This window comes from Oryzias latipes, chromosome 18 (genome assembly GCF_002234675.1).
Source record: "Oryzias latipes chromosome 18, ASM223467v1".
In the NCBI taxonomy this organism is placed as follows: Eukaryota; Metazoa; Chordata; class Actinopteri; order Beloniformes; family Adrianichthyidae; genus Oryzias; species Oryzias latipes.
The window spans coordinates 1,817,948-1,959,442 of NC_019876.2; the positions used below are offsets into that span (position 1 = coordinate 1,817,948).

Genomic DNA, 141,495 nt, shown 5'->3' on the forward strand with positions numbered 1-141,495 from the left:
TTTTGTCATGCTTTTGAGTTTTACTTCCTTGGTTCCAATCTGTCCTGATCATGTTCACCTGTGTCTTGTCATTCCTGTCTGTATTTAAGTCCTGTCTCTGCCTTCCTCTTGTCTGGTCCATTAATGTCTCTAACGTCTCTTCCATGTCCGTCTTCCCACAGTTAGTTTTGGTTTTGTTGTTACCCTGCTTGGCAGCGCTTTTTGTAATTATATTAAGCCCCTTGCCCTGGAACCGTGTGCCTCCCGTCTCTGCATTTTGGGTCCTTCATGCTCCCCAGCCCTCCCCAACCTGACAGACTGATGATTCCACCATAAAAACAAAGGAGCCTTAGATAAATACATTTGTAAACACAAGCAAGCAGAGAAAGCAACAACAAATTGTTATTTCACACAAATACTAGCGGGGGCAGCAGACCTCGCGTCCCGGTCCCGGATAAGCGGAGGAAGATGGATGGATGGAAGGACAAATACTAGCAAGAAAATAAAGAGTTAAATGTTTAAAGGTAGCTGAGAAGCTTATTTTGAAAAAACATTCTCACCTTTGAAGAATCGTAGAAATCAGTGTCAGAGAATCACGTCTGCAGCAAAGTTTACCTCCATTTTATACCGGTAGGTTGGTGTTAACGCCGAAGGATATAACCGGAAAAATACATCTCTTCCCTGGAAGTTTGTGCAATGATACCTAATTCTGATTACATAAGAAAACGCAACATCTCTCCAGACAAACAAGTATCAAAACATTCCCTAGTAACTCCATCGTGAGCGGGAAGAAATATATAAATTCATCAAATGCAAACTGTGTAAAGAGTACATCTAAAACTGCAGAAGTTTGGTTTTGTATTTGATTTTTTCAGATGGAATCAGTAAAGAAAATTAAAAACACTTAATATTAAAAATGTGGTGACACTGTAATAAGTTATCATTCATAAATGTTGGTTAATGCACAAATAGGCAATACCTAAATAATAAATAAAGAATTACCTACTCCCCCGGTGGGGGGAGGGAAAGCGGGACAGTCCATGAATTACACTGCCCCAAGCATGGAGAACTGAATCATCAATAAATGATCAAGAATTGAGGAGAGGAGAAGTAGATGAGAGTAGAGGACAGAACCACAGAGCACCATACGTTCCCCAGCTTCTGGTTAGGGTTAAACTATAAATGTGGAAACTGTAAAAGAAAAGAGTTTTTGGCAGGACTTTAGCTCACTCGACAGTTAATTATGTTTTTGTAGGCATCTGGGAAAGGACCACACGCACCGTGGTGTCGTATGTTTTTTTTTTTCCAAAACCCCTAATTTTTGTTTTGTTTCAGTTTATTTGAATTTTCTTTTGATTTGTAAAATTTGATATGTTTTTTTTATTATTCCTTTGACTTTTTTAATTGTCTTTGTGATCCTTAATATGTTTTTGCGTTGAGTGATTTGTTGGTGTGATTTCCACCTAAATGGAGTGTGACAACAGAGTGGGAGGTGATCAAACTTCTTGAACTGGTAGTTTTACCATTCAGGTTATCAAACCTGAGCAGCCCCTTTATTAAATTTCCTCAGATCTCACAGAGGAGGGACACTTTTGAAAATCAACTATTTGGGTCCATTAACACATATCATTCTGTCTGAAGTCTGTACTGAAAATGAATTTGAGTTAGGTCGCATTTCCACTGCATGGTTCAAGTGACCCAATTCCGATTTTTTTCCTCTCATGTGGCACAGATCAGATATGACCGGTGAGCGTGTAAGCAGGACAAAACCACATGGATTCCGATTTTCTCAGATCGGATACAGGCCTCATTCATATGTGGAAATAAATCGGATATGAATCGGATACGTGCATTTGCGTGTGCCATGTAGGCAGACAAATCGGATATTCCCCAGTAAATGCGATTCAAACGTCAGTGACATTAACTCAGGACACCACCAACTGAGGTCACATGACTTATTAAGGTGCTTTTGTGGTGATTTTGCTGTTCGAGGACAGCTGGAGCCCCATCAGCGTGTTACCTTTCAGCCTCAGGCTTCAGACCGTAGTCGGAAACCGCTGTTATTTCCGGTCCGGTCCCGGTCAGGACGCAAACGGTAACTAATCAAGCGGGACAAGTTGCTCTGGAGCAGGCTAGAAGCCGTTTATTTCTTTACTTGGATCAAACTGTTAGTACAGCCCAACGTCTGCAAACACTTCCTCATTCAGAACTCAGAGAGCACATAAGCCGGCCGAGCAGTCCTCCATCTTCTAAATGTGCTTTTATTACTGTTATGATTATTATTAAGGGCCTGCTCGCTCATATTTTTTTAAATCCGTGCGGTCAGTGCTCGGGTCTGCGGAAGGCAGAAATGCTGCTACATTACGGTTACGTAGTCCTCAGAACGTCTATGTTTGATAGTTTCAGCATTGTATAGTGTAAATGCAAAAATCAGAAACGGGTCACTTTTGAAAGATGATGTAAGCGGGTCGTCAAAAAAATCAGATATAGTCAGAAAATCGGATTTGGGCATCAAGACCTGCAGTGGAAATGCAGCTTAAAAGTGTAGACCTTCTTTTAAACCAGGGGTCGGCAACCCATCGTTTCGGAGCCACATGTGGCTCTTTCATCCTTCTGTTGTGGCTCCCTGTGACTTTGGAAAATAATGAGTATTTTATAATACTTAAATTTTATTTTAGTTTGTTCATTTTTCATGGCATTTCAAAGGCGCTGCTGGCTCCGCACGAAGCGCGAGCCACGTAAAAAACAGCTTCGTAATGAGCTCGTATTTATCGGGCGAGACCTGCAGAGCTGATAGCAGGGAGAGGCATGCGGGGCGGCATCAATAAACACTCCGATCTTCTGCCGGGAACTTGACGTGCCGCGGGGCAGAGAGCAACTCTCTGATGACAGACTGAGAGTTCGCGCCAGCGTTGCCAGATAGAGTCACAGTTTTCCAGCCCAAAAGTCATCTGAAAACCGCCAGACCCAGCCAAAAACCGCCCAACAAAAGTTTTGATTATGCTTTTTCCCCGTTCTGGACTGATAAAATGAAAAAAATTTCTAAATAAAAGATAGTTCTGACCAATAATAAAATGTGTACAATATTGAATATTTCTTCAGCAGGCCGCCTTCTTCCATTCATTTGCTTAACCCGCTCTATCCCCGCTATAACCTGCGTCCGGCTCTTTCATCCTTGTGCTGCGCTGGAGCGACCCGACTACCGTAATTTGCGCTCTCTGTGTCGGACACACTGAGGAGGGCGGGGGAAACCAACTCTCAATTACAGAGGATGTGAACAGGTGAACAGGTAGAGAGGAAAAGCAGGTAAAGAGGCGGAGGAGGGGGCTTTGGCTTCAAACTCTGTCAGAGATGCAAACACGGGCGTCAGATTGAGACACAGCTTTCCCTGCGGGAGTTGAAGCAGAGACTTTCCCTGGGATGATTTTATGAACTCAAACATGGAAACATGATTACCAAGTAGAACTCTTCAAAATAATAAACCTGATCTCTCCACATTCTCCGTGTCTACCATGCATTGATAAACACATCGCTTCATGCAGAGATCAGACCAGAACCAGTAGCTCCTCCCAGACGCGACCGCGGTATCATCCTTTAAAGAACATAATGTGCATTTGCAGCGACGTATGCTTCAGACGATGTCTGATTGGCCAATCTACATGTCAATCAAGTCCCTTACTTCTCAGTGAGGATTTTGATTGGCTGGTGGATTTTAAAGAAGTACTTTTTTTTTTTTAATCTTTTCTGGCCCGCGATCTACACTCATGTCTTTGAAGATCGACCGGTAGATCGCGATCGACGTAATGAGCATCTTTGAATAATATATACATGCATAATATATATAATGATGTCAAAACGGGTTGTGGCTCCGAGTGCTTTCTTTTTTATTAGGGGCGGTCCCAAATGGCTCTTTGAGTACAAAAGGTTGCCGACCCCTGTTTTAAACCAACTCTCTGCCATGGTCTGGCAGGTCTCTCTGTCTCTCTCTTCTGGCCATTTCTGTCATTGCAGTCCTCTGACCTCTTTCTGCTGCTTTCTGTTTAGTCTCTATAGGTGTGCGTGTTTACCGGCAGGGAATCCTGACACAACCTGACTGGTTTTGTCATATCTGATTTGTAACTCATACGATACATTTTGAGCATAACTGTGTGTGTTTGCATATGTGTATTCACATGTACAGTGAAAAATCAAAAATGTACAAATACAAAATACAATGAACACACTCAGACCTTTAGATAACAGCCTCTTAGAACTAACTACGAATTTTAAATGGCCCCTACGCACTGAAATCTTTAAATATTATGCACCAATGGCGTGGTAAACACACAAAAAACAAATTCACGCACAGATCAGGGTTACAAGGAGGGATTATGAGTCTTTTTATGTCTTCAGATTTGTGGATCAAACAAGATTAAAACAAGATTAAATAATCTGCAAATCTGATTCAGCTAAATTTCTCAGATCCTTAACCAACCATAACTGCTGGTACAAAGATTATTATTACTGCATTCACTAAATTAGTACCCAAACGTTCTGATGATCAGTTAGTTAGTTAGATAGTTAGTAGTCTTTTGATGCTTTCAGGGTTTAATATCAAAACATATACAACTGTCATTTTTTAATAAATCCAAATTTCTTCATGTGAATAAATTCTATTTTTCAATCGACAGAAACCCTGAACAGGGATGATACGGCCTGTTTCCACCTCCATCTGTGCCAGAAATTTATTAAATACATTAAAAAAACACACATGAATCACTATGGAGTCATAGGATGATTAGGAAAAGAAGATTTAATGTAAAAAAATGTGTTTTGGATTTGATCAATGTTCAGGAATGGGGAATCTTTACCGTCATTTTATCGCAGTGATAAAACAAAATTAGCGTCTCTGGTCCCGGGCCAGCCGTTCACAGTGGGAAAGACAGGAATAAAAGTAAATATCAATATGATATAGTATGATTCCTATTGAGTATTGGCCAGTGGAAAATATGTTACAAAATGGAACAGTGGAGAATATATGACAGTATTGCACAGTCCGATGATTATTGCACTGAGATTTAGCAAGTTGTCCGTGGGGGTGAGGGGTGGGGGTTACAGTGATATTCCAGAGTTCAGGAGTCTGACTGCTTCTGGAAAGAAACTGCTCCTCAGTCTCGCGGTCTTGCTCTTTATGCTCGGCAGCCTCCTATAAGGGGAGCAGGGAGAACAGAGGGTGTGAGGGGTGGGTGGGGTCTTTCAAGATGCGGGAGGCTCGTTTCCTGCATCTGGTGTCATAGATCTCAATGGTGGTCTGCAGGCTGCAGCCCACAGTCCTCTGTGCAGCTTTAACCCCTCGTTGCAGAGCTTTTGTCTCTGCCACAGAAAGGCTGCCTTGCCACACAGTGAGGACAGGGCGCTCTCCACCACACACCTGTAGAAGGAGGTCAGGACTGCGACCCCCATCCCAGCACGCCTGAGCCTCCTCAGGAATCTTTTAGACCAGGCAGGAAGTGTTGGTGCTCCAGGTGAGGTTGTTGGAGATGTGCATGTCCAGATCCTAAAAGCTGGAAACCACTTCCACCACGGCCCCCTCCGATGTGAACAGGGGGAGGGGGGTGTCTGTCCCTCCTGAAGTCCATCTCTTTTGTCTTCTTCATGTTGATGCAGAGGTTGTTGTCTCTGTACCAATCCTCCAGATGTTCCACCTCCTGCCTGTCCTCATCGTTGTTGGTGATGCATCCAACCACAGCTGTGGATCGGTTTGACCTGTAAGCATATTGGTTGCAGGTCCTTGGTGACATCGATGGATTCTGTGATGCGGGTCATGACCAGTTTACCGAAGCATTTCATGACTATCGGTGTTAGGGCCACCGGTCCATAGTCATTCAGACTCATCACTGAGAGTGTTGGGGATTGGAGTGATGATGGCGGTTTTTCAGGCAGGTAGGGACCACTGACTGCTTCAGGGAGGTGTTGAAGCAGCACCCATAGAAATTTCAGTTTTTGCTGCTCCATGACTTAATCGTGGGTTGGTTGGTTTTCATTGACTTTGTAGAAAATGTTAGAAACACAAAAGTCAGGAGTGCTGTGTGTTTTGTTTGTCATCTTTCTGGTTGAGAAAAAACACAAAAAAGGCGCAAAATAAAGAACTGTTTTATGGATGATTTCTTTGGATGTTGTTTTTTTTCTGACTTTACGCTGACTCAGCTCTGGTCCCGCCATAGGAAAGGGTCCATGACCCAAAAGCCTGTCATGATGCATTCAGCTACGGTGGTTCTGCACGATGTGATACGGTGTATCCGAAAACATCCATAATGGGATTGGCTCAGACAGAATTGGGATTGGAGGCCAGACAATCAGACTTTTGCCTTTGACTTTGGCCCGGTGCCAGAGGGCAGGGCGGGCCCACCAGTCCACAAATCAGGCCCGCCCATGAAAGGTCGCTACCATATTGTTTCAGTTTCGCCCTCAATAAATTTGCATCCCAAGATAGCTAAAAATAGACATCAGAACTCCAAAAAGCGTCTTCCACACCACAAAACTGCCCAATTAGACTTTGTAGGAGAACACCAAACAAAAAACTGGAAGAAAGTTCTCGTCTCTGCTGAGGAAAAAAATGTGTACAGTGGAGGAGGTGCCATCATGGTCTGGGCTGCTTTTTCTTTAAATAGGACAATGGAGGTAAAGATTGTGCATCAAACCACACCGAGCTATGTGGAGATTTTGAAGGAGCCGTCCCTCATAACTGAGGACCCTCATCTGTGTGGTGATGCCTGGACAATGTTGCAGTTCAAGGTGTCATTTTGTTGTAGTTAGTTTTAAGCTGCTGTTATTTCAAGGTGTGCGTTTAAATTTTATTTAGTATTTGTAAGAGTTTTATTTTTTTTAGTGCACATGTGAACACACATCATTCATTCTCTTGCTCCATCCTGCTTGTTCTCCTGATTTCCATCTAATAGAGAACATTTCAGGATTCAGGATGAGGAAGTTTTAAAAAAATGGAAATCAGTTCCAGACAGTGGATCCCCTTCATGTAGCCATCTTCACCACTGGGCACATCCTTCCCAAAAGTCTTTTAGAAACACTTACATCAAGCGTTCCAAGACAAGTGTTTGACGTCATCAACTCTCATCAACTAGATCATCCTTACTGAGCGTTTTGTTTGGATCCTTTAGCCTAGTTTCTACTTAATGGTCCAGTGCAGTGTTTTAAGTGTTTCCTTCATTAAATTAACCCATTAGGCCTGACAAAAACGTACCATTTTTGGTCTCCTATTAGTTGTAGGTCTATAGAAAAATGGAGCAGACCTCATCTGTTAGCCCAGCTGTTGGACAGGACAAGTAAAAAAAAAGAATTTAATATGGGTGGTGCACAGTGAAGGTGATCAAGATCAGGCTGTAAGAAGAAGAATTAGAATTACTAACTTTTCAGAGGTCAGAGTAACTTCTTAACAGGTGTGGGCTCAATACCACAGAGAATAGCACCCACAGTTCTGGGTTCAGAGCCGACGGTGTGGATACCATCCTTTGTGTCAGTGTTTTTATTGTTTATCTTATATGTCAGGAGAGAGACCTGACTGGCACCTCAGGAAAAGTCATCCACAACCTTTTACAACACGTCTTTTTTGTGTTGATACATTCTGACATTAAACAAAACTCAAGGAAACTGGTCTTCACCAACTTTTTAATTGCATGAAATTGAGATTTGCTAAAAGAAAAGAAAAAAACTACCAAGAAAAAAGACCAGTTGACTTAGATGTGAAATTTGTTTCAAAAAACTTTCACAAGAGTGCAGAGATCATCCAGCAGCATTGTGAGTGGCTGCTTCTGTCTCTGAAGCGACAGAGCTGAAGTACTTGATGGAGTTTTCAGAACTGGTGTGGAACTGATCAACCCACACAAGCAGAGAGAAAAAAGCAGGAATCCGTCAAGCTTAACAGGCGTCTTCATCCCAGAATTCTCCACCTTCTCTTGACACAGATGAAGGGTCTGCGTTCCCAGCACTCCACATCATCCCAGCATCTTCGGTCTGCAGTGATTAGAATGAAAAATGGTCATTAACTTTGGTTTACTGTGATGAATCATACTTTCTTGATTTCATTTTTTTAGGGTATTTGACATACAATTAGATATGTTTCAACTCTTGTGGAACTGTATTAATATAGATTTTGTCATCAATTTGGTTATATATAAAAAGTCATTTACATGAAAAATTCATTTGCAAGCAGTGCTGGCGGCCATGGTAATTGTTGGGCTCATTGGGACACCAGTTGGTGTACTGGTAGTTGCTCCCATCACTCCAAAACCAAACACCATTCTGCAAACAGAAATGTTTTGGTCATAAATGGTAAAAACAACCAGAAAATCCAAGTATGTTGAGTATGTTCATACCGTCTGAGCATCAGAGCCTCCGATCCAAGTTGGTGTGAAACGGCCTTGTTTCTTCTTTATCAGCCGCAGGAGTTTGTAGTTCTCAAAGCGGTTTCTAACCGAGGCCAGGTTGGCCCCAATGGACCGGCAGAAACTCTACATGACAGATTACAGCAAAGATAAGTCAAAAATCAACCACTTTCAGGATTTAATTAAATCAATAAACCCATCTTACCTCAGCTTGAGCCCAAGTCTTTGGGCTTGAAAAGTAACGGAAGCGGCGACCGCGCATTACAGTCCAGTAATTATGGAAAATTAGACGTTTCTTTTCCAACACCACGTTATCTTTAAAGGAAGTATTGGGAAGTTATAGAAAGCATGATATTTATCAATCACATGTATTAAAGTTGATTCATTTTTTAATCAAAGAATTCATGATGAAAGATTTTTGGCACAAACGCCTCCAAAACAGCAGGAATCACTGAGGAACTAGTTCCTTTGATCTGATTCCTGATTTGATCCTATTGACATGTTAAAAAAAACATTTCTGCAGTTCCGTACTTGCAGAACACTCTAACGTCTGCTCATATTTCCAAAAGTCTTTAACCCCTTCATGCATGGAGGTTACTATGGTGTACAGCTTTGATAGAACATATATGAAATATACGATATTAAGCCAAAAGAAAATGATCAGTTTAGAAATAGTAATTCAGATACGATGTAATGCCAGATCCTGGAATGACTGATGCTGAGTTCATGACTGTTACTTTTGTTACACTGTTCTCCATTCAGAGACATTGTCTCTATGTATAAGTCAACCTAAAGAGATAGAGGAACCACTATTACAGCACAATACCATATTTTATGCTATCTACAATTATACCTACAAATTGCCATAAGATTAACTTTTTTTTTCTACTGTACAAAACTGTATGAAGTACATTTAAGTGGACAGGTAAATATATCTTGTAGAATTTAAAGATATACATTTATTTCCTAAAAACCTTATTTTGTAATACTAAAATTTAATAAAAACTTAATTTTGTTAAGATTGTATTATAAGTCATGCATGTGAGGGTTAAAGTGTCTTGAAGGGTTTAATAAAAACCACCACTGACCTTCAGCTGGTTCAGAGGAAGCTGCCTGAGGAGCTGGAAAGAGTCAACAGATTTCAATGAGTTTGTTTTTATACATTTGGAGCATTAAGAGAAATACCAACCATCAGCTACGGTCTGAGCTACGGCGGCACAAACGAGAACAAGCACAGCCAACTTCATCATCGCCATCATCAAGGAGTCGAGGTGTCGGTTGGTTCCAATCCCAGAGGCTCTGTCTCTCTAGGTCCAACCTGCTGCTTAGCTCTGAAGGAAGCCTGGCTGGTTTATACAGCTCCTTATCTCCTCATCGTTGACTGACTGAGGAACTACTACAAAGCAAACAGAAGAAGATAAGAGGCTGATTCAGACTTATCATCCTCATGTCTGACCACAGAAGCATCATACGGGTAGAAAGTGAGTTTCTCATTTTCAAGAAACAGTTGAAGCAAACTCTAACTGAAATGGTACCATGACGATGCTGAACAGGAGGTTTTCAGCCGAGTTCACTCAATAGAACATAAAAAACGGTCTGTAAGGTTTCATCAACTTTGACAATTCCATGAGGACAATAAACCAATATACCGTATATGTTTCTGTGTAGGCTTTAGCTCCAATGTTGACTTTCTTTGAATTACCATAAAAACCCTTCAACCATTTATGGAATATTTGTTGGATTTAGTGTTATTTACGTAAACGGTTGAAGAAGTACGGTAGTTCAAAGAGTTTGTGTTATTCTGCCGTTACCTGTGACATTTCTGGTGTTAAAGCTTTTAAATGTCTACTTAAACACCAACACAGCACATAACGCCGGATTTACACTGGTTTGTCTGCGCTGCGTCTCCCTCACGTTGCATGGGGAGTCTGTGTCATGACTAGTTTATATTACCTCCATTACATCTCTGGCCTGTCACCCTCTCCCCCTGGCTTTTTAGGGAGTGGTCTGTCCTGCCACCCCTGGGTTGAGTAGTTTGTCCCCCCCTGAGTCCTTGAAAATGAAGTCTTCTTTTTTAACTGTGAAAACAACAAATATTTAGATCATTTTAAATTATATCAATAAACCCATGTATATAAACATATCAAGATAAGATAAAATGTAATAATCAAAAACAAAGTCAAACTATGTGAAAAAGTTATTAAAAAAAACAGACAAAGCTCCACTAATCTGTACAAAGTTGAAAGAATCTTTTTAAAGGGTTATCACAATTATGAGTTTTGGAACTGTGACATTTGTTTAAATGGAAACTCAGCTAGTGTGTGTTGGGGGGCCATTCCTACATTACTATGAACAACTGATATCATTGGTAAGTTTAGAGACTACTAAGGGTGACGGGCCCACAAGAATTAATGGACCCCTGTCCTTTATATCAGTGGAGCAGATTCAAATGTTTTACTGTTGAGAATTGAACATGGATATAGTGTTGGATCAGTGGAACTTATACAAACACAGAATGAAAGTCGTAATAGTAATAATAATCATCTGCACCTTTCCAGAAGCTCAAATCGCTTACAGTGTGTGCATTATTCATTCACTCATCATTAATACTTGGTGATGGTAAGATACTGCTGCCCTGGGGCAGACTGACAGAGGTATGGCTGCCAACGGCCCCTCTGACCATCACCGGGAATATTCATGCACATTCACAGGTAGGTTAAGGGTCTTGCCAACTGAGCTACCCAGCCGATCGATCAGATAATAATCGGAAAAACAGCTTTCAAATCAGTAGATAATCTCTAATTCAAAATCTGGGAAATCCATGCTGCATTGACAAGTATCATGAAGTGATCTTTGATTTGTAAAGTAAAGAACTTACAGGAAATGAAGCCTAGTGAACAACCTACACTGACCAAAAATATAAACGCAACACTTTTGTTATTGCTCCCATTTTTTATGGTATGATCTCAAAGATGTGAAAAATCTTCCACACACACAAAATAACCAGTTCTCTGAATGTTCACAAATCTTATACAAACAGACAACAAATAGACATGTTCACAAATCTGTCTAAATCTGTGATAGTGAGCACTTCTCCTTTGCCAAGACAATCCATCCCACCTCACAGGTTTGCCATATCAAGATGCTGATTAGACAGCATGATTATTGCACAGGTGTGCCTTAGACTGGCCACAAGAAAAGGCCACTCTGAAATCTTCAGTTTTGTTTTATTGAGGGGGTCAGGGGACTCAGACAACCAGTCAGTATCTGGTGTGACCACCATTTGCCTCATGAAGTGCGACAGATCTCCTTGGCATGGAGTTGATCAGGTTGTCTATTGTGGCCTGTGGAATGTTGGTCCACTCTTCTTCAATGGCTGTGCGAAGTTGCTGGATATTGGCAGGAACTGGAACACGCTGTCCTATACGCCGATCCAGAGCATCCCAAACATGCTCAATGGGTGACATGTCCGGTGAGCATGCTGGCCATGCAAGAACTGGGATGTTTTCAGCTTCCAAGAATTGTGTACAGATCCTTGCAACATGGGACCGTGCATTATTATGCTGCAACATGAGGTGATGTTGTTGGATGTACGGCACAACAATGTGCCCCAGGATCTCGTCACGGTATCTCTGTGCATTCAAAATGCCATCAATGAAATGCACCTGTGTTCTTTGCCTATAACATACTGTATGCCTGCCCATACCATAACCCCACCACCACCATGGGCTACTCGATCCACAACATTGACATCAGAAAACCGCTCACCCACACGACGCCACACACGCTGTCTGCCATCTGCCCTGAACCGTGTAAACCGGGATTCATCCGTGAAGAGAACACCTCTCCAACATGCCAGACGCCATCGCATGTGAGCATTTGCCCACTCAAGTCGGTTACGACGACGAACTGGAATGAGGTTGAGACCTCGATGAGGACGACGAGCATGCAGATGAGCTTCCCTGAGATGGTTTCTGACAGTTTGTGCAGAAATTCTGTGGTTATGCTAACCAATTGTTTCAGCAGCTGTCCGAGTGGCTGGTCTCAGACGATCTTGAGGTGGACATGCTGGATATGGAGGTCTTGGGCTGGTGTGGTTACACGTGGTCTGCGGTTGTGAGGCCGGTTGGATGTGCTGCCAAATTCTCGGAAACGCCTTTTGGAGACGGCGTTTGGTGGAGAAATGGACACTCAATTCCCTAGCAACAGCTCTGGTGGACATTCCTGCTATCAGCATGCCAATTGCACGCTCCCTCAAAACTTGTGACATCTGTGGCATTGTGCTGTGAGATGCAACTGAAGATTTCAGAGTGGCCTTTTCTTTTGGCCAGTCTAAGGCACACCTGTGCAATAATCAGGCTGTCTAATCAGCATCTTGATATGGCACACCTGTGAGGTGTGATGGATTGTCTTGGCAAAGGAGAAGTGCTCACTATCACAGATTTAGACAGATTTGTGAACAATATTTCAGAGAACTGGTTATTTTGTGTATGTGGAAAATGTTTCACATCTTTGAGTTCATACCATAAAAAATGGGAGTGTTGCCTTTATATTTTTGGTCAGTGTAAAAGAGACATCAAGACCTGGATGACAATTAATTACCTCCTCTTGAACCCAGAAAAAACTGAGGTCATTATACTTGGTCCTAAAAACCTCAGAGATGCTCTGTCTGCTCAGATAGTCTCCCTGGATGGCATAAGTATAGCCTCCAATTCCACAGTTAGAAACCTTGGGGTTTTATTTGACCAGGATTTATCATTTAAGGCTCACATATCTCAGGCGTGTAGAACTGCCTTTTTTCACGTGCAGAATATTGCTAAGATCAGAAATATACTTTCTAAGAGTGATGCTGAAAAACTCATCCATGCATTTGTTACGTCGAGGCTGGATTACTGTAACTCCTTGTTAGCAGCGTGTCCTAAGAGTTCCTTAAGAAGTCTCCAGCTTGTTCAGAACGCAGCAGCTAGATTGTTAGCTGGAACTAGCAGAAGAGATCACATCACTCCTGTGTTAGTTTCGCTCCATTGGCTCCCAGTTGATTCTAGAATCAAGTTCAAGATCCTCCTGTTAACCTATAAGGCCTTACATGGACTGGCCCCGTCCTATATTAAGGACCTCATAGTCCCTTACCATCCAATCAGAACACTTCGCTCGCAAAATGCAGGACTGCTTGTGGTTCCTAGAATTAGTAAAAGTACGGTTGGAGGTAGAGCGTTTAGCCACCAAGCCCCTGTCTTATGGAATAAACTCCCAGCTCATGTAAGAGAGGCCGACTCAGTTTCTACTTTCAAAGTTAGACTGAAAACATTCCTATTTGGACAGGCTTATTGTCAGACTAGTTAGTATTCAGAGATTATTTAACTTAATGTTAATATGTTTAAATTAAGCTTAATAATTATAACTATTTGTTGTAGGTAGGCTGCTAGAAGTTTGAAGCTGGGGTAACTATGGTGCACTTGGGTTCTGTCCTCTTTTCTCATCTACTTCTACCCTTCCTCTCTTTTCTATTTTTGATCATCATTTATCATTTAGTTCTCCATGCCTCTGTTTGGTGCAGTGATTCGTGTATTGTCCCTCTTTCCCTCTCCCCTCCTGGGGAGTGGGAGTGCTTCCAGATTCCAGTTGGCTCATCCGTGCTCCAGTTCCTGGCCGTGTACCTCGCCTCTACCACTGCTTCTACACCTGGCTATGGATCCTGTCTCCGGCTCAACTCGCACCCCCGGCCGTCCCCCCCAACTACATCTGGATGAAGCTCGTCTGCTGGACTTTAAATATGTAGTTGTGGATTTAGATAAGTTAATTTTTCTCTATGAGTTCTGGTAAATCGCCTGTCCGTCCTGGGGGAGGATCTCTTCTTCAAGTGGGCACCCCTGAGGTTTCTTCTTTTTTTCCGGAATCATTTTTTTTAGGAGTTTTTCCTTACCGCGAAGGGGGGTCTAAGGGCAGGGATGTCCAGTTTGGCTTAGTCTGATTGTTGTTTCATTTTAGTATTTTCCTATTGAATTCTATGCATATATGATCCTTTTTGATTGTATGTTTACTTTACAATTACCGGTATAAAGCCCATCAAGACGACTATTGTTGTGAATTTGGGCCATATAAATAAAATTGAATTGAATTAAAAGGTTGTGAGCGTGGGGCAAAATCAACTTTAGACATGAGCTGGCTCCAATCATTCACTTCAAAGAGTGGCTTAAGACCGTGTCGCACAGCTACTACGTACATTTTACTCATTTTCCAGGTATGACATTTTGTGATACATGCGTAATATACTTTTCAGAAGTGTTTCTTGTATTCATCATTCGTCCATGTGTGCAGATGTCCTTCAAGGGTTTTGACCGACGGGTCTATATGTGAATTCGTTTTTTGTTTTTGTTTTTCTGTTTAAAATGCTTTTTTATTTGAGAATTACGCAGTTTAGACATATTTAACATAGATTAGACACAATTAGTATGTGAATGTCATGTAGGTGTGTGTGCTTTTCGCAAGATGCATACACAAATTTGTGACTTTCCATGATCATTCCACATATGTCAAATGGAGTCTTCATGCATGTACCACAGATGTATAACTTTTATATCATGTATATGGCGCACATATCACATTAAAAGTACAAAATTGACGCTTGAACCACAAATGAATTACACATAAACAGCTCAATAATCTACGCTGATTTTTCTTCGCGTATGGTACTTCTGTGGTTTTAACTTGGTCCATTTGTGATGGATCTGGGATATTTGCACGTGAAGACTACGGCTTTTCTCAGTTTTTTCACAAATATTCAGGTCTGACAAATTTTCCTCTGTGCATTATACGCAAAATGTACAGTCAAGGTGAAAAGTTTGAGAGTGACACAAATATTAGTTTTCACAAAGTTTGCTACTAAACTCCTTTTAGATCTTGCTTCATTTGTTTCTATGATGTACCTAAATATAATAACAAGCACTTTATACGTTTCTGAGGCTTTTATCGTCAATGACATGACATTTATGCAAAGAGTCAGTGTTTGCAGTGTTGGCCCTTTGTTTTAAGGACCTCTGCAATTCGACTGGGCATGCACTCCATCAACTTCTGGACCAAATCCTGACTGACAGCAACCTAATCTTTCAGAATCACTTCTTGGAGTTTGTCAGAATTAGTGGCTACAAGTTCTCAATGGGATTAAGATCTGGGGACTTTCCCGGCCCTGGACCCAAAATATCAACGTTTTGGTCCTCGAGCCTCTTAGTTTTCACTTTAGCCTTATGACACGGTGCTCCATTGTCCTGGAAAATGCATTGTTGGACTGTTGTTGGATTGTTGGTAGAAGCTGCCGTTGGATGTGTTCTAGCACCGTTCTTTATTCATGGCTGTGTTTTTGGGCCAAATGGTGAGTAAGCCCACTCCCTTGGATGAGAAGCAACCCCACACAAGAATGGACTCTGGATGCTTTACTGTTGGCATGACACGGGACTGATGGTAGCACTCACCTTTTCTTCTCAGGACAAGCCTTTTCCCAGATGCCCCAAACACTCGGAAAGAGGCATCATGGGAGAATCTGACTTTACCACAGTCTTTAGGAGTTCATTGGCCATACTTTTTGCAGAAGATCAATCTGTCAGTGATGTTTTTTTGGAGAGGAATGGCTTCTTTGCTGCCCTTCTTGAAACCAGGCCATTTTCGAAAAGTCTTAACCTCACTGTGCGTGCAGACGTGCTCACACCTGCCTGCTGCCTTTCCTGAGAAACTTCTGCACCGGTGGCACTCCCATCCCACAGCTGAATCCTCTTTAGGAGACAATCCTGGCACTTGCTTGACTTTTTTGGATGCCCTGAAGGCTTCTTAACAGGAATTGAACCTCTTTCCTTGAAGTTTTTGATCATCCTATGAATTGTTGATTTAGGTGCAATTCTAGTTGCAACAACATCCTCGCTCTTGAAGCCATTTTAATGCAACTCAATGAAGCTGCACGCGTTTCTTTGCAGGTCACCATGGTTACCAATGGAAGAACAGTGATTTCAAACTTTTAACATGTCAAATCTGCCATTCTAACCCAATCAGCCTGACATCATGATCTCCAGCCTTGTGCTTGTCCACATACCTACCTGAGTTAACAAGAAGATTACTGAAATGATCTCAGCAGGTCCTTTAGGCCTGGTGAGAATCACCTTCTATGACTTCTCCAGTGCCTTTAACACCATCCAGGCTTCTTCACTGGGTGATAAGCTGAGGCTGATGGGTGCTGGTGCGTCCACCGTCTCCTGGATCACTGACTACCTGACAGACAGGCCACAGTTTGTCCGACTGGGCGGCGTCCTGTCTGACGCTGTCTGAGATTTTTGGCACAACTCAGAGTCATGTCACCTACAGAAATTCTCTGATGACTCTGTGGTTGTGGGGTGTATAAGCGATGGACGGGAGGAGGAGGCTGGTGGACGGATTTGTGGAGTGGGCTGGAGAGAATCACCTGCTGCTCAATGTGGACAAGACCAGGGAGATGGTGATGGACTTCCAGAGGAAAGGGACAGTCTTACAGCCCCTCTGCATCCTGGGCAGGGATGTGGAGGTGGTGGAGGAGTATAAATACCTGGGTGTGACTATCAACAGCAGACTGAGCTGGAGGAACCACAGCACTGCTGTGTACAAGAAGGCCTGCAGCAGATTCTACTTCCTAAAGAAGCTGAGGTCATTTGATGTGTGCAGCAAGATGCTGGGGATCTTCTACCAGTCTGTGGTAGCCAACACCTTGTTTTCCTCTGTGGTCTGCTGGGGAAGCAGCATTGCAGTCAGTGACACCAACAGACTGAACAAGCTGATCAGGAAGGCGGGTTCTGTCATTGGCTGCAAACAGGACACATTTGAAGCAGTGATGGAGAGGAGGTCCCTGAACAGACTCCTTTCAATCATGGACAACCCAGAGCATCCTCTCCACCCTGTTCTGGACAAACAGCGGAGCTCCTTCTCTGGAGGCTCAGACAGCTCCGCTCCAAAACTGCCCAGTACCAGAAATCATTCATACCAAATGCAATAACCCTGTACAACAACTCACTATGTAAAAGATAACCTTTGCACATTTTTATTAACTATTTATTTCTTTTTTTTCTATTTTGCACATGTCTTTTGCACATCTTTTTACCTGCACTGTTCTGTAAATAGCTTTTTAAATTATACTACCTTGTTGTTTGCATTCATGCTACATTTTCTTTGTTCTTGTTTTTTTTATATTATTCTTAGTCTTTTTTTCCCTCTGCTGTCAGTTGCTATGGTGACAAACAAATTTCCCATGTGTGGGATCAATAAAGTATTTCTGATTCTGATTCTTTAACCCTTGTGTGGTGTTCATATTGTTGTTACTCAGCCAGTGTTCGTGGGTCTGGTGGACCCGTTGCATGTTGTGGTTTTTAATGCCTCACAATCAAACACTTTGATGTTAAAATACTCCACAGATGTTTACCTCATCCAATTACAAGCCGTATATTTGGTTAATATTTGCCCTTTACCTTTGTTAGATCACATTCATAACTCATTATTTAAAACGTGATAAAGAAAATCAATTAAAATCAAGATGAGTGGAAACAAATTTTCAAGTGAAGCAAGGTTTTTCAAAACTACTGACTTTTATTTATTTGAACACAGAAACTGAACCCATTCAGGTGCACAACACAAGCTGAACACATAGAGTAAACCTATTAGTCAAGACAACACATCAGCCCCATTGAACACATGGCCTTCTAGCCTCTAGCCTATACAACACATGGTCCTGGCTGCTGACAGCCTGGTCCTGTGGCTGGGTGCTGATGGCTTCGTTTTGGAACTGGCTGATGCTCAATCTAAATGGTAAATTGCGTATACTTTCTTCCAACAAGGACAAAGCGCTTTACAGTCACAGACCCATTCACCCACTCACACACACACATTCACTCACACATTCACACTCTGGTGGCGGCTCCACTGCCAAGCACAGGCGCCCGCCTACCACCAGAGGCAAGGTGGGGTTCAGTGTCTTGCCCAAGGACACTTCGACTCATGGGCGTGCAAGGCGGGAATTGAACCTGCAATCGTACGATCATGGGTCGACCGCCCTACCGCTGCACCACGGCCGCCCAAATCTAATCATCTTCTTCAGAGTCACTGTCAGACTCTGAATTTTCAGAAATGTGATCCTCAAATTCTGAAACCTCCTCTTCTGAATCGTCTCCCTCTACATCATCATCAAAAACGTCTCTCTCTTCTAAAATCAACTCTGCGCAGAAAGTCTTTTGGCCATTTTGATCAGTTGTGATAAGAAACCACACTGGCAAAGCTATATTTATAGTGTCCCGCCTCCAATTTGTAGCAGATAACGAGCGAGATATTAAAGATTCCCGCAAGAAAGTCAAATGGTTAAATGTCAAATGTGCGGGAGAACGAGAGCAAACAGAGTTGATTCTTGAATTATTCTAACAATGTTGCAACCTTGTGCAGAAACAGAACTCACATTTACAGTGAATCTTTCTCTCTCTGCCACTCCCTCTCTCTCTCTTTCTCACTGGTCACACACACACACACCCACCCACACACACACACACCCACACACACACAGCAGGCCCAGACAGGTAGAGGACAGAGTGTAGGTACATAAAACATCAATTTCCACACTTCTATTAGCCCCGGGTCCAGTGGACCCAAACATCTTATATGTAATAGAAATGTGTTGGGGGGGGGTATACGGTGTGTGGTCATTAAAAATGTATTCTGATATCTGTTTTTCACAGAAAATGAGCCAAGGCCAGTCTGAGTTTGAAAAATTAATTAATCGTATCATTTTTCTTTTGATAAAAAATGAAAACGGGTCCCACAGACCCGAACACCACATAAGGGTTAATGACAGCAATGAAATGCAGTGGAAAGGTTTATTCAAGATTAAAGTCCTTCATGGCAAAGAAGGACTATGCAATTCATCTGATCACTCTTCATAACTTTGTGACGTTTAATGCAAATTGCCATTATAAAAAAATTAAGCAGCAACTTTTACAGTTTCAAATATTTATGCCATTCTCAAAACTTTTGGCCCTGACTGTTTGTAATGGCCATGTGACACATTTTTAAAAGACCTGTTGTCGATCCTCCGGAACCTATCACTGCTTGTCAATTCCTTTCTCCTTATCTCCTGTAGGTCCTCTCATGGGATCTACTTTTGGGAACAGACGTCCAGAAATGTTCCAAAAAGCACAGAAACAGGTTGGTATCCAACAAAAATTTACTTTGTTAAATATTCATTGCTTCCATCTGTGTCCTTTTGTTCCCTTTGTGAGGATTAATGCGTTCTCAGTTCAAACTGTAAGTCTTGCTTTGTATTCAGGTCTGAACATTCCCTTTTCTCTTCCTGTTTTTCCCTCCACAGGAAACAGATCAGGATGCTGTCGCTCTCAGAATGTCAGAACTACAGAACGACGAAGGTGAGGTCCTCCATGACTGTTACTTTTTTCAGTTTCACAGCTTCTGCAGCCGTTTGAAGACGATGGCAGAGGTTGATAAATTATTTTAATAAATTATTCAAAATGAATCATCAAATTTACAAGACGTTTGGTTAGAAACAGCCCAGTCAAGATGAAGATCTGTCTGATGATGACGTTGGTCTATCAAAGATTTAAATTAGTTAGCAGCTCTCTTTCAAATCAGTCTTTAGTCTTAACTTTCAAGAAGTTTCTAAAGTTTAAAAATTTAAACTTCTGGGTTTTAAAAAATCCATAACTAAATATAGTTTTATTTTTCATCTTAATGTGGACGCGCTGAAATCTAGAGCTTCTCTATTTTAGCTGATTCCTTTTGTCATAAAAGTTTGGAGTAAAGTGTGAAAGGGGGGCCACAAAGCTTCTGCGGGTCGTAAAACAGCATTTGCAACTTTATGTACAAAAAGGTTCATGTTAAAATAGCTCAGTTAATAAGAATTAGAAACACAAAATGTGATAGATATTGTAACAGTCCCAAATATTTATGTATTTCATTTGTTACTCTACTTTGTATTTTACTTTGTGCTATCTAGTGGTCAAAGTTTGTGAAACAAAGTCTAATAAAAGTTCCTAAAAACAGAGGTCCTTGAACTGCTCACACTGCTATCATTGCACTGCTGCAGACACGTAAAGATCTCAGGTAAGATCAGTAGAATTTAATAGAAAAATTTAATAGAATCAACGATGTAACCATTTGTTTATTGAGTTTATTCAGTAAGTGAAAAGGAAATCTCCAGCCAAATGAGCAATTAGCCCCTCATGGATGTCAGCCAACGAGGTTTGTGTGCTTTTATTTTGTCTAATTTAAGTTTTATATGTTGTAAGCTGTAAAATCAATTTTGATGTTTTTATTTTGCAGCCAGTTCTGACGGGTTGTGATGAGCAAAAAAAAACCTATTTTAAAACCTCACGATAATTCCTGCAGGGTGCTACAGGGAGAACTCTTCTGCTCCGAGAGGTTAGACGAGACGGGGCCAGCGCAAGGGTCGAGAGGGACAACAGCGCCACCCTTTGACGGCCAAATGCACAACACAAAACAACTCCAGGTTCCCAAAGATGAATGTTGCATCAAGGACTCTGAATATTATTATTTAAAGAAGAGACTGCAGTAAGAAATAAAATATTTTTAGTTACTCTTTAATCAAAAGGACTGAGATAATTTATTTTTTTCTTTTCTTCTTATCTATTTATCTATGCCAAGTTACCTGTATATAGTTCATATTTAGTGTTTCACAGTTAACAGGAACTAGATGTAATATTAGTTTAATCAAGACAAGTAATTGTTCTTGATTACACACAGTGATTTAAGTTCACATTTATATTGCATTAGAAAAAATATAAATACATTTTGCAGTACTGTTCAGTTAAAGGTGTGGTAACTTAAACCTTTTTACTTTTTTAAACCTAAACATTTTTCTATTTTTCACTACAAAATACTGAAAACTAAATCAGTACGTTAAATCTTTAAACTCAAGCCCTAACAATGTCAACTGGATGTTTTGTCTGAAGCTGGTGAAGATGAAGTGACTTTTAGGCTAATTAAGCCTCCATCAGAAGCTGAGTGCACTGGAGATGATATCCCCGCTACCCCACAGAAAGAGTTCGTACTGTGACACTGCCACAAAAAACATGTTGAGCAGCTCTAACAAATGTTGCTAAAAATTCCTGGAAGGGCAAAATATATGTTTCTTATGCCAATATGAATGTTATGACCATGGCTGCATAGTGTGAGACTGCTTTTATAGACATGTGCAACTGTTTTAAACAGCCATTTGTAAATAAGGAGAGGCAGCATGCGCCTTGAAGAAGTCAACGGTGTCTACAAGGGGGCGGAGCTACTGATGACGCCGGGTGCAGCGAGGGATACACCTGCTGTTTTTCGCCGTGTCTGAGGACTACACTGGATATTTCCAGAGCCGCTCCATTTCAAGATCCACTCATGGAATTGACTTTCTTTTCCGGTAAACGGATTATCGCATGTTTTCACACACAGTGATGACTGAAGATGCCATGAAAGGCCTGAACATTCTAATGAACAAACAATGACATAAACAGACATCAAACATGCCTTGCAAACCTTCTTCTGGGTCACTGAGAACATCTACTTTTGCACTGCAAACATTTTACCTTTCATTTAGTTCTATTTAGTTTGTAACTATTACTCTGTTGTTAAACTCATTAATGAAGAACAACAGTTAGAAAGAGAAAGACTCAACAGTCTTCAACATTTTTGGTCTTTTCTCTTTGGATTGTAAATACATGCGTTACTGCCCCCTGGTGGCAGGAGCTAAACATTACATCTAATCAAATCAAACTGCTTTTACATGACTTTTCCTAGAACAGTACTGCAAAGCGCTTTACAGGTTCAAAACTGTTTGCAGTGGAATTATAAAAAAAAAACCAGAATGCCCTAAACCCTTTCAAAGATAATCAATAAATAGATCACAAATAAATCATAAATTGAAACCGAAATGGACATCTGGATGTTGCTGATGTGAGGATGATATTTTGGGGATCTGTCACCGCCAGTGACCGACCCACTCATGATCATAGAGGACGACACCACCTGATCAAGCATCAAGCAGCCAGACATGACCAGTGTCTGCATCCTTGAGGCTCTCTGAGGCTGGTCTGCAGGTAAGATCCAAAATAACTGAATAAAGCCTCAATGTAAGTTTTAGAGGCTTGCACCAGAGGACATCAAAGTCAATGAGGGCTAATACTGTAAAATTATGCCAGATGAATGTGATGCCCCAAAGACCATAAAAACATTCATAAACCAATCAAAGAACTTCAGGGAACCAATTTAAAATTGGTGAAATGTATTCCTGCCCCCGGTCCTCATTAGCACGCGTGGTGCTGAATTCTGCAGAAGGTGAAGGTTTGAAATCCTCTTTGTAGGAAAACACGAGAGCAGGGAGTCTCAATATTCTACTAGAAAGAAAGCATGCAGTAGGGCCTCCCTACCAGCAAGAAAGAGGAACGGTCAATGTTTGAAAGATGATGCAGTCCTGTTTTTGTGGAGTACAACAGAGTCAAAAATAACCCCAAGTTGTCTTGAACTGATGTTGAAGGACCCATAATGCAGGGACTTTTTGCTGCAGGGTTTTCTGCCACACCGTTCCATTCTACGCCACACCAGATGGGTTTTCCTTCAGCCATACTCGTGTCATGTCCACCCAATCAGTTTCTGAGGGGGATCGCCGGGGCTACACTTCATGTTCCATGTCCCTGAGGATGGTCGCCCTTCATCCCCCTTGGCCATGTTTCCTGTTCCTGGGAAGAGTCATTGGGACTGCTCCTCTTCGTGCCTGTTTTCAGAATTCATTTTGGTTTTGTTCCTCCTGGTACCCTCGTCTCAGATGTTTTGGGCATCTGGAATTTGCGCTTTTGGGGAGGAGTTCTGTAAGGATTTAGTGGTTTTGATTGGTTTTTATGTTGTTGGTCATGTTCTGAGTTGCCCTGTCAGTCACACCAATTCCAGGTGTCAGGTAACCCTTGTGCTATCCTATGCACTTTACCATTGGGGTCATCTAGACCCACTAGACAGTGCTCTGAACCTTTTTTCTTCAATGATTTGTGATCTTCACTGGTGTCCATGGATTACATGAAATCTTTCCACCTTTATCCACCTTTGTCATGGTAGGGAGGACACGTCAATGTATGGGTGGGGTCATCTAAGATAGCACAAGGGTTAATTGCCTTCACCTTTTATAAGTGTCTGCTTTGTCACTCTGTTGTTGCTCTCTGGGTTTAGTCATGGTTCAGTTTCAGTCACCAAGCCTGGTCTCCTACATTTTAAGTCCTACACCACCAGTTACTGACATGAGGTTTCTGAGGAGTTTTTTTTTTTTAGTTTTGATGAAATTATCTCTGTCTTGTCTTCAGAACCGATCACTAAAACCTCTGTTTTGTCCTGCTTGAGATGTAAGACGTTCTCTGCCATCCATGACTCAATGTCTAAACTGCAGTTTATAAGTGTGTTAACTGAGTCTTCCTCCTCAAGAGACACACCAATGTAAAGTTGTGTGTCATCAGCGTAACTATGTAAACAAACAACATCCCTCTTGATGACACCCTCAAGTGGCAGCAGAAATAGATGAAAAACTAGTGGGCCTTAAATTGATCCTTGGGTAACCTCACAGTGGATTTATGGACTTTTGAAGTGCATGTACCCGTACAATCTTTGAGAGAACAATAGAACCAGTTCAGAACAGTACCAGAGAGGCCCACATTTCTCAGCCTGTTTTAGAAAATTTTATGATCTTGTCATGTTGGAAAGAGGAGGAAGCTGCATGATGTAAAACAAGCAAATCGTGTAAAGGAAGGTGGTGAAATTCAGAAATTGGTATTGGTGGTTGACAATCCTGTCTAAAAGGTAAAGGTAATCAAGGGTTGATCAGGCTGTAAGAAGAAGTAGATTTACTAAATTTTCAGAGGTCAGAGTAACATCTGACCAGGTGTGGGCTCAATAGCACTAGGCGTTAGTTGGACTGGCAGGTAGGTGCTGGTAAATAAAACAGTGATTAATAGAGCCAGAGCAGATGGAGGTGGGTTTCAGGAGCCCCCCACCATTAATCCAGTTCACCTGTGGAGACAAAAATGAAAAACAGAAAAGGTCAGAAGATAGCGCCATCAGCAACGACCAGGAGAGGGAGACAGAGGGACAGGAACCTGCCAAACCCTGACAGATGGATGGTGTCTGAGGCTATTTTCCAGAGTAATACTTTTCATTTTAATTTACATACTATTTAGAGAGTGTAAGTGACAAAAACTCTTTAATTGAAAAAGAAGGAGGCTTTTCTGTAACATGTAAAAAAGGGAAGGGGGTGCTAAAAGCAAAAGTATTATAATTAAAAATGGAGAAACGTTTTAGCCTGATTGTTTTAGTTAAAACTGAGCAACAAGTAAGGACCTGACGTAGGTGTGTACCTCCCCTGATTAATAATAAAAGTTAACATTTGGTGAGGAAACCACCGTGAGAATAACAGATGCATCAAGTCAGGTTTTAGATCAAATCCAGACCTGCAACCACCAAGAATCATAGAGAAGAATAAATCAGTAAACTGTAACGAAGTGTCAGACAGAGTATAGTTTGTGTGAAAAGATACCATTTATTAATTATTCTAATTTTAAGAGAGAGTGCATTTCTCTGGTTTAACCCAGGGGTCGGGAACCTTTTTGGCCGAGAGGGCCATAAACACCACATATTTTCAAATGTCATTTCGTGAGAGCCAGACAATATTGTAGTGTCCCTTTCCCACACTGAGGCACAGACACTTAACCTTTTTTAAGGTTCTTTATTCTAGTTACTGCAGGCTGTAACTCACACCAAGAGCGCTCCCCAAACTTTTTATTCCCCCCGCTCCCGCAACAGCCCTCCTATTTCCTTATTCGGCCCATAGCTGAACCCCATTGTTCCAAACTCCCCAACGACAGGCTGAGGGACAGAACTGAGAGCCAATCAGGATCTTTGCTTGATACGTTCAATGAACTCCGGAACTTAGAACGCGACCCAACAGCCGCCCAGTTCAACTCAATCCACTACAACAGCGGTCCCCAACCTTAATGCGCCACGGACCGTTTTGATGTCTGACAAAATTCTCAGGAACCAGCATTTAATGTGTGGCAGACTACTACTGTAGCAACGCTACAATAGAGGAAAAGACACGTGATAAGACATACTCTGTGCTTTTACTTAGACTCGCTAAACATTGTACATCACACAGGTGTCATCATCCCCTCCCCTTCCTACACTCATGGTGCTAAAAAGAAGTAAACACAACAGGAAGAAATAACTATGGGTGAAACAACATAACTGCCAGATGAAAGGACCCGTAAGCAAAAAGAAACACCCGTGCTCAACCCTATTTTGACCAAAGCAGACAAAGGCGATTGATTCCCATTATTCCCTATGTTGCCAGCCCAGAGAGTAACCCCTGCAGCCTGTGGAACTCCGACAGCAGACCAAACGTGACCAACACTACAGTGCAACAGAGTGATATGATATGACCTGCATGAAAACTGTGGTATTTTCTAAACATAATATTAAACATGAATTATGGCAATTAGCAACGTCCTCTCTGCCCACAACACTCTCTGGTTACTATGGTAACGTTCAAAATAAGGGCATGGAAATGCGACTCACCACAATGCTGAATGGTTGGAGGGAATCTCCCGTTGGGATTAATCCGTATTTTAAGTAGGACTCCTGACACTGTCTATTAAATGCAGCTTTCTTTTTTTGGAAGTGGAAGGCGCCTCTTCTGTCTCCTGGCTGGGCCTTTTCCACTTGGCAAAGAAACTTTCCAGACGTTTGTTTTTTATTAATTTTGCTAGTTCCTGGGTTTTATTTTAGCGGTATCCTATCACGTGATCGAAAAAGAGCGAATTGGCCTGCACCAAGAGTAACATAGACGGATGGAACAGAGATTCGGGCAATTTTTCAAAATAAAACATCTTTCAGATTCTGAAATTAAAAAAAGGAAGTAATGTAAGTTATTTTATTTTTTCTGTACGGCCCGGTACCAAATGACCCACGGACCAGTACCGATCCGCGGTCCGAGGGTTGGTGACGGCTGCGCTACAATATGTTTAAAAAATAAAAATACAAGTCAATGTGTACATTTTATGTAATTTCAACACTTTTAAAGTACAATAAGTCTGTGTATTCTTTTTAATAACATTGTTATGCTGTTGCTAATAAATGATGAGTATTTCTTAGCATTGATGTGACTTCTGGTGCTGCATGGTGGTTTTGCTGATGGTCTAGTCCCGTTGATACGTGGTGAGTTTGAGCTTCCTGCAGGCGTTGAGACTTCTGTCCCTTCAACGTAATCGTAGGTTGGTCTGAATGTTCTTTAGATTAGAGGACAGGTGTACCATTATTACCACGGTGGCGTGCCATTCAAATCTGTCAAACGTTTGGGGCCTGCAGGCTCCACCTACTTTTATTCAGACTGATTGGTCAGTTGGAGCTCATTGTTACTGAGCGTTTTGTTTGGACCCTTCGTCTTTGTTTCCACTGAGTGGTGTTTTGAGTGTTTCCATTAAGTCCGAACGAATCATTCCATTTATGGTCTCCTGTTGGTTCTAGGTCTAGTGAAAAATGTTACAGACCAGTTGGGTGGAGCTAATGTTAAAACCCGTTGATTGGCTGAAGGTCATTAGGACAAAACAAAGCTCAGAGAGAACGGCTGTATTCCTTTTTGCCGTCCACAGTCTTCTCTCAAACAGCATTAAATGATTTATATCTACAAAGACGGTCTTTAGATCAGCTGATGAACAGAACATTTCAGTTCAACTATGGTTTTGATTGAATTGTCTGCTCAAAATGTTTGGCTTCTTGTTCCCATTTCTCATTTTCCATATTGAAGCTCTACTTAGAACCTCGTCAGAATCGAGCAGTTGAAAAAAAAAAGTGTGCAATTTCTTATCTTGTCTGAAGATTTTGATCAGGAGTGTTTATACAGCATCATCCTGTATAGACATCAATTCTGTTTACTTTGACCGCTGTATCTGTAGTCAGCTGACTTCACTCGTCTTTGTTGTATTAATACATTCTGACGTTGAACAAAACACAAGTAAACTGGTCTTCACCAACTTTTTAATTTGCAAAAAGAAAAGAAAGAAACTACCAGGAAAGAGAGATCGATTGACTTAAATGTTAAGATTGTTTCAGAAGAGTGCAGAGATCATCCAGCAGCATTTTGAGTGGCTGCTTCTGTCTCTGAAGCGACAGAGCTGAAGTACTTGATGGAGTTTCAGAACTGGTGTGGAACTGATCAAACCAAACAAGTAGAGAGAAAAAAAGCAGGAATCCGTCAAGTTTAACAGGCGTCTTCACCCTGGAATTCTCCATCGTGGAATTCTCCATCTGCTCATGGCACAGATGAAGGGTCTGCGTTCCCTGCACTCCAAATCGTCCCAGCATCGTTTCTCTGTAGTGGTTGGGATGAAAAATGGTCATTAACTTCGGTTTACTGTGATGAATGAATTTAATTTTTTGAGTATTTGACATACAATTAGTCCTGCTCAAACTCTTGCAGAGCTGTATTAATATAGATTCTGTCATCAGTTAGGTGATGTATAAGAAAGTTCTCATTTACTTGTGTAACTCATTTGCAAGCAGTGCTGTTGGCCACGGCCATTGTTGGGTTCTTTGGGACACCAGTTGGTGTACTGGTATTTGCTCCCATCACTCCAAAACCAAACACCATTCTGCAAAACAAAAATAATTCGGTCATAAATGGTTAAAAGAAACCTAGAAAATCCAAGTATGTTAAGTATGTTAATACCGTCTGAGCATCAGAGCCTCCGATCCAAGTTGGTGTGTAGCAGCCTTGTTTCTGCTTTATCAGCGACAGTAGTATGCTGTTCTCTAAGCGGTTTCTAACAGAGGCCAGGTTGGCCCCAATGGACTGGCAGAATTTCTACATGACAGATTACAGCAAAGATAAGTCAAAAATGAACCACTTTGAGGATTTAATCAAATCAATAACATCATTTTACCTCAGCTTCAGCCCAAGTCTTGGGGCTTGAAAAGTAACGGAAGCGGCGGCCGCGCATTACAGTCCAGAAAGGACGGCAATGTAGTCGTTTCTTTTCCAACACCACATTATCTTTAAAGGAAGGGTTGTAAAGTTATAGAAAGCATGGTATTTATCAATCAGATGTATTAAAGTTGAATAACTTAATGATCACAGAATTAATTTGCATACAGATTTCACATGATGAAAGACTTTTTGTCATGACTTGAAGGATTGACAGACCCAGACGCTGAAACCCAGAATGAGGACAAGGGGGTGAACGGTAAGTAAAGGGTTTTATTTATTTATTTTTTTCTTCCAGGAAAGTTGGTGTGGCTTGGAGGGCAGCTGGAGAGAACAGCGGCTTGTGGCGTGGCTGGAGGTAAGAGCGCAGCTTGGCAGAGCTTGGGGTTTCCACCGGACTGTAGGAGGACTCGGACTGACATCCACACTGGGGACACTTGGAGACTGGAATCCTGAGACAGGGAGAGGCAAGATTAACACGAGGCCAGACTTAACATAGAAACATGAGCTAGACTTAAGACCAGGTTTAGTCACCATAAAGGGCAACGAACTGGCGTTGACTGATGGGTCTGGAACTCCTTAAGAGCAGAAGCAGTGACGACGTGAATTGGTCCCAGCTGGTGGAGTCAGGAGCAGAGCAGGAGGGGGAGGGGGAGGAGACTGACAGGCACCATAACAGTACCCCCCCCTCAACGACCGCCTCTAGGCGGTCCAGGGCGGCGATCCGGGTGGGCGCGGTAGAAGTCTGTGATGAGGCAGGGGTCCAAAATGAGGGAGCGGGAGACCCAGGAGCGCTCCTCGGGACCGTACCCTTCCCAGTCAACGAGGTACTGAAGGCCGCGACCCCGCCGTCGAACATCCAGGATGCGACTAACCGAGTAAGCCGGAGCGCCGTCGATGATACGGGCGGGAGGTGGGGAAGCGGAAGGCGGGCACAAGGTGCTGTCAGAGACTGGCTTGATTTGTGAGATGTGGAAGGAGGGATGAATTTTGAGCGCAGCCGGGAGCTTGAGGCGGACACATGAGGGGTTAATGACTTTATCAATGATGTACGGACCGATGTACCTGGGGGAGAGCTTGCGAGACGTGGCCTGAATGGGAATGTTCCTGGCTGAAAGCCATACCTTTTGGCCTGGTCGGTACTCGGGTCCCACCACCCTGCGTCGGTTCGCCGTCCGGCAGTTGTTCTCCTTGGTGCGGACGAGCGCTGCCTTGGTCTGTTGCCACACGTGCTGACAGCGCTGGAGGTGGTCCTGCACAGAGGGCACAGCCAGGTCGAGTTCGTTGGACGGGAACAGTGGTGGCAAGAACCCGAGGGAAGCCTCAAATGGGGAGATTCCTGTGGCGGAAGAGGGATGTGAATTGTGGGCATACTCGACCCATACTAGGTAACTCGACCAGTCAGCGGGGTTATCGGCAGCGATGCAATGGAGGGATGCCTCCAGTTCCTGATTTGCACGTTCTGCCTGGCCGTTAGACTGAGGGTGGTAACCTGACGAGAGGCTGACTGTGGCTCCCAGGGCAGAACAGAAGGCCTTCCACACCTGGGAGACGAATTGAGGTCCGCGGTCAGAGACGATGTCCGATGGAATGCCATGATGTCTGAAAACATGGTGAACCAGAATGTCTGCCGTTTCTGTGGCTGTGGGGAGCTGACGGAGGGGGATGAAATGACAGAATTTAGAGAACCGGTCGATAACAGTAAAAATGACAGTGTGACCTTGGGAGTCAGGGAGACCGGTGACGAAGTCCACCGCGATGTGGGACCACGGACGGCTGGGCGTGGGTAGAGGATGGAGAAGCCCTGAAGGTGGTGAGTGAGCTGACTTCGAACGGGCGCAGATCGAACATGCGGCCACATACTCCCTGACGTCCTTATCTATGGTAGGCCAGAAAAAGCGTCTACGGATCAGACTGATGGTTCGATGTACCCCCCCATGGCAGGCGATGCGTGAAGTGTGAGCCCATGTGATGACGTCGGACCTGAGGGAACTGGGAACAAATAAAGTGCCATCAGGAGGAACAGGGTGATTAGGTTCCTCACCTTGGGCCTGGATGACTCTGGCCTCTATGTCCCAGGTAAGGTTTCCAACCACACAGGTGGGGGGCAGGATGCTGGTGACGGACGTGGATTCAGTGGAGCAGAATTTTCGTGACAGGGCATCGGGCTTTGTGTTGCGAGACCCAGGACGGTACGTGATGGTAAAGTTAAAACGGTCAAAAAATAAGCACCAGCGGGCCTGACGGGAATTGAGCCTCTTGGCAGTACGGAGATATGCAAGGTTTTTGTGGTCTGTCCACACAATGAAGGGGTGAGCCGCTCCCTCCAGCCAATGACGCCATTCTTCGAGTGCCAGTTTAATGGCCAGAAGTTCGCGATTACCCACATCATAATTCCTTTCAGCCGGGGAAAGCTTCTTGGAAAAGAAGGCGCATGGTTTAAGTTTGTTGGTGCCCACTTCCCTTTGGGACAGTACCCCCCCAACCCCAGAGTCCGAGGCGTCGACCTCCACAATAAACTGTCTGTCGGGGTCGGGCTGAATTAAGATGGGGGCAGAGACAAATAGCTTTTTAAGGTGGTCGAAGGCAGATTGGGCGGTGGCGTTCCAGGAGAATGGCTTGGCAGTGGATGTGAGTTGAGTGAGCGGAGCAGCAATCGAGCTATAGTTCCTAATGAAACGCCTATAAAAGTTGGCAAAGCCCAAAAATTGCTGGAGCTTTTTGCGTGTGGTAGGAGGTTCCCACTGGGATACGGCCTCTATCTTGGCCGGGTCAGGCCGGATGCTGCCGGCTTCAAATATGTAGCCCAAAAATGGAACGGAGGTAGTGTGAAAAGCGCATTTTTCTGCTTTGACGAATAGGTGGTTCTCAGCCAGACGCTGTAGCACAGACCTAACGTGACCTTCATGTTGGGTGGTGTCTTTTGAGTAGATGAGTATGTCGTCCAGGTAGACAAAGACGAAAAGATTGAGGAAATCCCTGAGGACGTCATTAACTAGGCGTTGAAACACGGCCGGAGCGTTAGTTAACCCAAAGGGCATGACGAGATACTCATAATGTCCTAACGGAGTTTTGAAAGCGGTTTTCCATTCATCCCCCTCCTTTATACGTACGAGATGGTAAGCGTTGCGGAGATCGAGTTTAGAAAAGATACGGGCGCCTTGGATAGAGTCAAAAACTGAGCTGAGGAGGGGTAAAGAGTATTTATCTTTAATAGTGATTTGGTTTAACTCCCGATAATCGATACAGGGTCTCAGGGACTTGTCCTTTTTCTCCACGAAAAAAAACCCAGCCCCAGCGGGAGAAGAGGAGGGACGGATGTGCCCCGAAGAAAGTGCCTCTTGGATATATTTTTCCATGGCAACTTTCTCTGGACCAGATAGATTAAACAACCGTCCTTTGGGTAAAGTAGCACCATCTAATAACTGGATGGAGCAGTCATAGGGTCTATGAGGAGGAAGAGAGCTGGCTTTGGACTTACTGTACACGTAACTGAGGTTGTGGTAACACTCTGGAACATTACTGAGATCAATGTCTTCCGATTGACCACTAGGGGAGTTATTTACGGTAGGGACCGCTGAGCGAAGACAGTTGGCGAGGCAAAACTCACTCCAGTTGATAATACAATGATTGGTCCAGTCGAACTGGGGGTTGTGTTTTCTAAGCCACGAAAAACCTAAGACCACAGGATTTTGGGGGGTGTGAGTGATGAAAAACTGAACATCTTCCCTGTGATTACCAGAGGTGATCAGTAATAGGGGCTTAGTACGATGAGTTATGAGGGAGAGGTGTTGTCCTCCCAAGCCTGCAGCTCTAACAGGAGAGTCGAGTTTTTCAACAGGGAGCGAGAGACGGGAAACAATGCTATGGTCAAGGAGGCTTTGTTCAGCGCCTGAATCAATAAGGGCCTGAAGTTCAATAATATTGGCATGATTACATAACTTGACAGGAAGAAAAAGAAAGTTCTTAGCAGAGACGATAGGGGTACCCGCCCGCGGCCTGTCTTCTAGTGGGGGGTTCTGGAGTTTTGAACGCAGCTCACATTGATGTACCTGATGCCCCTGCTGGCCGCAGTAAAAACACGCACCCTCCTCCCGGCGCCTTTTACGTTCCTCGGCGGAGATCCGTGAGATGCCGATCTGCATGGGCTCCTCATGAGAGCGGTGTGATCTTTCTGGAGGACAGGAAGGGGAGAAAAGAGCATCAGCAGCCGGTAATATGGGCTTAGGTGTCTTATGTGCCTGAGGAGGCTTTTCATGCTGACGCTCCCGAAGGCGGGCGTCGGAGCGCAGGGCTGCGGAGACAAGTTCTTCGAAGTTACGGGTTTCTGGCTGCGTGCATAAGTGATCCGTTATGTTTTCGTTGAGGGACTGATAGAAGACACCGTGGAGTACCGGATCAGACCAGCCGGCTTCCAGCGCCAGGATTCTGAAGTTGATGATATGGTCGCTGACCGAACGATTCTGCTGTCTGAGAGCGAGGAGTTTTCTGGTGGCTTCTTCCTGCTTCTTTGGCTGATCGAACACCAGACGGAACTCCTTTATGAAACGATCAAACGGAAGGTGAGTAATGGGATTGACCGCCAGAAAAGCTTGGGCCCACTGCAGGGCTTTATTTCTCAGGGAGTTGACGATTAGGGTGATTTTGCTGGGATCAGAATAGTAGTACCTGGGAGCTTGTTGAAACAGAAGTTGACATTGGAATAGAGAAATCCGCCGCATGCTTCTACGTCACCGTAGAATGGCTCGGGTTGCAGGCGAAAATTTTCCGGGGTTGGAACGGGAGCGGAAGCTTGGCCGGAAGTAGGAAGTGTTGCTGTGGCGACAGAGTTAGACATTTGTGCGGGTAAATTCATTAATGTTTGCATCATACCATTGAGCTGTGAAAGTAGGTCTTCTTGAATCTTAGACATCCGAGAAATGGCGTTGGAGTGCAGTTCCAAAAAGATTCCTTGCTGATTAACTGTGTGGCGAAGTCCTTCTGGGTCAGCTGGGTCAGGAGTTAGGCCAGTTCGTTCTGTCATGACTTGAAGGATTGACAGACCCAGACGCTGAAACCCAGAATGAGGACAAGGGGGTGAACGGTAAGTAAAGGGTTTTATTTATTTATTTTTTTCTTCCAGGAAAGTTGGTGTGGCTTGGAGGGCAGCTGGAGAGAACAGCGGCTTGTGGCGTGGCTGGAGGTAAGAGCGCAGCTTGGCAGAGCTTGGGGTTTCCACCGGACTGTAGGAGGACTCGGACTGACATCCACACTGGGGACACTTGGAGACTGGAATCCTGAGACAGGGAGAGGCAAGATTAACACGAGGCCAGACTTAACATAGAAACATGAGCTAGACTTAAGACCAGGTTTAGTCACCATAAAGGGCAACGAACTGGCGTTGACTGATGGGTCTGGAACTCCTTAAGAGCAGAAGCAGTGACGACGTGAATTGGTCCCAGCTGGTGGAGTCAGGAGCAGAGCAGGAGGGGGAGGGGGAGGAGACTGACAGGCACCATAACACTTTTGGCACAAATGCTTCCAAAACAGCAGGGATCACTAAGGAACTAGTTTCTTTGATCTGATTCCTGATTTGATCCTATTGACATGTTAAAAACATTTTGCAGTTCAGTACTTGCAGAACGCCTTAACTTCTGCTCATATTTCCAAAACTCTTTAACCCCTTCAGGCATGGATGTTACTATGGTGTAGAGCTTTGATAGCAAACATACCAAAAATACGATATTAAGCAAAGAGAAAATGATCAGTTCAGAAATAGCAGTTTAGATATGATGGGAAGCAGATCCTGGAATGACTGATGCTGAGTTCATGACTGTTAATTTTATTACACGGTTCTCCATTCAGAAACATTGTCTCTAACTATGTATAAATAATTTTTAAAGATAGAGGAACCATTATTACAGCAAAATACCATATTTAAAATTATTTTCAATTATACCTACAAATGACCATAAAATTAAATAGATGTTTTTTTACTGTACAAAATTAAGTAAGTGCATTTAGGTTGGCAGGTAAATATATCTTTGTAGAATTTAAACATATCAGGTTTTTTTTTGTAAAAAACTTATTTGTATCCCTAAAAATGAATAAAAACCGAATTTTGTTATGATTGTATTATAATTCACCATATAAGGATTATAGTGTCTAGAAGGGTTTAGTAAAAACCACCACTGACCTTCGGCTGACTTAGAGGAAGCGGCCTGAGGAGCTGGAAAGAGTCAACAGATTTCAGTGAGTTTGTTTTATACATTTGCAGCATTAAGAGAAATACTAACCATCAGCTCTGGTCTGAGCCACAGCGGCACAAACGAGAACAAGCACAGCCAACTTCATCATCGCCATCATCAAGGAGTCGAGGTGTTGGTCGGTTCCAATCCCAGAGGCTCTGTCTCTCTAGGTCCAACCTGCTGCTTAGCTCTGAAGGAAGCCTGGCTGGTTTATACAGCTCCTTATCTCCTCATCGTCGACTGACTGAGGAACTACTACAAAGCAAACAGAAGAAGATAAGAGGCTGATTCAGACTCATCATCCTCAGGTCTGACCACAGAAGCATCATACGGGTAGAAAGTGAGTTTCCTCATTTTCAAGAAACAGTTGAAGCAAACTCTGACAAAAATGGTACCATGACGATGCTGAACAGGAGGTTTTCAGCCGAGATAACTGAATAGCTGAAGGAAGAAAATGGTCTGTAAAGTTTTATCAACTTTTTCATCTCCATGAGGACAATAAACCAATATATATGTTTCTATATAAATAGACTTTAGCTCCAGTGTTGACCTTTGAATTACCGTAACTCTTCAACCATTTATGCAAATGGGTTGGATTTAGATCTCTGGTCTCTCACCCCCTTTTTGGCTTCTGAAGGAGTTGTTTGTCCTGCCCCCCCCTGGGTTGGGTCCCATGAAGTCCTAGAAAAATACATGTTTTTTGTCATAAATTATGTCATTTTCTTGCACTCACAAAATTAAACTTTCATTGTGCATGGCGAAAACGCACGATGGGGTTACTGCATCGGCATCATTATTTTTAAATTACATTGGAAGTTATTTAAACCCTTGTGCTATCCTATGGGGTCAAGATGGCCATTAGCCGCGTTTACATGGGCAAAAGTAATCGGAAAGAACGCCTGATCGGAAAGAAAATGCGTCATGTAAACACGCCGTTCGGAATACTCTGCCCCGATCAGACTCGTTCGGATCAGAATTTCTTTCCGATCGAGATAGGTGGGTTATACCGATCGTTTATCCGATCGTGGAGCATGTAAACGGTCATTCCGATCGTGTGTCACTGCTGCTCTGGGTTACGTCACGCATAGATGGTGTGTGGCTCTGCGGACGCCCCGTGAAAAGCGCCGCTCCGCTCTCGCCCCTCTGGCTCTCCCCTCTCTTTCCCTCTTTTCCCTCCCTCTCGCTTCGTGCTCCCCGACGCTCACTCAGTCCACTGGCACCCGAGTGAGCAGAGGAGCTGGATTAATAATTTTGTGTCCGAGGGGGGAGGATGCTTTGTTACGTGTGCGTTTTGTTATGTGTGGGAGAATCCAGACTGCGAGCCGCCCCGCCGCTCTGGGTTAGCGGCTGCAGGACTCAGGAGGAACCGTGTTCGAACAGAGCTCGGGCCGCTAGCTCACAGAGTGGCTTTGGGGCGGCCTGTGTGAACTCTTCAGAGCAGAAATAAATGTCGCGTGGTGTCACGTGGATTTGTGTTTCCAGTTGTGTCCCACCAAAATAAAGGCTGACGTTATTTCCATACATTTATGTGCGCTATTATCGTCTCGTATTACGGAGCTGCAGCACATGCTGTCTGTCTGTGGCAGTGGTTTGTTTACAACGGGACCTATTTCCTAATCCGGGTGATTTTACACTACTGCGCATGCCCAGATGATTCATTCCGAATGAAAGTGTGAGCCATGGGAACGTTTGTTCTAATCGGAAAAAGGTTTTCTGATCCCATGTGCACGGGTGAATTTTAACCCGACCATTGATCCGATCAAGATATTCTGCCCATGTAACCGCGGCTACTGACGTGTTCTTCCTACCATGACAAAGGTTGTTAAAGGTGGAGAATGTCATGGTGGCCTGTCAGTTACTCTCCCCCTCCCCCGCCTTCTCTGCCTTGGATGCAACCAGCTGATCTCACTCACCTCATCATTACCTCTGCCTTCTTAAGGACCTTGTGGATCTTCAGTCGCCGCCAGTTCATTGTTCTTCCAACGGTGCTTAGTCTGGCCACGTCTAGTTCCTGTGTGTTGTCATGTTTCATGTCACTAATTGCTCCTCTCGCTCTGCCTCAGGATTATCCAGTTCTGATACTCACCTGGTCGTGATTTTCTGGTCTCACGTGCTGCACTCCTGGACTCCCTCTGCAAGACTCCTCCAGCCAGCCGACGCTCATCCCTCTGGGAAAAACGCCATTACTGACCTTCAGCCAAATTAAACCTCCTAAATTTACCTCCTAGTCCGAGTCTCCTTCCGGGTTTCAGCATCTGGGTCACTCTGTTTCCTAGTCATACCGTGACAGAGAAGATTTCATGTAATCCATGGACACCAGTGAAGATCACAAATCATTGAAGAAATAGGTTCAGGGCACTGTCTAGTGGGTCTAGATGACCCCACTCCCAATGTCAAAGTGCCTAGGATAGCACAAGGGTTAAAACCTGGACCTGTTTTCCGTTTCTTTGACTTTTTGCCACAAAATCAACTGGACTGCGTAAAACTTGCGTTGCGTAGGTCCAGACATCAGACATGATGGAGGCGATGTAAACATTCAGATTGATTAGATTGTGGTTTCGGCTTATGGGCCAAAAAGCAGTTTGGAGAACCCTGCCTTCTTGGTGTCTCTCGAAGGGTTACTGCAAAGTTCTCCAAACAGGGAGTCAATTTTCCTCCTGGGGGACTTCAAAGCAATAACCGTGGTACCTGGAGGGTCAAGGGTGTCAGTCAGGGAGGGGCGTGATTGGTAGGAATGGCCTCCCTGATCTGAACACAAGGATGTCAATCAATACACGTAGCAACAGAACACCCTAAGCAGGAGGTCAGTGATCAACATTGTAGTTGTTTCAGGTGACCTGGTGTCTTGGACACTCGAGTAAAGAGAGGGGCAGAGCTGTCCACCTAGTGGTGAGTTGGATTCCCTGGCGGGGAAGGAGGCCGGAAAGAATTGGGAGATACAAAGGCACTGCAATGGTCTGTATGGGAACGTCTGGCTGAGCCCTCCATCAGGGAAGTCATTAACTCCCACATCCGGGACATGTTCAGACAGGTACTGAGGGATGCTGGGGACATCGAGTCTGAGTGGATCATGTATTCCACTTCCATTGTCTCTGCTGCTGCTCTAAGCTGTGGCAAGGACTCTGGTAATGATGGTGATGGTGGACACCAGAAGTAAGGGATGCCGTCAAGCTGAAGAAAGAGTCCTACCAGTCCTACCAGGTGGGACTCTAGAGGCAGCTGACAGGTACCGGCAGTCTAAGCGAGCTGCGGCCCGGACTGTTGCAGAGGCAAAAACTCGGTTCTGGGAGGAGTTCGGTGAGGCCATGGAGAAGAACAATCGCTTGGCCTCGAAGAAATTCTATAAACCGTCCGGCGCCTCAGAAGGGGAGAGCCATTCTCTACAGGCAGCGTTTTCAGTGCAGGTGGGGACCTATTGACTTTAATTGGGGACATTGTCGGGCAATGAAAGGAATACTTTGAGGATCTCCTGAATCTCACTGACATGCTTTCTTTTGAGGAAGCAGAGAATGAGGACTTTGGGGTGAGGCTGTCTATCACCCAAGCTGAAGTCACTGAGGTAGTCAATGAGCTCTTCAGTGGCAAGGCTCCGGGAGTGGATGAAGTCCGCCCTGAGTACCTCGAGTTTCTGGATGCTGTGGGAGTGTCTTGGCTGACACGTCTCTGCAGCATCGCGTGGCAGTAAGGAACTCTACCACAGGACTGGCAAACAGTGGTGGTGGTTCCCCTTTTTAAGAAGGGGAACCGGTAGTTGGAACACAACCTCAGGTCTGGAGGGTGTCCAACTACCGGGTGCGCTTTCTTGGCTTCTCTCTCCTTGTGTGGGTTGAGGGGTGTGGGGCCTGGGGGCTTGGCGCATCACTTATTAGGGTGATAGGGGGGTCAGCCTGCGATGCACCTTGGAGGGAGGAGTTGCTTGGCAGTGGTCCCCCTCCCCTGCTTGTCGTATGGGAACCCCCCCCCCTCTTGGTTTTAATTGCACTTTAGACATCTAGGACCCTTGGCAGGGGGGTGCTTGGGCATCACTGCCAGCAAGCAGCAGATGTCCTTTCAGCGCCTTACCCCCCAATTTTCACTGCACCACGTTTAGTACACACATCCTTTACCCCTCAAAAAGATACTCTCCAACACACATACACGCACGCACACACTCACAAAGACACACCTTAGACATATACATTCAGGATTTTTTCGATTTAACACAACAGAAATTAGATCAGTTTAAATTTTATCAATAAACCCATGTATATATAAACATATCGAGGTAAGATAAAAATGTAATAATCAAAAACAAAACAAAGACAAACTACACGAAAAATTGATAGAAAACCAGACAAAGCTCCACTAATCTGTGCAAGGTAGAAAGAATGCTTAAAGGTTACGTTAATTTGAATGAAAACTCAAATATTGTGTGCTTGGGTGGGGGGGGGGGGGCATTCCTACATTATTATGCACAACTGATATCATTGGTAATCTAACAAGTAAGTTCAGAGACTACTAAAGGCGATGGGGGTCACAAAAATTAATGGACCCCCGTCCTATTGATCGGTGGAGCAGGATCAAATGTTTTAGTGTTGAGAATTGGACATAGATATAGTGTTGGATCAGAACTAACACAAACACAGAAAGGTTTCTCAATGAAAATTGTATAATAATTGAAATAACAGCTTTCAAATCAGTAAGTAATCTCTAATTCCCTTGGGCCAAATCTGGGAAATCTATGCTGCATTGACAGATATCATGAAGTGATCTTTGATTTAACCCTCCTGTTATACTTGGTGTCAATTTGACCCCAATTCAATGTTTGTCATAAAAAGAGAATAGTTAACCTTTTTCTTTTTACTTCATATTTCATGACTTTTCCTAATTTGATGGGGACAACTGATTAAGCATAAACTTATAATGATGATGTTTTTTTTCTATGTGCTAACCACATATTGCATACAGTGGTGTTCCTCGGGGGTCAGTTTGACCCCAGGCTGTTTTAGCTGTTTAAAACTTGTGTGTGTGTGACCTAACATCCCCACACCTGCAGGTGCAGAGTTGATACTTTTGAGTTGATCCATAACAGGGGGGTGGGAAAAACAACCATTCCCACGAGAACTTTGACATTTCTCGTAGTGAGGTGTAAAATCCTGCCAAAATGAGGAAGCCAATGTAGGGTTGTGAGTTGATCACATCCAAGTCTTTCAAACTACACATGCCTCCCCTCTGAAATGATCAGCTCACGTAAAATATTTTCAATTGATGGTTATATATTTTATGTTTTGTATATATTATAATGTTGAAATGCAACACTTGAAGGTCACTATACTTTGCTGAACATCACTTTGCTGCTGCCGCAGACAACAGAATTTCCCCATCGTGGGATAAATAAAGTTGAATCTCATCTCTCAAATGAAGAGCTCTTTGTCTTCAATATGACTGACTGTGTGTCTGGTGGGTCACACTCTTAGCAAGAAATATGTCTGCAAGGAGCATGCACCAACTCTGCACATCCTGTGTACAGTGGTGCAGACTAAAAGCTCGACCAAGAACTGTTCCATGTTCTGACTATCTGACTTATGTTCTCATTATAATTTTCAATTTTACACAAAAACATTAAGAAAAGAAAAACAAAGGGGGGGGGGGGGCTCTCTAACTCTGCAACTGCCTGTCCCAAGTGGACCTAAGAAAAGAGGAGGGGTGAGTGAGACTTTACACTGACTAACCACAAATATGTCACAAAAAATGAGATAAAAATAAGTAAATAAATATGTTCATAAAAGGAAAGGGGGTCACTAACATCTGCCAAAATGCTTTATTCTGTGAGAGTCATGAATGTGTACCCCAAATTAAAAAAGATTAGGATGAAAGACATTCAAGATACACTAACTCTAAAACTAAAAGTTCAACCTAATGGTGGCGCTACAGAAAAGGTCATATAATCACCTAAACCAATAGGGTTCCAACTTTTGTGGTCATTAATGTTGTCAGTACATTTGAGAAGATTTGTATGAAAACTTTTCAAGGTACATTCTTTATAATTTAAAAGTTTTGGCCTGATGGTGGCTAGAGAACAGGTCAACCCACTGATCTGTTTCATTATCAAGGGGTTATTTATGTATTCTACAAATAAACAAAATGCCTGACACCAAAAACTTGGTTAACAATTTTATGTAAATCATTTTCTGAAGGCAAATATCCATGGGGTCAAATTGACCCTAAGGGTGAAATGTGTGAGTAATATTTGAGGATAATACGAGAGTTTAAGTGAAGTATGGAACTTACAGGAGAACCAGGCCCAAAATGAAGCCTAGTGGACGTACTAAAAGGTTGTGAGCGTGGGGCAAAATCAACTTCATACATGAGCTGGCTCCAATCATTCACTTCAAAGAGTGGCTTAAGGCCGTGTCGCACAGCTACTACGTACATTTTGCTCATTTTCCAGGTATGAAATTCTGTGATACATGCGTGATGTACTTTTCACAAGTCTTTCTTGTATTCGTCATTCATCCATGTGCACAGATGTCTGTCGTGGGTTTCGGCTGACGGGTCGTTACGTGAATTCCGCTTTTAGGTGTTTAGAAATTTTGGTTATGTAACAATGACGCAGTTTAGGCTTCTTTAACATGGATTGTACACAACTAACACGTAAATCTTATGCAAATTTGCATTAGCAAATTTGAGGACTGTTTCTCCTCTATCTAACAGATTCTTCACACGTGTACCACCGATGTATAACTTTTATATCACGTACACATATCATTTCAAAGTTATGTAATAGATGCTGATAACCAGGAACTCTGTCACACTTCTGTGGGCCACTCGGAGACAGCAGTGACTAAACATTATTGTACAGAACACCTTTAAAGAACACCATCCTTTAGACACCCGTTTATTTAGCAAAGATGAAAACACAGACCTCCTTCAACTGATTGTAACAAGAAAATCTGAAGCTGAAAAGGATGAAGAATACTCTTCTGGTTCACTAAGATGTTCAGAATGTAACAATCTTGAATTGAGTAGACATGGTCAAGCCAAGTGGTGCACACCTGAGATAATAACAAACTGAATTATTTTAATGAAATATAAAAAAATTACAATAAGGTTCTGAACTCAGCAAAATGTGAGGTTAAACAGCATAAAGACAGATGTAAGAAACTGTTATGACAGGAAAGGCATTAGTGAAAGAAGAAAGATCCAATGTCAAACCAACTTCCCCATTTTGGGGTCAATTTAAGTTCGATGAGATCTGGGCAAGAAGCTTTAAAAAAAAAACGTAACCAAAATATTACAAACAATAAAAAATGACGAGGCATTCTTGACGTTTCCCTTTTTCTATCTGGGATCTGAGAAATGAGTGATTTAGAAACAATTGACTATATCTTTGCAGAAGTTCGAGTTGAAAACCCGGTCGTTCAAACGTTTGAACACTGACCTCTTACTGTAACTCTTCATGACCAACTGGAAGCAACGGACACTGTGGTGCTGGGGTTAACAGCTAAACACTCTTTCAAAAATGGTGTCAACTGAACATTCAAAATGGCTGCCAAGCAACTTAAAAACTTTTGTCCAAACATGCCCTAGTGAGGAAGCAGCTGAGCAGAAAAACAGGTAAAATCAGGTGGACAAAAGTTGACACACACAAGTAACAAATGCCTCTTACACTGTCCAAAAGGTAAAGGTAAACAAGGGGTTGATCCAGCTGTAAGAAGAAGAATTACAAAATTTTCCGAGGTCAGATTAACTTCTGACCTGGTGTGGGCTCAATACCACAAGGCATAGTTGATTGGACTGGCAGGTAAGTGCTGGTAAAAAAATTAAAGTCATTAATAGAGCCAGGGCAGGTGGAGGTGGGTACCAAGTAATAGAGTGGAAATAGGGCTGACTTTCTTTTACAGTCTAGTTTCATTGTACTTAAGGGGTAGTTTCTGTGGTAAATTCATGGTAAATACCATGAAACAAACAAGTGCAGATCTAAAGGTCAAGGTACTTTATTTGTACTTATCTTGTTCTTTCATTTGGTAAGTACCACAAAAGACACCTTTACACAACATGTAAATACCCAGTAAGTATAATATAAATACCAAGTATGCACCACATAGGTAAGAACCAAATTGTACCACATAAAAACAAAGTAAGTACCATGTAAGTACCCAGTAAGACCCATAAAAAGTACCATGTAAACACACTGTAAGAATCCAGTCAATTCCATAAAAAGTACCATGTAAATACCCCGAAAGTACCCAGTAGATACACAATAATTACCATGTAAATACCACTTAAGTACACTGTAAGTACTGTACTGTAAAAGAAAGTGTTACCACTCATTCCGATTTTATAAAAGTGTCCAATTCTTTGTTTTACCCTTTTACAGGACGGTTGTACCACTAGTACCAAGGTGGTGTGCTATTCAAATCTGTCAAACGTTTGGAACGTTGGACATGGGGACCAGCAGGCTCCACCTACTTTTATTGAGACTGATTGGTCAGTTGGAGCTCATTGTTACCCTTCAGTTTTGTTTCCACTGAGTGGTGTTTTGAGCGTTTCCATTAAGTCCGGACTGTGCCGTACCATTTTTGGTCTCCTCTTGATTCTAGGTACCTGTATACAGTGATCCCTTGCTATAGCGCGGTTTACTTTTCACGGTTTCGCTACTTCACGGATTTGCATCGTGCATTGTGTTCTGCATTCTGATTGGCTAAAAAAGTCACTCCGCTTCTTCTCTACCTGCGTGTCAATAATGTTGCAGTTTAATATGTACACGTACGTAAATCAGCTTTCCAAATTACGTAGATGCAAATCATCTTGCAATTTCAAGTTTCTCTAAAACCCATAGAAAAAGAGCAACACCAACTGTCAATCACTATGTTCTTCTCCTGAACAAATACAGCTGCACCGCGGGCTTGAGAAGGAGAAAACACTGCAGCTTCTCAGACTGAAGAGCATTGAAATACACCTGAGCCACTATTTGTCCGTTTGTACTTTGTATTTTTTTCATGATCATTTTAAATTTTCTCCCGTTTAATCCAATTCTTCGGGTCGCGGTGGGCGGGGCTAATCTCCGCGATTTGAAGCCTTCTGTTCACATTGATGATTAAAATTATTATTTGACAGTACAGTACAGAAGTTATTTGTTGAAAAAAAAACGTTTTTAAAGTACTTTGATTTGTGAAACAAATGTTTGAGCCTGTAAAATGGTTTGTTCTTTCTTTTCAATGTATAACAGAGTATTTAATTGTATAATAATTGTTAAAAAAATAGAGGTTTCTACTTCACGGATTTTGCCTATCACGGGTTCTTTCTGGAACGTAACCCCCGCGATAAACAAGGGTTTACTGTATAGAAAAATGTTACAGACCTGTTGGGCGGAGCTAATGTTAAAACCCGTTGATTGGCTGAAGGTCATTAGGACAAAACAAAGCTCAGAGAAAATGCCTGTATTCCTTTTTGCCGTCCACAATCTTCTCTCAAACAGCATTAAGTGCTTTGTATCTACGAAGAACCAAAAACAAGGCGGGAAAAAAATGAGCCGCTGGATGACCCCCTTTGCTGTTGTTAGCTGCACCCCCTATGCACCGTGAAGGCCCAACTATGAGGTAGAAGCAATCAGCTGAATTACCTGGAACATTGTAAACCAGACCAGGGATTTCTGTTTTGAAGATGTAACAGATGTAACAGTTTTTTGGGGTCTTAAACTTTAGATCAGCTGATTAACAGCCAATTTCAGTTCAACTGTTGTTTTGATTGAATTGTCTGCTCAAAATGTTTGTCCTCTTGTTCCTATTTCTTATTTTTCCATATAGAAACTACTTAGAACCTTGTCAGGATCGAGCAGTTGAAAATAAAAATGTAAATCTGGTCTGAAGATTATTATCAGGAGTGTTTATATAGTATCATTCTGTATCAATTACCGACATCAGTTCTGTTTACTTTGACCTCGGTATCTGTAGTCTGCTGCCTTCACTCGTCTTTGTTGTGTTGATACATTCTGACATTGAACAAATCACAAGTAAACTAGTCTCCACCAAATTTTTAATTTGCTTAAAATTGGGATTTGCAAAAAGAAAAGAAAAAACTACAGGGAAATAAAAGATCAATTGACTTAAATGTCGAGATTGTTTCAGAAGAGTGCACAGATCATCCAGCAGCATTGTGAGTGGCTGGTTTTGTCTCTGAAGCGACAGAGCTGAAGTACTTGATGGAGTTCTCAGATTTGGTGTGGAACTGATCAACCCAAACAAGTAGAGAGAAAAAAGCAGGAATCCGTCAAGTTTAACAGGCGACTTCATCCTGGAATTCTCCATCTGCTCATGGCACAGATGAAGGGTCTGCGTATCCAGCACTCCACATTGTCCCAGCATCGTTTCTCTGTAGTGGTTGGAATGAAAAATGGTCATAAACTTTGGTTTATTTTGATAAATGACCTTTTCTTAATTTCATTCTTTAGGGTATTTGACAAACAATCGGTCATGCTCAAACTCGTGTGGAGCTGTATTAGTATAGATTCTGTCATCAATTTGGTGATACATATATATAAAAAAGTTCTCATTTACTTGTAAAACTCAGTTGCAAACACTTCTGTTGGCCATTGTGATTGTTGGGTTATTTGGGACACCAGTTGGTGTACTGGTAGTTGCTCCCATCACTCCAAAACCAAATACCGTTCTACAAACAGAAATGTTCTGGTCATAAATAGTAAAAACAACCAGAAAATCCAAGTATGTTAAATATGTTAATACAGTCTGAGCATCAGAGCCTCCGATCCAAGTTGGTGTGAAACGGCCTTGTTTCTTCTTTATCAGCCGCAGGAGCTTCCTGTTCTCAAAGCGGTTTCTAACTGAGGCCAGGTTGGCCCCAATGGACTGGCAGAATTTCTACATGACAGATTATAGCAAAGATAAGTCAAAAATCAACCACTTTGAGGATTTAATCAAATCAATAAATCCATTTTACCTCAGCTTGAGCCCAAGTCTTGGGGCTTGAAAAGTAACTGAAGCGGCGACCGCGCATTACAGTCCGGAAAGAACGGCAATCTAGTCGTTTCTTTTCCAACACCACATTATCTTCAATGGAAGGGTTGTAAAGTTATAGAAAGCTTAAGATTGATCAATCAGACATATTAAAATTGAATAATTTAATGATCACGGAATTTTTTTGCATGCAGATTTCACATGATGAAAGACCTTTGGTACAAATGCTTCTAAAACAGCAGGAATCACTAAGGAACTAGTTTCTTTGATCTGATTCCTGATTTTATCCTATTGAAATATTAAAAAACATTTCTACAGTACTTGCAGGACACTCCAACTTCTACTAATATTTCAAAAAGTCTTCAACCCTTTCATGCATGTAGGTCACTATAGTGTACAGCTTTGATAGCAAACATACCAAATATACGATATTAACCCTTGTGCTATTCTAGGCACTTTACCATTGGGAGTTGGGTCATCTAGACCCATTAGACAGTGCTCTGAACCTTTTTTCTTCAATGATTTGTGTCCATGGATTACATGAAATCTTTCCACCTTTATCCACCTTTGTGATGGTAGGGATAACATGTCAATGTAAGGGTGGGGTCATCTAAGATAGAACAAGGGTTAAGCAAAGAGAAAATGATCAGTTCAGAAATAGCCATTCAGATTTGATGGGAAGCAGATCCTGAAATAACTGATGCTGAGTTTATGACTGTTACTAATGTGAGGGTTAAAGTGTCTAGAAAGGTTTAATAAAAACCACAACTGACCTTCGGCTGATTTAGAGGAAGCGGCCTCAGGAGTTGGAAAGAGTCAACAGATTTCAGTAAGTTTGTTTTTATACATTTGCAGCATTAAGAGAAATACCAACCATCAGCTCTGGTCTGAGCCACGGCGGCACAAACGAGCACAAGCACAGCCAACTTCATCATCGCCATCATCAAGGAGGCGAGATGTTGGTTGGTTCCAATCTCTTGACTCTGTCTCTCTAGGTCCAACCTGCTACTTAGCTCTGAAGGAAGTCCGGCTATTTTATACAGCTCCTTATCCCCCTATCTCATTTCTGACCACAGAAGCATCATATGGATAGAAAGTTGAGTTTCCTCATTTTCAAGAAACAGTTGAAGCAAACTCTAACATAAATGGTATCCTGGCGGTATTGAACAGGAGGTTTCAGCCCAGATAACTGAATAGCTGATGGAAGAAAATGGTCTGTAAAGTTCAACTTTTACATCTCCATGAGAACAGTAAACAAATTTGTATGTTTCTATATGTATAGGCTTTAGCCCTAGTGTTGACCTTCTTTGAATTACCGTAACTCTTCAACCATTTATGCAAATGTGTTGGATTTACTTCTCTGGTCTGTTCCCCCTCTCCCCCTGGCTTTTTGAAGGATGGGTTTGTCCTGCCACCCCTGGGTTGAGTACTTGGGCCAAACCTGAGTCTTTCAAAAATACATGTTTTGAGTCATAAACTATGTAATATTTTTCGTACTGAAAGGGATTGGAAATAGATATCTGCGTAAAACTTGCGTTGCTTGGGGCCGGACATCAGACGCAGACATGATGGAGGCAATGTAAACATTCAGATTTATTAATGTAACTAAAATATTAGTCTCTGGTGCCTGTCACGGCGATAACCTCATAACCCGGTGGTGGACACCGGAAGGGATGCCGTCAAGCTGAAGAAAGAGTCCTACCAGGTCTGACTGGCTTGTGGGACTCCAGAGGCAGCTGACAGGTACCGGCAGTCTAAGCAAGCTGCGGCCCAGACTGTTGCAGAGGTCTGGTTTGGGGACCACAGGGACCACAGAGGATGTTGTCTTGTTGGCTTCATCAAGCCAGGACCTCCAGCGCGCATTGGGCCGGTTTGCTGCCGAGTGTGAAGCAGCTGGGATGAGGGTCAGCACAGCTAAGTCTGAGGCCATGGTTGTCGACCGGAGAAAGGTAGTTTGCCATCTCTCTGTGGATGGAGTGTCTTTGCCCCAGTGGAAGGAGTTTAAATATGTGGTGTTCAAGAGTGAGGGAAGACCGGAATGTGAGATTGACAGGCACATAGGAGCAGTACCAGTCCGTTGTGGTGAAAAAAGAGCTGAGCCAGAATGGAAACCTCTCAATTTACTGGTCGATCATCGTTCCAACCCTCACCTATGAACAAGGTCACGGGTACAAGCGGCTGAATTTAGCTTCCTCTGTAGGGTGGCTGGGCGCTCCCCTAGAGATAGGGGTAGGAGCTCGGTCACCCGCGGAAAGCTCGGAGTAGAACCGCTTTTCCTCCACATTGAGAGGAGCCAGTTGAAATGGCTCTGGCATTTAGTCCGGATGCCTCCTGGACGCCTCCCTGGAGAGGTAGTCCAGGCATATCCCACTGGGCGGAGGTCCTGGGGAAGACCCAGGACACTCTGGAGAAACTATGTCTCTTGGCTGGCCAAGGAACACTTTGGGGTCCCCCCAAGGCAGCTGGAGGAAGTGGCTGGGGCGAGAGAAGTCTAGGAATGTATGCTTTGACTGCGGCCCCCTCAATCCGGTCCAGGATAAGCAGAGCAAGATGGGCGGATGGATAGATGATTAATGAACCTTCCATTGTTTGTGTCAACACATTATAGATGCACCACAGACGGACCATAAGAGTTCACTTATTCGTACGATCTCCTTCAATCATCTTAACTCCGGACGGGACCAGAAAAGCAAACAGTTCCACCTGTAGGCCAGGCTCTCTGTTTGCTTGCAAGTGAGCCCTGGTGTGCTTTAGTGACATTGTACATTGAAACATACTCACCTGACAATACAAGAGACAAATTTAAGGATATAATAAGGATCTAACTCAATTGATAAAAAAGTTTCATCAAGAAAGTGATCTAAAATGTCTTTTGTAACTACAGGACCGTCTGAGGCCTGACTTTGACAATATTGATCAATTCAACATTTATTAGTCCGGGACCTTTTAGAGAATTTTTACTTTTTTACTATTCACTCCAACTTCAATTTTTAGTGGTAATGCTCCATCTTTTTGGTAAAACCCCAGTATCTTTCTTTTCTATGATGATTTGACAATGAACCGCAAATTGTCCAAAAAAATGAAATCATGGTAGAAAATGTAGTCTTTTTTTATTTTACTGTGAAAATGACAAATATTTACATCAGTTTAAATAATATTAATAAATCGATGTATATAACCATATTGAGATAAGATAAAAATGTAATCAAAAACAACAAATTTAATCAAAAACAAAACAAAGACAAAAGTCAAACTACGTGAAAAATTCATTAAAAACAGACAAAACTCCACTAATCTGTACAAGGTTGAAAGAATGTATTCAAAGGGGTATCACACTTGTGATTTTTGGAACTGTGTTGTTAATTTGAATGAAAACCAAGCTAGTGTGTATTGGGGTATTCCTACATTATTATCAACAACTAATATCATTGGTAATCTAACAGGTAAATTCAGAGACTACTAAAGCTGACGGGGGCCAACGAAATTTAATGGATCCCTGTCCTTTATATCAGTGGAGAGGATTCAAATGTTTTAGTGTTGACAATTGGACAAATATATAGTGTTGGATCAGTGGAACTAACACAAACACAGAAAGGTTTCTCAATGAAAATGGTATAATAATCGAAATAACAGCTTTCAAGTCAGTAGGTAATCTCTAATTCCCTTGGGCCAAATCTGGGAAATCTATGATGCATTGACAAATATCATGAAGTGATCTTTAAATTGGAAAGTAAGGAACTTACAGGAGAACCAGGCCCAAAATGAAGCCTAGTGGACGTACTAAAAGGTTGTGAGCGTGGCGCAAAATCAACTTCATACATGAGCTGGCTCCAATCATTCACTTCAAAGAGTGGCTTAAGGCCGTGTCACACAGCTACTACGTACATTTTGCTCATTTTCCAGATATGAAATTCTGTGATACATGCGTGATGTACTTTTCATTAGAGTGTTTCTTGTATTCGTCATTCATCCATGTGCACAGATGTCTGTCGTGGGTTTCGGCTGACGGGTCGTTACGTGAATTCCGCTTTTAGGTGTTTAGAAATTTTGGTTATGTAAGAATGACGCAGTTTAGGCATATTTAACATAGATTGTACACAATTATCAGGTAAATCTTATGTGATTTTGCATAAGCAAATTTGAGGACCGTTTCACTTCTACCTAACAGACTCTTCACACGTGTACCACCGATGTATAACTTTTATATCACGTATACGGCCCACATATCACTTTAAAGTTACGTAATGGATGCTGATAACCAGAAACTCTGTCACACTTCTGTGGGCCACTCGGAGACAGCAGTGACTAAACATAATTGTAAAGAACACCTTCATTTGACCTTCAAAGGACGGATTATTACTTATTTATTTATTCAACTCATTAATACGTTCCAAAAACCCAAACAAGAAAATCTGAAGCTGAAAATGATGCAGAATACTTCACTAGTTCACCTGAATTGAACTGATATGGTCAAGCCAAGCGGTGCACACCTGAGATAGTAATGAACAGATTTATTTTAATGAAATATTCAAAAGAAAAAATTACAATAAGGATCTGAATTTAACAAAATGTGAAGTTAAAGAGCATAAAGATAAATGTAAGAAACTGTTATGGCAAGATAGGCATTAGTGAAAGAAGAAAGATCCAATATCAAACCAACTTCCCCGTTGTGGGGTCAATTTAAGTTCAAAGAGTAAGGGGGGTATTCCAGGAAGCATGTTTAAACTAGCCTGACTTTCAGCCTGAACTCTGGCTGAAATCCGCCTGAACTTGCTTACTCGGGGTATGTCGGTTCCAAAAGACCGGAGTTAGCATAATTACGCTGGACTTGGTAACCCTGGGTTAATGCGCGTGCACAGCAAGTACATAAAGACATTGTCAACGGGTCGCTGATTTCCGGAGTCACCATGCAAATGTATGGAGAATAAAACAGAGCGCTATACTTCAGCGAGACGGAGTCTGAGATTTTAATGACGGCGTATGAAGATTATAAGACCATCAAAATGTAACACGGCTGCATCATCAGCAAAAGAAAGAGTTTCTGCTTGGAGTAGAACAGAGAAAGTAAACGCATTTATTCAACCTAAATCCTTACATCTATAAAGCTTAATTATTGTTTCTACACTCAAATGTACATATTTAACTAAATGTCATATTACTCCAATTCAATTAATATTTTTTCCATCTTAATTAATTATAATTCTTGAACTCTCATATGTCGAAGTTTATGCCGGCAGGTATACTCATCTCTTAACATTAAAAAGAATGAAATACTATGGGCTTTGTGCATACATCCATTTAGGAATTTGCCAACATTGTCATTGAAACAGTATAAGGTAGGGGTGCTTTAAAAAGGCATCATCCTCTCCCTCTCTCTCACTCATGGTGGAAAGACTTAAGCATAGTAGGACAAAATAACTCTGCAAAACACAGTAAAAATGCTAAACAACTAAACACATTTGGTCAAAAACCCACGCTTAAACCGAAATCCGTCCAGACAGGCAAAGGGAATGGTATCCCACAATTCCTTGCGGTGGCAATCTAACAGCAGCACCAAAATTACACCTACTTAATTGAATTAATTTGAATGAAAGCAAAATAAATGTCTGATAACTACATATTATTTTTAAGCTGACTTAACTAAAAAATGATTTATCTTAACTAAAGGCCACAGACATGAGCATTTCAAAGCAGCTTCACCAAACATTGATGAATACACGGACACAGTCAGCAGCTACATAGACTGGTGCACCTCCATTTGCATTCCAAATCGATCACCAACTACAAGGCAAACACCAGCAGATCAGAGTTCCAGAATAACACCCAGCCAGACAGCCTTAACAGCTTCTATGCAAGGTTCGACCAGAACAACAAAGAGGTCCCCCAAAAGACCTCCTGGGCCCCAGAAGAGGCTGCGCTGCAGGTGTCTCACACACAGGTCCTCAGGGCCCTGAAGCAGGTGAACCCACACAAGGCGACGGGACCGGACCACGTCTCACCAAGGGTTCTGAAAGCCTGCGCGGAGCAGCTAGCAGATGTCTACACAGACATCTTCAACCTCTCGCTATCAAAGGAAACGGTGCCTCTTATCTTCAAGTCCTCTGTGATCGTGCCGGTCCCGAAGAAAATGCACGTTGAAACGATGAACGACCTGCGACCCGTGGCTCTCACCCCTGCAGCAATGAAATGTCTGGAAAAACTGGTTCTGTCCCACATCAACTCCCTGGTTGACGAATTAGTGGACCCCCACCAGTTCGCCTATTGCCACAACAGATCAGCAGAAGATGCGGTGGCACTGGCACTTCACTCCACCCTGCAACATCGGACACCAAGAACACGTACGCCCGGATTCTGTTCCTGGACTACAGCTCTGCCTTCAACACCATCAGGCCCCTGAAGCTGACTGATAAACTGGCAGAACTGGGAATACCAACACCCACCAGGAACTGGGTTCTGGACTTTCTCACTGACCGACCACAGGTGGTGAGGATGGGAAAGAAGGTCTCTGCTGAGCTGACAGTCAGCACCGGTACACCACAGGGGTGCTGCCTCAGTCCAAAGCTCTTCTCACTTTACACCTACGACTGCACCTCCCCCGACTCCAACAACATCATCATTAAGTATGCAGACGACACAACCGTCCTCGGCCTCATCAGAGGAGGGGACGAGTCTGCATACAGAGACCTGGTGCACAGGAGCACCATCTACGGAGAGGACAACGACCTTGTTCTCAACGTAGAGAAAACAAAATAAATAATCTTGGACTACAGAAGGAAAGCACCGCCACATCAACCGCTCAACATCAACGGGACTGTGGTGGAGCGGACCGACTGCCACCGGTTCCTGGGTCTGCAGATCACTAGCAGCCTCAGCTGGGAAAAAAATACTGTTGCCACAGTGAAGAAAGCCCAGCAGAGGCTGTACTTCATCAGGCTGCTGAAGAAGGCTGGTCTCAAGCGCCGGACCCTCACCCAAGCCTACAGGGGGCTTGTGGAAAGCATCCTCACCAGCGGACCAACAGCCTGGTTCAGAAATAACACCATTAAAGACAGAAAGATGCTGCAGAGGGTCATCAACACAGCTGGCAAAATTATAGGTGGCAACTTTCCATCCATGGACACCATCTATGAACAGTGCTGCAGGAGGAGAGTCTCTAAGATCATCAGAGACAGACACCACCCTGTCCACGCACTGATCAAGCGTGTGGACTCAGGCCACAACCTCAGACGTTGCAGGCCTGAAAGCATCCAATCACACACCACACGCTTCCATAACAGCTTCTTCCCAACAGCAATCAGAATGCTGGCAAAGGACATCAGAAAAGGAAGACCGGACTGAATTACTAAGTGCAATAAACAATAATATGTGCAATAATTCTATGTGCAATAATTCTTCTGTACAGACTGGGTCGCTGCAATATTCATGTTCATATTTTACTCATACTTATATTTTTATATGCCTTGTAAGTTTGTTGTCTAATTTTAACTTTTAACTTTTGACTTTATTCTATTTATTTTTCTAACTTTTAATCTACCCTGACATGTGAGAGATGCCAAAGGAAAATTCCGATGTATTGCATGTGCAAACGGCAATAAACCTTGAACCTTGAGCCTTGTTATGTTTCAGAGCATGAGTTGCTATGGCAACTTGACATACTCTGAAACATACCTCCATTTCTGGAACCGAAAGCTGAGGTTATAAACTTCCTTAGCCTGAAACTTACCGTGGGAACTAGCATAACCTGCTTTCTGGAATACCCCCCTGGGCAAGAGGCTTTTATAAAAACAAAATTAACCAAAATATTACAAACAATAAAACACCAGGTGATGAGGCATTCTTGACGTTTCCCTTTTTCTTTCTGTGATCTGAGAAGTGAGTGATTTGCTCTTCTCAGCTGTTTGTTTTTGCAGAAACAAATGACTGTTTCTTTGCAGAAGTTCGAGTCACTGAAGGTTCAAAACCCGCTCTTTTAAACGTGCGACTTACTGTAACTTTAGTCATGACCGACCTGAAGCAGCGGACACTGTGGTGCTGATCTCTCATGAAAGGTAAAAAGGTTAGGCATGGAGAACTCTTTGGGAAGAAGAACCCATTGGAATGAATATTTAGAGCCTGAAACACCTGATTATTTTCTTTTGGTTCAGGTGGGATGGACTGTATGATTTCTGAGGTTATTTTATCTCAGACACGCCTGTTTTTCTCACATACCTGACATGTTTTGACTGATGTCTTCCGTCTTCGTCAGAGTCATCATCAGGTGGTAGTGATGTGACGTCTTTAATAACAGATTATTGTGACTGTGATTGTCACTGCAAACAAGAAAACCACATCATGGACTGGGAAAAGGCCAAAGTCCTCTGCACTGAAGGCAACAGACACCACAGATGGATCATGGAGGCGGTGGAGATCCAAAAGGGAAGCCCACACTTCCATGAACTGGGATGAGGTGGTGTTCATGCTCTCTCACACCTGGAGTAACATCCTTCAGCAAAAAACGGACATCAAGGGGCGGAGTCGCTTGTCAAAGTTTGACAGGTGACTCTGCCTCAGTCACAACCATCTGTTTTTAAAGACGTCACGTCACCACCACCTGATGACGACTCTGACGAAGATGGAAGACATCCGTCGAAACATGTCAGGTATGTGAGAAACACAGCCCTGTCTGAGAGAAAAGAACCTAAGAAATCAATCAATCAAATATAGACACTATGAACGTTATTGAACTACATTCACACACTGATGACAGAAGATGCCATGAAAGGCCTGAACATTCTGATAAACAAACAATTACATAAACTCACTTCAAACATGCTTTGCAAACCTTCTTTTGGGTCACTGAGAACAACTGCTTCTGCACTGCAAACATTTCACCGTTAATTTAGTTCTATTTAGTCTGTAATTCTTACTCTGCTGTTAAAGTCATTAATAAAGAATAACAGAAGAAAAAATACTTTTTTTTTTAAAACTTGTCCTGTCCAACATTTGGGCAGACAGATGAGAGCTGAGGGCCTCTTGTGTTGGACATATTTTACCTTAACAAGAGGGGTTATTCATCTTCAGACAAACCAAAGGTATGTCTGAATAAACCCCTTTTGTAATTGAGGCCAAACTTTATTCATTTTGATCATATTTTAAAATTTTTGGTGTTGGACCGGACGGAAAAGGAAAGGAGGGAAGAAGAGAGAGGGATTTTAGAGAGAGGGGGGGGTAGGAGGGAGATTATAGAAGGGGGGGGGTAACACCATGAAGCAGCATTAAGCAACAAGTTTCTGGATGTTTATACTTTATACGGTGAGGTTCATCTGTAATGCAGGTCTGTAAGGGCGGGGCCTGTCCACACACACTCAAATGTTGTAAACACACCTGTTGGCTGCAAAAATGTTCACATGTCAACATGTACACAATACAGATTGTGCTCACACGCATACTTATGCCTTCAAAACGACTAGTGTGAAATATTTCATTCAATCACGCAAACTATTAGTGCAAAGGTGAGCTAACACCTGTGCTTAAGTGAGTGTTTATGTTCTTCTAAAATGGATGGTGGAACGTGAAAAGAAGGAGGGAGAGTTCCCAGTCATCCCCACACCAAGACCCCCGCCGCAGCAGCACAAGGAAAAATACTCAACAGTCTTTAACATGTTTGGTCTTTTCTCTTTGGTTTGTAAATGCATACATTACTGCCCTCTGGTGTCAGGAGCTGAACATTACACCTGATCAAATCAAACTGACAAATCAAACTGGCTCATCCTGTAAAATCATACCAGATGAATGTGACGCCCCAAGACCATAGAATCATTCCTAAATCAATAAAAGAACTTCAAAAAACAATTTAAAATGGGTGAAATGTTTTCCCGTCCCTGGTCTTCATCAGCACACATGCGGCTAAATTCTACAGAAGGTGAAGGTTTGAAATTCTCTTTGTAGGAAGACCCAAGAGCAGGGAGCCTTAGTATTCAACTGGAAGAAAGCATGCAGTAGCACCTCCATGCTAGCAAGAAAAAGGAACGGGCGATGTTTGAAAGATGATGCAGTCCTGTTTTTGTATAATTCATCTCATAGTCAAAAATAAACTCTGGTGTCTTGAATTGGTGGTGAAGGACTTATAATGCAGAAAAGGTTTTGCTGCAGGGTTTTCTGGCGCCGTTCCATTCCACGCCACACCAGATGTGTTTTCCTGCAGCCATACTCATGTCATGTCCACTCAATCCGTTCCTGAGGGGGATCGCCGGGGTTGCACTTCGTGTTCCCCGTCCCTGAGGATGGTCTCTGTTGTAAATTCCAACCTGTTCAGTGTATTTGTTCAGGTACTACTGTGAATTACTCTCTGTTTTGTACATTCTGTTTAGGCATGTATGTGGACGAGCAGGGTTCTAACGGAAAACAGAGGGAGGGCGAGGAACAGGCAAGGCTGTGAGCTCTGTAAAAACTGAAGAAAACTGAAGATAAAAGTTTAAACCGCTCATCTTGTTCTGTGCTCTCTGATCGAAGTCCTGAGTCCGGACGCAGATGTAGAAGTCCCTGTCTGAGGAATATAGTGCCTCCTTTATTCAACAGTCGCCCTTCTTCCCTCTTGGTCATGTTTCCTTTCCCTGGGGAGGGGGTCTTCGGGACTGCTCCTCTTCGTGTCTGATCCTGAGGAAGGGGTTCTCTAATGCCCCTCACATCTGTCTGGCTGTTTTCTCGACTCGTTCTTGTTTTGTTCCTCCTGGTCCCGTCCTTTCAGGTGTACTGGGCATCTAGGATTTGCCCTTTTGGGAAGGAGTACTGTCAAGGATTCTGTGGTTTTGATTGTTTTTTTATGTTTTTGGTCATGTTCTAAGTTGCCCTGTCAGTCACACCAATTCCAGGTTTCAGTTAATTTTCTTTAACTTATACTATATATGTGTCTCAGTTTTCAGGTCATCTGCTCTGCTTTGTCACTCTGTTGTTGCTCTCTGGGTTTTGTCATGGTTCAGTTTCAGAACCCCACAGTTGATTTTATGGACTTTTGAAGTGCATGTACCCGTACAATCTTTGAGACAGCAATAGAACCAGTTCAGAACAGAACCAGAGAGGCCCACATTTCTCAGCCTGTTTTAGAAAATGTTATGATCTTGTCATGTTGGAAAGAGGAGGAAGTTGCCTGATGTAAGACAAGCAAATCATGTAAAGGAAGGTGGTGAAATCCAGACATTAGTATGGGTGGTGGTCAATCCTGTCCAAAGGTAAAGGTAATCAAGGGTTGATCAGGCTGTAAGAAGAAGAAGAGTTACTAACTTTTCAGAGGTCAGAGTAACATCTGACCAGGTGTGGGCTCAATAGCACAAGGCGTTAGTTGGTTGGACTTGCAGGTAGGTGCTGGTAAAAAAAAACAGTCATTAATAGAGCCAGAGCAGATGGAGGTGGGTTTCAGGAGCCCCCCACCCTTAATCCAGTTCACCTGTGGAGACAAAAATGAAAAACAGAAAAGGTCAGAAGATAGCGCCATCAGCAACGACCAGGAGAGGGAGACAGAGGGACAGGAACCTGCCAAATCATGACAGATGGATGGTGTCTGAGGCAGGGCTCAGATCCAGCAGCACCTAAATAGAGTTTTTGCAAGGACAGGTTATATGAAATGACATTGACTATTTCACAGATGAATACTTTTCATTTTTACATACTATTTAGACTATGTAAGTGACAAAATTCAGAAAACTCTTGAATTGAAAAAGGAGGCTATTCTGTAACATGTAAAAGAGGGATGGGGGTGTTGAAAGCAAAAGTATTATAATCAAATGTGGAGAAACGATTTAGCCTGATTCTTTTATTTCAAACTGAGCAACAAGTATTTACGTGCCACCCCCTCTTTACCTCCCCTGATTGGGAATAAAAATGTAAAATTTGATGAGGAAGCCCTTGTGAGAATAACAAATGCATCAAGTCAGGTTTCAGTTCAAATCCAGACCTGCAACCACCAAGATTCATAGAAAAGAACAAATCAGCAAACAGAAATGAAGTGTCTGACAGAGTTTTGTTTGTGTGAAAAGATACCATTTAGTAATTATTCTAATTTTATAAAAGAGTGCATTTCTATGGTTTGACCATTTTAGAGGATGGTTGTACCACTAGTACCACGGTGGCGTGGTACTAAAATCAGTCAAGGTTGGAACGTTGGACATGGGGGCCAGCAGGCTCCACCTACTTTTATTGAGACTGATTGGTCAGTTGGAGCTCATTGTTACTGAGCATTTTGTTTGGACCCTTCCGTTTGGAGCGTTTCCATTAAGTCGGACCGAATCGTACCATTTTTGGTAGGTCTAAAAAAAATGTTACAGACCAGTTGGGCGGGGCTAATGTTAAAACCCATTGATTGGCTGAAGTCATTAGGACAAAACAAAGATACACAAAGACGGCTGTATTCCTCTTCACCGTCCACAATCTTCTTTCAAACATCATTAAAGGTTTTTTATCTATGAAGAACCAAAAACAAAGCGGTAAATAATTAGCCATTGGATGACCTCCATTGCTGTTGTTAGCTGCAGCCCGCATGCGCCATGAGGCATGGGTGGTTGAACTCTTGTTCCCATTTTTCCATATCGAAGCTTTACTAAGAACCTCGTCAAATTCAAGCAGTTGAAAACAAAAATGTGTGCAATTTCTTATCTGGTCTGAAGATTTTGATCAGGGGTGTTTATACAGCATCATCCTGTATAGACATCAATTCTGTTTCCTTTGACCTCTGTATCTGTAGTCAGCTGCCTTCACTCGTCTTTGTTGTGTTGATACATTCTCACATTAAACAAAACACAAGGAAACTGGTCTTCACCAACTTTTTAATTGCATGAAATTGAGATTTGCTAAAAGAAAAGAAAAAAACTACCAAAAAAAAAACCAGTTGACTTGGATGTAAAGTTTGTTACAAAAAACTTTCAGAAGAGTGCAGAGATCATCCAGCAGCATTGTGAGTGGCTGGTTTTGTCTCTGAAGCGACAGAGCTGAAGTACTTGATGGAGTTTTCAGAACTGGTGTGGAACTGATCAACCCAAACAAGTAGAGAGAAAAAAGCAGGAATCCGTCAAGCTTAACAGGCGTCTTCATCCCAGAATTCCCGAACTTTTCTTGAGACAGATGAAGGGTCTGTGAATCCAGCACTCCGCATCGTCCCAGCATCTTCTGTCTGTGGTGGTTGGAATGAAAACTGGTCATAAACTTTGGTTTATTGTGATGAATGAATTTAGTTTTTAGGGTATTTGACAATCAGTTGGTCGTGCTCAAACTCTTGCAAAGCTGTATTAAGATAGATTCTGTCATCAGTAAGGTGATGTATAAAAAAGTTCTCATTTACCTGAAAAATTCATTTGCAAACACTTCTGTTGGCCATTGTGATTGTTGGGCTCGTTGGGACACCAGTTGGTGTACTGGTAGTTGCTTCCATCACTCCAAAACCAAACACCATTCTGCAAACAGAAATGTTTTGGTCATAAATGGTAAAAACAACCAGAAAGTCCAAGTATGTTAAGTATGTTAATACCTTCTGAGCATCAGAGCCTCCGATCCAAGTTGGTGTGTAATTGGCTTTTTGTTGATTTATCAGCGACAGGAGCTTGGTGTTCTCAAGGCTGTTCTTAACCGAGGCCAGGTTGGCCCCAATGGACCGGCAGAAATTCTACATGACAGATTACAGCAAAGACAAGTATAAAATCAACCACTTTGAGGATTTAATCAAATTAATAAACCCATCTTACCTCAGCTTCATCCCAAGTCTTGGGGCTTGAAAAGTAACGGAAGCGGCGACCGCCGAAGAAAGTCCACAATGCACGGGAAATGAGTCCTTTCTTTTCTAACACCACGTTATCTTTAAAGGAAGTATTTTAAAGTTATAGAAAGCAGAAGATTTATCAGTCAAATGGATTAAAAGTTGAATAAACTTTAATTCAAAGACTTTTTATATAACAATGTTACATGATGGCAGACTTTTGGCACAAACGCCTCTATAACAGCATTAATCACTAAAGAACTAGTTCCTTTAATCTAATTCCTGATTTTATCCTATTGACATGTTAAAAGAAAATGCAGTTCGGTACTTGGAGAACGCCTTAACTTTTGCTCATATTCCAAAAAGTGTTTAACCCTTTCATGGATGGAGATTACTATAGTGTACAGCTTTGATAGCAAATATACGAAATATGATATAATATAATATTATGATTGTTTTATAATTCATGCATGTGAAGATTAAAGTGTCTCAAAGGGTTAATAAAAACCACCACTGACCTTCAGCTGATTCAGAGGAAGCGGCCTCAGGAGCTGGAAAGAGTCAACAGATTTCAGTGAGTTTGTTTTTACACATTTGGAGCATTAAGAGAAATACTAACCATCAGCTCTGGTCTGAGCCACGGCGGCACAAACGAGAACAAGCACAGCCAACTTCATCATCGCCATCATCAAGGAGTCGAGATGTCGGTGGGTTCCAATCTCAGTGACTCTGTCTCTCTAGGTCCAACCTGCTGCTTAGCTCTGAAGGAAGCCGGGCTGGTTTATACAGCTCCTTATCTCCTCATCGTCGACTCACTGAGGAACTACTAAAAAGCAAACAGAAGAAGATAAGAGGCTGATTCAGACTTATCATCCTCAGGTCTGACCACAGAAGCATAATACGGGTAGAAAGTGAGTTTCCTCATTTTCAAGAAACAGTTGAAGCAAACTCTGACTGAAATGGTACCATGACGATGCTGAACAGGAGGTGTCAGCCGAAATAACTGAATAGAACATAGAAAACGGTCTGTAGTGTTTCATCAACTTTTACAACTCTATGAGAACAATAAACCTTTTTAGATGTTTCTGTATAGGATTTAGCTCCAGTGTTGACCTTCTTTGAATTACCGTAATTTTTCAACCATTTATGCGTGTTATGACCATCATTCATCTTCTTCTTTTTCTGCTGTTTTATCCCTCTCGGGGTCACGGGACTGCTGGAGCCTATCCCGGCCACTTGTAGGCAAAGGCAGGGGACACCCTGGACAGTTCGCCAGGGTCACAATCACAAACCCATTCACACTCACACCTATGGTCAATTTAGAGTTGCCAATTGACCTATGAAGCACGTTTTTGGATGGTGGGAGGAAGACGAAGACCCTGGAGAGAGCCGGGACTTGAACCAGGGGCCTTCTTGCTGTGAGGCAAGAGCGCTAACCACGGCCCTTATACACCTTTAAGCACTGTTATGACCATCAGTTAGTTTATTTTGCCTCTGCTATAATTCTACTCTGACCCCCCCCAACCCCCCCCACGGCTTTGGAAAGAGTGGATTGTCCTGGCACCCCTGGGTTGAGTAATTCGAGTAGTAACTTTAACATATTACGTTAAGGTTAAGTAATAGTCACACGTATCTCTTTTTTTTATTTTTTTTTATTTGTCCAACAGCTGGGCAGGCAGATGAGAGCTGAGGGCCTCTTGTGTTGGACATACTTTATTTTAACAAGAGGGGTTATTAATCTTCAGATAAACCAAAGGTATGTCTGAATAAACCCCTTTTGGAATTGAGACCAAACTTTATTAATTTCAACCATGTTTGAAAATCTTTGGTGTTGGACCGGACGAAAAAGGAAAGAAGGGAAGAAGAGAGAGGAACGTTAGAGGGGAGGGGGGGGGTAGGAGGGTGATAATAGGAGGGGAGGGGGGATAAGTCACACGTACAGCGGGGAAAATAAGTATTGAACACGTCAACATTTTTCTCAAAAAACATATTTCTAATCGAGCTATTGACATGAAATTTTCACCAGATGTTGGCATCAACCCAAGTAATGCACACATAGAAAGAAATCCAAACATCTATGTCCATAAATGAAGTTATGTGTAATAAAGTGAAATGGCACAGGGAATAAGTATTGAACACGCTTACTGAAATTTATTTAATACTTAGTGCAAAAACCTTTGTTGGTGATTCCAGCCTCAAGACGTCTCCTGTATGGAGAAACCAGTAGAATACATTGCTCAGGTGTGATTTTGGCCCATTCATCCACACAAACTGCCTTCAAATCTTCAAGGTTCCGGGGGTCTCTTCTGTGAACCCGGATCTTCAGTTCTTTCCAAAGATTTTCAATTGGATTCAAGTCTGGTGATTGACTGGGCCATTCTAGCAGCTTTATTTTCTTTTACTTCAACCAGTTGAGTGTTACCTTGGCTGTGTGCTTGGGATGGTTGTCTTGCTGAAAGATCCACCCTCTTTTCATCTTCAGCAGCCTGGCAAATGACAGCAGATTCTGATCAAGAATGTCTCCATACTTTTCTCCAGTCATTATTCCTTCAATGATATGAAGTCTACCAGTACCACCTGCTGAAAAACAGCCCCACGCCATGATGCTCCCACCTCCAAACTTGACTGTTGGTATGGTGTTTTGGGGGGGATGTGCGGTGCCATTTTTCCTCCAGCATGTTGTGTCTTATGACATCCGAAGAGTTCAATTTTGGTCTCATCTGACCAGAGTATCTTCTCCCAGAACGTCATGGGTTTATCCAAATGTTGTGTCGCAAACTCCAAACGAGCTTCAACATGCTTCTTCTTCAAAAATGGAGTCTTGCGTGGTGTGCGTGCATGGAGGCCATGGCGGTTGAGTGCATTACTTATTGATTTCTGTGAAACAACGGTACCTGCTGATTCCAGGTCTTTCTGAAGCTCTCCACGAGTGGTCCTGGGCTGTTGGAGAACCCTTCTGATGATTGTTCCGACTCCTCTGCCTGAAATCTTGCGAGGAGCACCTGGCCGTGGCAGGTTTATGGTAATGCCGTGTTCTTTCCACTTCCGGATGATGGCCCCAATGGTACTCACTGGAACTTTCAGAAGGTTAGAAATGCGCCTGTAACCAATGCCTTCAGTGTGTTGTGCAACAATGAGGTTGCGTAGGTCTTTGGAGAGCTCTTTGCTTTTACCCATCATGCAATGCTTCTTGTCTACCGCCTTGCTGGTGAGAAACCTTTTTAAAAGGCATCAATCAGGACTATACCAGCTGATATTACTTTGCACTAATAGGGGGCAGGTTAACCTTCTGAATACTGACAAACTCCAGCTGCTTTCTTGGCTTGCCAGACCTTTTTACCCCTCCTTTTCTTCATGTGTTCAATACTTATTCCCTGTGCCATTTCACTTTATTACACATAACTTCCTTTATGGACAGACTTAGGAATCGGGTCGGCCTCTCAGGACCTGCTCTTAACTGGTTTCATTCTTATCTCACAGATCAACACTTTTTGGTAAGTATGGATACCCGGTCCTCAAGACTCCACGAATTAAGTTGTGGGGTACCCCAAAGGTTAATTTTGGGTCCAATACTGTTAAATTTATATATGTTGCCTCTTGTGGACGTTATCAGGAGACATGGTGTTGACTTTCACAGCTATGCTGATGATACACAGCTTTACATCGCCGTGTCTCCTGATAACCTTGAACCTGTTAACACTCTTTTAAACTTTATTTTAGATAGAAGCTGTGGATGGCAGAAAACTTCCTACAGCTCAACCAGGACAAAACTGAAGTTTTTATCATTGGTTCTGAAGACAAGAGAGAGATGATTTTACCCAAACTTAGGAATTTTAAATCTTCTCAATGTGTGAGAAACCTGGACGTACTTTTTGACTCTGAGCTAAATTTTATCCCACACATTACAAGTGTCGTTAAGACAGGATTTTATCATCTTAAAAACATTGCCAGAGTCGCCCCTTCCTCTCTCTTGCCAGCACAGAAGTGCTAATGCATGCTTTTATTTTCAGTCGTTTAGATTACTGTAATGCCCTGCTCTCTGGTTTACCAAAAAAGTCGCTTTCAAATCTATAGCTATTGCAGAACTCAGCGGCACGAGTTCTGACGAGGACCAGGGGGCGGGAACACATTACACCGATTTTAAAGTCGCTGCATTGGTTCTCTGTGCGTTTCAGGATTGATTCTATAATTCTTTTAATGGTTTATAAATGTTTTTATGGTCTTGGGCCTTCTTATTTAAATGATATTCTTTTAAAATATGAGCCCTCGTGGACCCTGAGGTCCTCTGGAACAGGCCTCTTAGTTGTTCCTAAAGTGAGGACCAAGACACACGGTGAGGCGTAGTTCCACCATTACGGTCCTCGCCTGTGGAACAGTCAGCCGGAGAACCTCAGTTCCGCAGAGACTAAGAGGTTTTTTAGAAAAGGTTCAAGAAACACCTTTAGCTTTTACATGACTTTGGTAAATGCTTATGTCTTTTATTCTTTTTGTATTTATTAATTTATCTATTTTCTCTTCTTGATACATTTTTTTATTATATAGGGACTATTATTATTATTTTTATGTTTTTTATATATTACCCTTTATCATACTTATGATATTTAAGGTTATGTTTTCATTATTTTACGTATTTTTTTATTACTAATATTGTAATATCTTATTTTATTTTTAATTTTTATTTTATGACTATTTTATCTGCTTTTATGTTGCTTTGGGTTTTCAACTGAAATGAAAGGCGCTATATAAATCAATAAAGTTTGAGTTTGTTATGTTCAGTCATGTGACTCACTGGACTTTCCCTGCATGGCAGCATTGTTTGTGTTATCTTGGTGAAAACGCCATGACGAAGCGATCATCAGCTTTAAAGGGGACCAGTATTTGTCACTGCAGCGTGTGGCGTTCACACCGATCCAGTCAGTACATGCACCAATGTCTGACAATAGGGCAGCGTCATATGGGTCACAGTACGTGCAAAAAACTTAGTGCATGCATGTTACTTTATCCTTGTTAAGTCTTCATGGTGCACAAACATGCACACAACAATCAATCATAACTGTTGATTCTCTCCTGTGAGCAGGAGGCAGAAAACTGGCTTGAAATCATGGAGATGCTTTCTTTACAGTCCTTTTGCTTTGAAGATGATACTTCAGCCCAACATGTGAGTTTTGGGATGTAGCAGTCAGCACAGTCATGGTGTTAGTTGCTGATAGATGCAGATAACCAGAAAGTCTTTCACACTTCTGAGGGCCGGAGCCAGCAATGACTCAACATTAGCAAAAAGAACGTTTTAATGTGACCTATAGACACCAGTTTATTCAGTTAAAGATGAAAACACAGACCTTCTTCAACTACTAACTTCGTTCCAAAAAAAAAAAAACAAGATGCAGAATACTCCTCTGGTTCACTAAGATGTTCAGAATATAACAATCCTAAATTGAGCTGACGTGGTCAAGCCAGGCAGTGCACACCTAAGAAAATAAGAAACTGAATCATTTTAATGAAATATTCAAAAGAACAAATAACATTAAGGGTCTGAATTCAACAAAATGTGAGGTTAAAGAGCATAAAGACAGATGTAAGAAACTGTTATGACAGGATAGGCATTAGTGAAAGAACAAAGATCCAATGTCAAACCAACTTCCCCGTTGTGAAATCAATTTAACTTCAATGAGTTTCGGGCAAGAGTTTTTTAAAAACAGTTTATCAAATTATTACAAACAATAAAATACCAGATGATGAGGCATTCCCCACATCCCCATACGCACTCCGCCCTGCCGCTAAAGCCGCTACTTCTGTGTGTCTGTGACTCACATTAAAAACAAGAATCAAACTAGGGGTTCTATTTATTATTATTATTGTCTCAATGAAAATATGAAAAGAATCATAAGTTTCAGGTTGCTGGAGCTTGCTGCTTCCCCATACTGTACCACAGCGGCCTTGACAGGCAAACATGCCCTGTTGGCGGGCATAGGGTGCTCCACTGCCGGGGATCACTCTACCGCTCCGGCGATAGACAGCGGCTCTCTGTCTGTCGTCCAGCCACCTGCCCGGCGTAGCGATCACCTCACTATAGTCAATGGAAACATAAAAATATGTTTTAATTATTGCTTTAAAACAGTTATCTTATTTCTAATACATATAGATGGAACCAGAAGCACTTTAGTTTATTTCCAGTTGTAAAATACAGGTTGTGTAAAAGGTTACAATTATGTTGTGGGAACAATTTCCTGGGCTCCGTACAAAGTTATCTTTTCCCTCAAAACCATTATGATTAGAAGTTAATGTGAATGTCTTTGATCGATACTCTTGGTTGCAGCAAAAGTCTCTATCTTACTTTCATTCAATTACATCATAATGCACAGGGCGCCCTTTCCAAGAGTGCCCTGTGCATTATGATGTAATTGAATGAAAGTAAGATAACTATGTCTGATAACTACATGATATTTAAAGTTGATTAAACTAAAAAAAAAAAAAAAATTCTCACTAGAGCAAATAATTAAGTTAGATCAATGTCCAAAAGTTTGTTTTAAAAACTAAGTACTCTGTGTCTAGGTTTGAATCACTGTTATACCGGGTTTTAGTCATTTGATGAAAAGAGAAGAGTGAAGCATTACGATCAGCATCATCAACTCACACAGAAAAAATGCTTAAGATGATCATAATGGTAAGAGCTGTGTGTGATGAGTTGACAGAAAATCCTCTTTTTTTCTCAAAATGGCGGCTTTTCTGTTGATTTTATCTCCATATCAACCATGTTATATTTTTGTCACCTGGGTAAAACCTGGGGATAACGAATAGTTATCGACGTCAGTGTCAGACGAATCGGAAAAAGTCAACTTTTGGATGTCCTTAGCAACGGAGATGTTTTGTTAACCACGCCCACATTCCTTATATGTCCATTTTCAATGTTTTTCAATTTGTTCAGGTCCAGCCATGCATGCATTAAATTTTATGATTCATGATTCAAGGTTTTATTGCCGTTTGCACATGCAGTACATCTGAATTTTTCTTTGGCATCTCTCATGTCAGGGCAAGTTAAAAAGGACAAAAAATTTGAAGAAAAAATAATAACAAATAAAAAAATAAATACAATAAAGTTAAAAGTCAAAATTAGGCAACAAATTTACAAGGTGTATAAAATACACACATATATATATATATATATATATATATATATATATATATATAAATATGAGTAAAATATGAATATGAATATTGCAGTGACCCAGTCTGTACAGAAGAATTATTGCACATATTATTGTTTATTGCACTTAGTAATTTAGTCCAGTCTTTCCTCTCTGATGTCCTTTGCCAGCATTCTGATTGCTGTTGGGAAAAAGATGTCGTGGAAGCGTGTGGTGTGTGCGTGGATGTTTTCAGGCCTGCAACGTCTCAGGTTGTGGCCTGAGTCCACACACTGGATCAGTGCATGGACAGGGTGGTGTCTGTCTCTGATGATCTTAGAGACTTTAACAGTCATATTTGTATAGCACAATTTTACATTCCCCAAAGTGTTTTACAGTCACAGTTCTGTTCACCCAAACACACACACTCACACACTGATGGCAGAAGATGCCATGTAAGGCCTGAACATTCTAATGAACAAACGATGACATAAACTGACATCAAACATGCTTTGCAAACCGTCTTCTGGGTCACTGAAAACATCTGCTTTTGCACTGCAAACATTTCATTTAGTTCTATTTAGTTTGTAATTCTTACTCTATTGTTAAACTCATTAATGAAGAACTTCAGTTAGAAAGAAAAAGACTCAACAGTCTTCAACATTTTTGATATTTTCTCTTGGATGGTAAATGCATACGTTACTGCCCCCTGGTGTCAGGAGCTAAACAATACACCTGATCAAATCAAACAGTACTACAAAGGGCTTTACAGGTTTAAAACTATTTAAAGTGGAATTATAAAATACCTAGAATGAACTAACTTTTCAGAAGCCAGAGTAACTTCTGACCAGGTGTGGTCTCAATAGCACTAGGCGTTAGTTGGACTGGCAGGTAAGTGCTGGTAAAAACCAGTCATTAAAAGAGCCAGGGCAGGTGGAAGTGGGTTTCAGGAGCCCCCCACCATTAATCCAGTTCACCTGTGGAGATGAAGGTCAGAAGATTGCACCAGCAGCAATGACCAAAAGAGGGAGACAGAGGGACAGGAACCTGCCAAACCATGACAGATGGATGGTGTCTGAGGAAGCGCTCAGATCCAGTAGCACCAAAATAGAGTTTTTACCGGGACAGGTTATATCTGATGACATTACCTGTTTTCCAGAGTACCGTAACTTCTGGACAATAGAGCGCACCTGATTATAAACCGCAACCATTACATTTTTAAAGGATAAAACATTTTGTGCATACATAAGCTGCATCTGTCTATAAGCCGCATGTGCCCACATTGAAACATGTGTTGTAGAATGAGGATGTGCTGAAACCTTTCACTGGTGTGTACGAAAGAGGAGGGGGCGGGTACAGCGGAGGGAGGGGAGAGCACTTGCAGCGCAAGAGGGAGCTCTCTCACTCACTCTTGCTCTGCTTCGGCCCCTTCTGTCATGATCGTACTACTAGAGAGACCCAGATGCTTGAACCCGGAAGAAACTCAGGAGACGAGGTATAGTCAGGAGGTTTAATCAGAGAAGGGGTGGAAGTCGTGGATGCAGGAAACGGCTGGGAGCGAGGTGGAGCACCAAGGACGGTGTGAGCAGCCTGTAACAATGGGGAGCGCCGAGGTCGGCGTAGACAGTCTGCGACGAGGTGGAGCGCCAAGAACAGCGCAGACAGCCAGCGAAAGGATGGCGAGAACAGCTTGGCGTGAGTGGAGACGCCGAGGACGGCGTGACAGGAAAGAGGCGAGGAACCAGCGTGACCAGTGGAGAGATGACCTGAAGGCATGAGACAAAGAGTAAGTACAAGGCTTGGATTTACTAGAGCAAAGTTACTTGACTTGAGGCCAGACGTTAGCACTGGAGTGAGTATAACAGACTGGCATAGTATGCTGGGATGGATCTCTTTAAGAAGGTCTGCCAGGTGATGAGATGATGAAGGCCAGCTGGTTCCAATGAAGGAGCAGGGAGGGGGGAGGTAGCAGCCGGACGAACCGTGACACCTTCCTCCTACACACACAGCTGCTGACACACATAGTCATTCTACGACACCTAATTAGTCCATTAATTAGATAGTTAGTTGTTACTGTTATTTGTCAATAAAGAATACTGCTTTGTAATTATTACTTGTACTAGTATTAATTTGCGAAGCGGCCGACGGGGGATTTTGTGTTGGGGGGGGTTAAAAAAGAAATTCATCAAAAATCCCACACTGTCCCAGCTCTATTCCAAACATTGCCTGTGACGTGGCAGTAAAACAGCAGCAATGTGGTAACAGCACTAACAGGGCTGGCTAAAAAAATCATACCGGTAAAAGTCACTAAGAGCAGCAGTGACTTATAGGCCTCTGTGCGGCATGCGCCTCCTGCGCACTGAAACCATGGAAGTCTTCCTCCTCAGTGTCGGATTGGAATAGCGTCAGACATTCTTCACCACACACTCTCAGTCTCTCCTTCGTTGTCTCTCTCAGTCTCCCTCTGAGGTAAATTCTCTCCTGTTCTTGCTCTGTTCTCTCCGTCACGCAGCAGACCGGCTTTTCCAAACCCGTTGGTGATGGTGGATTTTTTCACACTGCTTTTAACGATTGTTTTTAACTTGAAATCTGCGTCATATGCATTTAGTCTTGCATTTTCCATAATGAGGGTCTGTTTGTGCTATTCATTCACAAAGCAGGAATTTACATTAAACTTGCGTCTTCCTCGACACATATACCGTATTCCCCCTTCTCACGCTTACCCTTTCTGCTCGAGTTCCCCTAGCAGCCGTTAGAAAAAATGCAAAAAAAGAAAAAAATGCTTAAATTAGCCGCATCATTGAATAAGCCACAGGGTTGAAAGCGTGTGACAAAAGTAGGGGCTTATAATCCGGAAATTACGGTAATACTTTTCATTGTCATTTATACACTGTTTAGAGTGTATAAGTGACAAAACCTCAGAAAACCTTGAATGAAAAAGGAAGGAAGCTTTTCTGTAACATATAATAAGAGGGGAGTGCGGTGTTGAATGCAAAAGTATTATGATCAAATGTGGATAAAATATTTAGCCTAATTGTTTTAGTTAAAACTGAGCCACAAGGAATTAGGTGCCACCCCCTCTTTACCTCCCCTGATTGAGAATAAAAAGTTAACATTTGGTGAGGAAGCCCCTGTGAGAATAAAAGATGCATCAAGTCAGGTTTCAGTTCAAATCCAGACCTGCAACCAACAAGAATCATAAAAAAGAACAAATTAGTAAACAGTAATAAGATGTCTGACAGAGTTTAGTTTGTGTGAAAAGATACCATTCATTAATAATTTTAATCAAAAAAATAGTAAATTTCTATGGTTTAACTATTTTAGAGGACAGTTGTACCACTAGTACCACGGTGGTGTGGTATTAAAATCTGTCAAACGTTTGGACATGGGGGCCTGCAGGCTCCACCTACTTTTCTTGAGACTGATTGGTCAGTTGGAGCTCATTGTTACAGAGCATGTTGTTTGGACCCTTTAACCTTGTTTCCTTGAGTGGTGTTTTGAGCGTTTCCATTATCCCTTGTGCTATCCTAGGCACTTTAACATTGGGAGTTGGGTCATCTAGACCCACTAGACAGTGCTCTGAACCTTTTTTCTTCAATGATTTGTGATCTTCACTGGTGTCCATGGATTACATGAAATCTTTCCACCTTTATCCACCTTTGTCATGGTAGGGAGAACACGTCAATGGAAGGGTGGGGTCATCTAAGATAGCACAAGGGTTAAGTCTGTCCGAATCAAACCATTTTTGGTCTCCTGTTGGTTGTAGGTCTATAGAAAAATGGAACAGACCAGTTGGGTGGAGATACTGTTTAAACCCGTTGATTGGCTGAAGGTCATTAGGACAAAACAAAGCTCAGAGAAAACGGCTGTATTCCTTTTCGCGTCCACAACCTTCTCTCAAACAGAATGAAATGTTTTTTATCTATGAAGAACCAAAAACAAAGTGGAAAAAATGAGCTACTGGTTGACCTCTATTGCTGTTGTTAGCTGCACCCCCCATGCGCTGTGGCGGTCCAACTACTAGTGGAAACAATCAACTGAATTGCCTGGACCATTCTATAATGGGCCGGGGATTTCTGTTTTGAGGATGTAAGAGACTTTTTTTAGGTCTTAAACTTTTGATTTGATTTGAAATGGTTTATTTCAAGCAATCAAATAAGTATAATACACAAAAACAATCCAATCATCAGTTATACATTCATACAATGACGTATCAAACTCAGGATATTTAGACATATTAATAATCAGCTGATGAAGAACCCATTTCAGTTCAACTGTTGTTTTGATTGAATTGTCTGCTCAAAATGTTTGGCCTCTTGTTCCTGTTTCTTATTTTTCATATTGAAGCTCTACTTAGAACTTTGTCAAAATCAAGCAGTAAAAAAGGGGAAAGGTCTGCAATTTCTTATCTGGTCTGAAGATTTTGATCAGGAGTGTTTATACAGCATCGTCCTGCATAGACATCAATTCTGTTTCCTTTGACCTCTGTATCTGTACTCAGCTGCCTTCACTCGTCTTTGCTGTGTTGATACATTCTGACATTGAACAAAACACAAGGAAACTGGTCTTCACCAACTTTTTAATTTGCTTAAAATTGTAATTTGCTAAAAGAAAAGCAAAATAAACTACCAGAAAAAAAAGACCAGTTGACTTAAATGTGAAGTTTTTTACAAAAAACTTTCAGAAGAGTGCAGAGATCATCCAGCAGCATTGTGAGTGGCTGGTTCTGTCTCTGAAGCGACAGAGCTGAAGTACTTGATGGAGTTTTCAGAACTGGTGTGAAACTGATCAAACCAAACAAGCAGAGAGAAAAAAAGCAGGAATCTGTCAAGGTTAAAAGGCATCTTCATGTTGGAATTCAACATTTTCTTTTGGCACAGATGAAGGGTCTGCGCGCCCCGCACCTCACATCGTCCCAGCATCTTCTCTCTGTAGTGGTTGGAATGAAAAATGGTCATAAACTTTGGTTTACTGTGATAAATTACCATTTTTAGGGTATTTGAAATACAATTGGTCATGGTTAAACTCCTGCACAGCTGTATTGTTATTGATGCTGTCATCAGTTAGGTGATATATATATATAAAAAGTCCTCATTTACTTTTAGCACTCATTATCAAGCACTTCTGGTTGCCAAAGTAATTGTTGGGCTCATTGGGACACCAGTTGGTGTACTGGTCGTTGCTTCCATCACTCCAAAACCAAATACCATTCTGCAAACAGAAATGTTTCAGTCATAAGTGGTAAAAACACCCATAAAATCCAAGCATGTTAAGTATGTTAATACAGTCTGAGCATCAGAGCCTCCGATCCAAGTTGGTTTGTAGCGTCCTTGTTTCTGCTTTATCAGCGACAGGAGCTCGGTGTTCTCGAAGCGGTTCTTAACCGAGGCCAGGTTGCCCCCAATGGACCGGCAGAAACTCTACATGACAGATTACAGCAAAGATAAGTAAAAAATCAACCATTTTGAGGATTTAATCAAATCAATAAACCCATCTTACCTCGGCTTCAGCCCAAGTCATGGTGCTTGGAAAATAACTGAAGTGGCGACCGCCGAATGAAGTCCACGAAGCATGGTATAATAGTCGTTTCTTTTCCAACACCACCTTATCTTTAAAGGAAGTATTGCAAAGTTATAGAAAGCATAAGATTTAGAAAAGTTAAATAATTTGTATATCAATGAATTTTTTTTATGACGATTTAACATGATGAAAGATTTTTGGCACAAACGCCTCCAAAACAGCAATAATCACTGAGGAACTAGTTCCTTTGATCTCATTCATGATTTTATCCTTTTGACATGTTAAAAAACATTTCTGCCGTTCGGTACTTGCAGAACGCCTTAACTTCTGCTCATGTCTCAAAAACTCTTTAACCCCTTCATGCATGGAAGTTACTATGGTGTACAGCCTTGATAGAACATATATGAAATATACAATATTAAGCCAAAAGAAAATGATCAGTTTAGAAATAGTAGTTCAGAGACGATGGAATGCCAGATCCTGGAATGACTGATGCTGAGTTCATGACTGTTACTTTTGTTACACTGTTCTCCATTCAGAGACATTGTTTCTAACCATGTATAAGTCAACCTTTAGAGACAGAGGAACAACTATTACAGCACAATACCATATTTTGATCCATCTACAATTATACCTACAAATGACCATAAAATTGATGTTTTTTTACTGTACAAAATTCATGAAGTACATTTAAGTGGACAGGTAAATATATCTTGTAGAATTTAAAGATGTAGCTATTTTTTTCTAAAAAAGATTATTCTGTATTCCCAAAAATAAATAAAACCTAATTTCATTATGATGGTATTATAAGTCATGCATGTGAGGGTTAAAGTGTCTTGAAGGGTTTAATAAAAGCCACCACTGACCTTCAGCTGATTTAGAGGAAGCGGCCTCAGGAGCTGGAAAGAGTCAACAGATTTCAGTGAGTTTGTTTATACACATTTGGAGCATTAAGAGAAATACTAACCATCAGCTCTGGTCTGAGCTACGGCGGCACAAACAAGGACAAGCACAGCCAACTTCATCATCGCCATCATCAAGGAGTCGAGGTGTTGGTTGGTTCCAATCCCAGAGGCTCTGTCTCTCTAGGTCCAACCTGCTGCTTAGCTCTGAAGGAAGCCTGGCTGGTTTATACAGCTCCTTATCTCCTTATCTCCTCATCGTCGACTCACTGAGGAACTACTAAAAAGCAAACAGAAGAAGATAAGAGGCTGATTCAGACTTATCATCCTCAGGTCTGACCACAGAAGCATCATACGGGTAGAAAGTGTGTTTCCTCATTTTCAAGAAACAGTTGAAGCAAACTCTAACTGAAATGGTATCATGGCGATATTGAACAGGAGGTTGTCAGCCGAGATAACTGAATAGAACAAAAAAGATGGTCTGTGGTGTTTCATCAACTTTTACAACTCTATGAGAACAATAAACCAATATATATGCAATAATATGTATAGGCTTTAGCTTCATTGTTGACCATAACTCTTCAACCATTTATGAAATACATGTTGGATTTAGGTTAAGCACGTAAATGGTTAAAGAAGTACGGTAGTGAAAATAGCGTGTGTTATTTTGCCTTTGCCAGTGACATTTATGACGGTCTACTTAAACACCAATACAGCACATAACGCCGGATTTACACTAGTTACTGTCCCTCACGTTGCATGGGGATTCCATCTCATGACCATCAGTTAGTTTATATTGCCTCTATTACATCTCTGGTCTGCCCCGTGGCTTATGAAGGAGTGGTTTGTCCTGGCACCCCTGGGTTGAGTAGTTTGTCCCACCCTGAGTCCTTGAAAAATGCATGTTTTGTAACATAAATTATGTTAAGTTTTTGTGCTTATAAAATTTAACATTTGTCATCCATAGTTTGCTCATCGTAAACCCAAATAGTGCAATGAGCTCAAAAGTTTTATAATCACAGAACTCAAAAGTAACAAACAAGTCGAGTCAGCTTAAAACTTACAAGCTGATTCAACTTTGACCACAGTTATATCTTCATTGGACTAAAACATTTTGAGTAAATGAAACCTTGGTGTCAAAACTTATGAGTAAAGAGACGTGATGACATCATAACGTCCATGAACGTGAACTCAGCCACAGAAGTCTTCAAGATGTACTGTACTGAATAATTACAGACCTATCTCTAATCTGCCATTTTTAGGAAAGGTCCTTGAAAAAGTTGTCTACCAACAGCTCACTGATTTTCTCTTATTAAACAATTCATTTGATGTTTTCCAGTCAGGTTTTAGACCCCATCATAGCACAGAAACTGCTATTATCAAGGTAACCAACGACATCCGCCTGAACACTGATGATGGCAAAGTCTCTTGTCTTAATCCTGCTAGACCTGAGCGCTGCCTTTGATACTGTTGATCATGGGATCCTTTTGCACAGACTCCAAGACTGGGTTGGCATCTCTGGATCTGCCCTAAGTTGGCTCAAGTCTTATCTAGAAGACAGGAAATATTTTGTTGAAATTGGGAGTTGTGTCTCAGACTACATGGCCTTGACTTGTGGTGTGCCCTAGGGATCGATCCTGGGACCCCTTCTGTTCAACCTCTACATGCTGCCACTAGGGCAGTTAATTCGCAGTAATAACATATCTTATCACAACTATGCAGATGATAATCAGATCTATGTGTCACTGACAACAGGTGAATATGGGCCGGTGGATTCACTCAGCCACTGCCTCCAACAGATCAGTGCGTGGATGCAGAACAACTTTCCCCAGCTAAACTCAAACAAGACCGAAGTTATTATTTTTGGCCCACAGAAACAAAGAGAAAGTCTCAGCAGCTACCTTCATTCTCTGTGTCTTAAACCCACAAATCAAGTCAGAAATCTAGGTCTATCTATGATAAACAGGTGAGGTATAACTGCATGGCATAATCAACATTATGCATTAGCATAGCTAAAATAAGGGACTGACTTGGGTCGGTTTATATTAATCACTGAGCGTTTCTAATTCAGTGAATGTCTGTAAATGTTTACTTCACTGGAGAAAAAAATTTCAACGTTGATCCCAATGCATTTGTAGATATGATGTAATGTCATCTTATGTTTAGTGTATTTTTTTAAATAACAGTACAATTTAAAGATAATTTAAAAGAGTAGATGAACTGAACTGTGCAAGACAAGGGTGAAGTCATTTGAAATATGTATATGTCTCTGTGCAGCAAGAGCAGACTGCTGTTGTCAAACCTACTCCTGTCCTGCACTGGCTTCCAAAATACAAACGTGAGGAGGACCCACAGTTCTTCAAAGTTTGGAATGTAAGTACTTTATGATGCATAATGGTTTATTCGCTGAATAGTACCAGTGACAGTACTGGTCAATACTCCAGCTGTGTAGGCAAGATAACTTAACCAGAAAGTCATTCCAAAGCAATGTTGTGTGGCAGAGTACATAGTCTCCAAAAATGTTGCACTTCAGCTCATCTGTGCTCCTACACCTGGCTGTGGATCCTGCCTCTGGCTCGTCTCACGCCCCCAGCCGTCCCCTATTTCATCTGGATGAAGCAGATCTGCTGGACTTTAAATATGTAGTTGTTAAGATAGAACATTTTGTTCTTCTCTATGAGTTCTGGTACATCGCCTGTCCGTCCTGGGGGAGGATCCCTCCTTAATGTGGACACTTAAAATCTCTTTAATTGTCTTAAAATGTCATTCAATTTCAGGTTGTAGTTTTTGCATAAAGTTTTCTTCCCTCAAACGATCAATTCACTCTCTCTAATACTACACTGTTTTTTTTTCCTTTGCAAATTAAAGAGTCACCAAAGCCAGACATCAGCAGCACCTCTGTTGGCATTCTGACTGTCAACGACTACAATACAAGTTCAGTGCATCTCTGTCCGCTCAGTACAGCAATTGTGGTGGAAGATGAGCTTGTGGTAGGCGACATTCCCAAATGGGTAATTTTTTGAGTGCCAATGTTTGTGGGAAAGGGCAGCCAAAGAAAAAGTTTTATGTGGGAAAAGTGTAAAAAAAAAAAAGGCTGATACTCAATTTTTGCTTTTCTTGAAATGCAGAATGCTTTTTTTTAATAAAGTTGTATAAGGAAATGGTGTAAAAAAAGATTGGTGCACATTTGTTTGTTTTAAAGACTGATGTATTTTTTTTAATGGCTGATGCACTTTTTTTTACCCAAATTGTGCAGTGTTATACATTTTCTAGTACTACAAGTTGTTCAAATGTACTTGTGCAAGGTGGTTTAAAAATAAACTTGCAATTGCAATTCTGCCTCAGTTTTTCTTTTGTAAGAATGGCCCTGACTAAGAAGGATAAATAAGACTTAGTTTAGACTTCAAAAGATAAATTTTAAGTTGAGATATATTAAAGTTTTTTAGTTTATTAACTAATGTATTAAGGTTCAACACAATCAAAATATGCTAGTTCAGTAAAGTAAGAATCTTTAAGTTAATTAAATAAAAATTTATAGTTTACAGTTAATTAAATTGTGTTATTCTATTGAACTCAAACTTTTTTTAGTTCAAAGTAACGTATACTTTTTAAGTAAGTTAACTTAAAATTTATTATGTAATCGGTGTCCTCAAAAATTTTGAGTTCACTGAACTCATTCTGGTTTACAGTGTTTGTCCATTATGAACACAATGTTCGAGCAAAGGTGTCGCATCAATACACGTGGCATCAGAACACCATAGGCAGGAGGTCAATGAACGACACTGTAGTAGTTTCAGGCGACCTTCGGCCTTGTGTCTTAGACACTTGGGTAAAGAGAGGGGTAGAGCTGTCCACCGTTCACTACCTGGTGGTAAGTTGGATTCGCTGGCAGGGTTGAAGGCCGGAAAGACTTAGGAGGCACAAACGCACTGTGAGGGTCTGCTAGGAACCTCTTGCTGAGCCCTTCGTTTGGGAAGTCTTCTTTGGTCGCAGGGTCTCTGGTGCCTGTCGCGGCGGTAACCCCCGAATCCGCTGGTGGACACAGGGAGTAAAGGATCCCTTCAAGCTAAAGAAAGAGTCCTACTAGGCCTGGCTGGCTTGTGGGACTCCAGAGGCAGCCGACATCTACCGGCATTCTAAGCGAGCTGAGGCACGGACTGTTGCGGAGGCAACAGCTTAGTCCTGGGAGGAGTTCGATGAGGCCATGGAGAAGGTCTCGAAGAGATTCTGGCAAAACATCTGGCGCCTCAGAAACCTGTTCTCTACAGGCACTGTTTTCAGTGCAGGTGGGGAGCTGTTGAGTTCGACTGGGGACATTGTCGGGCAGTGGAAGGAATACTTCAAAGATCTCCTCAATCCCCCTGACATGAATTCTTTTGAGGAAGCAGAGAATGAGGACTTTGGAGTGAGGCTGTCTTTCACCCAAGCTGAAGTCACTGAGGTAGTCAATGAGCTCCTCAGTGGCAAGGCTACGGGAGTGGACAAAGTCCACCCCGAATACCTCAAGTCTCTGGATGCTGTGGGAGTGTTAGCTGACACATCTCTCCAGCATCTCATGGCAGTCGGGAACTGTACCACAGGACCGGCAGACAGGGGTTGTGGTTCCCCATGACCGGAGGGTGTTTTCAACTACTGGGGAATTACACTTCTCAGCCTCCCTGGGAAAGTCCTTAACAGGATCCTAGAGAGGAGAGTCCGTCCACTAGTCAAACCTCAGATTCAGGAACAACAGTACGGTTTCCGCCCCGGTCAGTGGACCACCTCTAGACCCTATTTAGGATGCTGGAGGATTCATGCGAGTTGGAGAAGGCGTTTGATCGTGTCCCCAGTGGTATCTTGTGGAGGAAGCTCTGGGAGCATAGGGTCCGGGGAGCGTTTGTGAGGGCTGTCTGGCCTCTGTATTCAAGGATTCAAGGAGTGTTTTTTGCCATTTTCAGTAAACAGAGCAGTTTCACAGAATTGGAATTTGCAGCGGTACTAATGTGCAACATAAAACACGTAAGAATAGAAAAAATGAACAACAGTAAGCAAAATTAAAAAATGACACAATGGTCAGAACAATATATAGAATAAGTAGTGCAAACAGTGAAAACTGAGGATGATCAAGGTGCAGGTAGTGGACTGGTGACTGACTGGGCATATAAGTGAGAGTTTAGCACTTCCTCTCCTGTAACCGAAACGTGGTGGGGGAGAGGTGGTTCGGAGGGGTCATGCTGACCTCAGTAGGAGTGCTGGGGGAGGAACGTGGCTCCAAAGTTACTGAGCTAACCTGTGCAGTGAGGGGGGTGGAGGAGGGGAGTGGTACTTCAAACCTGGCATAAAAGGTGTTAAGCCTCTCAGCCAGTTGCAGGTCGTCAGCAGCATGTTGGGCTCTGGGCTTGGAGTTGGTGATTTGCCTAAGACCTCTCCAAACAGAGGTGACGTCAGTATCCAAGATTTGCCCTTCCAGGCGTTTATTGTGCTCGTCTGTTCCATCTCTTTTGAGAACTGGTACTTAGCACCCTTACAGCTCTTTTTTGTCTCTGGCTCTGTAGGCTGCTATTTTCTCCTTCCTCAACTGTCTCGGTCTGAGTGTGAATCAGGGTTTGTTATAAATACATCCCAGTCCATTGTGTCCAGACACGTGCAAAGCTCCTTCACAGCCTCCCTGGGCCACATCATAGGCTACGTTCACACTGCAGGGCTTAATGCTCAATTCGGATTTTTTGAAAAAATCTGATTTGTTTGCTAGACCGTTCACATTTCCAAGTAAATCCGAACTTTTGTGATCTCCAGTGTGACCGTGACACGACCCAAACGAGACCCGCATGCGTAGAAGCCAGAAGAATACTCAACGGTGAACGACGTCACTTGTTTGCGGAGCAAACGTTAACAATGGATGTCAACAACAGTTTTGTCAAAAGCGGAGCTCTTTTTGTAATATTAAATTTATTTTCACGAAGGAGCAGCACAATTACAATCTTCTCATTTTAAGAAAGCAATGGAGTCGGGATCGTCTGTACCCACTGTAGTGGAAAAGAAATGTGCATGTGTTGGGGCCGCGCGCCCCGTGTGTGTGTGTGCAAGCGCGTGCCGCGATAGAGAATAGGGGGGGTGGGCAGTGTGGGCGCACATTCATGTTGTGTGTTACGGAGGACAGTAATAAAAGAAGGTTTCCCCCAGATTAAATGCTATGGACTCTTTATTAACCCGTTCTGGAGAATCTAAGGATCAGAAAAGGGAGGAGGAGGAGGATCGCCTCGGGTCCCCTGCGCTTCTGAGCACGGTCGGAAAGGGGAGAAAGAAAAAAAAGTCATCGCGGGAAAGGTTCAACACCACGCTCTGCCATTTATCTGGAAATTTTTTCAAAAACCGCCCAGTTGCGATAAGAGCCCTGGAGTTTGGCCTGAAAAGAGCGATCACCCCAAATATTAATCCAATCGGGGATCTCGCTTCCCTTCCACTGACTGGTCTCAGCAGCATCGTCCACCATGGTTGATGTTTACGTTCTCGTTCCCGCCTACTTCAACGCAAAATGATGACGTTTGTTGCGTGTCGATGACGTACGGTTCGGAATCAAGTCGCCTGGCCGGTCAGACGGCGGTCGCAATTGAAAAGAACGGCTACAATTCGGAATCAGGACGGCAAACCCACGGGGCCTGGGTCGCAATTGAAAAGATCGGATCTGTGTCATTCAGACTGTCATGAAAAGATCGGAATTGGGCCGCTTAGGGGCAAAAAATTCGGAATTGGGTCGTTTCAGCCTGCAGTGTGAACGTAGCCTTAGAAGTCCTCACTGTAGGTTTAGAGAGCTTCAGCTTTTGCCTGTATCCGGGGATATGGTGAATCAGGGCATGGTCCAAGAAGCCCAAAGCCGCGCGGGCCACAGCTCTTTAAGCACCACTGTCTGTTGTAGCAGTGATGTAGCAGTGATTCCCAGACACAAACTGTTTGTATCTGGGAAGCTCCTGGCTCAGATTCCATTCATGAAAATCCCCAAGGATAATAATCAAAGAGTCCGAGAAGGTTCGTTCCACACAGAGAATCTGCTCCGCGAGCGCGCTCTGGGCCTCGTGCACGTCTGCCCACGGCGGGATGTAAACAGCGGCCAGAATGAATGAAGCAACTCACGCGGGGAGTTAGTATGGTTTGCAGTTCATGAAGAAATATTCCACCGCAGGAGAACAGTGCATTGAGATCACAGTCACATCCGAACACCAGGCGTTATTGATGTAAAAACAGACACCTGCGCCTCTTGCCTTTCCTCCGGAGAAGTCCCGTTGTCTGTCCGCGCAGAGTAGCTGGAAACCCTCCAAATAAAGCGCGCAGTCTGGGATCTGCTTGTTGAGCCACGTCTCCGTGAAGCACAGGGCACAAGAGGAAGAAAAGTCTCAGTTCTGACGCATCAGCAGTGACAGTTCATCCATCTTGTTGCCGAGTCAGCAAACGTTGGAGAGGAAGATTCTAGGTAAGGGCGAACATGAGCCGCGTCTCCGGAGGTGTACAAGGACTCCCGAGCATTTCCCTCTCCGCCGGCGTCTCATTCTTGCTTTTAAAAATTTGACTAAATCTGCCGCAGCCGCCAAAAAAAACGGCAGTAAGTCTGACAGTCAACGTTCTGATGGTTAGAAGCTCTTCACTGGTGTAAGAGCACACTGACAAAAACAAACATAACACAGAGCACACTAGCACCAGGGCAACCATCCTCTGCGCCATCTTGGTTGAATTCCTGAATGACGGGACCAAGATCTTGCATAGCTGGCAGTAAGTCAGACCTATTCCAGTTGCACAGTGGACTTCAGCAGTGCTGCCCTTTATCACCGGTTGTGTTCAAAGTTTTATGGACAGAATTTTTAGGTCCAGCTACGGACTGGAGGGGACCTGAGTTGGGGACCACAGGATTTCCTCTATGCTCTTTGCAGATGATGTTGTCCTGTTGGCTTCATTGAGCCGGGACCACCAGCGTACATTGGGGCAGTTTGCAGCGGAGTTCGAAGCGGCTGGAATGAGGGTCAGCACCGCTAGATCTTAGGCCATGGTTGTCGACTATAAAAAGGTAGTTTTTTTATGTAGTAAACCTGCATGCTTGGTATGTCATCATCTCTCTGTGGATGTCCTTACCCCAGTGGGAGGAGTTTAAATGTCTTGGGGTCTTGCTTAAGAGGGAGGGAAGACCGGAGAATGAGTTTGACAGGCGGATCGGAGCAGCATTCGTTGTTATGCGGTCACTGTACTGGTCTGTTGTGGCAAGGAAAGCTGAGCCAGAAAGCAAAGCTCTGAATTTACCGGTCAGTCTTCTTTTCAATACTCTGCTATGGTCATGAGCTCTGGGTCATGACCGAAAGAACTAGGTCCCAAATACAAGCGGCTGAAATGAACTTATTCCGTAGGGTGGCAGGGGAGACAGGGTGAGAAGTTTGGTCACTTGTGGAAAGCTCAGAGTGGAACCGCTTCTCCTCCACATCGAGGGGAGCCAGTTGAGGGGACTCAGGTATCTATGTCTCTCGGCCTGCCTGGAAACGCCTCGAGGTCCCCCCAGAGCAGCTGGAGGAAGTGGCCGGGAAGAGGGAAGCCTGGGCGCCTTTGCTTGGACTGCTGCCCCGGCGACCCGGTCCTTGATAAGTAGAGGAAGATGGATGGATTGACGGATGATTAATGAACCTTCTACTATATTATTTTGTGCCAACACAACAGAGATGCATCACAGACAGACCAGTGGAAATCAGCCTTAACCTTGTGCTATCCTATGGGATCCAGATGACCCGATCCTTACATTGACATGTTATCCCTAGCATAAACACAGGTGGATAAAGGTGAAGAGGATTTCATGTAATCCATGACAACCAGTGAAGATCACAAATCATAGAAGAAAAAAGGTTTAGCGCACTGTCTAGTGCAGGGGTGTCAAACATACGGCCCAAGGGCTGTATCCGGCCCGCCAGGTGGTTTAGTCCGGCCCACACACGAAGTGTAAAAATCATAAGGATGTTTAAAAAAGTAAGCAAGTTTCTAGTCCATTCCTGTGGCGAGTTATGATTTTTTAAAGAAATAACCGAAATACGCAATTCCGCCACTAGGAGGAGCAAAGGAAAATCTTAACAGGTGTAACAAAATAACTCTGCATGTGCCAAAAACGAAACCTAACAGCTCTGTGTCTGGGTAGGCAGTAGTTTGGTTCCCTGTGAGCTTAATCACTGAAGGATGATCAGTAGTGACACTCTAATGACCAAAATGTTGTCAAAAAGAAAAAAAAAGTTGAAGTGAAGTCCTGAGCTTTCCAGGAAAATGGAAAGCGTTTTATTTGTTCACAGAGCTGAATGTAAACCTGCATGCTTGGTATGTCATCAACAGGTTCTCCAAGAATACAACATTCAGCACCACTATGAGACTCACCACAAAGAAAAGTTTCACCATTTGCAGTTAAGAAATGTTTTTTTTAGCAATTATTAGCTGGACAGATAAATAACCGTCTGCATTTACTACAGTGGGATGTTTGCAAGTTTAATTCAGTTTAATTTTTCATTGATTTGCATATTTATATTCTAGGCAGGTGTTTCATTTTTTCTGTAGCCCCTCTTGAGTTTATTATCGGGATTGCGTCAGATGTAAAAAATTCAGTCTGTGAATATTGAATAAACAAATTTTTTTTAAGTGAAATGCATTTTATTTGAGATCCATTGGACTCTGTGAATGAGTGTGTAATTATAACTGATTAGGCTACTGTGTTGGTTGAGGCATTTTTTCCAACTCAGTAAAAAAAAAAAAAACGCTGTTTTTTGCTTTTATGTTAGTGGTCCGGCCCACTTGGGATCAGACGCCTTGAATGTGGCCCCCAAACCAAAATGAGTTTGACACCCCTGGTCTAGATGAGCCCACGCCCAACGTTAAAGTGTCTAGGATAGCACAAGGGCTACAGGTTAACTTAATCATATGATCTACTTCAAAAGCTCATCTGAACTCTGGACGGGACAAGAAAAGCAAACAGCTCCACCTGTAGGGCAGACTCTGTTTGTTTTCAGGCAAGCCCTTGTGTGCTTAAGTGAAAGGTGCACATGCAAACAGACTCACCTGAGAATCAAAGAGACAAACCATTGGTATAATAGAAGGAGTGGAAATCTAATTCTATAAGTAACAAAAGTCTCATCAAGAAAATGATCTAAATTGTCTTTTCAACTACAGGGCAGTCAGAGTTCGAACTTTTAGGCCTGACTTAGAGGAGGACCTGGTCCAAAATTAAGCCTAGTGGACGTACTAAAAGGTTGTTCGCGTGGGGCAAAATCAACTTTGGACATGAGCTGGCTCCAATCATTCACCTTAAAGAGTGGCTTAAGGCCGTGTCACACAGCTACTAGGAACAATTTGCTCATTTTCCAGGTATGAAATTTCAAAATACCTGCATGATTTACGTAATTCATAAGTGTTTCTTGTGTTTGTCATTCATCAATGTGGACAGATGTCCGTCGAGGGTTTTGGCCGATGGTCTTTACATGAATTCAGTTTTAAGCTTTTTGGTCGTTTAAGAATTAAGTAGTTCAGGCATATTTAAAATAATTTATGCACAATTATTACTTGAATCTTATGCAAAATCCTGTGCAAACACAAATTTGTGGCTTTACAGAACCATTAAACGTATATCGAACAGACTCTTCACACGTACCATCGATGTATAACTTTTGTATCGCGTCGACGGTGCACAAATCACGTTAAAGTTACGTAATTGTCACACGAATCACTAATAGAATTGCAGATAAACTGCACAATTGTCATACATTGTTTATGTTCTTCATTAGTTTACGTGTTCTTTGCGTGGTTTACTCGTAGTTCGTGCGTGGTTTCAACGTGGTTCATTCGTGATACATCTGTGAAATGTTCACGTCAAGACCACAACTCTTCTCACTTTTTCCACGGATTTTGTTAGCAGACATCCTGGAAACGTTCTGAGAAGGACAGATGCAGTTTGGCGTCCAACAGAAATTCAATAAATACTCATTGCTTCTAACTGTGTTAAAATCCATAACTAAATATAGTTTTCTTTTTCAACACAATCTGGACAAGTGAAAATCTAGAGTTGCTCTAATTTAGTTGATTCCTTTGGTCATAAAAGGTTGGAGTAAAGTGTGAAAAAGAAGGCTTCTGCGGGTCGTTCAACAGGATTTGCAACCTTATTAACTAAAGGTTAAAATAGCTCAGTTAATAAGAATTAGAAACACAAATAAACGATATTTATCACTATGTGACATGTGACAGCTACATGAGGCTGCTGTTTGTGGATTTCAGTTCCGCCTTTGACACCATCCTTCCTCACAGACTTGTTTCCAAACTAGAGGCCCTCGGACTCCCCACCTCCACATGCCTCTGGATTTTGGACTTCTTGACAGCCCGCCCCCAGAGGGTTAAAGTAGGATCCCACATGTCGACAGCTCTCACCCTCATTACCGGCCCCCCACAGGGCTGTGTGCTGAGGCCCCTGTTCTACACCCTCTACACACAGGACTGCACCTCCACCCACTCCAGCAATACCATCATTAAGTTTGCTGATGACACCACAGTAATGGGCTGGTTTATTTTGTGTTATGTGGAAAACCTGGAGCGCTAAAGCCTATGAAACGTTTTGCTCTCTTTAATGTTGATCCTCTGCCTGTTGGCTGGGTTGCAGCTTTTTCTGTGTCATGGCGACACATTAACGCCCAGGGCGTTAAGTAAGGGTAACCTCCAGATTTGTCCGGGCAGTCACTGACTGATGTCAACAAATCGACTGGTCTCCATTTTAATTTAGCTTTCTTGAGAAATGCGACTGTCGCCTCCCAATTATAAATGCTAAATAGCGAACACCTGCTGAATTTCCTGAAAAAATTGCATTTAGGTCGCCACGCAGCATTGTGGGATATTTGACCATCATCTTAGCAGCAGCCAGTTTCTCTGAAGCAGAAACCATTTTCTTTTAGTTCTTCATTAAATATAAAAACCACTGATGACAGTGATGACAGATGCTGATAAGCAGAAACTCTTTCACACTTCTGTGCCACTCGGAGCCAGCAGTGACTCAACATTATCATAAAGAACACATTCGTGTGAGCTTTAAACACCAGCTTGTTCAGTTAAAGATGTAAGCACAGACCTCCTTCCATTTATGGAAAGTATTTTGACCTAACTCAAGAAGGAGCTGAAGCTGTAAATGATGCAGAATTCGCCTCTAGTTCACTAAGATGTTCAGAACTTAACAATCCCATATTAGACTGACGTGGTCACACCTGAGGTTGGAATAAACTGAATTGTTTTAATAGGATATTTAAAGAGAGAACAATTAACAACAATGATCTTATTTCAACTAAATATAGACAGCGTAAAAACATGTAAAAGAACATTTACCAAATTGTGATTCCCCCCATAAAATACAATCACTTCAAGGAGGTGGAGTTTGGGTCTGACTTAGGGTCAGCACCTTATTTAGAAATGTTTTCTTGATGTGTTTGTTACGGTTCTACAGTTGAGGGAGGGGTCCTCACTTTCATTGGTAACACGTAATTGAATTAAGTTTATTTTACCTGATCTCTTATGTCTATCCAACTCAATTCAGTATGTTGATCTAACTTAATCTATTTTGTTTATGCAAATTAATATTTATCCAATTTTTCTGATATTTAATTCAGGACCACACATTGTAACTAAGCACAAGGCGGTCACCCCCCCCCCCCCCCCCCACACACACACACACTCATGGTGCAGAAACAAATAAACATACTAGGATAAAATTATTGTTTCAATTCAATTGTTTACAATTTTTTTCGTTGGAACAAATTAACACAAATTCACACAATGTACAAAGTTAACTTCTTCCTCAAAACTATTATGATTAGAAGTTGATGCGAAAATATTCCTGATCAATACTCCTGGTAGCAGCAAGAGTCTCTGGATTCTGCAGTCATTGATGCACAGGGCGCCCTGTCCAAGAGTGCCCTGAGCATTATGATGTAATTGAATGAAAGTAAAATAACTATGTCTGATAACTACATGATATTTAAAGTTGATTGTGTCAGAAACGATCTTGAGGACCAACCAAAAATGCCAGACCCAGGGATGCAAGAACTAGATATTTATTTGGTGAGGAGACTGAGGAGCTGGAACTTGTAGTACGCAGAGTAGAAACCAGAGGGCACAGCAAGTGACAGGAGCAGCCAGCTGACTGTGAGGCGAGGAAGGCGAAAAACTCTGTCTCTTAGAGGGAACCAGGGAGGGGAGTGTAAACCTTGAATGAGGAAGTCTTTTACAAACCGGTGCCTGGGATGACAGGATCTTGGGGAGGATCCGATTTGGATTTGCAGCTTTGTGGAGGAGAGCACAGAGCTTGACAACCTGAGGCGTTCACACAGACAGGAAAAGCGATCAATAGCTTGAACTCGTGAACAGAGATCATTAATGTGGCTGGTAGTCAGGCAGAATGGCTATATGTTCCGGCGTTGACTGAAGCTGCGTGGCAGTCATAAATACTGAGGCGCACAGGTGGGGAGAATCAGACCTGACGAGCAGCAGTTGCGAGGGCGGGGCGGCAGGGGCCATGACAGTACCTACTCAACGACTGGCACTCGACAGTTGTGCAGGTTGGTCAGGATGGTCACTATGAAACTGGCTAATCAGAGTCCTCAGGACCATAACCCTCCCAAGCTACCAGGTCCTGCAAGCCTCGTCCAGGGCGGCGAAAACGGAGGAGGCGTCTAACTGTATAAACAGGACCCCTATCAATGTACCGAGCTGGCGATGGAGCGTCGGCAGGAGGGACAAGAGGGCCGGTGTTGACAGGCTTCACCATGGAAGTCTGGAAGTTGGGGTGTATAGGGGGAGTCCGGTAGACGCAGGCGAACAGCAACTGGATTGACCACTTTGGAGATGGGAAAGGGACCAACAAACCGCGGAGCCAGTTTCCTGTTCTCAACACGAAGAGGCAGATTGGTAGACAGCCAAACCCTTTGACTGACTTGATAGGAGGGAGCAGGAATCCTTCGTTAGTTTCCTGTTTTTTCGTGTGTGTAGAGCTGCTCAAAGACTAGCAGTCGGAGGTTGAAGTGGAAAACAAGAGTCAGACGCTGAAGGACGCTCAGAAATAAATAAATATCTTCCTGACAGCATTTTATATCGATACTAATATCGCCAAAAGACTATAGCAATATTTTGTTGAATCAATTTTTTCCTACCCCACTAATTTCCACATGGGTATCTTTCTTACCCTGTGTCCGTCCGTTCGATGCTCTTCATACTTTGTCTGGACAGCTCTGGTGTCTCACCAGTAACCTTTAAGGTAGATCCCTTTCCATGTTTTTTACTAGCATCTCTTCTGACGACATTAAATGATAATGATAAATGACGTATGTTTTACAGTTACAGTCCTGTTCACCCAAACACACACACATTCACACACTGATGACAGAAGATGCCGTGCAAGGCCTGAACATTCTAATGAACAAACGATGACATAAACTGACATCAAACATGCTTTGCAAACCGTCTTCTGGGTCACTAAGAACATCTACTTTTGCACTGCAAATATTTCACCGTTAATTCAGTAGGGGTGTAACGGTAGACATAGTTGTTCTAAACCGTTTCAGTATGGAAATTTCGATTCTGATCACTTATGTACCGTTTTGTTTTTTCTTTTTTTTGGTTTGATTTCCCCCCTCAAATGTATTAACTTTCCACTGAGGCGGAACTAATGTTAACCACGAGTTTCCGCAGAGATGCTCAACGGTGTCTGCGCACGTTCAGGGTGTGTTGCTCAGTTTGCCGGAACAGTAATAAAAAAGAACGGAGAGTGGTTCTATTAATGACCCGCTATGGAGGCTCTGAGGATCCGAATGGGGAAGTGAACCCCGAAGGAAGATCCGCTTTCGGCCCTGGAGAGGATCTCCCCGGCCTGCGCCTCATCACAGTTCAGTTTCAACAGCTATGAGGAGACGAAGGTGACAGCGAGGCCAGAGATTGGCCTCAAACCCCCCCACCCCCCCATCTCCTTAAAATCTCCTGTGTGGGGAGAAAACTTTGGCTTTGTTGTCAGCATCCATAAAGGGGAAAGACTGTGTGTCGACATTGTTACACAAAGATGCCACAGTAACACATCTAACCTGTTAACAAACTTAAAATGGCATCACCGACTGTAACAATCAAGTATACAAGAAAAAAAAATGTTCAAGTTAAAATCTTTTTTTTTTTCAGTCCAGTGTATCCAAAGTTTTTGGTTCATGGCAGCTAATAGTTTTTCTTATTTTCTAAAGCAGATCACCTGCATAGGTCAATTTTATTTATTGTTATATAAAACCAATAAATGCATTTTGTAAGAATTTCTTGTCTCCCTTTTTGTGCTGAAGAAATACAGACAACGTACTGAACAGAGCCCCATAAAATTCTGAACCGAACCAAAATGAGATTTTAGTGTACTGTTACACCCTTATAATTAGTTCTATTGAGTTTGTAATTATTACTCTGTTGTTAAACTCATTAATGAAGAAAATCAGTTAGAAATAAAAAGACTCAACAGTCTCTGGATAGTAAATGCATACGTTACTGCCCCCTGGTGTCAGGAGCTAAACATTACACCTGATCTGACTTTTTACAGGACCTTAAAACAGTACTGCTTAGGGCTTTACAGGCATAAAACTTAAGTGGAATTATATAATACCCACAATGCCCCAAACCCTTTCAAAGATAATCAATAAAATAAGAATAAAACCTAAAAAATAGATAAAACTGAAGTGGAAATCTGAATGTTGCTGATGTGAGGCTGATATTTTGGGGATCTGTCACCGCCAGTGACCGACCCACTCATGATCAAAGAGGATGTCACCACCTGATCAAGCATCAAGCAGCCAGACATGACCAGTGTCTGCATCCTTGAGGCTCTCAGACTGTTCTGCAGGTAAGATCCAAAATAACTGAATAAAGCCTCAATGTAAGTTTTAGAGGCCTGCAGCAGAGGACATCAAGGTCCATGAGGCCTCGTACTGTAAAATTATACCAAATGAATGTGACGTCCCAGGACCATAAAAACCTTCATAAACCAATCAAAAAACTTCAGGGAACCAATTTAAAATTGGTGAAATGTGTTCCTGCCCCCGGTCCTCATCAGCACACGTGGGGCTGAATTCTACAGAAGGTGAAGGTTTGAAATCCTCTTTGTAGGAAGACACGAGAGCAGGGAGTCTCAATATTCTACTAGAAAGAAAGCATCCAGTAGCACCTCCATGCTAGCAAGAAAGAGGAACGGGCAATGTTTGAAAGATGATGCAGTCCTGTTTTTGTGGGGTATAATTCATCTCAGAGTCAAAAATAAACTCTGGTGTCTTGAATTGATTGTGAAGGTCCCAAAATGCAGGGACTTTTTGCTGCAGGGTTTTTTTGCCACACTGTTCCATTCTACGCCACACCAGATGGGTTTTCCTTCAGCCATACTCGTGTCATGTCCACCCAATCCGTCCCTGAGGGGGGTTGTCGGGGCTACACTTCATGTTCCATGTCCCTGAGGATGGTCGCCCTTCATCCCCCTTGGCCATGTTTCCTGCCCCTGGGGAGAGTCATTGGGACTCCTCCTCTTCGTGCCTGTTCCTGAGGAAAGGTGTTCTCTGATGCTCCTCACATCTGTCTGGCTCGTTATTGTTTTGTTCCTCCAGGTCCCCTCCTCTCAGATGTACCGGGCATCTGGGATCTGCCCTTTTGGGGAGGAGTACTGTAAGGATTCTGTGATTTTGTTTGGTTTTTCAGTTTTTGTTATTTTCTGAGTTGCCCTGTCAGTCACACCAATTCCAGGTTTCAGTTAATTGCCTTCACCTTATACAAGCGTCTCAGTTTTCAGGTCATCTGCTCTGCTTTGTCACTCTGTTGTTGCTCTCTGGGTTTTGTCATGGTTCACTTTCAGTCACCAAGCCTGGTCTCCTGCATTTTGGGTTCTGCACCACCAGTTCCTGACACCAGGTTTCTCACACTCTGAAGAGTTTATTTTTAGTTTTAATAAAATGTTCTCTGCCATCCATGACTCAATGTCTAAAAAAATACAGTTTAAAAGTGCATTAACTGAGTCTTCCTCCTCAGGAGACACAGCAATGTAAAGTTGTGTGTCATCAGCATAACTATGTAAACAAACCACATCCTTTTTGATGACACCCTCAAGTGGCAGCAGAAATAGATTAAAAACTGGTGAGCCTAAAATTTATCCTTGGATAACCCCACTGTGGATTTTATGGATTTCTGAAGTAATATCTTTGAGAGAGCAATACAACCAGTTCAGAACAGAACCACAGAGGCCCATATTTCTCAGCCTGTTTTAGAAAAAATGTTATGATCTTGTCATGTTGGAAAGAGGAGGAAGCTGCCTGATGTAAAACAAGCAAATCATGTAAAGGAAGGTGGTGAAATCCAGACATTAGTATGGGTGGTGGTCAATCCTGTCCAAAGGTAAAGGTAATCAAGGGTTGATCAGGCTGTAAGAAGAAGTAGAATTACTAACTTTTCAGATGCCAACTTAGTAACTTCTGACCAGGTGTGGTCTCAATAGCACTAGGCGTTAGTTGGACTGGCAGGTAAGTGCTGGTAAAAACCAGTCATTAATAGAGCCAGGGCAGGTGGAAGTGGGTTTCAGGAGCCCCCCACCATTAATCCAGTTCACCTGTGGAGATGAACATGAAAAACAGCAGAAAAGGTCAGAGGATAGCACCACTCCAAATCGTCCCAGCATCGTCTGTCTGTTTATTGTGATGAATTACCTTTTCTAGATTTAATTTTTAGGGTATTTGACATACAATGGGTCATGCTTAAAATCTTGCAGAGATGTATTAATATAGATTCTGCCATCAGTTATAAAAAGTTCTCATTTACTTGTGTAACTCATTTGCAAACACTTCTGTTGGCCATTGTGATTGTTGGGCTCATTGGGACACCAGTTGGTGTACTGGTAGTTGCTCCCATCACTCCAAAACCAAACACCATTCTGCAAACAGAAATGTTTTGGTCATAAATGGTAAAAACAACCAGAGAATCCAAGTATGTTAAGTATGTTAATACCGTTGGAGCATCAGAGCCTGCGATCCAAGTTGGTTTATAGAGGCCTTGTTTCTGCTTTATCAGCGATAGGAGCTCGATGTTCTCGCAGTTGTTTCTAACCGAGGCCAGGTTGGCCCCAATGGAGCCAGTTGAGGTGGCTCGGCCATCTAGTCTTGAAGCCTCCTGGACGCCTCGCTGGGGTGATATTCCATGCATGTCCCACTGGGCAGAGGCCCCGGGGAAGACCCAGGACACGCTGGAGAGACTACGTCTCTTGGCTGGCCTCGGGGTCCCCCCAGAGGAGCTGGAGGAAGTGGCTGGGGTGAGGGAAGTCTGGGCATCTCTGCTTAGACTGCTGCCCCCGCGACCCGGCCCTTGATAAGTGGAGGAAGATGGGCGGATAGATGATTAATTAACCTTCTATTATTTGTGTCAACACAACAGAGATGCACCACAGATGGATCAGTTTAAATCAGTCTAAGAGTTAACTTATTCATACAATCCCCTTCAGAAGCTCATCTGAAATCCGGATGGGACCACAAAAGCAAACAGTTCCACCTGTTAGGCCAGGCTCTCTGTTTGCTTGCAAGTGAGCCCCAGTGTGCTTTAATTCAATTCAATTCAATTTTATTTGAAGTGAATTATTTATTTTTTATTTTCCCTTACAGCATTACTCTATTATAAAAAAAATGCAAAATAAAAAAATAAAAAAGTAAAACAATGGTTAAATTGATTGACTTTTAATGATATTACTTCACTGCTCCAAAAATTGATAAATTGATTCAAAAATCTTTCCTAATGTAGCATAATTTTGCACATGTTTTTAACTTTTGATACTTTATTTTGCTATGAAAATCTCTGAAACAGTGTTGTCTACTTTACTGATATAGTATTATTTTCGAATCATATGAATGACTTTTATAAGTAACATGATCTGCATATATTTTATATATATTTTATATACTTGATCTGCATTTACCATGTTGTTATAAATAGTTATTTTTACATTACAATTAAGTAATTCATGTTTGTCATGTGCTTTATTGATATTTCAAGATTCTTAATTCTGTCTGATAAAAGCTAGGAACCGGATAATGATAAATCAAATGGTTATAGTATAACAGGGTGGGATTATATAAGTTTGCTTCCTTCCACTCCCTTTCAAGCAATATTTATTAATATGTATAATTATCCTAAGTTTGATTAGTTACTGTATGAATGTATAACTGATGATTATATTGCTTTTGTGTATTATTTCTAATTAATTGCTTGAAATAAACCATTTCAAATCAAATCAAATTTGTGTAGCCCAGATTCACAGTCGTCTCAATGGGCTTCATATCCGTAATTGAAAAAGTAAAACATAAAATCAAAAGGATCATGAGTACATAGAATTCAATAAGAAAATACTAAATTGAACTAATAAACTGGCTAAACTAAAGTGCCATCCCTGCCCTTACACCCTCCTTTGCGGTAAGGAAAAACTCCTAAAAAAAAGGGATTACAGAAAAGAAGAAGAAGAAACCTCGGGGGTGTCCATACTCAAATTTGTGGCTTTCCAGGACCGCTTCATGTGTATCTAACAGACTCTCCACACGTGTACCACCGATGCATAACTTTTATATCACGTATACGGCACACATCAAATTTTAATTACCCTAATTTGAATGCATGAATTTGCACGAATCACTGCTGGATGTGCATATAAAAGGCACATTATTCACGCACAACTGTTCCCCATGACTAATGATAGCCTACACTGTAAATTATTAAAATAAATGCAAGTATCTCAAAGCTTGTTAGACATTTAAGATAGTTTAGCAGATTTGAAATGGTTTTAACTTCTCTTTGCTCAACACTTTCCAAAGCTTTCTTAAAATCAGCAGTCACTTTTTTTTTGTCTCAATAAGAGCTACGATCTAAAAATGAGGAAATTATTATTGAAATGAGTCTAAATCCTTCTGCTCCATATCCTTGACAATAGAAAAACCTGATTTAAGACTAAGAATAACTTAGGCCTGGTAGTGGAAGAAGAGTTTAGCCCTAAAACTCTCCAAGAGGGAACCTTCTCTTATATCTTGGTGGCCGTTAAGGAGCCAACGCAGCAAATGCACAGCAGTTGGTTCCTGGAACCAGCAGTACACACTGGTCTGAAGAACACTGAGACATGGGGGGGGGGTATTTTAAAAGCAATTAGACAGTTAAGAGGGAGCAACCGCTTCCAATGACTTGAATGTAAAACCAAGAATTTTAATAGAAATCCAATATTCAACTGGCAGCCAGTTCAATGGGACCAGGATGGGGTTAAACACTCAAACTTCTAAGCACCACAGATGAAACCAGCTACTGTATTCTGAACCAACTGCAGCCTCGCCACTGAAACTTTAGGCAACCCAGCACACAAGTAGCTGCAATCATTGAGCCAGAACAAAATTTGGCTTTGACTCAAGAGATTTGATCTTAGATAAAAACATTGCAGCTGAAAAAAGGTTACGGCATTTAATTGGAGGTCCATTATCAAGACTCATTCAGAGATATGTGGGTACTGACTCTTCAAATGGGGCAAGAGCAGGCAGTGCCAATATTGGTTAGGTCCATAAAACATAAAGACATTGTTTTTTAAACAGACATGTACATCTATGTTCTGAGAATAAGTTCTAGAAACCATTTGCTAAAAAATACTTTTTCGCTCCTCCAGGAGGGTCATTGGCTGTGGACTGATGGCACGGCTTTCCGTTACACCAACTGGAACGCACATTAACCACGGACGCAGTTGGAACTGCCTGCGAATGAATTGTTCCGGTGAGTGCATGGTCCTTTAAAATATTGGAGATACAAGTTAGCGGCTTCAGTGGGTCCAGTATTGCATCAAAAGTGAGAAAAGTTTTTAAAAGGTTATCAGAAACAGACCTGTTCTTGTCTCTTAAGGGGGGAGATGCTGGGACGACATGACATGTAGTACACTTCTACCGTACGTCTGCGCCAAGAACAGATGAAGACCACTGTCACAAAGGCCAGACAAACGCTGGTGGAGCTTTGCTGCTGCTTGAGTTAAGGCCTCTTATTTCTTTAAAAATAAAGCTTTGCTTTAGTTTCTAGAAAGCAGCCTACAGAAGAAAGAAAGCAACACATCGGATGAAGCTGGATGGTCCATTGTGTCTGAAAGAGCCAGTGGAGAAAGACTGAAAGCTAAACTTTACCTGCACATCTGCTCTTCTATTCTGTACTTTCATTTAATTACACTTTGGACGCATGAAACAAACTGCCTCATGATTGTTCACGTTCGGTCATCTGGATTGAGGGACATCAACAGCAAGGATGTGATCCAAGGAGAGAGAGCAGTTGGAAGTGGATCTCGTCGACGTGTTGGAAGATTTGGACTTTAAGTAAATGTGACATTTCTGAGGCAAAGGGAAGAATGAATCAGAGGCGTGGTGTAGCAGATGACTTTTACCCACCAGCTGCTGATCAATATTTTAAAAACAGTTGTTGAAAATGAAGTTTCTACAAAAATCCGTAGAGCAAATCGTCAGGTACACAACTCTCAAAAGGTCAGGGATGTTATTTCCATGAGTGATTTTCCATTTTGCATTGAATATTCATGAAATTCGTTTTCTCGGATTTTTCTAATAATGAACGAGAAGAAACACCCTTTTCCATTATCCCTTGTGCTATCTTAAATGACCCCCCCCCCTTCCATTGAGGTGTTGTCCCTACCATGACAAAGGTGGAAAGATTTCATGTAATCCATGGACACCAGTGAAGATCACAAATCATTGAAGAAAAAAGGTTCAGAGCACTGTCTAGTGGGTCTAGATGACCCAACTCCTAACGTTAAAGTGTCTAGGATAGAACAAGGGTTACTAATATATGCCTGCTAGTGACATTGATCATGTCACTAGCAGGCATTTCCACCGTTTGCTGCAATGACAGCGGCGTCTCCTGCTCCTCACCGGCCTCATGTCGTTCTGAGGCGTTCCACTCCTCCATAGGTGCTACATTGAAGTTCTGCCAGGTCACTTGGGGGTGGGGTACCCTCATCCAGTCTCTGCTTCAGCTGGTCCCAGACCTGCTCTCTGGGGTTCCGGGTCAGGGGACATTTCCTGGTAGCCCATCAGTCACTCCCACTTCCTGAAGTCCAGCTGTGCCAATTCTGCCACCATGTTTTCATGGATGAGCAGAAAGTCAGGGGTCTTATGGTGGAATTAGGGGATGATGATGGTTCTAGGATGTCTCTGAGGTAAGAACCAGCAGTGACTGGACCATCTACAATAACCACATTGGTTTTGCTCTGACTGGTGAGGCAGTCCAGACTGTTGCTCCTCCTCCACCAAATAAACCCTGAAGACCTCACCTTCTCCAGCAACACTGACGACCATCACTCATCAGTGAACAGTACGGTGGGGGACAAACCACTTTTCTGGAATCCAGGGGGAGGAGGGACACACCAGAGACCACGTAACCTAACTGATGGTCGTGGGACGGACTCCCCACACAACCCAAACTGTAAAAGATGTGTACTTGTGTAGCGCTTTACTACCTTCTTAAAAAGGCCCAAAGCGCTTTAGTCACAGTTTCATTCACACGCTGCAGAATACTGGTGCCAACTTATGACCACTAGGAGCAACGTGGGGTTCAAGACCTTGCCAACACATGGGTGGGAACAGAACCTGCAGTCTTCCAATCAGAGGTCGACCTCCTTACGTTTGCACCATGTGGGGGGAGCCACCGCAGACGGACCAGCATAAGTCCAGCGTTAGGTGTGAGCACAAACAGAGCACCCATGATGACTCCACACTTTTAGTCCAAAGACATTTATGAAGGGAATGAGTTTAATGCTAAAGATTCCAAAGTTCAGACATTTACCACTTTAAAACACGATAAAACAATCATTCAAATATTTCATAGTTTTACAGTTTTATCAACTGCAGTGCAATGACACGTTATTACAGTAACACTTTCAAGGTGAAGGCTTTTTTTGACTCAAGTCTTGTCCACTTTTTGCACATTTATCATATCTGATCTGCAAGAAAATAGTCTACCCATCATAGGAACATGACAGTCTTATTGCCTTAGTAATTAGTGCCTTTACATGAGAAAAATGGTCAAACCTGTACGGGGAACGCAGGTGCCCACCACGAGATATCAAGGTTGTTGACAGGTCGTAATAACACCTTAAGAACACGTGAGGGTTGTTAAATACATTTTGTACATTTTCCATGAATGAAATTTCTGTCTGTCGTGATTTATGCGTGATCTACCTAGTTCATATGTGTTTCTTGTGTTTGTCAATCGCCGATGTGTGCAGATGTCCGTCGAGGGCTTTACATAAATTTGTTTTTTAGCTGCGACGCGTATTTAACCCTTGTTGTATCTTAGATGACCCCACCCTTCCATTGACGTGTTCCCCCTACCATGACAAAGGTGGATAAAGGTGGAAAGATTTCATGTAATCCATGGACACCAGTGAAGGTCACAAATCATTGAAGAAAAAAGGTTTAGAGCACTGTCTAGTGGGTCTAGATGACCCAACTCCCAATGTTAAAGAGCCTAGGATGGCACAAGGGTTACTGTAGTTTATATGCAATTATTGTCCAAATCCTGCACCCTTCTTACCGCATCTTACCCTTTAAGATGCGGACAGTCTTCTCTATAACCCCCCCATGGGCCCGGACAACCCAACGACCTGCAGAGTCCCCCGTACAGGTGCATGTGACTAAAGCTTAAGGCTAGAGAGTTCAATTAGTGACTGAAGTTCCATCAGGATAGACTTTACAGCTGATCAGAGACACTTTATAAGAAGCTTTATAAATGACATACAAAATTGAGTTGTTTTTTTTTTTTTACAATAAAAAGGTTAAAGATCTGCTTACTTTGCGACTTGTTCTAGTCTGGCATGTCTTATTGGCTGGACACACCTGATCCAGGTAGTCATGGGAAGGGTAGTGATTTCTGGAAATCAGACACACCAGGCTTTGAGGCCTGGAGGCTCCTCCCCTGTTGAAGACTATGGGCGTGTCCAAATTCAAGGGCTGCATCCTTCAGCGGCAGCGGCTTTCCCTGGCAACGTTGGCCCGGTCCTTCGTCGAGCGGGTAGGCCGGATGTAAAATGCTATGAATTGGACGAGTCTAGCCTTTAGATAATTCCAGCCGCTACTTCAGAGAACGTCCCATCGCCTAGCAACCACAAGTCCCGAACAGAGAGGAGTAGTGTGGCAGGATGGAGCTCAAAATGTTCCTGGCATATCTGATTCAAACTTTTAATCTTGGAGGTGTTCGGGCTGCAATGCATCTTGGGATATGGACAGCATAGAAGGATACACCAGACTAATCTTTGAAAGCAGGAAAAAGAAGGCCGTATTCGTTAGCCACATTTGAAGGAGTCGTTGGATTTGGACAGAACTTATCGCAGTGCCGTGATGTAAGCGGCCTTCAAATGGAGCCCAAGAAGAACGCAGCCCTTAGATTTTGACACAGCCAAAGTTAGCATATCTGTGGTGATTGTTTTTTGCTAAAATTTAAAACAATAAACTTTGAAAGAAACGCCCCTACATTCTGTGCTTGTATAACATTTACATTCAAACCCGCTGTAAAGTTTTTGGCTTCATTTGTGCACCAGCCTCCAACGTAACCGTCCCGGTCCATTAAGACTTTCTTCGGACGTTTTTTTAGATGAAAAGCATGAGAGGACTCTTCTGCTTCACCTGAAGGCTTTTCAGATTGTACAGTAATGACTGTGAGTGTCAAATACGTCAATCTCAGTTTTTTCACAAATCTAGCACCATCAAAGAAAATCAGCAGAGAGCCTTTTTCTTTGTGACTGCCTGGATATGAAATATTCCGTTTTTTCCACAGGAAACCCGCATCGCTCTGGCCTTCAGGTTATTCTGTCCTTCTGCTCGTGTCTACTTATACTTGGTATAGTTTAGACAGAAAAACGAGCTGAAACCACGGAGGACGGCCTTCTCCTGAACGCAGCAAAAAGCTCGCCAAATCTGACGGAGTGCAAAACCTGACATGACCAAGTGGTGAAACTCACGGACCAATCACAGCTTAGCTTTGGCAAAACACTCACTCGGTAAAAACTAAAAATCTTGGCATCCATTTTAAAATACAAACGCCTCAGCCAGTAGAGTTAGTTGTCACGGAGACAGAAACTCTCTGGTGTTCTTGATTGGTCATGAATTAAACCATGACCCAACATACAGCCCACATCTGCAGTTCTTCCTGGAGTTAGACCTGGACTTCCTGCTCCGTCTGAAGTTCTTGATCCGTTGGAGCGTTGGTCTCTGGTTCAGCATCTTTTCCACAACTGGAATCGTCTCTGGAAAAAGCAGAACAGATTTCTATTTGACTGTGTTTTACTTTTAGTTATAGTAAAAACACTATAGGGCGCACCGCCACTGAATGGTCTATTTTTGGAACTTCTTTCATGTATAAGGCGTAACGAACTATGAATCTTCGAACACATCAGGCATGATCAAAAACAGCCATAGAAACTTCTGTAGTTACGTGTAAACGCGAGAGTTTTTAAACGTGCAAGCCCGAAACGCGTGTTAACAAAGACTTTTATCGGTAGTGGCTGCTTGAATGCGCTTTCCCAAGGGAAGTATAAACGTAGCTTAAAACGCGTTAGCCAGACAAAAGGATCAGAGTTGGGTCTGTCGTGAGTCAGACGTTACTAACCGTGCTCACAGTAACTCTAGAACCCGTTTGTAACACGCTACATGTTAGCCACATAACAGCGTTAGGTATTTGAGTGTATTCACAACACCTGAAACTCCCAAACTTGTTTGCAACAGGTATAAAAACTGATTGATAAATAAACACTAAAGCAAACTGTGACTATGCTAACTCCCAACATTCAAGTGACACGTAAAAGAGGCAGTTTGGCCAACACTGGGACACATTAGCTGCACTGGCAAATTTACAATAGCAAACATTTTGACAGAGCGCTGCATATCTCTCAAAATCTATTTGTAAACACAACTGGAATTAATCCGTGTAAAAAGTGCTGCGGATTGTAAGGCGCAGAGTCTTTAAAAAAAATTAAAAAAGGAAAGAAAAATGACAAACACACTTGACGGGCTTCTAGAACCAATCTGACGTGGTGCATGTTTGGTTCTCAAAGGGAGAGTTTTTTGCTCAGCGACTATGAAAGGCTGAACTTTGGAGGAAAGTTGTCCGTCCGCCATCTTGACAGGATGTGTTGTTTCTGGGGATGTGGGCGGGGCAAAAGAGACTCACAGATGATGGAGCACGCCAGAAAACCGCCTCTGGAGGTTACGGTCAGTTTTAACTCAACCTAATAATGTAGATGGAGGCGGGGCTTTATAGAAAGAAAGAACTGAATAACGTTTTAGCTTAACTATAAAAGAATACAATTTTTATTAAGCTTAGATTAAAAAATATCAAAATACGTGTGATATTTATAGAAATATGAGAGGAAAATAAGTTTTACCTTAGTCTGAAACTGTAAACCAGGAACCCTGCAGCCACACAGGTGCCGATAAAACCAAGCCCCAGAATGACATACATGTACCAGGACAGGACTGCAGGCGGAGACAGACAGTCAGTCAGTCAGCTGCTATAGGAAGTATCTGCACACATTTAAAAATAAAACTCAGTGCACCTCTAATGTGAAAGCATGCCTCTCTGCTCTGGGCGATGCTCTGCGTCTGGAGTCTGCAGGTGGCGCTGTTGCTCCTCCTCTTGTCCACGAGGACTCTGCTGCTGACCCTGAAGAGGCCGTCTGCATCTCTGAGCGTCTCTACACGCTCAGCAGGCAGAGGCTCTCCGGTCTCGTCCAACCATGAGACGTCCGGCTTTGGATGCCAGCCTGCAGACTCACACCACAACTCTGCTGTGTTTTCCACTTCCCTGACCACACTGACCGCTGGGGGAGACGATGCAACTGTCGGAGAGGGGCACCAGACAGCCGTGGAGGCAAAGACAATCAACTTAATCCACTCTGGAATGAGTCGGTCTGAAGTTATTTCTGTGACATATAGATATATCGTATATCTATCTTAAGTTAATAATTCATATGTTACATATTAACTATTGCAACGTCAGACTCCTCAAAGGAAACGGGTTGAAGTTGCATTGTGGGTAAATGTGTGGAATTTTCCCATAACAGAAAGTAAAGCAGAAGGACGGTGGCTTCAGGACGCCTGCGAAAAGACGCAGAATTAAAGACGGGCACTTTTGAAATGGTTCTGCGTCTAAACGGTCATTGAAAAAGTTACTTTAAAACTAAAGAACAGCGAACTGAGACCACCTTGAAAAATGGGTAAAAGAGAGGCTCCTGGTCCCGGACCAGGGTATACTTGGGTGTATTCAGACAAAAAAGTTGTTCCAAATTAGCAGGGAAAATGCACTATAGTTCAATTTAAGCAAACCAAATGTGTCCAGTCTGAAACACCCTTAAGCCTTAGTCACATTCACCGAAAAGTCAGTGTGTCACACCTGTTGATTGTTACGGTGCCTTGTGAAAGTTCTCGGCCCCTTGAACTTTTCAACCTTTCAGGCTGCAAACATGAAGATATAAAACTGTATTTTTTTATACGGAGACTTGATGACATCCAGTTGGATTCTATTTATCATCTTTTGTCATTGAGGTCAACATTGGATCATTCAGAGATCCTCACTGAACATCTGGATAGAGTTTGCTGCACTGAAAGGAAAGGGGCTGGATCATTTTGCACGTCCAATATTTCTTTTTTTTTTTGTTTGAAATATCCAATAAATTTTGTTCCACTTCATGATTGTATCCCACTTGTTGATTCTTCACAAAAAATTACAGGCTGAATACTTTTGCAAGACACTGTACAAGTGTTCCCTACAACCTGAATTTCCACCCACCCTCACAGCTTTACCCATGAGCCCGCCCACAACTGCTGGAAAGGTTAAATGATTGGCTAGAATTGTATGGCAAAACTGCATAAACTATAAGTGACGGACATGTCTGAAATGAAGTCCTGCAATGAAGTCCTAACATCCAGGTTATACACGGTACAGGTTGTTGGTACCGGTACCAGCACCAAGTTTCTGTATCCATCCTGACCCAGAATCTGGCACAGAGCACTGACAAACCTAGCTCATCTACTGTCTCATCAGGCTGTGATGAACTTTTATCTGATAGATTTCTTCAGAACTCTGTGTACCGACTGAACAACAGAGAACAAAAACCTGAATCCAGAGATGAACTTGTTCTTACAAGCCAGGAGCTGAACGGAACATCTCTGTCTGAGCCGTGGAGCCCGGCAGATGTAGGTCCCCTCGTCCAACGCCGTCACGTTGGTCAGCTGCAGGAAAACGTACCCTCGCTTCATCCCACTGAACAGCACCGACGTGCGCTGTAGGTACGACCACAGTTTGTGCTCCAGCCGCTCTCTACCCTCCACCCACACGAATACGAAGTTGCGGCTCAGGTCGGACCGCATCCACTCCATCCTCAGCGTGGAGGAGTTTACACCCTGTCCAAGGTGACATGGCAACACGGCCTCAGTGCCGACTTTAACCGTGACGACGGTGGAGGGAGGAGCCGTCAGGCCTAAGAAAAGATCAATGAAGATGAAGTTTAGCTTCCACAAATAAGACGAAGCAGCTTCCTCCAATGGTTCATCCTCACAGTTGAAATCCTTTGTTGGTTCTTTTGTAATCGCCGAATGGAAATACATTTGTAATCATTGTAAAACCTTGACGTTTCCGTTCTCAGATGTTCTTCTTGAAATGTTCATTACTTTCACTCAAACTCCCGACATTCAGAGACAAAAAATCAGTTAAAAATAGGGGTCTGCAACCTTTACCAAAGATAACAGCATTTAGCATTATAGCATTTTGCGACCAAAATTTGAGTGTCCGACTGAATTTTACATCCAGTCGCATATGTGCGACCAGTAAATTTGCCTCCCCCAGCCTCCGTATTTTTTATACATCAAACGTGGAAGGGGCACGTCAATGATCAATAAAATAAGCAATGAAATAATCAATGAGACGCGAGCGCAGGGGGGGGGCAGGGGGGGGGCATGAGGGCGAAGCTAAGGTCCTTTTACGTTCAATTTAGTTTTAATATTCCTCTCCCCTTAAGTATGATCTGTGATATTACATCTTTTATAATTATTTTAATGTTTTGTAATGGATGTAGCCTTTTTTTAATCAGTTGCTATTTGAAATTATTTTAATTGATCACTCAACTACAAAAACCCATCAGGACAAATGTCCCATAATGCATTGTTTTGTAGTCTGTAGGGCAGCTTTCAGTCAGTTCAGTACTAAATTTCCAGCTGCGTTTGCTCAGGTTGGGGTTTTGCTTCCACCCCTTTCTCGTGATATTTTTGTTTTGATTGACAGGTGATGTTGGAACAAAAACAAAAATATACATCTCACACCAGGTGATCTGTGCAGCGTTGCGTCCATCTGGGTGATCTCAAATTATTGTGTATCTTGGCTGCACCTTTTTGGTGTCACCAACATGAATTTCCATCCTCTAATATTTAAATACATTTAAGTATTGTTTGAAACTGTGAAATGACCGACAGGTTACTACGGTAATCACTTTGTTACTAAAAACTTTTTCAATTCTGAATGTATGGTAATATGTTTAGTATTTGTACTGTCATGACAGCGATGCTGCTGTCAGTTTACCTTCTTGTTTCATCTTCAAAAGTGCAGAATAAAATGTGACACTGAATTTGAAACAGCACATTGTAATTTCTGCATCTATTATTAAAGTATTTATTAGTAATACAGTGGAAATTAGTAGATCTGGTTAGAATGCTGATTTATGGTATGCGCCTGACCGGAGTCGTCTGCCTTCGTCCAAAATCTTCATTTTGGAGCAATAGAAAGGAAAAAAATGGACCCAGTTTGCTTTCAAAAATAGAACTTTTTAACTTTTTTGTAGAAACTTTCTCCATTTCTGAGTAGCGGGTTACAGGTGAAGAAGCGGGTTCAGAGGGACGGGGGTCGTGGCTGAGGCAGACCCCCCATTTCTGGTAATTACATAAAACTATTTTATTAAAAACAACATTTAGAATTTGGACTGGTTATTTTTACGCGATTTCTCTTTGAAGTATAGTGGACAAAAATCTTTTTTCTTCTTTTCAATAGATGTTTTTCTCTAAACATGCACGGCCCTCTGAATACCACCAATTGTACTGCTGTGCACTGCAGCTTTAAAAAAAAAAACTACAGATGACTCAGCAGAAAATACGGCAGTCATAAACAATTGATGGTTCCAGCCCCAGAGTTTCCGGATTCAACACCCCCCCACCCACGGTTACCTCTGACAGGCGTCACCAGGAGCAGGCAGGTGAGCAGCATCTGCAAACATCTCTGCATGATCTCATTCTGGGAGGGGGGGAAAGAAGCGTGACATTTTTTTTCTGCTTCAGAATCATGAAGCAGATTCTGCTTCATGCAGAATCTGCTGTTCTGCATAACATCAGGAAGCTACAGGAAGTGAAATCATCATTCAGTGTTTCCTGAATAGAGTGAAAATGAAGGTCGGGGAGGGGATTACCCCTGGTTTGATTGATGGGGGAGAAACTTAACCCTTTAAGCCTGAACTCTGGCTGAAATCCGCCTGAACTTGCTTACTCTGAGTATGTCGGTTCCAAAAGACCGGACATGAGTTGGCATAATTACGCTCAACTTGGTAACCCTGGGTTAATGGGCGTGCACAGCATGTACATAAAGACATTCTCAATGGATCAGCGATTTACAGAGTCACCATGGAAACGCGTGGAGAAAAAAAGAGAGCGCTATACTTCAGTGAGACGGAGTCTGAGATTTTACTGAAGACAACTTTGATTTGTGAATATGAAACTTCCATATTTTATTTTAATAAGATTAACTGCCACTTTTAAGTTTGATTTTCTGTTCTTTTCGTGCAGCCAAATGTAATATGTTCAAATTTCTCTGAGATTGGGAGTCAGATTTGTAATTTATAAAATGTGTACATTACATTCTTTCCAGAACTTTTTAGTAGTATTACAATTCCAAAACAGGTGACTGATAGTTTCTGGTGTTCTTTACAAAGAGTACAGTTGGGGTCAATTGTCTCATTATATCTTAACATGTATTGATTAGTGGGATATATTCTATGTAGGAGTTTGTATGAGACGTCTCTCCTCTTGTTATTAATTAGTAATTTCTGATGCAGGGTCCAAACATTTTTCCAGGCCAAGTCAGAAATAAATGTTCTCCAATAGAAGGCAGCAAAAGAACAGAAATGACATTTAGCTGAAACATGACTTTGTTCTTTAGGACAAAGTAGAAACAGGATTTTTCAACTTTAGTGTCACTTAGAGATAAGAAGGAGCTGTTTTAAAAAATAAATAAAAGTTAACAGATTTCATTAGTAACAAGATCATCTTAGTGCATGTTCCAGACACATTTCACGGAGAGAAGCATTTTCTTTTTGCAGAGGCACCATCTGCAGTTTGAGGCGGTTCACATCTTCCACTACACTTTTAACAACATCAAGAGACTCTTTAAAATTAAATCATTTACATTAACTCACACTATCTTGTGTGACATTTGATCTCCGCATTTGACCCCTCCCCTGGGGGAGCGGTGAGCTGCAGCCAGAGGTAGTTGGCAGCCAGAACCAGCCGCCATTTGGTGTCCAGCAGTCCTCACTGTGCTCTCTCGCAGTTGAAACTCATATCCTTTCAGATATTCACTTTGAGTGTCAAACTTGGTTGTCAGGGTTTGAATCGCGTTAAAGAGGACACTGTTGTGGAGCCTTCTTTTTAATCTTTTTAGGGTTTGGCCTTTAGACTGAGGTGTCTTCCTTTTCACCCATCCATCCATTCACCCTCTCCCTCCCTGCATGTCTGTCCTGAAGCCACTAGGTGGCGCTCCTTACTCCGCCATCTAACACAGCGTTCTTGTACTAGTTAGCAAATTCAGGCGGATTTCAGCCAGAGTTCAGGGTTAAAGTCAGGAGATTTTAAACATGCTTGTTGTTACGGTCGTGCGCGTGCCACGTAGACAAAGTACAGGTTTTTCAAAGGTTTTACTTACATCTTCCTCCTCGCGCCAGACACAAGTGGCCTGCTCGTCCCTCAAACAGGACCACGCGCGGACCCTACACCAAGGCACAGAGTTTGACCGAAACTTATGCAACTTTGCACAGTTAATAACCGAAAACTAAAATCCCGGTGGCGTTCGGGATCCGGTCGCCATCGTCACGTCAACAGGTCATGCGATATGACGCATTAGGAACAGGGGTCGTTTGGAATCGCCCACTACGTGTGTCACTACGTTTTTTTAAATTCATATTTCCTATTCATATTTATCACTCTATTGCAACAATGTTTTGAGTATTTGAATCTTTAAGAAACGTCATTTTGGTCCTTCAAAGAAATCGATCGGATCAGAAGTATTCCCTGCAGGATTTGCGTAATGGAACGATCCATCTTCTGATTGGATATTTTTTTTAAATTAGAACTACAAAAGATTACACGCATATCCACGTGGATAAAACACAAAGAAATAGAGAGGAAAAAAAATAAAAAAAATTATGATTGTAGTCTAATACAAATGTCATTTACTAGTACTAGGGCAACGAGTTATATCACTAGAGGAGACATCACGTGGTTACTCATGGGAGGAGAGCACCGCCATCTTGGTGAGGTCAAGTTACTACTGCAGTTCATCGTGTGAACACATTTTGCAAAATGCCAGTTCATTGTGCGGGTTTCAACTGCCAAAATCTGAGTCCACAAACGAGGAAGGCAGAACATTTCACAGGTAAGAACTATATTTTTTCCTTTTACTGCTGCAGGGGCTTCATTAATCATACACATGTTGACATGCATGATGCTGCAGGGCTGTTATCAACATGACGTATGACGTATGTATGATTTGCTGTCGACATAAATGTACATTTTATTTTGCTAAACTCGTATACAGCATACTAGGCTATTATAGTAATACAGATTTATACATTTCTGAATCAGTGACTGAACTTTTCTTGCAGGTTTCCAATTGATTCAGACTTACATCAAAAAAAAAATATCAGTCAGAGCTAAACTACTGAATTCCTATCTTTAGTGTTTCTGTCATAAACGATCAGCATGATGTAAAGACAAGGGAAAAAGTGGATCTTAGCAATAAAAAGAGCTAACCCAGATGGATCACTGTGGTACCAACTAGCAATACAGTCTGAATATGTTCAGAACATTTTGTGGAAACACATTTAGATAAGAGGCCAGACTGTTGGCTTGAAACCCGACACCATAACATCTGTGTTACACAAACTGATCACTCACATGAATCAGTATAAATCTATTGTTTTTCTTTGTTGTTGTTTTTTTAGGGTAAATCTGTTGTTAACTTATGGACTTATTGTTGACTTATTATTGATTTATTAGTGTTATTATTAGTATTGATTTATTCCTATTGGCTTATTTATTTATTGTTATTATTTTTTATTGACTTATTGTTGGGTTTTTCTAAATAATTTTAATTACATGTCAGAGGTCTAAAACTTCTAAATGTTTAGAAATTATTTTTAAAGATTCTTTGTAATAATTTTTTTGTGTGTGAAGTCCTGCAACAATGCATTTTCATTAAAGTTTGAGTTTTTAAGGCTGACTGTTTCTCTTATTTAACAAAAAGAAAGTATATATATACAAAAAAAACGCCCCTCTCACCCTCCGCGGGTGGTTTTCTCCTCCAAGCTGGGGTCCTCTACCAGAGGCCTGGGAGCTTGAGGGTCCTGCAGTATCTTAGCTGTTCCTAGCACTGCGCTTTTCTGGACTGAGAGGTCTGAGGTCTTTCCAGGTATCTGTTGTAGCCACTCCTCCAGCTTGGGGGTTACTGCCCCGAGTGCTCCAATTACCACAGGCACCACTGTCACCTTCACTTTCCAGGCTTTCTCCAGTTCTTCTCTGAGTCCCTGGTATTTCTCCAGTTTCTCATGTTCCTTCTTCCTGATGTTCCCATCGCTTGGCACTGCCACATCCACCACAACGGCTTTCCTCTGTTCTTTATCCACCACTACAATGTCTGGTTGGTTCTCCATTAGCATCCTATCAGTCTGGATCTGGAAGTCCCACAGGATCTTTGCCCTCTCATTCTCTACCACCTTCGGGGGTGTTTCCCATTTTGACCTTGGGGTTTCCAGTTCATAGTCTGCACACATGTTCCTGTATATTATTCCAGGAACTTGATTGTGGCGCTCCATGTATGCTTTCCCTGCCAGCATCTTACACCCTGCAGTTATGTGCTGGATTGTTTCAGGCGCCTCTTTGCACAGCCTACACCTTGAGTCTTGTCTGGTGTGGTAGATCTACACCTTGGGTCTGGTCTGGTGTGGTAGATCTACACCTTGGGTCTTGTCTGGTGTGGTAGATCTACATCTTGGGTCTTGTCTGGTGTGGTAGATCTACACCTTGGGCCTTGTCTGTTGTGGTAGATCTACATCTTGGGTCTTGTCTGGTGTGGTAGATCTACACCTTGGGTCTTGTCTGGTGGGGTAGATCTACATCTTGGGTCTTGTTTGGTGTGGTAGATCTACATCTTGGGTCTTGTCTGGTGGGGTAGATCTACACCTTGGGTCTTGTTTGGTGTGGTAGATCTACATCTTGGGTCTTGTCTGGTGTGGTAGATCTACACCTTGGGCCTTGTCTGTTGTGGTAGATCTACATCTTGGGTCTTGTCTGGTGTGGTAGATCTACACCTTGGGTCTTGTCTGGTGGGGTAGATCTACATCTTGGGTCTTGTTTGGTGTGGTAGATCTACATCTTGGGTCTTGTCTGGTGGGGTAGATCTACACCTTGGGTCTTGTTTGGTGTGGTAGATCTACATCTTGGGTCTTGTCTGGTGTGGTAGATCTACACATTGGGTCTTGTCTGGTGTGGTAGATCTACACCTTGGGTCTTTTTTGGTGTGGTAGATCTACACCTTGGGTCTTGTCTGGTGTGGTAGATCTACATCTTGGGTCTTGTCTGGTGTGGTAGATCTACACCTTGGGCCTTGTCTGTTGTGGTAGATCTACATCTTGGGTCTTGTCTGGTGTGGTAGATCTACACCTTGGGTCTTGTCTGGTGGGGTAGATCTACATCTTGGGTCTTGTTTGGTGTGGTAGATCTACATCTTGGGTCTTGTCTGGTGGGGTAGATCTACACCTTGGGTCTTGTTTGGTGTGGTAGATCTACATCTTGGGTCTTGTCTGGTGTGGTAGATCTACACCTTGGGTCTTGTCTGTTGTGGTAGATCTACACCTTGGGTCTTGTCTGGTGTGGTAGATCTACACCTTGGGTCTTGTCTGTTGTGGTAGATCTACACCTTGGGTCTTGTCTGGTGTGGTAGATCTACACCTTGGGTCTTGTCTGGTGGGGTAGATCTACATCTTGGGTCTTGTTTGGTGTGGTAGATCTACATCTTGGGTCTTGTCTGGTGGGGTAGATCTACACCTTGGGTCTTTTTTGGTGTGGTAGATCTACATCTTGGGTCTTGTCTGTTGTGGTAGATCTACACCTTGGGTCTTTTTTGGTGTGGTAGATCTACATCTTGGGTCTTGTCTGGTGTGGTAGATCTACATCTTGGGTCTTGTCTGGTGGGGTAGATCTACACCTTGGGTCTTTTTTGGTGTGGTAGATCTACACCTTGGGTCTTGTCTGGTGTGGTAGATCTACACCTTGGGTCTTGTCTGTTGTGGTAGATCTACACCTTGGGTCTTGTCTGGTGTGGTAGATCTACACCTTGGGTCTTGTCTGTTGTGGTAGATCTACACCTTGGGTCTTGTCTGGTGTGGTAGATCTACACCTTGGGTCTTGTCTGGTGTGGTAGATCTACACCTTGGGTCTTGTCTGGTGTGGTAGATCTACACCTTGGGTCTTGTCTGGTGTGGTAGATCTACACCTTGGGTCTTTTTTGGTGTGGTAGATCTACACCTTGGGTCTTGTCTGGTGTGGTAGATCTACACCTTGGGTCTTGTCTGGTGTGGTAGATCTACACCTTGGGTCTTGTCTGGTGTGGTAGATCTACACCTTGGGTCTTGTCTGGTGTGGTAGATCTACACCTTGGGTCTTGTCTGGTGTGGTAGATCTACACCTTGGGTCTTGTCTGGTGTGGTAGATCTACACTTTGGGTCTTGTCTGGTGTGGTAGATCTACACCTTGGGTCTTGTCTGGTGTGGTAGATCTACACCTTGGGTCTTGTCTGGTGTGGTAGATCTACACCTTGGGTCTTGTCTGGTGTGGTAGATCTACACCTTGGGTCTTGTCTGGTGTGGTAGATCTACACCTTGGGCCTTGTTTGGTGTGGTAGATCTACACCTTGGGTCTTGTCTGGTGTGGTAGATCTACACCTTGGGCCTTGTTTGGTGTGGTAGATCTACATCTTGGGTCTTGTCTGTTGTGGTAGATCTACACCTTGGGTCTTGTCTGGTGTGGTAGATCTACACCATGGGTCTTGTCTGGTGTGGTAGATCTACACCTTGGGTCTTGTCTGTTGTGGTAGATCTACACCTTGGGTCTTGTCTGGTGTGGTAGATCTACACCATGGGTCTTGTCTGGTGTGGTAGATCTGAGCCTCTATTGCTCTGGTGCTCAGGGCTTGTTCCTGAGCTGCCAGGATGAGTGCTTCGGTGCTGTCCTGTAGGCCAGCCCTTTCTAGCCATTGGTAGGACTTCTTTATATCAGCCACTTCAGTTATGGTCCGGTGGCACATCCCATGCAGGGGTTTGTCCTCCCATGAGGATCTGTCCTCCAGCACTGTATCCTCTGCTCTCCATTGCCTGAGACATTCACTGAGCACACTGTCAGTTGGGGCCTTGAGCTTGATGTACTCATGCATCTTGGATGTTTCATCCTGGATAGTGGCTTCTATGCTCACTAGTCCTCGGCCTCCTTCCTTGCGGCTAGCATACAGTCTCAGGGTGCTGGATTTGGGATGGAACCCTCCATGCATGGTGAGGAGCTTCGGTGTCTTAACATTCTCAGTCTGCATGATGCTGCACATAACAATAAATATATATATATATATATAAATGTGCATCTATTCTGTTATTTAAGTTTGAATTCTTTTCAAATATTTCATTGTAAGCCTAAGTAAAGTGTCAGCTCTACAGAGTTGTCTGTCATCAATAATAACACTTCATCAATGTTTATAGAGCTTGACATGAAAATGAAGTATTTGCAAATCCTCAAGTGAGTACCTCACATAAAAATGGTTCATTCATTCGTTCATTCATTTTCAAATCGTTTGTCCCTTTTGGGGTCACGGGTGGAGCCTATCCCGGCCACTTGTGGGTGAAGACAGGGGGACACCCTGGGCAGGTCGCCAGTCTGTCGCCGTGTAGAATATCCACAATCACACACCCATTCACTCTCACTCTCACACCTATGGACAATTTAGAGTTGTCAATTAACCTATGAAGCATGTTTTTGGACGGTGGGAGGAAGACAAAAAAATATTATTTTCAAAATAGGTTTATTACACCCAAAAGGCTTTGAGTGACTCTGCAACATTGTTAGTAATAAATGACAGTTCTTTAACCAGCTTTAGACTAAAGATTTCTTTTTGGCTGGCAGTTCCTAAGCAGCAGTGGATGAAGTCGTGATGAAGATGACCGTCACAGACTGACAGCCTTCATCACTGTTCAAGATGAGGATTCATTCTGAGGTTTATTGCATCTTGATGTGTTCAACAAGAGAAAGGAGCAAAAACACCACAAAGACGTTCCTTCCTCATTAAAAATGTAGGAATTAATCAGTTTTATTAACAGAACACAGAAACAAAACAAAAAAGAAATATGATGACATAGAGAGAATAACACGTTAATGCTATTATAGATACTTTGGATTTTCTAACTTACTAATTCATTTTAGCATCAACCTAAGCAAGTTTTTAAGTAAAGTTTTAACTCTTTTTATAAATATAACTCGGCATATACATTGAGAAATGCTCTTACATTTTGAAAATGAAACAGCATTTCTGGTATTGACTTTTATTTTTAATTATGCAATAGAAATGTTTCCATAATAAACATGTCATTTTCTAGGACATAGTTTCTGCAGAGCAGCTGGAGCCCGTTAGAAATTCAGCTCTGTTGCTGTGGAGTGAGCTAGCCTTCATTTCCCATCATGCCTTTGTTTCTCTCTCTCAGGGTAGTTTCTGTCACAACTACAAGTTTTTTTTTCAAAAATAAATAATTAAAAGTAGTTTATGAGTAGAATAAACTATTGAAAGCCCCAAGAGGGCAAGAACTTGAGTTTGATTGACTGCTGAGATGAAAGGAACTGCAACTCGGAGAGATGACACCATGCAGAGGGCATTGAAGGTGACCGGAGTAAACCACAGACTGGGAGCAGGGAAAGGCAAAAGGGGGAAGTGTCGACCTCAAAAGAGGAAGTAAGCAAGTGCTTGCAGTGACACACAGCAGAGTCTTTGGAGAAGATCTGAGTCAGGACTTTACAGCGTCATGGAGGAGAACATGGAGCTGAGCATCAGTGGATGAGGAGAGTGTGAGCTGGAGATCCTGAAGGATGAACGCAGGCAGACAGAAAGACAGACAAGCAGGGAGACAGACAGGCAGAGAGACGGACAGACAAGAAGACAAACAGGCAGAGAGACGGAATAGCAAGACGTTCCAGCAGCGAGTGAAGCAGAGTGTCAGTGATTTAGACAGAGGCAGCAGGTGGAGGGAATCAGCACTGCTGAGCAGCCGCTGGCAGAACTAATAAACAAAAGGAAGTAATTGGTGAGTTCTGGCTGCCAGTTCATTCTCAGGACAGGTGGGTAAAACATATAAGTTAAAAGTAATCAGTGAGCAAAAGTAACTAATAAAGAAAAGTATTTTAAAAGGAAAGTAACTATTAGTAAAAGTAATTTATAAGGGAAGAAAACTAACAAGTACAAGTAACTACTAAGTGCAAGTAACAAGTCAGTAACAGTACAAAAAAGTACAAACATTTACTAAGTAAAAGTAAGTAATATAAAACTTTGAGTAAATGATAAGTAACCACAAAAGTATCTAAAAAGTACAAGTATGTAATAAGTTAAAGTAACTACTATGTGAAATAAAAATAATTAGACAGACAGGCAAAAGTAAATAGTAAGAAAAATAATTATTAATTATAAGTATATAATAAGAAAAAGTAAAGTGTAAATACTGTAATAAAAATAAGTAAAAGTAAAAAATAAGTACAAGAAACTAGCAAACAATTGTAACTAATACATGCAGGTATTTAACTAATAGTAACTGTTAAAAACAAGTAAAATAAACTAATACATAAAGGTAACTAAAATTTCAAAACAAAATCAACGTTTTGTGTCTCTATTGAAAGAAAATACAGAAATGTTGAAACAGGAAGTTGGCTGCTGTGTTTGTGAATCTACTACTCTAAAGTGGAATGAATGGAAGTCAGATGGCCACCTGCTTGAGGGAGTGGCCACTCCTTCATTCACACGCTTCAGGGAGCGGATGAAGCTGCTTGGCTTCTCTGCAGTCTTTCATCTGATCCTCAACAGCTGAAGGAAGCTGGTGATGCCTCATCTTCTCCTCTTCCTCGTCTCCCTGCTCTTCTTCTCAGGTAAGGGCGACATTTATCTGACAGGAAATGACATCAGGACAACGTTTTAGTGTCAGTGTTTGCTGAAAACCTTCATGTTGAGCTGAAAGTAACTGAAGCGGCGTTACTGCACTGAATGTGGTGTTAATGTCAGATTTAGACACTTTCTGCTCTTTACGGTGACAGTCGGCTGTTGCAACACTGAGCAGAAGTGAACCAACACCCCCTCAGATGTCCTCAGACGTGTGGTGCTGATAAACTTTCTGAGTGAGGAACAAAAGCCTGTTTCAGCTGAAACTATGGGCTGATCAGGAGGAATTCTACTTAAGCGCAGAGCGCCCCCGACACGACTGTTTAGCTGTTTTCTGACTGCATGGAGACCCTAAAGCCAGAAGGAGCACCAAAAGATGCTCTTCCTCACAAAGAGTCCAGTTAGGAAGTCTGCAGATCCATAAACGGATCAATCCAGCAAATCTCAGTCTAAGGCAGGAAGGTTCTTTGGAATGGAGGAGTGTTTTGGTAGATATGCTTTCTGATCCGTGGATCTTCTTCATAGAGGAGTGATGAAGACTATGGTGGTGTCATTCAGGATGAGGATGGATTTTCTGATTACAGAGGACCTGTCCAGTTCACAAGGCGGAGGGGGGGGGGGTCTCAGGTGTCCGGGTGACCATTTATTCTGGTGTTTGACTGTGAGAAAGAGACTTCTGGACGTGAGGATGGATGCTGTCAGTGAAGAGCTCACAGGAGATCAAGTGTTCTCCTTGACGTTACAGTATTTTCTTTTAGATGGCGGTGCTGTTTTAACCCTCTCATAACTAAATTTATTTCCAGTGATGTTAAAAAATTCTCTTCAATTCTTGATTTCTATGGGAGAGAAAAGGCCGACATTCAAAAAGTGTTTTGTTTTTTATTTCTTCTTAAATTTTCCTTCCTTTTTTTGTTTCTGTTTGATGGTCTGGATTTAAAAGAAAGTTTGTGCAGCAGCAGGGATTTTTTTCAGATGACTCAACAAGAATGTTGAGCAACAAGTTCTGTCTGCAAATAAAAAGCTTTGGAGAATGAGATCATTGCTTTGCCTTTTCTCAGTTTGCATGAACTTCCCATCATGCATTGCACCTGCAGACATGCTCTTCAGTTTGAAGGAGTTCCTCTGCAGACTCTTATATTCCTGCTTTAATGAAAACACTTCCAAAAATCTGGAAAAACCACTTCAGAAAATCCTTAAAGCTGCAGGAAATGATCCACCTAACTGATTGTGTAGAGAAGCAGGGCTGCATAAACTCTCTCCATTGATGGACTCTGACCCCTGACCCGTGTTCCTGTAGGGGCCAGTGGGTAAAAACTACATACATAGGGTATCTTCAAATATTTCCCTTTTGTTTGTTTTCTAATTCTGAAAGAGTTTTATTTTGGAAAACTGTGGATTCTGTCCACCACATCCGTCGCTGACGTTTGACTGCATAGGAGAACTGGACTGAGTGACCCCTCCCCCTGGCGTTTCAAACAGGAAGTACCTGCAAAATCCCATTGACTTCTATAGAGAAACAAACAGCTGTTACTCAGTCGTTCTATTGGTCAGAAGAACCGTTCCGGATTTTATGCCTTTTTTTAACACCTTCTTAATTTTTAATGATATTTTTTCTGTACTTCATTATATTCAAGTTATAAACCGACCTGTCAGATTTTTTAAGCTCAATATAGTTTAATATTTTTTTGGTACTGATTTGTTTTTTGTTTTGGTTTTAATTATTAAATTACAATTAATTTTGCCAAAAGAGGAAGTGAAAGTAGCTGCTGAATTCATGAAGGCAGAGTGTGAAAATATTTAGGAAAAAATAGAAACATGGAGACCTGATGATAGAAACACAAAGAAGTGAATAAACAAACGCAAACGTGACAACAGGAAGTTGTAATTCAAGTGTTTAATCGAGTTTTAACAGTTTTCATGCATGACAACCCCCCCCCCCCACACACACACACACACACATACATACACAAAAAAGAAAAACAGAACACAGAACAGTATGGGTTACTAATAACAGTTTCCTATAAATGGTGTATTAGCGTGTCATCATTAAGGCGTCATTGATAGATAAAGACAAAGGCTGTCTCATTTTTTCAGTCACGATACATGTTTGCAACTCAATTTCCTATCTTCTCACAAGCACTATGTTCAGTCATTTTTTTTCTTTCCACATTTTTAGCGCTGGGTTTTGGGGTTCTTTCCATGATTTCAAAATAAGACAAATGCATGTCACCAGTCCAGTATTCAATACTCTGAAAGTAGTTTTGCTTAGTAGTAGCACCTCTTTTCTGTCCCCTAAGAGGCATAATCTTGGTGATTTGGGAAGTTCACATGCTATCCAGCCCTGTATACACTCCAAAAAGGACAGATAAGTGAGCACTCCCATTGCATGAATAAAGGTTCCTCTCTCCATGTGACACTTCCAACACGGATGACAACAGGAAGTTGAACCAACTCCAGTAATCAAGGCTCCATCTGTGTTGGGTACTAAAGGAACCAAAAAGGTCCAGTCGTCTCTGCAGAGGAGTAGCTAGAGTAGACAGAAACCTCTCCACAGCTTCAGGTGCAGCTCAGGTGTTTTTCAGTGTTTTAACGTAACTTCATGCAGACACCATGACTCTGCCGGGTTGTAGCTTTTTGTGTCAATGAGGTGGACATCCTCTTTATGAGGGGAAGTGTGTGTGATGGAAAGTTCAGTTGGTGACTCTTTGGTTTCTCTTTCGTTCACGTGATGGACTTTTTAAGAATGGCTGTTCTGAAGGAAAGATGCAACACAAGAGTCATTTTGTTCAGGAGTCTCAGTTCAAGCTGCAGAGACGACGTGACTTTAAAAACTGAGCAGCACGATACTCAAGTGAAGATCGAGTGAAACTAAAATGAAGGCGGATGATTCTGGATCTAGACAAACCGGTTTTACTGTGATTTGCTTTTTTATTATATGACGTCCTTGAAAACCAGTAAATATGTTTTCATATACAAGACACAAAACATAATTTACTGACAGGTTTAAACTCTGGAAGTGTACGAATGTTGATGAAGACGAGTTTTTATAAGAACGCTGCTCTCATATTTGAGTTCAGCAGGTTTTTTTAAACGACCTTTCATTACTGCTGAATCTGAATTATCTTTAGATTTCTGTTTTCTTTTGCATGCTTTTAAATAAATGCATATTTGTCTTCATATCAGACCCAACATGCCTGTAGCATACATTCTTTTTGTTGTTGTTCAATTATTTTTTAGGTAAAAGTTAAAATTACGGAGCTAAAACTTTCACTGTTTGGGACTTTTACTTTGAAAGAGTTCTGCAGTTTTGTTTTAAAATACAACAAACTTACCTTCCAGGTTTTTGACCCAAACATTAAGTTTTGCAACATTTCTTACTTGTTACTTTATTACTGATTAGCTAGAATAATACTTATTAATATGTGTTAATCTCCTTTAGTAAACTGAACTGTGTCATCGGCAAACATTCACTGATTGATTTCAAACTAATACTTTGGAATCCCCGCCCCCTTGTGTTGCAAATACAAACTAAAGTTTTTGTACTTTAGTCTTGTCTCTATTTGTCAACATTTGGACTCATATTTGACCTTATTATTCCAACAGATTCTTTCATATGTTTGTAATGTTTGTATTTAAATGAGTGTTTGTTGGTCTGTTTGTTCCCCAGATGGCTCTTCTGCTCAGCCACATCAGGTGGTTGCAGTTGTTGGTGACGCCGTCACGCTGCCCTGCAGTTTAGAGGACAGAACCAGGTTTGATGACAGTCCAACGGTGGAGTGGACGAGGCCCGACCTGGAACCCAAGGCTGCTCTGGTGTACCGGGACAACTCTGAGGTCTTTGAGATGAAACACCAGCGCTTTGAGTTCCGGACCAGCCTGTTCCACAGTGAGGTCAAAGACGGAAACGTGTCTTTGAGGATCTCCAACGTCCAGCTGTCTGACGCTGGGATGTTCTACTGCCTGAAGATCCCAAAGGAAGAAGGCAGACTCCGGATGGAGAACTCCACGGTGGAGCTGGTTGTTGGTGAGCACACTTTGGTGGACGGTTCTTCCTCTGAAGTTGATTTCCCAGAAGGACAGTCTCACGGGTGGATCTGTGGGGAAAGTTGATGAACTTGTTAGGTTTGCTTTCACATCTGAAACGAGCAGTTTCGGCCGCTGCTCAGATGGGGGCGCTGTACTCAGAGAAACAAGTTCTGACTGTCTATGGATAGCTCAATCCCTCTCGTGTTCCCAAATAGGAAGTACCATTCCCTCTTGATACGGGCGCCGCCATGTTGTCGCTCTGAGACATCGTATCAATGGCAACAACTGTCACCATTGCCATGGAAATGATGACTCAGAGCGACCCGGACCAGTCACTGCCGACTGGTTTCTACATTGGCCTCGTGCCGCGAGAGCTGGTGGTAAGGCATTTTCTATGGGGGACGTCAGACTTCCATTCGTCTGTTGTTTTTACAGTCTTGGGTTCTGACCGGGAGAAAAAAAAACAGGAAAGAAAATCAGCTACTCGGGCTCATCCTTGCAGTGTTCCATCAAAAGTACATTTAAGTGACCACTTCCAATGAAAAGTCTGTTTAAACGTGAAAAAATGCATGCTTTGGGTTTCTGTATTCAAAACTTGCCAAGTTTTTACGTCTGTTTTTGGGCTCCACTGACGAAACGAGGAGCCATTGAATGAGTGTCAAAAGTTAAACCGGCTGAACTGTGACCAACCAGAGTCAGATTCGGCAGTGGCGTATGGATGGCATCATTTCAAAAGACTAAAGTACTAAAGTACCAACTACTTATGTACAAACTTATAATGGATAACAAATCGATAATTGTGGTTTGTGCCCAGATGAGATTTTACAACACCAAATCTTTCAAATATCAGTATAGAGCTGTGAGAGAAAAAGCCTGGAGGAAGATTTACCAGATTTCCACTGGTTCAATATTTCACGTTCCAACTGCATGGCTCATTCAGTTTGAAGCTCACTGTATGCTAAAGGTGTGTTCAAAAATGCCCGTTCGGCATGTTTATGAGCGTGTATCACATCCCCGGTGTAAACGGGTGGATATGGGCTGTACAGAGACTAAATTTGGTCAAACCTGCACGCAGGTTGTCCTTATGAAAATCAGGGTTGTAGACAACTTAGTGAACCAGTAGAGTGAAAATACTCATGTAGGATTTTTTTCTACTGTGATGCAGTGGGGGACAGGTCGTAGTGACAACATGTAAGTGTAAGTAAGGGTGGAGTAGGTGAGACGCAGGCGTGTCGAAAGGATTTTTCTGTTTTACAACATCCCACATGGTTGAAGCCTCAGCACAAATTTAGCTGATTTTTGCCTTTCTTGACTGACCACAGCTGTTTCTACAGTTTCAGTGTCTGACCCAAAGATCTCGATGGTCGCGGTCCAAAGTGGAGCGGTGATGGTGGAGTGTGCGGCCAGTTGCTGGCTGCCGAAGCCAGAGATGAAGATCCTGGACGACCAGGGAAGAACCTTGACTGCTGAAAAGACGGAGACAGAAGAGCCAAACGGATGTATCACCGTACGACAAAAAGTCGTTCTGCAGAATTCAACCGGCAGGTTAGAAGACAGATGTTTTCTTTGGTTTAACATTAGGACTCCAGTTCCAGCGTAATCAGAAATAAGCATTTTCCTGCTCAAATTAATCAAATCAAGAGTATATAATCTGAGTTGGCGAAGATAATCTGCTGACGGTTGCTGCTTTGATTGCTTGGTGGAAATAATGTTTAGCAGATGAAGCTGAAGTTTATTTAAGAAAAAAGGTTGAGTAATTGCTGAAGCTGTTTGCTTAAAGGTCTGCAGAAGTCATTGTAGCTGTAAACTTTAAGCTGCATCAGAGTTTTCCATATTTGACGCTGCTAATCTGTTCTGTTCCAAAATACTACAAGATGTAGGGGAAAAAATCTAGAGCAAAAGAGGGTAATATTGTCCAAAATTGGCAAAAAAAAAGCTATTTAAACCCGAAAAAGAGACTAAAAGCTCCAGGGTTATTGATGAATTATCATTAAAAAAATGTAAAAAATGCCTAAAGCTTGGTACATTTAAACAGGTATAAGAAAAAGTATCAACAAGAGAGGTGATGTGTTAATGAGACTAACATGTGAATGAGTGTAAAATGTACAGAAAATGACAAAAATAATCCCCAAAAATCACGTTTTGAATACAGATATGTTCTAGTGTTAAATCCACGTCCAGTTCTGGGCCTTTCTAGTCTGTTTATAAAAGTGAAGAAGAAAGGGAAAAGAAGAAAACCCGGCTTTACTTTTTCTTTGTTTCTTTTTTGGCAACTTGACGACAAAAATCAAAAGGTTTTTGTTGTTTAAGCTGAATTCTGAACTTTACAAAATGAAGAACAGCAACTGCAGAAAATGTCTGACATCAAATGATAAAACCTGCTGAACTGGATACAAAGGTCCTACACTGTTGACCTGGCTAAAAACATACAGTCTGACCGTGTTTGGCTGAATAAAACTACTTGATTGACTAAACAACTTAATAAAAACCTTCTTAATGGGAGTTTTTTTGTTCAAGCGTTACCTAAATCAGTTTAATTTAAAATGAGAAATAATCGTTTAAAAGACATTTATTTAAGAAAAATGAATCCATCTGTTTTAAGACTTCATTTATATGACGTCTGCATGAACAAACTGATCTAATGGAGTTTTTGCAGATTCACCTGCAGAGCTGAGCTGCTGCAGTTCAACCACAGCAGGTCTGCACAGATCCACATAACCGGTGAGACCAGATTAAATCGTCAGTTAAATTAAAAGTGTTTTTTTTCCGTTAACCTTGTCTTGTTTGTGTCTGACACCATTCTTTTGCTCTCTGAACAGATAGAAAACAGTCATTTATGCTACGAAATAGAACATCAATGTCAAAACGTTATGTTTGTTCAGACTGAGAATGACCACATCAAACCAAACCACAGTAGGAGACATCTGGATGTCCTCTTGTCATTTCAGTTGGTTTCCTCTGGTCGGGTCCCCACATCGCATCCATCTGCGCTGTAGAAGCCCTGGTCTTCGTGGCCCTGTTCGCATTGTGGCACCTGTTTGGGATGAAATGTCCCAGACCCGGTGGGAACCCGCCGACCTACCCACCAAACAGTAGTAAAACCAATTCCAGGTTTACTGAAACTAAAGGATGAATGGTGTGGAGGGCAGCTATTTGTAATGAGGTCAAAGCTCCACTAGGCGGTAGGAGGAGGCAGAGATGCTGTAAGAACGGTTGGTCTTCATTTGATCTGCGTTGATGGATGGACACCCTGGTCAAAGCGTGCACTAATGTTGTTGTAAGCTAGGTTCACACCAAAGAGCCGCACATCCAGTTTCAATGGGAAGTCAGTGTACAGATGTGGCGTGTTTTGAACATCAGGCGTGGCCGGATTCTCTGGCAGCGGTGCGACTTTGGCAGTATGGAATTGCAATGTTTCCAGAGTTGGCGTAGTAGTTGCGTCAACCAATCAGGGACTCAGCTTTTATAGTGAAGTGTTGATGAAGTGAAGAGTGGGTGGAGTCCAAAACCATTATGGAGGAGAATCTGATGGTTCTCCTCCTGAACTTTATGGTTGTGTCGACACAGTACTACAAACTTTATTTTTACCTTATCGGACTAAAACGGGACAGCAAGTCCTCGAATTGTGTCCAGAGAGGCAGAAGTACGACTGAAAGCGTCCGTCTTTCAGCTCCTGCAGTAGATGAAGCTCAGCGTACCAAGAGAGTCTCTGAATGATGTCATGATCCCAGACATGGAGACAAGATTACCGATGTTTTTGTAAAACTCTTTAAAACAAAAAAAAACCTGATCTCTAAACGTCGTTCATTTCTTCTGTGACGTAGTGATGACCTGAAGCGGTGGCTCCTCCCACACAAACACACTTTTGGATGTAGGCCCAGTTTAGTTCAGTCTGTTTAGTTAGTTCAGTATTTTCTTATTGAATTCTATGTATTCATGATCCTTTTGATTTTATGTTTACCTTACAATAATTGATGCAAAGCCCATCGAGACGACTGTTGTTGTGATTTTGGGCTATACAAATAAAATTGAGTTGAAATGAATTGAAATGAATTGAATTGAATTGCAAGTGTCGAGCAGCCAATTTGAATTGTCTGAATTGTCCGTAAATCACGTTTGACGTGAACGCCGCATCAGGCTGCTTTTTCATCTATTCAGTGGATGCCATTGTTTCTAAACAGGACGTCATTGAACTCCTGCGTTTCTGAGAACAAGAAGACAAACCTGCCTCACTGTTGTTGGAGCATGCCCACTAAAGCCTCTTTAATTAGTCAATCACGTCATTTGACGAGCACCTTGAATCCACATGCATAGAGCCATTCACAAATATGGGTGGAAACAATAAAAAGTCATCAAACACAATAGATTAAAAGCAACAACGATCAGAAAAAGAAGACAAGATGGAAGGAAATGTTGTGGCTCAGAGTTTAAGAAGCCACTGCCTAGATTCAAAGACAAACAGGCGCTTTGGTTCCCTTCAGTCTTTGATCATCTGGAAAACGATGGTCACCCTCAAAACTTACTTCATTTTACCTGCTTTCTCTTTGTTGCTGACACAATCTGTGGCCAGAAAAGTGTTTGAGGAATCCTGAACTGCTGGAACACTAACCTTTCCTGTTTGTGTTCACAGCCTCTCAGAATGTAGACTGCAGGAAGTCTTCAAGCGTTAGGTCATCCAGTGTTTCCTCGAACACCTGCCTTTCACCTGAAAACCAAAATCAGGAGAGCGGCGAGGGGAACAGAAATCGGGAGCACTCAAAAGGAGAGAAGTAACCCACAGAGGGAGCTTTGGACTTTGGACAGCTTTGGATCCAGGAGTGTTACCGCATAATGAAAGACCAGAGTCTCCTGAGATTATCAGAAGATTCTCCAACAACTGAGACCATCAGCTCATCAGCCTCAGTCCTTTTCCTGTTTGTTCCAAAGGAGAGCTTGAAGCGAGGCCTGATCAGGAACAGGACCTAAAGGACGGCGTCATCCTTCTGTAAACGAATCTGGACATCAGAGCTCACAGTCAACTCTGCTGATCGTCATGAGGGGATTTATGAGTGTGTGAATGGGAGATGGGGACTGTGACTTTAAATACTTTACGTCCTTTCAGGGGGTCTTACATGAGTCTGAAACTCAGGGATCATATTTTTATTCCATTCATTTGTAAAGTTTGGTTTCATAAAGTCTTCCTTTGCTCTGATTGGTCAGTCGCTCCTCGTTAAGAGTCCAGGATCTGAGATCAAAGCACAGCAACAAATGTATTGTTTGAATGAGGGCATTTGCTTGTGTTACTAAATATGAATGACTTTAACTTTAAGCTCCGCCTCCATTTATACAAAAAATGTCAAACGGAGACAAAAGAACTTTTTTAAAATTGTTTAGAAAAATGAAGCTGATTTTTTTTTATCTACTGTGTTTTTTTAAAATGAAGGGTTCTGTAACTTTATTACCTCTTTTTGCACACTGCCTTTATTTGTATGAAGGATTTGAATGTGGAACGATAATGTCATATTTATGTATTTAACTGGGAGAATTTCTGTGTACTAACGGGGACTGTTGTGTAGTTTTCACCTTTAAATATTTAAGTGCATTTTATGTATTTATTCAGTTTAATGTATTTTAATTTTTTTTTTGTCAAACCTTTTTGTTTGTGTCGTTCTTCTTCTGTGCATTTCATAAACTGAACAGGCATCCTAGAAGCTACTTGGTGATCCTGCTTTGTTTTCAGATGTTTTTTTTAGCTAACAAGCTTCAATCCGGAAGTCAAGGAGCTGTAATAAGATAATTTATTAATCCTTGTTGGACTGTCCATTATTGTGGATGTGAATTAAAGTATCTATAATCTTTCTTAAACTGTAACATCACAGACATTTAAAGCTGTTTGTTGTATTTAATTCATTTCTTCTAACGTCTCCTTGAAGCTTCAAATGTCTGGATAAAATGTCGGATAAGTTCTGGTTTGGCTTCCTGCTGCAGAATACTCAGATAAAATCCATGTTGAAGCTCAGAAGATGATCTTCATTTCTGGAAGTTTTAGCAGGGCTGCTAGGCTGTTAGCTGCTGCTCAGGTTTATGATCTGTAGAAAAGAGGAACTTTTATTCTGTTTCTCAAAGTGGATTCAATCTCTCTGAGCCTCTGGAAGAATCTATTTATTAATACAAATCTTGATTTGGGTTAGAGATTTTCTTGTGACATTTGTGAAAGTGGATCCAGAAGCACAAACATGCCGGTTGGTTACATTTTTGTTAATGGAAACTTTTCAGACAAACATTCAGAGTAAAGATGATTCATCAGCTGCAAATCCATCAGTGGAAAAATACAGACTATATTAAAAACAGTTTGTGGCTCCTACATCCTGCTTCTCTACATTTTTTCAAGGTAAATAATATAAAGGTTTTTCCTGTGATGTCATCAAGCTGTCAACAGCATGTTTTAGAAATACTCTGACAGAAAATCTATAAATCACTTTTTGTTCATTTTATCGCTCAATGAAGTTTAATTTAGAATTGAATGAAAAACTTGAACTTAAGCCAAATAACTATAGAGAAAAAATACTCAGTGGGTTTGTGGGCCTAAATGTTGATTTTGTCTGCATAATTCTTGATTTGTAACTCAAACCAAACACTTTGTGCGTACCTGTGTGTTCTTGCAATTGTTTATTCACATGCACAGTTAAATATCAAAAAGTTACAAATGCTAAATACAATTTAGGTACAATTTGAAATGACCGCAGCTTAAAACGATGAAGTCTAAACGGTTGCTACGAATCTTTAAATGGTTCGCACCATAACCTGAAAAACACACAAAACACACACTTTTCCACACAGACCAGAGTTCCAAGGGCAGGAGAGGGTCCCAGATTCCTTTCAGATTAGTGAGTAGATGATGCGTTTAGATGCTGCTAGAATGCTTGGTCATCAGAGTTCTCCTATCAGCTACTTTAAAGTTTGCATAATATCTGTTAAAACTTGACGTTTTTTTCCCTTTCAGAACCAGATTTGCCCTGATAATCGAGATATTAAAGAGTCTAGATGTGTATTTTTGAATGAATTTTTTAAAGTTTTCAACCAATTCAGAACTTGCTGGGTTATGTTGTTCTGTTTCAAACTAAAAACAAAAGCAACAGTTTACCACAGTCGGGAGGAAAATCAGCCAATCAGATCCCTGAACTGGGTTCCTCCAAACATCCAAACCTCTGCTCTGAAACAGTAAATGGGTGGGAAGAGGTGGGAACACGGGCAGAACGTGATGTGCAGATGACAGTTTTTGCTCTATGACCCGTAGAAACACCAAGAACCGTCTCATGATAACAGAACCTAAAACAGAACAGAACTTTCTTCATCTCACAGAGGAAAAAAAGGGTCCCGGATCTTCTCAGGGGACAAAAGAAAACTTTGTTCATGAGGTTCAGATCCAGGTTTCAAGTTTCTGTTACCTTTTCCTTCTCTGAAACGTGTCATGTGACTGTGGCATCAGAGCGTTTCGTAACACCTTGAAGGTGCGCCCATGAGCAACAGAGGGGGGGGGGGGGTCTCTTTAACACAAACTGTCTCTAACCAAACAGAAAATGTAATCTTTTTTTAAACCCTATCAGAAAATCCACAAAGACAAATTCCAGTATCATTAATTTAATGAGATAATGGTATCAATTATGATCAGTGTGGGTGAGTTGTTTAGTTTTTGCTACAACAAAGTTAGTCTGAGAAGCAAAGATGTAGTCATGAGTGATCAGGAGAAAAAGGCCTCATTTACCCAACGTCTCAAATTTGATCAACACGTTTCTAATGTGGTGTAACTTTATTGTAAAAATTATTTTTCAGCCAATTTGGACTTATTTCAGTTCAGGGGAAATTCCTTTCAAATAAAAACAGATGAGTTCATCTCACTATATAGTTTAGAAAATTAGCAAAACGTTTCCCGTTGTAAGTGCTGATGACATAGGGGATTCTGACATTCCAATATTATAGGTATAGAAAGGCTTGTACTCAAAAAGTGTTTTTTAATGCACAGAAAAATAAATGGCCTTTTGCTGCTGATCTTTTCACACATCAAAAAAAAAAAAACTAAACATAAATCCTAAAAATCTAGAGTTTAAAATAAAAAAGATGCAGCACAGCCAAACCTCTGCATACTTAATGATTAAAAAAATACTTGAACAAAATGGAAAAATCAAATGTCCTGCAGGAAGTCTCAAAGCGCCATAAATTATTCAAGTTTTGCTGCATTTATTTGATCTGTAAAGTTTAGGTTCCAACATTTCCACATAGGATTTAACAGTAATTAATATCAACAGGGAGGAGCTAGATTATCTGTAATTAAGGAGTTAATCCTTTTCTGACAGAATGCTGGGAAAGCTGGAATCTCCGTTGCGATCCTGAACACACCTCTAGCCACGCCCACTTCAGTGACACTTCTAATGGAGATGAAGGTTCACAGGTCTTTGGTTCTGTCATGTCTGTGCTGGTTCCTCTGCTCCTGTTCCTCTGGTCCACAGGTAAGAAAGTCTTAAAGGTGCGTCAGGTCCAGGTGTTGACCAGGTGACAGGTGAGCTGCCTGCCAGGCCGGATGGGAGGTTTTTCTAGCATGGGATCATCGTCCCGCTCAGATTAAATTAAAGTTAACTAAATGTGTTCGGCACGGGAGCGGGTCCGTCTCCGTCTCACCTGGGACTTTCACACCTGGTTTGTAGTCCACTGACATGATCCTCCTCAGATTTCAAACTCAGAGCGGTCTGGGCGTGTGAGCGTCGCGCTCGTGCGTTTTATGTAGGAAGCTTCTTTTCCGGGTCGGGGGTCCAATCTAAGTGTATCTGGGTGGGTTTGTGTAGATAGTGTGTGTGGATATCTGAGTGTGTGTAGTTCTTTGTGTTTGTGCATAAAATGCAGATTGTATCAGATATTTATGACACTGATAACCTTAAATAACTTTTGTTGTGTGGTTTAATGTTTGTTGATATCATGTTGGATGTTTTTGTTTATTTGAACTCCTCCTACCAACCTGCTCGACTCTTTTGGAACTAAGAAAGAAAAACAAAAGATACTAACAGAATAAATCCTGAAAACCATTCAGTTTCAAACGTAAAATGGGGGTTTATACAAATAAACTCCTGCTCGGAACATAAAGGGAATGAAAGCACCTGAACAGGTTAAGTAGGAAAAAGTTGTTTTTCAAGTATAGAAATGTTTTTTAAACTTTTCTTTGTCCTTTATTATGTTGGTGTTTGTCAAAATACTGTACTAAATGTCAACTGGGTCTTTGATCCCAAAAGCTGCACAAATACACAATCAGAATAAAAATTAAGAACATATTTTCATATTTTTATGCGTTTCTGAACATTTTTACATGAAGACTTTTTAATGTTCACACTGTCTAGATTTGTTTGTTGTTTAAAGTCTACAAACTGAAATGGTTCTGTTTGAGCCTAAATGCCTGAATGTAAGAGGAAGTTTTAAAAAATTCTATTTTCCATCTTTTCTATTTGTGGTGAGATCCAAAGTATTCAACAACAGCTCTGCAATCGGTTTTAGCAAACTGTCAGAATTTTATTTTAAAGAATGAATTGCTTAGATGGGGGCGTGGCCTTTTGACTGACAGATTCTACAGAGTCAAATCAGGTTTACCGTCTATTAGATCAGTGTTTTTCAACCAGTGTGCCGCGGCACACTAGTGTGCCGTGGGAGATGGTCAAGTGTGCCGTGAGAAATTGCCCTCATTAATTGATCTAAAAGCAATTACCATCTCCAGGAAATCAGCTCTTTGTTCATCCAAACAGGCCCTGATAAAACACTGAGAAGTTAAGAATATGAAATATCATAAAATTATTTTTTCTTTGTGTTATATGATTCTATTAAAGACCTTTTGATAACAATAACGGGGTACCGCGATTTAGCTGCAGCTATAACTGTGTAAGGAAAAGTCCCGCCCCTTTAACTGTCTCCACCAATCATTCTTGAAGGCTTAATCACATGTCTTCAGTCTGACCAATCAGAAGTCTTCACTTCCTTGTTTCGATTTAGCGCAAAAAAGTCTCTCTGTTCTAACAAACATACCAGCTAAAGCTCGTCTTTAGCGGTGTAGCTTTCCACAGAATCTGGTATCAGACTGGAACAAGTGAACAAAACCATGAAGCTCAAAGACGCTGGTCTTTCTGCGGTCGGCGGATTATCGGCACTACATCTCCCATGATGCAACAAAGTGTCTGTCTTAGCGCACAATGAGTCTCTCCTCTTAACGTCTTAAAACAACGAACACACATCAAACAGTTTTTGAATCTTTTGACTTAATTTTTAATACATCTTTTAGAAAAAACAGCTGCAGCTTCCAGCTTTTTCTGCAACATTTATCACAAAAATGCATGTGAGATTGCAGAGCGGCTGTAGATCAAAACAGACTGAGCTTTTTTTTTTTTTTTATTTATCTTTTTTTTTTGGATGCTGGTGTGCCGCGGGATTTTTGTCAAGGTTAAAGTGTGCCGTGGCTCAAAAAAGGTTGAAAAACACTGTATTAGAGCAAATCAAATCTAAAACCAGAGAATTATCAGAATAAACCAATATTTAAGCTTAAGGAGAAACCTAATATCGACTAATATATGTATAGTACATACTGTATTTATTATGTTTAATTAAAAATCTTAGATTTGCTCAAAGTGGTTTTCTGAAAGAGGATCCTAAGGTCCATCCATACCAAGTTTGGTGCGTGTACCTTAAAATGCAGAATTCTAAGGTAGTTTGGGTCTTCAAGGAAGGCAGTAAAGTGCTTTATAAGTACACACCACTTGTTGACACCAATGTCTTTTGTCTAAATGAGGCTAAAACTCCTGTTTGTTCTCCAGATGGCTCTTCTGCTCAGCCACATCAGGTGGTTGCAGTTGTTGGTGACGCCGTCACGCTGCCCTGCAGCTTAGAGGACAGAACCAGGTTTGATGACAGTCCAACGGTGGAGTGGACGAGGGCCGACCTGGATCTCAAGGCTGCTCTGGTGTACCGGGACAACTCTGAGGTCTTTGAGATGAAACACCAGCGCTTTGAGTTCCGGACCAGCCTGTTCCACAGTGTGGTCAAAGACGGAAACGTGTCTTTGAGGATCTCCAACGTCCAGCTGTCTGACGCTGGGATGTTCTACTGCCTGAAGATCCCAAAGGAAGAAGGCAGACTCCGGATGGAGAACTCCACGGTGGAGCTGGTTGTTGGTGAGAACACTTTGGTATTGGGATTTGGTATTTTATAGAAAATACGAAGGGTGGGGGAGGCAAATTTACTGGTAGCACATGTGCGACTGGATGTAAAATTCAGTCGCACACTCTCAAATTTTGGTCGCAAAATGCGACCATTTGGTCGCAGTCTGGAGCCCTGCAAGGTGCTTTCCATAAAATACAAACAAGAACACAATAAAACCAATCCCTACACATGCAATAGAATAATTATAATAAAATACACATAAACAAGCACAAAAAAAGAGAAATGACAGAGCTAAAGAAAAAAAGAACCCAGAAGGCGCCGTCCCCCCTGTCCTCCTGTTGGCCGGAGTGTCATCATCTAAGCAGCACAAGAACAACTCATCCCCAGAACCTCCCCCCCCAAGAGGTGCTGGGGATGAGTTGGTGGATGGCTTGATGGCTTGGTGGACTTTGTTGAAGTTATTCTAGATTATTTAACAGATTTCCATGGTCCAGCCCTTTTTATACATGAGAACATCCATCCATCCATCCATCCATCCATCCATCCACCCATCCATCAATGCCTTCCTGGGGTCTGACTTGTCTGTCAATGACCGTCTTGGCCAACACATGGGACAAACTGTTTCTAAATCGGGGAAACAGACAAAAGGGGAAAAAGCTCATTGCGAGAGGAGATTGTCACTCAAACGCAATTTTTTTATTTTCAAATCCAAAAAATACAAACAGACGACATATCAAGTGCTTGTTGTCACATCTCGCGTGCCCTATTGCTGACCCCTGTTCTATATATATAGGTATATAATATTTCACGTTCCAACTGCATGGCTCATGCACTAGTATCGGTTAGCGACAGTCCAGTGTCAACACCGTATGCTAAAAGTGTGTTCAAAAATGCCCGTTCGGCATGTTTATGAGCGTGTATCACATCCCCGGTGTAAACGGGTGAATATGGGCTGTTCAGAGTCTAAATTTGGTCAAACCTGCACGTAGGTTGTCCTTATGAAATATCAAGGTTTTAGACCACTTAGTGAACCAGTAGAGTCAAAATACTCATGTAGGATTTTTTTCTACTGTGATGCAGTGGGGGACAGGTCGTAGTGACAACATGTAAGTGTAAGTAAGGGTGGAGTAGGTGAGACGCAGGCGTGTCTTACAGATTTTTCTGTTTTACAACATCCCACATGGTTGAAGCCTAGCACAAATTTAGCTGATTTTTGCCTTTCTTGACTGACCACAGCTGTTTCTACAGTTTCAGTGTCTGACCCAAAGATCTCGATGGTCGCGGTCCAAAGTGGAGCGGTGATGGTGGAGTGTGCGGCCAGTTGCTGGCTGCCGAAGCCGGAGATGAAGATCCTGGACGACCAGGGAAGAACCTTGACTGCTGAAAAGACGGAGACAGAAGAGCCAAACGGATGTATCACCGTACGACAAAAAGTCGTTCTGCAGAATTCAACCGGCAGGTTAGAAGACAGATGTTTTCTTTGGTTTAACATTAGGACTCCAGTTCCAGCGTAATCAGAAATAAGCATTTTCCTGCTCAAATTAATCAAATCAAGAGTATATAATCTGAGTTGGCGAAGATAATCTGCTGACGGTTGCTGCTTTGATTGCTTGGTGGAAATAATGTTTAGCAGATGAAGCTGAAGTTTATTTAAGAAAAAAGGTTGAGTAAATTGCTGAAGCTGTTTGCTTAAAGGTCTGCAGAAGTCATTGTAGCTGTAAACTTTAAGCTGCATCAGAGTTTTCCGTATTTGACGCTGCTAATCTGTTCTGTTCCAAAATACTACAAGATGTAGGGGAAAAAATCTAGAGCAAAAGAGGGTAATATTGTCCAAAATTGGCAAAAAAAAAGCTATTTAAACCCGAAAAAGAGACTAAAAGCTCCAGGGTTATTGATGAATTATCATTAAAAAAATGTAAAAAATGCCTAAAGCTTGGTACATTTAAACAGGTATAAGAAAAAGTATCAACAAGAGAGGTGATGTGTTAATGAGACTAACATGTGAATGAGTGTAAAATGTACAGAAAATGACAAAAATAATCCCCAAAAATCACGTTTTGAATACAGATATGTTCTAGTGTTAAATCCACGTCCAGTTCTGGGCCTTTCTAGTCTGTTTATAAAAGTGAAGAAGAAAGGGAAAAGAAGAAAAACCGGCTTTACTTTTTCTTTGTTTCTTTTGTGGCAACTTGACGACAAAAATCAAAAGGTTTTTGTTGTTTAAGCTGAATTCTGAACTTTACAAAATGAAGAACAGCAACTGCAGAAAATGTCTGACATCAAATGATAAAACCTGCTGAACTGGATACAAAGGTCCTACACTGTTGACCTGGCTAAAAACATACAGTCTGACCGTGTTTGGCTAAATAAAACTACTTGATTGACTAAACAATTTAATAAAAACCTTCTTAATGGGAGTTTTTTTGTTCAAGCGTAATAATCTAAGTGTATCTGGGTGGGTTTGTGTAGATAGTGTGTGTGGATATCTGAGTGTGTGTAGTTCTTTGTGTTTGTGCATAAAATGCAGATTGTATCAGATATTTATGACACTGATAACCTTAAATAACTTTTGTTGTGTGGTTTAATGTTTGTTGATATCATGTTGGATGTTTTTGTTTATTTGAACTCCTCCTACAAACCTGCTCGACTCTTTTGGAACTAAGAAAGAAAAACAAAAGATACTAACAGAATAAATCCTGAAAACCATTCAGTTTCAAACGTAAAATGGGGGTTTATACAAATAAACTCCTGCTCGGACCATAAAGGGAATGAAAGCACCTGAACAGGTTAAGTAGGAAAAAGTTGTTTTTCAAGTATAGAAATGTTTTTTAAACTTTTCTTTGTCCTTTATTATGTTGGTGTTTGTCAAAATACTGTACTAAATGTCAACTGGGTCTTTGATCCCAAAAGCTGCACAAATACACAATCAGAATAAAAATTAAGAACATATTTTCATATTTGTATGCGTTTCTGAACATTTTTACATGAAGACTTTTTAATGTTCACACTGTCTAGATTTGTTTGTTGTTTAAAGTCTACAAACTGAAATGGTTCTGTTTGAGCCTAAATGCTTGAATGTAAGAGGAAGTTTTAAAAAATTCTATTTTCCATCTTTTCTATTTGTGGTGAGATCCAAAGTATTCAACAACAGCTCTGCAATCGGTTTTAGCAAACTGTCAGAATTTTATTTTAAAGAATGAATTGCTTAGATGGGGGCGTGGCCTTTTGACTGACAGATTCTACAGAGTCAAATCAGGTTTACCGTCTATTAGATCAGTGTTTTTCAACCAGTGTGCCGCGGCACACTAGTGTGCCGTGGGAGATGGTCAAGTGTGCCGTGGAAAATTGCCCTCATTAATTGATCTAAAAGCAATTACCATCTCCAGGAAATCAGCTCTTTGTTCATCCAAACAGGCCCTGATAAAACACTGAGAAGTTAAGAATATGAAATATCATAAAATTATTTTTTCTTTGTGTTATATGATTCTATTAAAGACCTTTTGATAACAATAACGGGGTACCGCGATTTAGCTGCAGCTATAACTGTGTAAGGAAAAGTCCCGCCCCTTTAACTGTCTCCACCAATCATTCTTGAAGGCTTAATCACATGTCTTCAGTCTGACCAATCAGAAGTCTTCACTTCCTTGTTTCGATTTAGCGCAAAAAAGTCTCTCTGTTCTAACAAAAATACCATCTAAAGCTCGTCTTTAGCGGTGTAGCTTTCCACAGAATCTGGTATCAGACTGGAACAAGTGAACAAAACCATGAAGCTCAAAGACGCTGGTCTTTCTGCGGTTGGCGGATTATCGGCACTACATCTCCCATGATGCAACAAAGTGTCTGTCTTAGCGCACAATGAGTCTCTCCTCTTAACGTCTTAAAACAACGAACACACATCAAACAGTTTTTGAATCTTTTGACTTAATTTTTAATACATCTTTTAGAAAAAACAGCTGCAGCTTCCAGCTTTTTCTGCAACATTTATCACAAAAATGCATGTGAGATTGCAGAGCGGCTGTAGATCAAAACAGACTGAGCTTTTTTTTTTTTTTTATTTATCTTTTTTTTTTTGGATGCTGGTGTGCCGCGGGATTTTTGTCAAGGTTAAAGTGTGCCGTGGCTCAAAAAAGGTTGAAAAACACTGTATTAGAGCAAATCAAATCTAAAACCAGAGAATTATCAGAATAAACCAATATTTAAGCTTAAGGAGAAACCTAATATCGACTAATATATGTATAGTACATACTGTATTTATTATGTTTAATTAAAAATCTTAGATTTGCTCAAAGTGGTTTTCTGAAAGAGGATCCTAAGGTCCATCCATACCAAGTTTGGTGCGTGTACCTTAAAATGCAGAATTCTAAGGTAGTTTGGGTCTTCAAGGAAGGCAGTAAAGTGCTTTATAAGTACACACCACTTGTTGACACCAATGTCTTTTGTCTAAATGAGGCTAAAACTCCTGTTTGTTCTCCAGATGGCTCTTCTGCTCAGCCACATCAGGTGGTTGCAGTTGTTGGTGACGCCGTCACGCTGCCCTGCAGCTTAGAGGACAGAACCAGGTTTGATGACAGTCCAACGGTGGAGTGGACGAGGGCCGACCTGGATCCCAAGGCTGCTCTGGTGTACCGGGACAACTCTGAGGTCTTTGAGATGAAACACCAGCGCTTTGAGTTCCGGACCAGCCTGTTCCACAGTGAGGTCAAAGACGGAAACGTGTCTTTGAGGATCTCCAACGTCCAGCTGTCTGACGCTGGGATGTTCTACTGCCTGAAGATCCCAAAGGAAGAAGGCAGACTCCGGATGGAGAACTCCACGGTGGAGCTGGTTGTTGGTGAGAACACTTTGGTATTGGGATTTGGTATTTTATAGAAAATACGAAGGGTGGGGGAGGCAAATTTACTGGTAGCACATGTGCGACTGGATGTAAAATTCAGTCGCACACTCTCAAATTTTGGTCGCAAAATGCGACCATTTGGTCGCAGTCTGGAGCCCTGCAAGGTGCTTTCCATAAAATACAAACAAGAACACAATAAAACCAATCCCTACACATGCAATAGAATAATTATAATAAAATACACATAAACAAGCACAAAAAAAGAGAAATGACAGAGCTAAAGAAAAAAGAACCCAGAAGGCGCCGTCCGCCCTGTCCTCCTGTTGGCCGGAGTGTCATCATCTAAGCAGCACAAGAACAACTCATCCCCAGAACCTCCCCCCCCAAGAGGTGCTGGGGATGAGTTGGTGGATGGCTTGATGGCTTGGTGGACTTTGTTGAAGTTATTCTAGATTATTTGACAGATTTCCATGGTCCAGCCCTTTTTATACATGAGAACATCCATCCATCCATCCATCCATCCATCCATCCACCCATCCATCCATCCATCCATCCATCCATCCATCCATCCATCCATCCATCCATCCATCCATCCATCCATCCATCCATCCATCCACCCATCCATCCATCCATCCATCCATCCATCCATCCATCCATCCATCCATCCATCCACCCATCCATCAATGCCTTCCTGGGGTCTGACTTGTCTGTCAATGACCGTCTTGGCCAACACATGGGACAAACTGTTTCTAAATCGGGGAAACAGACAAAAGGGGAAAAAGCTCATTGCGAGAGGAGATTATCAGTCAAACGCAATTTTTTTATTTTCAAATCCAAAAAATACAAACAGACGACATATCAAGTGCTTGTTGTCACATCTCGCGTGCCCTATTGTTGACCCCTGTTCTATATATATAGGTATGTAATGTCTGTGTCAGTGTTGGTTTTTCAAGGCTCTAGAAACTGTTGCTTCTGCTGTGTTGAAGGCTTGAGTTTTCGTCCATCAGACCTTGGATGCGTTGGGCGAAGCGCACACTACTCTTCCTTTTGATTCTACAGTTTCAGCGTTTGACCCAAAGATCACAGGGATCTGGTTTGGCAGTAACTATGTGGTCATGGAGTGTGAAGCGAGAAACTGGCGGCCAAAGCCTCAGATGAAGATCCTGGACGAACAGGGGAGAGCTTTGACTGGAGAAAAGGCACAGACAGAAGATCCAGGAGGAGTTTTCACCATAAGGCAGAGAGTCACACTCCAACGTTCAGCTGACAGGTTGGATTTGTTTGACAGGAGGCTTTCATTGGTTGATATGGGGAATTAGTTAGTTATGACATCAGACGGCTCTTTCCTTAATTAGAAGGTTTTAGTACTCTGGTGAAGCCCGATGGGGGGGGGGGGGGTCTCCTACCCCTGACCTTCTTAGGAGCTGCTGTCCTGTTTGTTGATCATCAGCTGATGAGGAGATGCCAGAACAAATGGTGGGCCAATTGATCAGTACAGTCATAACAGTCATAAGTCCACCAGTAGTGCTAGAAATGATAGATAGAAAAAACTACTCCTGTTTTCTCATGAATGAATGAACGTAGACATCTGATGGACGTGTTTCTTTCAGTCACAGGATCGTCTGCAGAGTGGAGCTCCCACGTTTCAACCACAGCAGGACCACGCAGATCCTCATTTCAGGTACGCCCCTCCTTCAGGCTGAGCTGGAATTTAAAAACACAACCCAAAATGACTCAAAGGTTGTGTCCAAATTCCCTCACTACTCCCTATAATCCCTACAAGGCTTTATAATGCGGAACTTACAGGTGTTTATCTCAACTTTGACACCTACTCACCTGTTTCTTTTCTTAAAATGCCAACAATGACATCACTCCTTTTCCAAAGTAAAAACCTGATAAATATGATCATTTTACATGGACTGTTTCTGAATCACTCACTGTGTTTTGATGATGAAAACGTGGATGGTTTACAAACATTATCACAAATGACAAACTGTTCAAACACAATGCACTATGGTCTCTACTTGTCAATCAATTGATGCACACAGAGACTTCTGGGAAATTTCATGGGTATTGGATTTTGGAATTGTAGATTTGGAAAGTAAAGGTTTGGATAGTGTAGTTGTGAGCATTAGCACTGAATACAATTCGCACATTGTACAGTAGCTCCTCCCACAAGCATCGGGTATGTCAAGTCTATAAGCACTGAAATCAGCCAACAAGGTTAATTTATTGTATTTTTGCTGCAGGTCTTTTTTTTTACAAAGTTTTTGTAATTTGGTTTCTTTAATTAATTATTCTTTAACCTTGTATTTTCTGTAGATGACCAAATGGGTCAGAGAGTCCAGTGGTTTGCAGGTAAAACTAACATCCAACTATATGAACATACTGTTGACTAGTTTTTGATATTTCACCCGTTTGCTGATTAATTTTGCTATATTCTTCCCTTTGCCTCTTCCTCTCTATACCTTACTTTTAAAAATAACTCAACCGTCTATTTCCATATGATGAATTGTGTTCAAGACAATTGTGCTTATTAATTCACTTTTAAATTGTTGATTTATCAAAAACTGTATTTAAGTGAAATCTCCAATAGAAAACAAGCAGTAATGATCCTAGTAAAGTCTTTATCATGTATCTTGATTTGGAGTTTCCTGGTTTTTTTTTTTCAGTTGACTGCCTGCGTTCCTATTTCACCATCGCCGGCATCTGTGCCATGATTTTATTAACTTTCTTTGGTTTCTTTCTGTGGAGGAGGAAGCTGCACCGATACGGTAAGAAAGCCTAGAAAACAGAAGCAGGCTTTTGAAACCGCGATAAGTAAATGTTATGACTCAGTGTAGACACTAGACGGAGGAGGAATCCATCATATGGGAATAATCATAGTTTTAGTTTTTTAATACATTTGGAAATTATAATAGCTCATTGTAGAATTTTGATTTGAAGCAAAGTGTTTGAGGTCAGATTACTGACAAAATAAAACATGCTTATAGACGAAGTTGTACTTCCCGGCTGTATATTTTTTGCTAAGTTGTGCACAACTTTGTCCACATGCACACGTTTCATTTTCATCTTACCCCATAGACATTAGGGGGAAACGGGTCGAGGGTTGTAGGGAGGCTTCTGAGGATCAGGCCCAGAACATCCAGACAGCATTCACACAGAGATGAACCCATGATCTGTCTTTGTCTTAACCTTCTGTAAAATCACGGCTAACAGTACGCCTTCTTGTTCTTACAGCTAGGGCCTGTTTGACACAAACAATGCCAGAAACCTGTGTTAGAAGATCATTTCAGCAGCGCAGAACTGATCCCTGTGAGACCGAGAACAGTGTAAACAGCTTAACTGAGCAGCAGGAAAGGGAGCTGAACAACCTCAAATCAGATCTTCAAAAGAAAGACGAGCTCATCAAAACCCTAAAACGTCAACTCTCTGCTGGTCTGAAGTCTTGTGTGGTTCACCACACTACAACACACACTGGAAACCTTTTGGGCAGCTTTGAAAGCGACGCCTCATCCAGTGAGAACGATCAAGAGCCGCTGGAGAACCGCAAGCTTTTGAAATCTTCTAGTTTTTCCAGAAAGAAACATCCACTGGCTGAGATCTCCAGAATAAAGAAGGATACAGTTTCTGATCCCAAAGTCCAAAGGAAAAAAACTTTTCATCGAATGAAGTCTTTACCTACTTATGATTTGGTAGACGACACCCATCCACCTTTGTCTCCCACTTACTTGTCGGGTCAGGAGAATCTCCAGAGTCAACGTAGAGCTTCTTTACAGCTTTCAGCATTAGGAGACAATTACAAAACTTGAATTGGGTTGAAGCTATTCGTCATTTTGGTTCTAAAATATTGTTTTATTTGAATCGTTGTTGGAGGTTGTAACTGAAGAATTCAATTCAATTCAATTTTATTTGTATAGCCGAAAATCACAACAACAGTCGTCTCGATGGGCTTCGAAGTAAAACATGAACTTAAAAGGATCACGAATACAAAGAGTTCAATAGGAAAATACTAAAATGAACTAACAAACTGACTAAGCTATAATGGCATCCCTGCCCTTAGACCCCCCTTCGCGGTAAGGAAAAACTCCTAAAAAACGGATTCCGGAAAAAACGAAGAAACCTCAGGGGGGTCCACATGAAGGTGGGATCCTCCCCCAGGACGGACAGGCGATTTATCAGAACTCTTAGAGAAGAATTAACTTATCTAAATCTACAACTACATATATAAAAGTCCAGCAGACGAGCTTCATCCAGCCGTGGTTGTGGGGACAGTCAGGGGCCCGAGTCGAGCCGGAGACAGGAACCACAGCCAGGTGTAGGAGCAGGAGCAGAGGCGAGGTAGACGGTCAGGAACTGGAGCACGGATGAGCCAACTGGAGTCTGGAAGCACTCCCACTCCCCAAGGAGGGGAGAGGAAAAGAGGGACAATACATGAATCACTGCACCAAACAGAGGCATGGAGAACTAAATGATGAATAATGATCAAGAATACAGGAGAGGAAGGGTAGAAGTAGATGAGAAAAGAGGACAGAACCCCAGTGCACCATAGTTACCCCAGCTTCAACTGCTAGCAGCCTTTTAAAAGAAATAGTTATTAAGTTTAATTTAAACAAATTAAGTTAAATAATCTCTGAATACTAACTAGTCTGACAATAAGCCTGTCCAAAGAGGAATGTTTTCAGTCTAACTTTGATTGTAGAAACTGAATCGGCCTCTCTTACATAAAACAGGGGCTTGGTGGCTAAACGCTCTACCTCCAACTGTACTTTGACTAATTCTAGGAACCACAAGCAGTCCTGCATTTTGGGAGTGAATAGTTCTATTTGGATGGTAAGGGACTATGAGGTCCTTAATATAGGACGGGGCCATTCCATGTAAGGCCTTAAAGGTTAACAGGAGGATCTTGAACTTGATTCTAGAATCAACTGGGATCCAGTGAAGTGAAACTAACACAGGAGTGATTTGATCTCTTCTGCTGGTTCCAGCTAACAATCTAGCTGCTGCGTTCTGAACAAGCTGGAGACTTCTTAAGGAACTCTTAGGACACGCTGCTAACAAGGAGTTACAGTAATCCAGCCTCGACGTAACAAATGCATGGATGAGTTTTTCAGCATCACTCTTAGAAAGTAGATTTCTGATCTTAGCAATATTTCGCAGGTGAAAAAAGGCAGTTCTACATGCCTGAGATATGTGAGCCTTAAATGATAAATCCTGGTCAAATAAAACCCCAAGGTTTCTAACTGTGGAATTGGGGGCTATACTTATGCCATCCAGGGAGACTATCTGAGCAGACAGAGCATCTCTGAGGTTTTTAGGACCAAGTATAATGACCTCAGTTTATTCTGGGTTCAAGAGGAGGTAATTAATTGTCATCCAGGTCTTGATGTCACTGATGCAGGCGTTCAGTTTCTCTATCTGGTCATTCTGGTCAGGCTTCATGGATAAATACAACTGCGTATCTTCGGCATAACAATGAAAATTAATGCTGTGTTTCCTGATTATGTTTCCTAGGGGTAGCATATAAAGCGTAAACAGGATCGGTCCCAAGACTGAGCCCTGTGGGACTCCATAGTTGACTCGAGTGCACTGAGAGGAATGGCCATTTACATTAACGAACTGATACCTATCTGACAGATAGGATTTAAACCACTGGATGGCAGATCCTCTGATCCCTATGTCCTGCTCTAATCTATGGAGTAAAATACCGTGGTCGATAGTGTCAAAGGCTGCACTGAGGTCCAACAGGACCAGAATAGAAAGTAGTCCCTTTTCTGAGGCCAATAACAAGTCATTAGAGAACAGTGTAGAATTATGTTGTTGGGTTACTATGTTATGAAGATGATGATGATGATGATTATGAAGGTTTTTCATGAAATCTTCCCAAGCATTTATCGCTGAACAGCTTCAGAAGCTCCAGAGCAAAACTCAGACCAGAGCTGGCTTTCTTCATCAGATTGTTTCGCCTCTGTGGATCCCTTCCAGATATGATTACGTTCTCCTCAGCAGAGGCTTAGGAGACGTGGAACGTCTCACTTCAAATTTTTAAAGACGTTAGGCCTCATTAAGGAGTACAATCTGCTTTGTTCCAGCATCACTTTCGGGGCTCCAGTTCCGTTGATGGTCCAGGTGAACACCCAGGTGTTTATGCGCCTCCACTTCTTCTGGAAAAGGGTTTGACATGTTGCTTTACCTCAGTCTGCTTTGTATGTTTTACATTCAGAATCAGATGATTATCTCTGCACAATGTCAGAATGTGGTCCAGCTGTTGTCTCCACTCAGCCTCGTATTCATCTCTGACACATCAGACGACTGTTAAGTAATCTGAGTACTTCTGCAGACTTTGTTGTTATGGACAGAATCTTCAGGGCCCAGTAATTCTCTTGTTAAAAGTCTAAATGTGTGCTGCATTTAAATACAAAGACGTGTGAGATATAAAACTAACCTCTGAGAATAATATTTTTGATATAAAAAGAACACTCCTTGTGCTAACAGATATTCAGACATTGATGATGTTAAGGCCACAGCCAGATTTTGCGCAAATTGCACAAATGAAAATTCGTCGTACATGAAAATACGTGGAAAGCAAGAAAAGTTGTGGACATGAAAATTTCCCAAATATATCTCCAATGAACTACATTAAAACCACAGAAGAAGTACAAATAAACCACGCAAAGAACATCTAAACCGTTTTTTTATTGAATTTCTTCCCGTTGACGTTCAGAGCCCTGCACAGAAATCCAATCTGGTCAGCACCATGGTCAGCTCCTGCCGCGGCGCAGAGGTTAGCGCTCTCGCCTCAAATCCTAGCTGGGTTCTCCCTATGTGGAGCTTGCATGTTCTCCTTGTACATGTGTGGGTTTTCTGTGGGAACTCCAGCCTCCCCCACTGCCCAAAAACATGCTCCATAACGTCGTTAAGGATTCTAAACGGCGAACCCCGTTTTTGCTCACAAGTAGCTGGGATGGCTCCACTAGCCCCATGACCCCATAATGGACTCAAAGGATTCAGGATATGGATGGATGGATAATGTATCAAGAAATAAGAAAACTTGATCCATTTGTGTCATTTAGAGTTTTAAAAACATCAGGGACGATATATTTACCTGATGTTTCAAGATCATGTAGAATTCATGCAGATAAGGCACCTTAACTTTATATAAAAAAATGTTTTGATGGTTGAGGTTTAATCTGACAAAGATGAATCTTTTCTTTTCCTCCCAATTCTTTTGTACATGTGTTACGTTCATAAATGTTTGTTATTTTATGGATGGATCATAAAGCTATTGTCATTTTTTTGTGAATTGTTTTTTTTTTTGTTCCTTCTTATTACCAAAGGGCTATTTTTAGTTTTTTTTTTAATTCCACTTTTTAAGTTAATTCACAAAGTGTCTCTTTACAGGTCAGTGAGTTTTTTTTTTAAACTGTTAGAACTGTATAAGCTTTAAATGTGATCAAAAAAGATCCTTTCATGTTCTGGTAGAAAGACTTCTACAATCATGCTGTGATGTCTTAATGAATATCAAAATACAAACAGTTCAGTTGGAAGTATTTCTTGAATGCTGCACTTTATTCAATAAACCTTCTTTTCTCACTGCAGTTGGTGGCTTCTTCCTGTAGGTGGTGCTGCGGCACCGTTTTGTCAAAATAAACAGTCTGTTCCTGAGTCTGTTTGTTCTCAGAGACCGGTTTGGCTGCTGTGATCCCTCGGTTGTGCCGTTGCTCAATCTAATGATCTAATTAGCGTCACAGAGCGCAGTCATCCAACCCTGTGGCGTGTCATCATTGTTGTACTCTGTGTGGCTTGTCAGATGTTCAAAGTGTGTATCCAGAAAGGAAACCAGGTTGTGAACAGAATCCTGCTCCATATGCCATGACAGAAACCAGATATCCAGTTTTTGCTCCACGTTTATCAATCTATTGATACCAAACCAACGTAACAACAAACTTCCTGTGTGAAGAATGACAGACTGTGACGAACATTGAGCGGTAAGAAGGAAAACGTCAGTTTAGCACAAAGCAGTGCAGTGTTTCCTCGTCTATAGCAGTGGTTAACCCTTGTGCTATCTTAGATGACCCCCCCTTCCATTGACGTGTTCTCCCTACCATGAAAAAAGTGGATAAAGGTGGAAAGATTTCATGTAATCCATGGACACCAGTGAAGATCACAAATCATTGAAGAAAAAAGGTTCAGAGCACTGTCTAGTGGGTCTAGATGACCCAACTCCCAATGGTAAAATGCCTAGGATAGCACAAGGGTTAAGTAAGCAACAATTCCCGACGAGGTGTACATTATCAGAAATAATGAACGACGTGGAAGCCTGACCCGTCTGACCCAAAGCTTTCTGGGAAGCAACCTTCCCCCCCGTTCCCCTCGGCGAGGATCAGCCCCGACAGATCTCAGTTCTTCCAGTTCCAGACATGCAAACAATTGTATATTTTTAATATGCTTGCAGATAAATGTATTTGTTACATTTTTAGGTGGTAGATCATTTCAAAAGGAGCTGCCGTTGGAAGAAGGCTACCTCTGGTTAAAATGTAAACATACTCACGATAAGTTAGAGGTATTATTTAAAGAAGTGTTTTTCCTATTTGGTATGAATTTTAAAGAAGTTCCCTTTGATGTTACTATTAATGAATGAGAAGAAACAGTTTCCAATAGTTTGAACTTAATTACCCCAAAGATCAAGACAGTACTAAAGACTGCCCCAAACAACTGACCATGTTAATAGAGGACGTGTCAAATTGGTTTGTCAGGAAACCCTCCCATCTGGCAAACGGGGCTGCAGCTGTGTGGCGTTTACTAAACTGTGTCGGAGGTCAGAGGTCTTTAGGTTCTGGTCATGGTGGTGGTCTGTCACTGGCTCCACTCCTGGGTCTGTCACAAACTCTGACAGTAGTTCTGCACTAAGTCTGCTGATGCAGCTCAACACTTGGAGACGAATTTACCTGTAACACCTGACTGTCTACCACCAGACTGAGGGTGCGATGGCGCCAGGTGGAGCTGGAGTTCAGAGGCGTTGTGGTTTCATGGCTGTTTGAATGATGAACTTGGAATGACTTACTGATAAAATC

At 42.0% G+C, this 141,495-nt stretch overlaps 8 protein-coding genes across 15 annotated transcripts; 3 read left to right on the top strand and 5 right to left on the bottom strand.

Annotated features, from left to right (window-relative positions):
• Window positions 1-7,624: 7,624 nt before the first annotated feature.
• Window positions 7,625-46,541, bottom strand: LOC101164187 (ladderlectin). Of its 3 annotated transcripts, none has more exons than XM_020711562.2 (6): window positions 46,437-46,541; window positions 9,446-9,478; window positions 8,563-8,672; window positions 8,349-8,483; window positions 8,163-8,274; window positions 7,625-7,986 (listed from the first exon to the last, which is right to left on the bottom strand). In XM_020711562.2, exons 1-6 carry the CDS (start codon window positions 46,504-46,506, stop codon window positions 7,904-7,906), a joined length of 543 nt encoding a protein of 180 aa, XP_020567221.1. In that variant the 5' UTR covers window positions 46,507-46,541; the 3' UTR covers window positions 7,625-7,903. The 3 variants fall into 3 exon arrangements, with proteins under 3 accessions (XP_020567221.1, XP_011485494.1, XP_023804656.1); XM_011487192.3 differs by lacking the exon at window positions 46,437-46,541 and adding an exon at window positions 9,547-9,750; XM_023948888.1 differs by lacking the exons at window positions 7,625-7,986; window positions 46,437-46,541 and adding an exon at window positions 9,547-9,750 and having other exon boundaries at window positions 8,155-8,274.
• LOC110017067 (ladderlectin-like) lies at window positions 27,418-34,880 on the bottom strand. Its single transcript, XM_023948887.1, has 6 exons — window positions 34,656-34,880; window positions 34,556-34,588; window positions 28,340-28,449; window positions 28,126-28,260; window positions 27,937-28,048; window positions 27,418-27,768 (listed from the first exon to the last, which is right to left on the bottom strand). Exons 1-6 carry the CDS (start codon window positions 34,723-34,725, stop codon window positions 27,671-27,673), a joined length of 558 nt encoding a protein of 185 aa, XP_023804655.1. The 5' UTR covers window positions 34,726-34,880; the 3' UTR covers window positions 27,418-27,670.
• An 11,801-nt stretch (window positions 46,542-58,342) lies between the features above and the next one.
• On the bottom strand, window positions 58,343-60,082 carry LOC110013319 (ladderlectin-like). 2 transcript variants are annotated; one of them, XM_004079555.3, is made up of 6 exons: window positions 59,902-60,081; window positions 59,801-59,833; window positions 59,272-59,381; window positions 59,058-59,192; window positions 58,872-58,983; window positions 58,343-58,703 (listed from the first exon to the last, which is right to left on the bottom strand). In XM_004079555.3, the coding sequence occupies exons 1-6, from the start codon at window positions 59,969-59,971 to the stop codon at window positions 58,621-58,623; spliced, it is 543 nt and encodes a 180-aa protein (XP_004079603.1). In that variant the 5' UTR covers window positions 59,972-60,081; the 3' UTR covers window positions 58,343-58,620. The 2 variants fall into 2 exon arrangements, with proteins under 2 accessions (XP_004079603.1, XP_011485493.1); XM_011487191.2 differs by lacking the exon at window positions 59,801-59,833 and having other exon boundaries at window positions 59,902-60,082.
• Window positions 60,083-70,968: 10,886 nt separating this feature from the next.
• On the bottom strand, window positions 70,969-91,493 carry LOC101174137 (ladderlectin-like). Its single transcript, XM_004079556.4, has 9 exons — window positions 90,850-91,493; window positions 90,664-90,775; window positions 90,296-90,454; window positions 72,894-73,108; window positions 72,793-72,825; window positions 71,906-72,015; window positions 71,692-71,826; window positions 71,506-71,617; window positions 70,969-71,335 (listed from the first exon to the last, which is right to left on the bottom strand). The coding sequence occupies exons 4-9, from the start codon at window positions 72,961-72,963 to the stop codon at window positions 71,265-71,267; spliced, it is 531 nt and encodes a 176-aa protein (XP_004079604.1). The 5' UTR covers window positions 72,964-73,108; window positions 90,296-90,454; window positions 90,664-90,775; window positions 90,850-91,493; the 3' UTR covers window positions 70,969-71,264.
• Window positions 91,494-95,638: 4,145 nt separating this feature from the next.
• Window positions 95,639-105,240, bottom strand: LOC101164681 (butyrophilin subfamily 2 member A1-like). 2 transcript variants are annotated; one of them, XM_004079597.4, is made up of 6 exons: window positions 104,863-105,240; window positions 103,116-103,182; window positions 101,048-101,383; window positions 99,461-99,742; window positions 99,290-99,380; window positions 95,639-98,152 (listed from the first exon to the last, which is right to left on the bottom strand). In XM_004079597.4, the coding sequence occupies exons 2-6, from the start codon at window positions 103,171-103,173 to the stop codon at window positions 98,062-98,064; spliced, it is 858 nt and encodes a 285-aa protein (XP_004079645.1). In that variant the 5' UTR covers window positions 103,174-103,182; window positions 104,863-105,240; the 3' UTR covers window positions 95,639-98,061. The 2 variants fall into 2 exon arrangements, with proteins under 2 accessions (XP_004079645.1, XP_020567108.1); XM_020711449.2 differs by lacking the exon at window positions 103,116-103,182 and having other exon boundaries at window positions 104,863-105,015.
• Window positions 105,241-105,399: 159 nt separating this feature from the next.
• Window positions 105,400-122,761, top strand: LOC111949226 (butyrophilin subfamily 1 member A1-like). 3 transcript variants are annotated; one of them, XM_023965845.1, is made up of 6 exons: window positions 105,400-105,591; window positions 116,060-116,416; window positions 117,753-117,963; window positions 119,075-119,139; window positions 119,367-119,513; window positions 121,049-122,761. In XM_023965845.1, the coding sequence occupies exons 1-6, from the start codon at window positions 105,519-105,521 to the stop codon at window positions 121,189-121,191; spliced, it is 996 nt and encodes a 331-aa protein (XP_023821613.1). In that variant the 5' UTR covers window positions 105,400-105,518; the 3' UTR covers window positions 121,192-122,761. The 3 variants fall into 3 exon arrangements, with proteins under 3 accessions (XP_023821613.1, XP_023821615.1, XP_023821614.1); XM_023965847.1 differs by having other exon boundaries at window positions 119,367-119,480; XM_023965846.1 differs by lacking the exon at window positions 105,400-105,591 and adding an exon at window positions 112,111-112,382.
• Window positions 122,762-124,545: 1,784 nt separating this feature from the next.
• Window positions 124,546-130,506, top strand: LOC111949228 (butyrophilin subfamily 1 member A1-like). The gene is made up of 3 exons (XM_023965848.1): window positions 124,546-124,904; window positions 127,242-127,598; window positions 128,836-130,506. The coding sequence occupies exons 1-3, from the start codon at window positions 124,862-124,864 to the stop codon at window positions 129,099-129,101; spliced, it is 666 nt and encodes a 221-aa protein (XP_023821616.1). The 5' UTR covers window positions 124,546-124,861; the 3' UTR covers window positions 129,102-130,506.
• Window positions 130,507-131,678: 1,172 nt separating this feature from the next.
• LOC105356315 (putative selection and upkeep of intraepithelial T-cells protein 1 homolog) lies at window positions 131,679-140,019 on the top strand. 2 transcript variants are annotated; one of them, XM_023965849.1, is made up of 6 exons: window positions 131,679-132,418; window positions 133,481-133,691; window positions 134,032-134,102; window positions 134,744-134,779; window positions 135,094-135,195; window positions 135,662-136,383. In XM_023965849.1, the coding sequence occupies exons 1-6, from the start codon at window positions 131,938-131,940 to the stop codon at window positions 136,231-136,233; spliced, it is 1,473 nt and encodes a 490-aa protein (XP_023821617.1). In that variant the 5' UTR covers window positions 131,679-131,937; the 3' UTR covers window positions 136,234-136,383. The 2 variants fall into 2 exon arrangements, with proteins under 2 accessions (XP_023821617.1, XP_023821618.1); XM_023965850.1 differs by lacking the exon at window positions 135,662-136,383 and adding an exon at window positions 138,514-140,019 and having other exon boundaries at window positions 131,680-132,418.
• Window positions 140,020-141,495: the final 1,476 nt, after the last annotated feature.

Bases quoted from the DNA above. Each gene is read 5' to 3' on its own strand.
- LOC101174137 (XM_004079556.4), bottom strand. From the start codon at position 72,963: ATGATGGCGATGATGAAGTTGGCTGTGCTTGTCCTTGTTTGTGCCGCC. The intron at 72,826-72,893 runs GTTAGTATTTCT...GACTCTTTCCAG, and splicing joins AGCTCAGACCAGAGCTGATG to CTCCTGAGGCCGCTTCCTCT. The intron at 71,336-71,505 runs GTAAATGAGGAC...CAACCACTACAG, and splicing joins CTTGATAATGAGTGCTAAAA to AGAGAAGATGCTGGGACGAT.
- LOC111949228 (XM_023965848.1), top strand. From the start codon at position 124,862: ATGTCTGTGCTGGTTCCTCTGCTCCTGTTCCTCTGGTCCACAG. The intron at 124,905-127,241 runs GTAAGAAAGTCT...TTTGTTCTCCAG, and splicing joins CCTGTTCCTCTGGTCCACAG to ATGGCTCTTCTGCTCAGCCA. The intron at 127,599-128,835 runs GTGAGAACACTT...CTGTTTCTACAG, and splicing joins CACGGTGGAGCTGGTTGTTG to TTTCAGTGTCTGACCCAAAG.
- LOC110017067 (XM_023948887.1), bottom strand. From the start codon at position 34,725: ATGATGGCGATGATGAAGTTGGCTGTGCTTGTTCTCGTTTGTGCCGCT. The intron at 28,450-34,555 runs GTCAGTGGTGGT...CTTCCTTTAAAG, and splicing joins TTCCTCTAAGTCAGCCGAAG to ATAATGTGGTGTTGGAAAAG. The intron at 27,769-27,936 runs GTAAATGAGAAC...CAACCACTACAG, and splicing joins CTTGCAAATGAGTTACACAA to AGAAACGATGCTGGGACGAT.
- LOC101164681 (XM_004079597.4), bottom strand. From the start codon at position 103,173: ATGCAGAGATGTTTGCAGATGCTGCTCACCTGCCTGCTCCTGGTGACG. The intron at 101,384-103,115 runs GTAACCGTGGGT...ATCTTTTCTTAG, and splicing joins CCTGGTGACGCCTGTCAGAG to GCCTGACGGCTCCTCCCTCC. The intron at 98,153-99,289 runs GTAAAACTTATT...TGCTTTTTCCAG, and splicing joins GTTTACAGTTTCAGACTAAG to AGACGATTCCAGTTGTGGAA.
- LOC110013319 (XM_004079555.3), bottom strand. From the start codon at position 59,971: ATGATGGCGATGATGAAGTTGGCTGTGCTTGTTCTCGTTTGTGCCGCC. The intron at 59,193-59,271 runs GTAAGATGGGTT...TCTGTCATGTAG, and splicing joins AGACTTGGGATGAAGCTGAG to AATTTCTGCCGGTCCATTGG. The intron at 58,984-59,057 runs GTATTAACATAC...TTCTGTTTGCAG, and splicing joins GAGGCTCTGATGCTCAGAAG to AATGGTGTTTGGTTTTGGAG.
- LOC105356315 (XM_023965849.1), top strand. From the start codon at position 131,938: ATGCAGAATTCTAAGGTAGTTTGGGTCTTCAAGGAAGGCAGTAAAGTG. The intron at 133,692-134,031 runs GTTGGATTTGTT...TGTTTCTTTCAG, and splicing joins CTCCAACGTTCAGCTGACAG to TCACAGGATCGTCTGCAGAG. The intron at 135,196-135,661 runs GTAAGAAAGCCT...TTGTTCTTACAG, and splicing joins GAGGAAGCTGCACCGATACG to CTAGGGCCTGTTTGACACAA.
- LOC111949226 (XM_023965845.1), top strand. From the start codon at position 105,519: ATGCCAGTTCATTGTGCGGGTTTCAACTGCCAAAATCTGAGTCCACAA. The intron at 105,592-116,059 runs GTAAGAACTATA...TTTGTTCCCCAG, and splicing joins GAAGGCAGAACATTTCACAG to ATGGCTCTTCTGCTCAGCCA. The intron at 119,140-119,366 runs GTGAGACCAGAT...TTGTCATTTCAG, and splicing joins TGCACAGATCCACATAACCG to TTGGTTTCCTCTGGTCGGGT.
- LOC101164187 (XM_020711562.2), bottom strand. From the start codon at position 46,506: ATGATGGCGATGATGAAGTTGGCTGTGCTTGTGCTCGTTTGTGCCGCC. The intron at 9,479-46,436 runs GTTGGTATTTCT...GACTCTTTCCAG, and splicing joins GGCTCAGACCAGAGCTGATG to CTCCTCAGGCAGCTTCCTCT. The intron at 7,987-8,162 runs GTAAATGACTTT...TAATCACTGCAG, and splicing joins CTTGCAAATGAATTTTTCAT to ACCGAAGATGCTGGGATGAT.